This window comes from Jaculus jaculus, chromosome 1 (genome assembly GCF_020740685.1).
Source record: "Jaculus jaculus isolate mJacJac1 chromosome 1, mJacJac1.mat.Y.cur, whole genome shotgun sequence".
NCBI lineage: Eukaryota > Metazoa > Chordata > Mammalia > Rodentia > Dipodidae > Jaculus > Jaculus jaculus.
This window is the reverse complement of record NC_059102.1, coordinates 86,589,157-86,711,052: the sequence shown is the minus strand read 5'-3', so window position 1 is coordinate 86,711,052 and position 121,896 is coordinate 86,589,157. Positions and strand designations below refer to the sequence as shown.

Genomic DNA, 121,896 nt, shown 5'->3' with positions numbered 1-121,896 from the left:
CTATTACGATGTTTCTGACTTACTTATATCTGCCATATATTTTCTCTAACTGAGGTCCCAAGTACTGAGCAGCAAGCTCAGTGGCCAGGGTGCCATGTATTCTGAATCTCGGGGACCATAAGGACAATAAAGAACAAGGACCCAGGGGAGGCCTACAGATCTACATGATTTGTCTTACAGACCATGTCACCAAGGATGTGGAAGTTGCCAGAATAAAGCACTCCTAAGGTCCTTGGTAGGGCAGTCTAATGAGAATGACACTGTGTCTCCTAAGATGTTTTCATAACACGGGGCCAAGAAGCTTCCGAAGAAAGCTCACAGAAAACTAATGTGGATTCACTGGAAAAATAAAGAGAAAGATTTTTAAGAACTTGCCAGCCCCTGGGGACGGCAGCAGGGGACCAGGCATAGATGCAAGTGGAGGATTGCATCTGTGGCATGAGCTGGGTGCCACTAAGCAGGCTCTCTAGGCAATTGGCATATTTGAAGCAGGATACAGGACACAGGGCAGGGCGAGGAGCCAGCAGGATGCCAGTAGCCCAGCGTGTGCAGCTCAGGGAGGTGGGCTGTTTGGGTAAGACGAGAGCGTGGTCCCCACTCGCTGAGCCGCCTGCTCGGCACCGGACTTGCAGCCAACAACAGCAAATGGTGGCGGCCAGGAGGAAGCCTGCGGGGCTGCATCCCCCTCTAGGGTAATATTTGCAAGCTCGAGAAGAAAGCCGAGGCAAGAGGGCAGCGCGGAAGGCTCACACGTGAAACCCCAGCGAGGGGATGGGGCCTGGACAGGAGGTGGAAGCCAGTCGTGCTTCTGAAAACCCTGCCGTCAGGTCCCGCTGACACCAAAGGACTGACACCCGCCCTTGTCACCAAGGGGTCGGGAGCTTGAGTTCGGTGGTCTTGTCTGTGGGGCGGCTGCCCTGCCTGGGCTGGGCGCCCTGTCAAAGATCAAAAGGCTCACTGCTTCTGTGAAGGCAGCAGCGTGGCGGGGACTGCCCTTTCCGGAGCGGGGCTCTGCCTTCTCCAGAAATTATTTTTCAAGAATAAAAAGTTGGGTTGACAGTCTCTCCACTTCTCCTGTCTTTCCTTTTATTTCGGTTGTAATCCTTTCTTCACCTCTTCCCTTCCTCTTTCTCCATCCATGATTATGACCATAAATGAGCAGTGAATGCTTTCCTGTCACCTAAGACCCGTCAAGGGAGGTTACATTCTATTGGGTGTTTTCCAGCATGATGTGGATAAAACACACAGCACAGCATTCCGCCATCAAGCACAGGGGTGACAGAGTCCTCCCTGTCCCACACTGACTCGGAGATAACTTTGCTCCCTTCCTTGCCAGCCCAGCAGGCAGGAAAATTAGCAGGCAGGGGTATTTAAGTGCTTTGGTGAATGGTGCCTGGTTTTGGAACTGGATATGTATGCATGTTAAGAGCTGGGTGCATAAGTCATGCTCAGTAAGGATTTAGTGGTAACATTCTGCCTTAGATTAGCTCAGCTAACCGGGGGACACTGTCATCTTGCCAGGGCTAAGCAGCCCAAAGGTCATGTGACATTCTGGGATTAAAATTGGTTATTTAGTGAAATCCCTTGCTTATCACTGCTCTGGGTCCCTGGGCTTTGCATCTTATTGAGCAGAAATCTCTTCTAAATATAACATGATTCTGGGATGGAGGGATGGCTTAGCATTTAAGACATTTGCTTGCAAAGCCAAAGGACCTAGGTTCGATTTCCTAGGACCCACGTTAGCCAGATGCACAAGGGGGCGCAAGAGTATGAAGTTCGTCTGTGATGCCCATTCTTTCTCTCTTCCTCTTTCTCTGTCAAATAAATAAGTAAATAATAAAACATCAAAAAATAAAATTCACTTTAAGCATAACATGATTCACTGTTGTTGCTCACCCCTTATCTTCTAGAGTAGAAGCTCTAAGCCTGACAGAGAGAGCCCATCAGAAAGGACAACTATGCAAGAGGAACTCAGACACAGTGGGAGGGGTGAAGGAGCTCTGTAGGCTGAGAAAGGACTTCTGTGACCAGGTAGCAACCCGAAGGTGTTAAGGAATTCAAGCATTGTAGAAAGCAGCAATAGAAGAATGCAGTTCATCATGACTAGAAAAGGGGATCCCGTTGGGAGAAATTGGAGAGGGAGTGAATCAAAGTAGCAGCATTGGAAGTGGACAGAAAGGGCTGGAGGCATGAGATAATAATGACCCAAAACTCAAAGGCCATGGTGAATGTTTGTACATGGAACAGGGGGAGAAACTAGCATGCAGCCTCTCTGGACCATGGCTGCGGCAATTAAAGCAATAGGCTTGGAAGAGGGTCAGGGTAGAAAAAGTAGTTCTCAGTATAAAGTCACTGAGATAGACAATGTCCCTCAGCAGGAACCCCACTCCAGCACAAAGTATTGCCTTACCCAATATTATAACCTTCCCAGATGGTGTCCTACAGCCAATGCCTGGCAGTTATCCAGGTCCAGTGGCCCGGTCCCTGGCTTAAATTTGGAGTAATTGTGAAGAGCTATTCTAGCTCAGTGTCTCCCCTGCAGGTGGTTCCAATCTCTATGTGGGTCAGCTCTTCCCTCTGTCTTCCTCCAGCCTTCCTCACTTCCTAACAGTCCCACCTACCAAGGTAATTCCCCCACAGCATTTTTGTGGGTAACACTCCAACATAGAATTGCTTTCCTTCCAGGGGATGCTGTATAGAATACCAGGAAAACAATTCCACAAGGATGGCTAAGAAAATAGAAAAAAACTTATTCTGGTAACTAAAGAAAAACTTTTCAAGAGGAAGAAGGAGTCCATCATATTAAATACTACTGAAAAGTGAGATAAAAGGGATTGAAACATCTGCTGAATACAAATAAGTGATCAGGAGTAACCTTGACAAAAGCAGTTTATGGGATGGATGGGGTATAAAAGAGTGAGTAGTGGACTGGTGACTTAAGAGCCATCAAGGGAAGCGGAGAGTCAGTGTAGACTACTGTTAGGATGAGGTTAAGAGACAGTCGGTACAAGTTAAAGAAAAAAACACAGGATCAAGTGCTCCTTGAAGAGAAAAGATCTGAACTGAGACTAAATAGTCAAGTGCAGCAAGGAGAAAGATTCTGCTGGGAAAAGGGAGACCATGAAAGAAGCAATGCACCTGAGGAGGTGGGGTAGGATACCATCTAAGGCAAGACCTTTCTCTGACACTAACTAAAAGAGGTATGAAGCATTTGGACTTACCAAGAAGCTCGACATTGCCTAAATCTGTTCCCAAAACTCCCTCTGAAAACTCATGGTCCTGTACATTTTTTTTTTCACCAAATGCTTTCTGACCCTTTCTGAGTCTTGCAGTCATCAACTGAATGCAGCCCACAGCAAACCCTCCAAGGTGTCCCAGTTCTCTCTCTGCTGAAGATTGTTTTTGTTATTTCTTGGCTTCACTTTCTGTTTTGACCCAAGTTGTTATCTGTTACAATTTCTCTCAGTTCTTTTTAAATTTTTTAAAAATATTTTATTTTTTTAAATTTATGAGAGAAAGAGAGAGAGAATGGGTGCACCAGGGCCTCTAGCAACTGCAAATGAACTCCAGACACATGTGCCACCTTGTGCATATGGCTTACATGGGTTCTAGAGAATCGAACTTGGGCCCTTTGGCTTTGCAGTCAACCAACTTAATCACTAAGCCACCTCTCCAGCCCTTCTTTCAATTCTTTAAAACGATTGCTTAGGTATTGTTTAACTACAGTCTTCTTTACTATATATTCTGACTTTACAGACCTCTTCAATGGTCAACTCACTTCCATTTCTGCCTAGAACACTGTGAGATTTTTTCCCTGGATTTCACTTTCCTCTTACCTAATCAAATAAACCAGACTTCTTTCAACATGCAATCCCAAATGAGTTCTCAGTCACTGTGGAGTTCCCAGTCATACACTGTATTCGGATATGAAAAAAAAAAAATCATATCTATGAAAAAAATTTTTATCCTAGTTATGAACTTGAAGAGACATACAACATTGAATATTAAATACAGTGATGATTGCAAGCTGAGGAAGGATTAGAGGAAAGCAGAACAAGAGTGAATCTCATTAAGGACAATAGAAATTATGTCAGTATTCAATGTGTGAAAGACACTGGCCCACTGAATTCCTCAAATATCAAAGCCTTCAGGGTGGAAACAGATTGGAGACAAGACCCCTCACAGAATTTTCCAATTCTCTGTCTGTAAAAACAGCCTAAGTATGCTGTCATAGCACCTACTCTATGTTGTGTGTGTGTGTGTGTGTGTGTGTGTGTGTGTGTGTATGTGGTATGGCACCCCATAAGCTTGCCTGCATGAGAAGGGGCAGTGCTCACCTATATGGCCAGATCAGAACACTGGATATCTAGCTCCATTGTTCTTCTAACAGGTCTTGTTTTTGAATAGGAATCTCCTTACTGATTTTGAAACTTGTGTGGCTCCAACATTTCTCATGTGTCTGCTTCCCTGTGGGATTGGGGTTATAGGCATGTGTGGTCATGCCAAGATATTTACACAGGATTTGGAGATTTGAAGTCTGGTGGTCTCAGGCCCTCATTTTTGTGCAGAAAGTACAACTAACTGCTGTACTATCTCTCCAGCCTTTTTATGTTCATTTTTTCTTTGATTTCTTTTTGAGACAGGGTTTCCTATAGCCCAGGATAGCTCTGACATCCTGATCCTCCTGCTTTAGCCTCCAAATGTGAGACCTCAGGTGAGTAGCAATACATGTGGCTGTTTCTTTACAGTATCCAAAACCTTCAACAGTAGCAGACATTTTCTCCAAATTTTATAATTTTCTATTCTCATTTGGCCCATCTTCTTGCTATGGTATTATTTCGGCTTTACTTTCTAGTTGTTTGCACTAGAGCACGTAGAACAGCTCCTGGCTCGTGGAAGGTGTCAACATAGCTTGACAAAATTGAATTTTAATTTCTGTTGTTGAGGGGCAGGCAGAAAGGATGTGTTCTGGGGCTTCTGGGAATAATATATCCTTTATCATCTTGCCACAGCTGCCTTTTATTTCCAAGAAAGTGGGCTTAGAAGCCCTTGCTTAAAGCTTTTATGACACAGAATTCTCTTCAAAGGGGTACTTTGAAAATTTAAGTCTCCTTGAGAGTTGTCTGGGTGAATTAAGAGCAGCCAAACGTGAATGTGTGCTCCTCCCTGTGAAGGCTCTTCCAAAGCTGCCAGAGCTATGGTCTACTACATAACTTCATACTTAGAAATGGTTCCATAAAGGTGCAGCCTTGCCTTGCCAGACAACTTGTTATCATAACCCACCTGTGTGAAACACTAGACTTTATAGTTTCTAGCAGCACCTTGGATTGGTGGAAAGATATGAGGATAGCAATTAACATTCCCCTGAACAGCAAAGTATTATATTGACACATTCTGTGTTGAATTCAGTGGAAATTCCATGTTCTGTGTGTCAGGACATACACACATTATGGACCAGGTCTGCTAGAGTTTTATGAGATATTTTGTTGAAACTTGTGGAATGATTTGAAAGTTCTCCTCGTCTACTGTTGAGTGTACAGTTTAGATTCTAGCCAGTATTCAGGCTTAATTAGGTTTGTGTGAATCAACTGAGTTTTCAGCTCAGATCTCTGGGATTAATATAAAACTGCCTATAAAATTGTGGCTTCCTTTTCAAATTGTGCCTTTAATTTGACCTTTCTGAATAGCTGCCTGGTTAGTGCTGAGGTGTATCACCATCTTTAAATGTATCCAGATCAGGTCTATTAAAAGCAATTTGGCTTGCTCTATTTCAATTCATCAGAGAAGCTCAAAATTGTTCTTTAAAAAAAAAATGGCAGTATTAAATGCAGTCAACTCATTGCATCCCTGAGAAAGTCCAATACTTTATAGCTCATAAATAACATCCCATAGTCTATTTACATCAGAAAAACATTTGGAATAATTCTGTTTCATTTCACTTCATAAAGGTATTTGTCTTTTTAAGGGAAATGAATCAATTCATAGAAAATCATTTGAACAATATGGGCCTTCAACAGAATATGTATTAATAATAAATTTGTGGTTAATAAGATTGTTCATAACATTTGAGTCTTATGGTTGAGTTTTTAAGTTGCAATTAGCATGTAAAGGTCTATAAATTCAATTTATTCTCATTGTGCATGACTCCTACTTTCACTTTCTTTTTAAATGAATAAACAGAAAGTTTTGTTGGTTTTAAAAGTAGAGCCAAAGATGATACATGTGTCCATATTAGATTGAAGTGATAAAAACACTGTCATTCTAATTCTTCCATCTACCAGGCCATGTTGTATATTTTGAGTAAATTTGTCGAGAAACCAACTGTTGTCTATATTTTCTACTGATAAAGTTTCAAAAGCTAAGCCACAAATGGAAACAAAGAAGGGAAGGATATCTTCTGCCATCTGAAGAAAGCAGACCGGGCACCTAATGGGTTCAGCATCAATCTTAGCTCAAAAGGACTGATACAGAAAACACTACAAAAGATGAACTGAATCTGAGTTGTGAAATAAGGCACTCTTTCTCATGCTACTACCACAATTTCATACATGCATACCTTACTTGTTAGCCTCACCATCTGTTTTCTTCTTTTTTTTTTCTTTAAATATAGGAAAACAGTAAGCTCAAAAGGAAATGCTTTAGAATTACCTCAAGAATCAAGTAGCCAGTATATAGAATTCTGAGTGTCAAAAGAAAAAAAACTAAAAACAGAATTCTGAGAGTCCTTTATGAACAAGCAGAAAAATAAAGTAATTGCTAGCACCAGGAATGACTATATTAAGAATAAGTGGTATTTACCTTATCTTACTCTCTTTACATATTTAGTAATATTAGAGTAGATCAGTAGATAAATATCACAGTGAACCCTAATGTTCCACAGAAGAAAGCTAAAGAGACCAATGGAAGAGAGACCACAAAAGTGAATTTGGAAGTAGAAGACATAAAAATGAAGCTGTTGAGCTGTCACTGGCATCCTGACCTCTCACTCAACAGTAATGACACCCACATTGTCAGCCTATCACTCACCATTCATGGCCAAGAGCTGTCAGAGACACTACACTGGAATTAAACTCAGGCAGTTGTTACAGCCTCATTGGCTTAGATGGAATTGAAAGTCCATGCTGCTCTTAGAAAATGTGAAGTGCCCATCCCTGAGCACATTGACACCTACTATCTGACTCTTGAGATGCCTCCTAGTGACAAAACACCCTCACAGCATGTGAGACAAGTGGGCCCACAGCATGCTCTGCTGGAGAGGAAGGCTGAGCTATTGATTGGTTTATGAGGATGTGGAGTGTGAGAAGCTCATGGAACTCTGAACAGCTGGAGGAACTGCATGCTGACAAGGCTGAGATACAGGCCTCAGGGGTCTTGCAGGGGTTGAGTTTCATACCAGCTATGTAGCATAAGAAATTAAAAGACTTCCTGGGGAGCTGGGTGATAAGGGACCCCTTTGCCAGAGCCCCCTTTATTCATTCCTTCATGCTGCTCCTGAATGAGCACACAAACCACCTTGTTGCAGTCAGGTTCTCACTGTTGGTAGAAATCAACCCAACCAAGAGCAGATTGTGAGGAAAAAAAAAAGGTTGATTTTGGCTTATGGACTTGAGGGGGAAGTTTCACAATGGCAGGGGAAAATGATGGCATGAGCAGAGGGTGGATATCACCCCCTGGCCCACATAAGGTGGACAATAGGAATAAGAGAGTTCAAAAACACTGGCAAAGGGAAACTAGCTATAACACCATAAGCCTGCCCCCAACAATACACTCTGTCCAGGAGGTGTTAATCCCCAAATCTCCATCAGCTGGGAACCTAGCATTCAGAACACCTAAGTTTATGGGGGACACCTGAATCAAACCACCACATTCTGCCCCTGGCTCCCATAAACTGATAACTATCCATGATGTAAAATGCAATGCATTCATCCAAGTTTAAAAGTACCCATAGTTTTTTTTTTTAATCAATTCCAATGATGTTCATACTCCCCCATAGTCCAAGATCTTTTAACTGAGCCATAATACCAAAACTCCCCCCAAACCAATAATGGCACAGAATAAACATTCATACTGTAAAAGATGACATTGGGCATAGCAAAGAAATATTCAGCCAATACAAGATTTAAAACAACCAGAGAAAATATCAAACTTTGTAGCTTCAAATTCAATAGCCCCAGCCAGTGACACATCTCCAAGTCTGATAATTCTAACCAGCAACAATTATTTATAGTTCCAATTGCACCCCTCAAGCTAAGCTACTCACAGTCTCAGAAAAAGTGGGGCAGCAGCTCTTCTTAGTAGTCTTCTGGTGGTCCCTGTGTCTCCATTGGGTCTCCATTGCAATCCATGGTTCATCCTCATGGTCCCATGGGGTCTCCATGCAGGCATCCAGCAAACCTGCTTCAAACTGCCCAGGGCCATTTCCAAAACACAAGAATGTGTTGCAAACTCAATGACCATCTCTTTCCTGCATTTCCTATACTCCATAATACCAGGTGGGGTGCCAATTTATTAATCCATGGGGGAATAAAGCAGACTTTGAATAACAGGACACTTCTTGAGCACTCAGGCCCCTTCAAAAGAGTCTACATTCTCCTGTTGCCCCAGTGCAGGTCAGCTGGCCCAGTCTCAAAGATTGTAATCTTTCAATTGCAACTGAATGGGCAGTGGTCCAGCCCAAAGATTTCATTTCTGTGCCATATCCCTCTGCTCACACCAGTTCATTTCTATGCAAAGTAACCCAGCACAAATTCTCAGGACACAGGCATAACAGCAAGCCTTTTTACACAAAGTGTTTATAGCCCAGTCCAGGCAAAGCTCTTTCTCACGCTCATAAGTCAAACCCCACAATCCATAGTTTATATTGCATTAAGGTCTTTCAACTCTGACCAAAATAGTCCATCAAGCTGTACTTACAGCACTGCAAGGCAGCTCTTAGGCCTTCCACATTTCTCTTGAAAATCAGCTCCAAAAGGCCAAAGCCACACAGTCGGGTGTCTAGCAGCAACCTCATGCCTCAGTACCAACATTACTGTTGCAGTCAGGTTTTCATTGCCGGTAGAAATAACCCAACTAAGAGCAGATTATGGGAAAAAGAGGTTTATTTTGGCTTACAGGCTCGAGGGGAAAGCTCCATGATGGCAGGGAAAATGATGGTATGGGCTAAAGATGGCCAACATCAGGTGGACAACAGGAACAGGAGAGTGTGCCCAATACTAGCAAGGAGGAGCTGGCTATAAGACCTATAAGCCTACCTCCAACAACACATTACCTCTGGGAGGTGTTAATTCTCAAATCTCCATCAGCTGGGAGTCTAGCATTCAGAATGCCTATGTTTATGGCAGACACCTGAGTCAAAACACCACACACCTGGACCTGGGCTCTTTTGTGTGGCTGAAAGAAGAATTAAGTCTTTCAAGCACAACCTGGTCCTTGTGTCCTAGTCTCAGGAGTTCTTTTTTAAATTTTTTTTAAATTTATTTTTATCTATTTATTTGAGAGCAACAGACAGAGAGAGAAAGAGGCGGATAGAGAGAGAGAGAATGGGCACGCCAGGGCCTCCAGCCACTGCAAACGAACTCCAGACTTGTGCGCCCCCTTGTGCATCTGGCTAACGTGGGACCTGGGGAATTGAGCCTCGAACTGGGATCCTTAGGCTTCACAGGCAAGTGCCTAACAGCTAAGCCATCTCTCCAGCCCTTCTTAGGAGTTCTTGAAAGGAGTCTGTACTAATATTATATATATGCACAACAAGAAACTGAAGTATTATATGGGTAATTATGATCAGTATTTGAAGAGTTGGAGGTGGAGGAAAACCAGATGCAGAAGTTGTTTTGAGAAGAAGATTAGATTGCAACCATGATAAACTGCATTGCCAGGTTTGGTCATCGTACTGTCAAGCTGGCCAGGCAGGCTCAGAGCAAGGAGAAGACACTACAGAAAATGATGGCATCAGGACTGACAGAGGGGATTGTTAGGGACAGGACATTATCAAATTATTTCCCACCATGTGGCAAGATTCTACCACTGTCATTATCGTACAAGTTGTGAGACTCAAGTACATAGATGATGGGCCTTGTATGTATTATAATCTTCAATTTGGTATTGATCTTAACAGAAGAGTGGCTCTGTTGGGGTCTAACAAAGGGAAGTCTACTCTTTTGAAGCTGCTAACTGGAGAGCTGCTACTCACAGATGGTGTTGTCTGAAAGACACTCATGCTAAGTTAGGCATTACCATCAGCATTTGCAGAAACATATGTACTTGGGTCTGTCACCTTTATTGGACATTATGAAAAGCTACCTGAGAATAAGGAGAAGGAGGAGATGAGGAACATCGTTGGGTGACATAGCCTCACTGGGAAACAGCAAGTGGACTCAATTTGGTGCTGAGTAAGTCTGCCCGGCTGGTCTGGCAGAACCCCTACATGGTCTTCCTGGAAGAGCCCACCCAATGTTATGGACATTGAGACTATTGATTCACTGTCAGATGCCATCAGTGAGTTTGAGAGTGGCATGATGCTAATCAGCCATGACTTCAGACACATTCAGCAGGTTTCACACCATCACCAAGTAACTTGGAAACATCCCAGTCTACATAGAGCACCTCAAGCCCCAGCTCACACAGAGGAACCATAATATGTGAGCCCTGAGCTGAGCATGGGTCAGAAATACTACCTGGAATCTGCTAGCTGTCACCATATGCACAGCTGAGGACAGAACCCCACAGCTACACTCCAGCATTGCTGCAATATTGTCCTCAGCCATTCTCTCCTTCCCACTCTACTCCCTGAGTTCTGTGCATGTCTGGACTTTGCTGGCTGTTCCCTCCAGACTCCTACAGGTTACCTTGCCTTGAGAGAAGCAGCCAGAGGTACTTGGGTTAACCCATCAGCCCATAGCCTAGTTTGGCCCATGAAGGATTTTAGAAACCTCATTTTTCCAGGTTTTGGAGATGTTGGAAGAATACTTCCTAGCCCACCACCCACATTCCTTACTGCTTTTGGTTTGGAGCTGTGTACCAGGGCCCTAGTCCTGGCCACGTTTAAAAAAGTGTATTACCTGATATATATATATATATATATATATATATATATATATATATATATATATATATATATACACATATATATATACACACACATACATACATACATATACATACACACATTTATATATATATATATATATATATGAACTTTATTTTATATATAACAGGTTATACACTATTGTCCCCTTACCCAAACTCCCATTACTCTGGGGGCCTTCCTCAGTGGGGTTATGGTAGTCATTGTGGGGTCATGAAGGCCTGAGTCAGACTCTATGGGGTAGTGGGGAACCATGCTTCAAGGTATTCCTACCCACTCTGTGGCTCTTACAATCTTTCCATCCCCTCTTCTGCAAAGTTCCAATAATCCATTAAAGAATGAGGAAGGTGGAGCTGGGCATGGTGGCACACGCCTTTAATCCCAGCACTCAGGAGGCATAGGTAGGAGGATCGCCATGAGTTCGAGGTCACCGTGAGAATGCAGAGTGAATTCCAGGTCAGTCTGAGCTAGAGTGAGACACTACCTTGAAAAACAAAACCAAAAACAAACAAACAAAAAAAAAAAAAGAATGAGGAAGGCAAAAATAAAATATAAATAATATAATAAAATAAACTGGGAACAAAGACTATAAAAGAGGTTTGCTGAGGGCTTCAGCAAGCAACTATTAGAGCCTGGGTTGATGGTCTCAATTATAGTGCTCTTTTCTTTTTTAAAAATTTTTTGTTTTATGTTTATTTATTTGAGAGTGACATACAGAGAGAGAAAGAGGCAGAGAGAGAGAATGGGCACGCTAGGGCCTCCAGCCACTGCAAACAAACTCCAGACGCATGTGCCCCCTTGTGCATCTGGCTAACGTGGGTCCTGGGAAATCAATCCTTGAACCGGGGTCCTTAGGCTTCACAGGCAAGCGCTTAACCGCTAAGCCATCTCTCCAGCCCTATAGTGCTCTTTTCTACTGTAAAAAACATGCTTGACTTTAGCAAAGCATTTTATATTCTATTATGACCTGTGGTGGAAAACCAGATTAAGCCAGGTAGAACAGTGTAAGCCACAGGACATCCTACTTGAGGCCAATACATTCAATTTCCTATGTCTGGGCACTCTGCTAGTAAATCAAGGCTCCTGTAAAGATATATGGAAAAGATGCCATACTTGATGCAGTCAGCATGTCTCTCAATGTGGTTAAAAATGAGAAGGATATTTTAATGCAATCTTAGCCCCCAACTGAGATGACTGTTTGAAACCAATCTTAATCAATTGAAGCAATGCTAGAAAGTTAGTTAGCAGGTTTCTTTAAAATGAATATCTTGGTTTCTTGAAGTTAAAATCAAATTCCATCATGTAATATTTAATATGTAAAAGTCATATATGTCATTGAATAGTGAACAATGACACTTATATTAAACCTGAACAACTTACCTTCAGCTTGGGTAGACTACCTCTGCATTGATTTTGTTTAATCTTACTACTGTATTTGGTTCTTATGGTCACAATTTTTAGTTGTATTCTGACAATCTTGTTTGGTTGAGTGCATAATGATGGATAAAGGAAGGAATCTGGGACAACTGTGATTACTGATTTTACGCAAAGAATCATTTGGGGTTCCTGAGATCTTTTCTTCATCAAGCTGAAACACAGTGCAAACTTAACTTTTATAACTCAACTGATATCCAATCAACGAGACTCAGAGGATTCTGGTTTTGAGCAACAATTTGGAATAATGACCTCTAACGTTGCTTCTAAGTCTAAGATTTGAAGTTTCCAGAATAGTGTCCCGCATACCAGATTCTTATCCCCAAAACCACCTTTGAGCCTATTCATACTTGTCTCTAAATGAACATGAACAGGATTAGACCCATAAAAGAGACTTGGATATAATAAGCCATATTAACATACTTTTCACCTGTTCCAGGTGGTCATGTTGGGATGAAATCCTAGGACTAAATCACATGAAACCCACTTCGATGTAAATAATTATGTGTCCAAAATAAGCTTTTAGTTTTCTACACACAACTAGCCCATTTTTCAGCTCTGCAAACACACACCTGAAGAAAAATTAGAACCAGTTCAGCTCTACATGTGTAAAAAAGTTACTGGGACAATCCTCTGGGTTGGCAATCTCTGATATAAGCCATCCATGTAAAATATAAAAATGCCAAATTTGGCATGAGGTGGATAACTTAGGAAATTAGGCCCCAGGAAGCCATTGTGGTTCACAGAAAATGAATGCTATTGAAGACTTATAGTCCACACTTCTGATACTTCAAAATCCTGCCTTTCTCAATGCTGACTACAGACCAGCAGCAGTGGAACGTCACCTGGTGCTTGTTATGAAAGTGGACTCTTGGCCCCTTCCATACCCTGTCGATCAGTATATGCATTTCAACAACATCCTCAGGTGATTCCTACACACACAACATTTATAGAAGCTCCTGTTTTAAAACTTATTTCCATCAGATCAGTAGAGAATTCAGATAAAATGAGATTTCTTTCAGCAAAAAAAAAAAAAAAAAACTTGTTTAAACAATGGAAACAAAATGTTGAGGCCCTTTTCCCCTAAAGGGGAATGATGGATTAGTAAGAGAAATACTTATGCCTAATGAATAAAATTAATGATGTTCTGCATTTTAAATTACTCTTAATCTTTTTTCCAGGATCCATAGAACCTTGTGAGCATTGTTCTGGGTGATTCAACTTTAATTTAATTAGCAAGTAGAGATATAACAGAGTTAAAGTATTGGCATAAAAATACTCCTATATTTAACCTCTTCAATCTTTCCATGTTCAGGATTCTGTCAACAATCAGAAACTCAAGGCATTTCTTTTTGCATGGTATATCAGAGAAGTTACTCTGTTCCTCCTGTGTAACCACACAGAGCTATTTTATAATAACAATAAGTTTATGTAAAAGTTGGGGTGAAAGCTATAAAAGTTATGAAGTCATATTTAGATTGACTAATAGGTTATGATTTCCAAGTAGAGAGAGAAACATTTCCAAAAATAGAGCAGCTGATGTAGTGGCTGGAGATGTCATTACGAAATGCAAAATTTAGAGATCTAAATATACATATGTGTATGCATATATGTGCATATGCCTACATAAGCTGCAAAGATGCTATGAAACAATGAAAATGGCAATGGGTGGTGGGATTTGTGATAGTGATATAATTAAGACACAAGCCATTAACAATCTCATTGATAAATCATTGGAACTTACAGCTGACTTGATTTACTTTTGTGCTGGCTGCAGTTGTGACTCCAGGGAGATGTTTACACACCGACGATTGCAGTGAGGAGCAGTAACAACTAATCTGCTCCGTTTCTGAACTTTGAGAGTTATGCTTTGAATTACAGAAGATTTATGAAGGGAGCAGTGGTCTTTTATGGATTACATGCTAAAGGTCAGAATGAGTAAGAAAGAAGGCATTCAAAAGAAGTGAGGCTTTTTACTTATGCACATTAAAGAAATATACAGCTGGAATGACCCCAAATCATGTATATAGCCACATTTTTATACATTATACAATTTACCTTTTCCTATTTACATCCTACTGTTTGAATATTGTTTAATTCATATGCATGATGTGTTCTAATTCCAGTTATTCAACTTTATTTATTTATTTATTTATTTATTTATTTACTTATTTTCTTATTTTGACAAGCAAGAGAATCCTTGCAGGCATCAGTGACCATATAATTTATCTCCTCTTTGTCTTTAATGCCAAGTACAATGCCAGTTACATAACAGATCATTGAATCTTGTGGAAAGAAACTACATAATGACATAAAATTGCTTTACTATGCATGGATGGCTGGAAGATGTACAAAACATGGTAACCCTCAAGAAATCACCTAGCTAGGTATAGGGGTACAAGACAGATGGGTGAGGAAGGTGGCAGGCTGCCCAATGGCTTTGGTGGAGTAGAACTTCACAGACATCAGACATCAAAGATCTGGGTTAGGCACAAAGAAGGAAGAGGCACTCTATTCCTTACTGTGGACTAAGGCAAACCACATCCATTTGAACATAGCCATGGGAAAGAAGTGGGAACTGAACCGGTTTCATCATCTGTCACATCACTTGGAATGGCGCAGCAGGCTCCACCCATACTTCAGAATAGAGAGCCAGCACTTAGCCACAAGCTTAAGTAAAACATTTTAGCTAATTGAAAGGTTTAGGGAAATGTAACCTTGAGGGTTTTGTGCTTACCTCTTGAAACTTTAAGGCAGGTCCTGGGTTCCTGCCTGAGCTTGAATATCTCTTGAGATGTTAAGAGAGTAGGGAAGAGAGTGTGGGCAACACTGGTCAGTTACTCTAACCTAAGCTAAATTGCACAAAATGAGTTGTTAGACAAGAAGCATCCAATTGTTCATATTTGGGCTGGAGAGATGGTTTAGTTAAGGTACTTGCCTGAAAAGACAAAGGACCCAGGTTTGATTTCCCAGGACCCATGTAAGACACATGCCCAAAGTGGAACATGTGTCTGGAGTTTGTTTGCAGTGGCTTGAGGGCTTGGTGTGCCCATTCTCTCTCCCTTTCTCTTTCCATCTGTCCCTCTCTCTGTCTGTTCTTTCTCCTCCCTCCTTGCTCCTTTCTCTCTCAAATAAATAAAAAATATTTTTAAAAATTATTGAGATTTTAAAAACACACTTGTCTTCTATATAGAGTTTATTTATTTTACAATTTATTTACAATTTAATAACATGCTTATGACTTTATAATTTGCTTTCATATAAATACATCTTTATGTCATCTTATTAACATATTTATGAAATAACCAAATTACCTATTTTCTCAATATATTTGTTTTCAGCCAAAATTACAAGAATTATGCTTAGAATGATAAGTGGAAGCATGCACTGAAAGTGTATCTGTGCACAACCTTATTAAGCAATTTAACAGCTTAATACAAATCAAAATAGCTTCTTAATCAAAGCTTATAGTTACAAAGTCTATTATTCAGTAATTAAAAATCCTGTGTACTGGCCTTTATACTTATTTAACTGCAACTTTTAAAATCTGTTTCAAAATCTATCTCAAGTGGCTAAATTAGAAGGTGACAGAAAAAGCCACTTGGGTACAGTAAACATGGATGCTTTGAAAATAGCTGTTCTGCTTAAAGACTGTCAAAGGCACTGTGATTTGACAGCAAGGTGTTATCTGAGATGTTATTCATCATCAGGTGATAATGCTTCTAAGATACATTTGCCCAAGCCTAGTAATAAAACATTTTGTGATGTTAATCTGTTTCTTTATAGCTTTCCTTGAAAAAAGAAATGGTAAACTTTTTTCTATATTCTTCATTTGGTTAGCACCTGGGGCTGCTCATATCAGAAACCTAACAGAAACTGAGGGAAGTTTCTGCTTTGAATTCAGGTATCTGAGTTACCTTGATCAGTGGAAAAATATCTCCAGGCTACAGATTCCCACAGGGGGTAGCATGGCTTTGTGACTGAATGAAGGAACTTACAGTCTCAGAGCTTGCTATGTGTATTAAAACTCTGTAGTAACCAAACTCTTAGGATATGAGAGGATTCCACAAAGAGAAAGTGTTCAAAAAGGGGGCATGGTTGTGCGTGCCTATAATTCTAACCCTTGTGATGTGGAGGCAAGAGAATCAATAGATCAAGGCCTTCTTCAGTTACATAGAGAGAGTTCAAAGCCAGCCTGGGTTACATGAGACTGTCTTGAAAAACAAATGCTTAGGAAAACTCCTAACTACTACTTATAGGAAGCTACTACTCATAGGTAATTTCATTATAGTCAAAAGAAGGAAATAAAAAAAAATACAAGATACCAAATGTAGAATACTGAGCTTCTTTTACCCCTTTGATACTTGCCATCATATTTTCTTATAATTAGGGAATTATTCACTATTTAATTTTAAGGAAGTGGCCATGCAGGTATCCTTAAGGAATAAGGAAGAACTCAAATGCAAAATGAAGAGTTGTTGTCTAAATTACTTTCTTCTATGTTGTCTCTGGACTACATTGAATCATTAGGATTTCCTGAGTATATCACAGCTGGTCAATGGACTAGCCCTTTGATTAAAATTCTGCCTTTAATCATCCCTATTGTTTTTAACCATGTAGTGCCATGGATTAGGCAGTCTTATCTTATCTCTTTATAGTTCATAGAACTTTAAAAGTCATTGTCCTTACACTAAATATCTTTAAACTGCCTACAATCACACCATTATGGAATAAAAGAAATATGTTAGGGGCAAAATACTTGCAGTCCACATTTGATGCTGAAGCTTGAGCTAATTCAGAGGGATAAGATCATTCTGAGAAATGTTTCTTTGGTGGTCTCATCTTTTAGTTGTAGCAGCTTTCCTCTTATCATCATCCTTGTTTTATTCTTAAGATCCATAAGCTTATCAAACAATCCACATAGAATTACTGCTGTGAAACTAAGAACTATATTCAACCAAAACCTCGGGTATTTGATGTACTGTTGGATACTTTTCCAGTGTTCAGGAGTTAATGAATTTCTGCTACTTGGCTAAAGATATATTTTTTGGAGAGCTTTTGTCAAACAAGAATAGAAGATTTGGCAATGGAATGATAGAGATAAGATTTCATGTCTACATCTTATTTTTATCATTTGCTAGTTCTACCCTGCCATGAAAATTACTATACTATAATTCCAAACCTTTGGGAGAGGAACAGAGGGAGGGAGGAAGGGAGAGGAAGAGAGAGGGGGGGGGGGGAGAGACTGAAAGAAGAAAACATACTTTATATCAAAAATGGAAGGCATACATTATCAGTTTTGAATTTTAACTCCCTTCTTTCTCTTAGCACCTTTAGTACTGTGGACTGACATTGTAATACCTACTTTAATAACATGCTTATTTTCAGTCGGTTGCCAGTTAGTATCTAAACATAGGTAGTTATACAAACATTGTTTACATGGATATTTATTTGAATGAGAACACATCTGAAAACCCCAACACTTTAAAACTACAAGACATAAATTATTTAGCTCCAAAAACAACAAATTGGAAGACTATTGTGCTCTATAAATGAGTGGTTCTAGAATATCTCCACAAAAGTCTTGACACTGTGCCAAGAAATAGTGCCTGCCCTGGCCGTAGGTGCATATGGGTAGGTATGTCTACATGGCTCAAGGTATTAGCTACTTTTGTACTGTTTTGACCCAAATATGTAATGAAAACAACTTAAGGAAGGAAAAATTGATTTGGGTCCATGGTTCCAAAGCATTAGTCTCGTGGTGTGAAGGAAGAACACACCAGGTCAGCTCACAGTTTACCTTGTGGACCAGGAAGCAGAAAGACTGACTGGAACCGGAGGCCTGGCTACCATCTTCAAAGGCCCACTCCTGCTGACCACTCCTGCAAGCAAGGTCAACCTCCTAAAGGTTACAGCTTTTCAAAACAACACCACCAGCTGGAGAAAATAAGTGATTAAAACATGAGCCTATGGGGACATTTCACGTTCAAGCCATGATAGTCAACAAGAATCACTGGCAGACAGACCGCAGAGAGCATGTTTTCCTCCAGTGGGTGCATCAATTCAGTTTTGTATGATAAACAGAACATTATGCATGGTGTTTTGATCCTTCTTTTTTTTTTTTTCTAACTTCTGGTTTTAGTATTTAATATTATCAAATACCATCAATTTGGTGGGGCTTTGCTGAATAGTTACCTATCCTGATGTACTTTTGTTGGTCACTTATGAAATTACATCTTGATTTATGGTCATGTGTGCTTACTGTTTCCCACTAAGCCTCGAGTGGTCTCACAGCAACTGTGCAAGACTCATCTTTCCAGTCCCTTTGCTTCGCACAGTGTTTTGTGCACTGAATGTGTCACTGGGCAGCGCATGGATCTTCTCAACCATGAGTTCAACAGGGCAGTTGTTTTCCAGCCCCAGTTTCTTGCATTTTGATTGGCTGCAGAGGTCATCAGAAAGACTTGGAAATGGAAAAAGCATTCATAGTTGAGCTTGTTGTTCACTCCCTCACCATTAGGCCAGACCATATCTAAAATATCCCAGACAGAGGGAAATTGATCTTATTTTAGAAGACATTCAGAGATACCACTGAAGTAATAATTTCTTTCAGGTTAAATTTAGCTTGTCTTTGAATAAGTAATTCAAACGTTCTCATGTTGAGTTACAATTTTGCTCTTTACTCAGAAGCACTATTAACATACCAAAAACTCTACCCATTAGCCTGTTGGATAAAGACATGAAGAAAAAATGTCATTAAAAGATATATTTATCTTAATCTCTCATTAGAAAATAAAGATATGAAATTCAGGATTGAAGACATGTATGTGTTCAAAAATCTTCAAATTCTTTTAAAAGGTCATGGAAACCACCCTAATTTTGTTCCTGCATTGCAAGTAAGCTATGGATTTCTTGCACATTTATAAGATTTGGTATCACCATCTAATAATCTGTAATGCAGCTGAGACAAATGTGACCTTCTTTCCCTCTGACTTTAAAAGCATAACTCTGTACTTTTCTTAAGGCATAGGCCCTCTTTTGCTTTAAAATGAATCTTCCTTCCTTGCCAGCTGGGATATATGGTCCTCAAGGAACTGAATTCATCAAAGTACATAGTAAAGTTCCTTGAACAGACCTTCCAAGGGGGTCTCAGTAAAGGTTTCTTGAGTAAATAAATAATGTAGTCATGCAAGTTCCTCTGTTTCAATAAAACTCATCACCAGTCTTAACCAGCAGTGGACCCTATAAGGTACACAATTAGCCAGCAAGTCAAGATGTGCCCACTTGTACAATACTGGCATGACTGTAGTAGGAGTAACTAGCTGCTCACTGATTGGATTTGAGGCCTGCTTCATGGTAGGAAATTTATTCCTGATACTGAAAACCTAGTCAAAAGCCTATGACTCAGAAGGTCCCAGGCCCTAGAGGTAAAGCTTCTACCATTGTTTGGCTAAGTGGTTGTGCTGTGCCCATCAACTTCTCTTCTAAATGTTTATGTTTATGTCCATAGATTAATGCTACTTTCGTCTTTGATCAGAGAAGCTTCTTTTTGCAGATGGTGGTGACAATTGCGGAGACCCAAAACTATCAGAATGCCTAAAAGAGACAGTGATCAGCACTAAATTGTATATCCCTACCACACCTGCCAAGGCTCAGGGAACACTAGAAAAATAGCAGAAAGAATTTAAAATCAAAAGGATGTGGAAGAGTGATTTGGAATGTTGTCTTCTGGACACTGAATGATCATGGTATTAATGACCTCATAGCAGCTGTCATTACCTGAACAATATTTGACCCATCAACATGTCATCCTGGATGATGAACAAGACATTAAAATAGAAGTGGCACTAGTTTGAAAGAATAAGAGGTCCAGTGAAAGGGAGATGGGAAAAAGAAAGCAATGGCACAGAAGTATGATCAAAATACATTATGTACTTGTATGAAAATTGTTAATAAAATGTTAGAAACAAACGAGAGAGATAGAGCAAATAAGAACACATTTATTTATCTAACCCATTATTAGCAGTGAAGATCTAAATAGGAAGCAATTGGTCCAAAGATTCCATGGTAATCAGTTCGTTGTTTTTATCTCTTAAAATTATTATTCTCTATTTAGATGACCTATAACATATTTAAAGACCTTTTTTTCTAGAGTGTGGATAATTTATGGTTTATTTCATTATTACCTAAAGTGTATGCAGAAAGAAATTCCAGTTTAAATTGTCCAGAAAGTAATTTCTCTCTCTGAAGCAATAAACTATTTTTAGGCTCAGGGCCAGGTTAGTTCCTACATATATAACCCCCTGAGAACTTTAGGTCACTAGCAAAAAACCTTGGAAAATTTAATTAAAGAGATTTCCAGGAAGAGGAAAGAAATGAAAGGAATTGGCCCCTACAAACAGGAGGGAGTTCTAATACACTTTACAAAGGTCTTGCACCCAGGGTATCTTGAAGGCAAGTGGGATCCTCCAGAAGTCTCTCTGCTTAACAGTGCTTAACAACTCAGTGCTATTGTCAACCACAAGAAAGAGTGTTAGGGGGTGAGGTGTGGTATTTACTCATGGAAACAGCCTTTACTACTAAGTAGTTATTTATAGTGGTGGGATGGTGAGTAAAAAGGCAATCAGTTACTGAACGTACCACACATGCTAGGATAGCAGACACACTGCATACTGTAGGACCTGAGGAAAGAGAAGAACAGCATGCTTCTCTGACAACACCTCAGTTGAATTCTGAAGGGTGACTTTTTATGAGAATTAGCAAAGGCAGCTTGGGTGCTGAGGAAAGTATGATAAATGGTCCCAAGGAACGAAAGTGTCTAAAAGCAGCTGGAGAATAAGGCATTATGGATGATAAGTGAGGCTCAGTAAGATAAAGGCCAGATCAGGGACTGTATTCTTTAAAAACTGATTATAGAAACTATACAAAACCCACAGGGAGGATGTATCTTAGAGCCACTAAAACACAGCTTAACATTTTTCAGAGACGAGACCATGTGCTTGTCCTGATCTAGGTGGAGGGGTTGAGTTAGAAGCATGAAGAACTCACAGGAGGTACTACGGAATTAGATCACAAAGAATGAGCCTCTGTGGATGTTGCTAGGAATTTTGGAAACCTCAGGAATACCCACAGAATGGCAAATACACAACAGATACTTTCCCTGTTCAAGGTTGCTTGTGTGTATGTAAGATATTATTCAACAGGCAGGTCATAGTACATATTTAACTAAATAAAATCACCAGGGAGATTTTATAGGAGACTAGGGAGAAATGAAAAGGAGATGAGCAGGATGCAGTTGTAACTTGCCAATTTTATTACATGTTTAACAGATATAGGCCATATAACATTTAAATGGATACCATTATTTCACTTAGTTCCATATCATAAAGCTATCGCTAGATGTAGCAGCAGTCCACTAATTAATATTGAAATGACCTTCCTGGAATTATGCAGCAAGTTCTGTTGAAACAGCCTAAACAAATTAAATACATAATAAACTTTTTTTTTTTTAAAGAAAGGATCTAATAGTATTGTTTAGGAAGTCCTCAAATGATCATCTTGCCTCAGCCATGTACTCAGTCATTGGGACTTATAGGTATGAACTATTACCATGTCCAACTAACTATATATATTTTGGTTCTTAAGGTAGAGTCTCTCTCTCTAGCCCAGGCTGACATGGAATTTGCTATGTAGTCTCAGGCTGGCCTTGAACTCATGCCAATTTCACTACCTCTGCCTCACAAAAGCTGAGACTAAAGAGGTGCACCACCACATCTAGCCCCTAACTTTATATTTGTTTAATACTTGATCATTTATAATAGTTTGTTACCATAAAACAGTGATATCTCACTGATAGATATGGTATTGCATTTGAATAACTTTTAATAACCACTATGATTAAATACCTGCTCTTGTAGACAGCTCCATGTTGCTGGGATGAACATCCAAACCAGACACAGTTTAGGGGAGGAAGGGATTTATTTCATGCTTACAGATCCACGGAAGTTCCATCCATGGTGGAAGAATCTGGATTACATTCATAAATCCAAGGAGAGAAAGAAACTACCACCAGGCAGCAAAACCAAAAAGCAGCAAGAACAAACCAGCAACAGACAGAGTTCAGACCTCAGTGCATACCTTTGGGCAGTGTAGTCAGATCCTCTTCCAAACACATCTTCTCCAGCCAGGCAGCTGGACAGCCAAATTACAAGTTTAATAAAACACTTGAGTCTATGGGGACATATAGTCACATAAAGCACCTTACCAGCTTTATTATTTTATTTACATTATTGAAAATTTTTCACAAGTTATCACCTTTCTAATTTTATAAGTTAGAAAAAGAAGTTCTGAAAGGTTAAATCTTGTCCAACATTGTAGATCTAGTAAATAACAGAGCCAAAATTCAAACCTAGAACTGAAAAGTAGTTGCTCATCCATGTCACTCTGAGCTTGTAATATTAAATGTGTCTACAGAAAATAGTTAAAGCCACATCCTATGCCTCTCCCCTCCAGGCACATGTGAAGGATATGTGCAAACTGGAAGGAAAGAAACTGGGAAACGGATTCCAGTGACATGTGACCTATATCACTGCATCTCCTTCTTCAGGAGCTCGGGGCTCACAGGCTTCAACTTTTCCCCTTGTCATGAGGCCTCAGTCTTGATCTGGCCTAGTCCTGAGCCTCTGGTTAGCCTCGCGTCTTCCACTCCTTTTGTGTGACATAAATTGACATTAATGACTATGCCACAGCACATTTTCTCAAGAAACCCAGACTTACCTTCAATTTCAATCCAGATCTCCAGAAAACATTAATATTCAGTCAAAGTTAGCATTTGAGATAGGTGGTTTTTTTGGGGGGGGTGAGATTTTTTTTATGTTGCTTTTGTAGACAAGGTCTTATAATGAAACCTAGTATTCCAATTACCCAATTCTCCTGCCTCTGCCACCTGAGTGCTGGGATTATGGGATTATACTACCATACCCATCTCATATTTTCTTTTTTTAATTGTTATTTATTTATTTGAGGCAGAGAGAGAGAGAGAGAGAGAGAGAGAGAGAGAGAGAGAGAGAGAGAGAGAGAGAGAGAGGGAGAGAGAGAGAGGGAGACAGAGAGAATGGGTGTGCTTGGGCCTCCAGTCACTGCAAGCAAACTCCAGACACAGGTGCCACCTTGTGCATATAGCTTATGTGGGTCCTGATGAATTGAAGTTGGGTTCTTTGACTTTGCAGGCAAGTACATTCACTGCTAAGCCATCTCTCCAGCCCTTATCCTTTATGCTGTAGTATTTCAAGAAATGACCTTTGTAAGTAACTAAAAGGTTTGATGTGTCCATTTACTCAGTAATCTGTGTAAAGTCTCCTTTGTACCAAGTGCTAAAAAAAGTGTCCCCTCTTTCAGATCTTCTCCCACCCAGCAGGTCCATTGCTAATCAGCAGTGTTGAAGTTCCTTATTACCTTGAGACAAAGACCAATAGGTGAGAGCAACTGAGAGCCAGGGGCTTGCTATCATTCATATCTAAGCTTGAGGAAAAGCAGGTTGGCAAACAGGAATTTTCCTATAACCATAAAATAAAGTTGTCTCTGTTAGCCCCACATGCTCTTATATCTAAGGGCTCATTCCAGGAGTACAATGATCTGGTCATAGTCAATGCACCATTTGAATCCAATCCCTTATCACCTCATGTAGGGATAAGTTAATACTCTTCTTAGTAATTGTTACATGGTTGATGCACAACCTTTATTAAATGAACACAATCAGATAATTAGCCTTGAAATATGTCTTTTATAATGCCGGTTATTTCCCCACAAGGAACCATTTTATATAAAGAAATTTTAGATTTTATCACTTTAAATTTAAGTCTTGTGGTAGTTAAATTTATGTCCTCTAATAGTGTCAGGTGTTATTGAAATTGAGTTCGTATTTTCTGCTGCTGGCAGGTAGACTCTTGAGGGCAGGTGTCACTGGGGGCATATCTGAATTTCAGCTATGGGTATACAGAGTGCTTGGGCTCTGTCTGAAGTTTCTAGAGTACTTGTTTATGGTGTTGGTTGAGTTTGCATTGGTCCAGTCTCTCCTTGTTGCTCCTTATAGTAATGGAAGTGTTTACTCTGTACCATTATATGTTAGAAGTATTTAACTCGTTTAATTTTACAGGACTCATGGTTAAGAGACAATCTTAAATCTCAGGTGAGACTATGAGACCTTTGAATTTGGTCTGAATATAATTTACAGTGTGAGATGAGTCTTATTAGAGGCCAGGGGAAGAATGTGGTAGTTTGAATTTATGTCCCCTAGTAGAGTCAGATTTTATTAAAATTGAGTTTGCAGTTTCTGCCCCTAACAGGGAGACTCCTGTTGGGGGAGGCATGTCACTGGGGTGGATCTGAATTCCAGCCAAAAGTATGCAGAATGCTTCAGCTCTGCCTGGGGCTCCTGGGGTGTGCTTGCTTATGGTGCTGGTGGTGGTATTTCTCTCTACATGGACCTGTAAAAGGGGGCTAGCTACTTACTCCATTATAAAATTTCCCTTGGATCTATAAGCTTCAAAAATCCTGTTCCTCCCATAAATTGTGCCTGGTTTGGAAGTTCATCCCAACAACATAAAGCTTACTACTACAATTTTCAATAATTTTGATATGATTTACTTATGCTATTCCATCTACTGCTCTTCCTTGGTTCTCAGTTCTTGTGAGCCTTCCTCTCTACCTCCCTTTCCTGTTCTTTACACCTCTACCCACAATGTGCACATGCATCATGGAATAACTCACACCTTGCTCTGAATTAAAAAAGGAATTTTGCCATCCCTATTGCCCTTTTACATGCTGATATGTTTGGGAATGTTATTTCATTATTAATATTATATGCATATCTTATAATAAGAATATCCTGTAATATTGGTCATTTTTAATAGCTTCATTCATATAAGGCACACACTTTACATTTTTTAAAAATTATTTATTTATTTATTTGAGAGCGACAGATACAGAGAGAAAGACAGATAGAGGGAGAGAGAGAGAATGGGTGCGCCAGGGCTTCCAGCCTCTGCAAACGAACTCCAGACACGTGTGCCCCCTTGTGCATCTGGCTAACGTGGGACCTGGGGAACCGAGCCTCGAACCGGGGTCCTTAGGCTTCACAGGCAAGCGCTTAACCGCTAAGCCATCTCTCCAGCCCATACACTTTACATTTTTAAAGTGTATAACTTTGAAAGACTTTAATTGCTAAAGATAGTATACTTATAAGAAAAGATGTTCATACAAAATTACAATTGGTACTTTATGATCCCACTCATTCTGTTAAAAAATGTATGTTTCATACGTAAAACATCCTACTTATGGCAGTTATTTCTGAGTGGTGAGATTAATTTTAAGAAATAGTTTGGAACTACTATATAATAAATGGGATTAGTGTGCAGCTCTATGAATTTTAATAAGTGCATAGATTTGTAGACCTATCACCACATTAAGTCTACAGAAGGATTTCTACATCCCACTCCAAAATTTCCTCATGTTATCTGTCCATTCATAGTCAAGCCTGGCTGCCACTTCAAGCCTTGACTGCAATAATATGCTCTAGAAGTTTGTTTTTAAAGAATGCCAAATAAATATCATACAATAATGCAACTTTTTAAAGAATGGCTTCTTGGGCTAGAGTCATGGCTCAGCAGTTAAGGTGCTTGCCTATAAAGCCTAATGACCCTCTCTCTGTCCTTGCAAATAAATTAATTAACTAATTTTTTTAAAGGGTTGGAGAGATGGATTAGTGGTTAAGGCACATACCTGTTAAGCTTAAGGACCCAGGTTTGATTCTCCAGGTACCATGTAAGCCAGATGCACAATGGTGGCACATGCATCTGGAGTTTGTTTGCAGTAACTAGAGTCCCTGGTGTGCCTATTCTCTCTCTCTTTCTCTCCCTCTCTCTGTCTCTAATAAATAAATAAAATAAAGTAAAATCTTAAAAAAAAATACAAGCCAGGCATGGTGGCATACGCCTTTAATCCCAGCACTTGGGAGGCAGAAGTAGGAGGATCACTGTGAGTTCAAGGCCACCCTGAGACTACATAGTGAATTCCAGGTCAGCCTGAACTGGAGTGAGACCCTACCTCAAAAATAAAGAAATAAATGAATAAATGAATAAAGGCTTCTTTCTGGTAGTATAATGCCTTTGAAATACAGCCAAGTCACTGCATGTGAATATGATAAGTCCCCCATACCCTCATTCATTTGGAATAGTTGGCCTTCAGCTGGTGGCAGTTGGGAAGATTGTAGAGTCTTTGGGAGGTGGAGCCTTGTTCGAGGAGGTGTTTTATTGGGTGCAGAACTTGAGGTCTGCTAGTCTAGCCCAAGCTGTTTCTGGTTGGGGGTTTTATCCCAGCAATTGAGAAGGTAACTGCTACACTGCATACATTGGTACTCTGCCTCCTATAATTGCTGAGTAATGCTCCACGGTACAGATGTATTAATTTGTTTATCAATTTCTCTGTTGAATATGACCTTGGGGATGGAGATGATTATATATATAGCTGTTATGAATATTCATATACATGCTTTTATCCAAGCCTGTTTTTATTTTTCAAGAGCAATACCTGACAGGAAGAGTGGTGGATTATATGGTAGATATATTTCTACTTCCTAAGATAAAAATATTAATTTTGATTGTTCAGCTTCCTAATCTTTTGTTTTATGAATTGAGAATTTCTGTCCCATATAAGAACTGTTTGCCCAATGCTAGATAACAAAGTTTTCATCCTACCTTTTCATTAAAAACTTTATAGTATTATATTATTCACCTAGATATTTTTAGTCAATTTTGTTTTAGATCTGAGGGTTTTGTTGTATTTTTTTGTTGGCATATAGATGCCCAAATTTCTTAACAGTATTTATTGAAAGGACTATCCTTTTGCATTCAACAAGTTTAATACTACCTATTTAGTATTATACTAGTTATTATAATTTGGTCATATTTTTATGAATCTGTTTCTAGTCTATTGTTCTGTTGTATTTTTTATCTATATATTCATTGTCAATACTATATTGTACCTGCATAAAGACTTAAAACTGAGTAATACAGTTCCTCCAACTTGGTTTCTTTTAAAAATTATTTTAAGTGTTCTAATTCTCTTACTTTTTCACATATATTTAAGGATCAATTTGTCTATTTGATCAGGGTTTGGGATTGGAATGGCAGATAATCTATACAACAAATTAAGAAGAATTAACATTATTATCAAGTTAAATATGCCAGTCCATGAATAAGAAAAATATGCCTTTATATTCACTTAGGTCTTCTTTGATTTTCTCAAAATTTTATTTAGTTTTAAGAATATATTTCTTGTATGTACTTTATTAGACATAGTCAAATTTCATTTTTGTGATGTCCCTATGAATTTAAAATTTTGCATATTTGTTCAAGTAATACATATAAATACCACTAATCCTTCTGTGATCAACTTGTACCCTGTGACCTGGCTGACCTCACTTAAACTTGTAGGAGTTTGTTTACCTTTTAATAGGTTCTTTGGGATGTTCTACATAGGCAATCACAATTACATATTCTTTTTATAAATTCTTTTTAATTTTTTTATAATTTAATTTTATTGACAACTTACATAATTGTTGACAATAACCCATGGTAATTCCCTCCCTTCCCCCACTTTCCCCTTTACAACTTCACTCTCCATCATACCCCTTCCCCCTCTCAGTCAGTATCTGTTTCATTTTGATGTCATCATCTTTTCCTCCTATTACAATGGTCTTGTGTAGGTAGTGCCAGGCACTGCGAGGTCATGGATATTCAGGCCATTTTGTATCTGGAGGAGCATGTTGTAAGGAGTCTTACCCTTCCTTTGGCTCTTAAATTCTTTCCGCCACCTCTTCCGCAATGGACCCTGAGCCTTGAAAGGTGTAATAGAACTATTTCAGTGCTGAACACTCTTCTGTCACTTCTTCTCAGCACCATGATGCCTTTTGAGTCATCCCAAGGTCACTGCCATCCGAAAACAGGAGTTTCTGAGAAACCATACCAAAGATTGTCCTCTGTCTTCCCATATGCATGTACACACACATGTAAAATGAAAGCTTTATTGACAGTTGAAGTTCAATCTCTGTTGCATCTTCCAGCTTTCTCTGATACTGTCTTTCTGAGGCTTTTCTAAGGTAGACATCATCTGTAGATGCCGAATCGCTGCTTCCCAGGGACCCGCTGCAGAACGCGCCTCGCCTGGACCCTGAAGGACATGCTCTGCACTCGCCCGGAGGGCCCCGGCGCAGCCGAGGCAGCCCTGCGCTCAGAGAGCCGACCTACCGCAAGTACATATTCTTTTTAAAAGAGGGAGTGAATGGGTAAGCCAGGGCCTTCTGCCTCTAAAAACAAACTCCAGACACATGTGTCACTTTGTATATCTGGGCTTTACATGGGTACTGTGGAATTGAACCCAGACCACCAGGCTTTGCAAGCAAACACCTTTACTGAGAAATCTCACCAGCCCATAATTGTATGTTGTTAAAAATACTTTTATTTACTCATTTGAGAGGGACAGAAGGGGAGTATGGGTGTACCAGAGCCTCTTAATTTGCTGAGAGTTTGCTGTGAATACGATTTTTGTTAAGTGCTTTTTAATATTTTATTTAATTTTTTTGTTTATTATTAGTAGTATTAACAAGATGTTTTGTATGGATACATCATGTGTTGGTACCCTCTTTTTCCTCCTCTCTGCCCCCATTCCATTGGGGACACTACTCAGTGGGGTTGTAGGTATTCTCCATGGGGTTGTAGTTTATACATCAGTTATTTTTTTGTTGTGCTCTGGGCATGATGTCTTAACCTGTGCTTTTAAAATCTTAAGTACGTTTTCTACATCACTTGGTAGTATTTTTCTTCTTTAAACTGTTAGGATGTCAGAATGGATTGATGTTTTAAATAAAAAATAATGGATCCTCTTAGCATTTTCAGAATAACTTGAACTTTATTATATTTTTCTTTGCTATATCACTCTGTTTTGATAACATTTTGTTAAGTGTTTTGGTGCTCTGTGTTATTCTGTTTAAGCCTACTATGGTTACCAGTTGTGTGTGGGGGGCTTCACTCTGGCTTCATAAGATGAGATGGAGACTTTTCTCCTATTCTTTAGCTCTTGCATAACACTGTGTAAAATTAGTATTATTTCATGTTTAAATGTGTGACGGAAAATTCTAGTGATACCATTTGGATCTGAGCTTACTTTGTTTTGAAAGGACTAATAAAATTCAATTTACTTACTACTTAGATTAGTATTCAAAGTATCTATTTCATCCTGTGCAAGACTTCCCTGAGATTTGGTCCACCTCATGTGTGTTGCTGAATTTGACTGGAAGTGACAGTAGTGTTCCTATTTATTTATTTATTTTTCTATGTATTTGTAACCAGTCTGAATTATATCTCTGTGCTTCCTTTAATTCTTCTCTTTTTCTGAGTTCACTTTGCTATGTGATTTCGCATTTAATTTTTTTCCCAAGGAACTTAGGTTTTATTGATGATCTCTATTTTTTACTTTTAACTGTTTTTTTGCTCTAATGTTTATTATTTCTTTTCTTTTGCTTTCTATTCGTCTCATTGAGTCCTAACATTTTAGTTTCTCATTTAAAGTAGAAGCTGAAGTCATTGTTTTGTGACCTTTCTTCTTTGCTTAATGCCATCAATTCCCCCTCCTAAGAGAGAATCTCCTGAATTTTAATGTGATGTTTCCTTTTATACTGAGACTGTGACACTCTTAATGCATGTTCTTTCTAACTGCCCTTGATTTCACCTTTGAACCATGACTAACTAGCCATGAATATTTAATTGACAAATATTTTGCAGAGATCTTTTTCTTTTCATTTCTCATTTATTCAGTACTAATTAGAAAACGCACTTTGTGTGACTGGGATCTTTTTGCATCTTAATATTAAAACATACCTAATGGTCTAGAATTTGTCTTGATATAATGTTAAGATGTATCTATTGATTGTGTTTACCAAGTCTTCCATACCTTTACCTATTTTCTCTTTAGTTGAGCTAACATTAGTTCAGGGAGGGATATTGTAGTCTGCCTTTTGGGATTTGTTCACTTCTCATAAAATTTTATTTAGCATTTGTTTCAGGTACTTTGATGCTCCATTTTAATGTACATGCATTAGGATTTCTATATTCTCCTTTAATTTGACTGCTATCACTACAAATGTCAGTCTTTAATTTTGCAAATATTCCTTAGCGTGCAATCTCTTTTGTTTGATGTTAATATATCCATTGCTGTTTTCTTAATGATGAATGAATATTAGTGTGCTGTATCTCACTATTCTCATATTCATGCCATTTTTTTCAAAGTTTATTTTTTTGCAAGCAGCATGTATTTGAGTCATATTTTATCCAACTTGACAAGCTTTAACTTTTCACTGGTTATTTAGACCTTTTATTTGTATTTAATATGATTATGATTAGGTTAAAATCTATCACCTTGCTATGTGTTTGTGCTGTTCTTTCCCTATCTACTTTGTTTATAAAATTATTTAATTTATTTATTTGTGAGAGAGTGAGGAAGAGAAAGAGGGAGGACGAGAAGAAGGAAGAGAGAGAGAGAGAGAGAGAGAGAGAGAGAGAGAGAGAGAGAGAGAGACATAGAGAGAGAATACTCCAGGGCCTCTAGCCACTACAAATGAACTCCAGACACATGTGCCACCTTATGCATCTGGCTTTACAGAGGTACTGGGGAATTGATCTCAAATCCTTAGGCTTTTATAGGAAAATGCCTTAAACACTGAGCCACCTTTCCAGCACTCCACATCCTTTTTGCTTGACTATTTTTCATGCTTCCATTTATCTCTTGTACTGATTTATTAGCTGTGATTTGGTTATTTTATGATGTAATAGAGTCTACAAATTATCACAGGCAATCATCAGGAAATAGTAGGTTAAGGGCTGGGAGACTGCTCAGTGGGTAATAGTATTTGCTGAGCAAGCATGAAGACTTGAGTTTAAATCCTAGCACCCATATAAAATGCCAGCAGTGGCTGTACATGCCTGTAGCTCTAATCATGAAGAAAGCAAAGTTAGAATTGCTGAAGCTCACTGAAAACTGCAGTTCCAAGTTTAATGAGAGACTCCACTTCATTTGGAAACAAAGCAAAAGAGTAACAGAAGAAGGTATCTGACATTCTCCTCTGGCCTCTGCATACATGGGCACACACTTTTGCATCTGTACACACAAATACACATGCATGCACCATTCTACACATATACCACAAACAAATTATTATTTTTTTAATATAGAGAGTTTTTTTTTTTTTTAAAGATGTCATTCTCTCTAGCTGCATTAAGATTTTTTTTTGCAACTGGTTGTAAGCAATTTGATTGTGACATGCTCTTGTGCTTGGAGTTTGTTGAGATTCTTGACTCAAAGGCTTATTTTTATTTAACAAATTTGGAAGAGTTATTGCTATTATTCCTTCAAATAACAACTCCTTTCCACCCTTGCACCTTCCATAACTCAATTTTTCATGTATATTATGTTATATGAAGTTGTATCAGAAATAACTGAGACTTTAAAAATTTTTTAACCTTGCCTCTCTATATTTCACTTTGAATCTTTACATTTTAGTTGAATTTTTTTTTTCATCTGTGATAGCTAATCTATTACTAATCATATCCAGGAAACTTGCCTTGGTAATTGCGTTTTTAGTCTTAGAAGTTTGATTTTGTTCTTTTTCTTTGTATCTATTTTTATGTCTACTTTTTCAAAACATGAAACACGAAGTTTTTATGTCTTTGTTTGCTAATTCTATCTGTGACGATTCTTTGTTGCTTTCATTGATTGAATTTGATTTTTCACAAGCTGTGTCACCACCCCTATTTTATTTTATTTTATTTTATTTTATTTTATTTTATTTTATTTTATTTTATTTTTTGTACACCTGCTAATTTTTATTGGATTCAAGTGCTGTTAATTTCACCTATTTTTGTACTGGAAATTTTTGTATTCAAATAATCATCCTAAAGCTTTGTTCTAGGTTACATTAATTACCTAGAACTAGTTTGATCATTCTGGGTTTTGCTTTTAGATCTTGTTAGACAACATCAGAATCATGTTCAAATTAGAGTCAATTATTCTCTGTTTATGAGGCAAAACTTTCCTAGCACTATACCCAAAGTATCCCAGTTTATGAAGCTTCTATTTGGCTTGTAAAAATAGGCATCACCCCTTACTCTGTGAGCAAAGCACTTTTTTGTCTAATTGGATTTGCAATTTCTTTTTTTGGCAATGGACTTCACTTTTCATGTGTGTGTGTTCATCAGGTCTCTTTTCTTTCTGTGTATGGTTTGTTCCTTGTCATAATTGTGCGAGCTCTGTATTGGTCTTCCCAGTTAAAACCTCATCTTCACAACTTTGATAACTTTCAGGCTCTGCAGCTTCCTCCTCTGCCCCCCACACAGCCTGTGTACACTGTCAAGGAGGTTAGCTGGAACAATCACAGGGCTTCCTGATCTGTTTAACATCACTGATCCTTCAGTACCCTTCGTTGTTTGGTATCCCATAAAAACCATTGTTTTATATATCATGTCCATTGTCCGCTTTCAGTTTGCTTCACACATGAGTAATTTTGTCACTGATACTTCATCTTGGTCAGAAATGTAGGCACTCCCTCTACTTTTTTCTTTCTCTGTTGGATACTGGGTTTGTGTATATAACTCAGGCTTGCCTTATATTCAGCCTCCCGAGTTCTGAGATTGTATGTATATACCACCATGCCAGGCTTCCTTCCTCCCTCCCTCCTTCCCTCCCTCACTCCCTCCCTCCCTTCCTTCCTTCATTTCTTCCTTCCTTCCTTTACTCCCACATTCCCTCCCTCCATCCATCCTTTCTTTTTCTCTCTATCCCTTTTTTCTTTCTCTCTCTCTCTCTCTCTCTCTTTCTTTCTTTCTTTCTCTTTCTTTCTTTCTTTCTTTCTTTCTTTCTTTCTTTTTCTCATTTCTTTCCGATAGGGTCTTGCTCTAGCCAAGGTTGACCTGGAATTCACTATGTAGTTTCAGGCTGTCCTCAGACTCACAATGATCCTCCTACTTCTGCCTCTGTAGTGCTCTGATTAAAGGTGTGTACCACCATGCCCAGTAAGTTATTTATTTTTTAAAATGATCAGTAAAAATGTTTAGATTGAAAATACATAAGTCAATCTGTATCTGAATATAATAAAAATCTCTTACTTTGTTGGAAGGGTATGTTTCCATTACAATAAATTTGTTAGAAGGAAGGTATTTTAAATACAGATGCAATAATCTTGTTTTTTTTTTTTTTTTTTTTTTTACTCAGGGTAGGGACTCACTCTAGTCCAGGCTGACCTGGAATTCACTGTGTAGTCTCAGGGTGGCCTCAGACTCACAGCAATCCTCCTACCTCTGCTTCCTGAGTGGTGGCACTAAAGGTGTGTGCCACCATACCTGGCCGATTAGTTAGTATTTTTATGGGCCATCAAATATTTGCTTTCTTGTAAGCATAAATATATTTTGAAGAATTAAAATTTAAAATTGATGGGCTGAGGATATGGCTAAGTGCTCAAAGATACTTGCTTGGGGGGTCTGACAACCTGGGTTCAATTCCCTAGTATACATGCAAAGCCAATGCACAAAGTGTTGCACACATCTGGAGTTCTTCTGCAGTGGCAGAAGGCCCTGGAATACCTGTACTCCAATGATCTCTCTTAAGTAAATAAATATAAACAAAATTGATGCATTTTAATAGCCTTGGCAATATTATTATAATCATATTTAAATAATAAACTGCAGTGAAAATATCTTTAAATAAACCAATTAAAAATTACCAGCCATACCTATCATGCCCTGGATTAACTGGAAATTCCTTTTACTTTTTTGCAACTCAGTGTGATTTCCTAACAATTCAGATTCTGTAATTTCGCAGAGATTTAGTTCTTTATTTCTTCTAAATATCTAAGAAAGAAAACTTAGCCAGGAACTCATTTTGTGGCCAATCTTTTATTTTAAAGCTCTGTTGGAAAGCCCATAAACATGTCTTGAATAATTCTGCCATGATAGAAAGCAAGAAAAATGGGACGGGAAGTTGTGTGAGAGGAAAGAGACTTTACAACCAAGACTTTGAAGCCTCAGCAATTCAACAATAAAAGAGAATGAAGAGTTAGGCTCTAGGGTAAATGAAACATTTTCTTACATATTTCCTTCACTTAAAAAAAACCATGAGTCAATATATTGTACCAGATGTGCTAAGATAACTCTCCCAATAGAAAACACCTAAAATGCTATGGAAAAATATTTAAAATTATTTCTTTTATTTAAATCACTGCTAAGCTAGTGCTAAAATAATTATTACAGACATGGGATCCATGTATTAACATGTTTCACACAGAAACCATGTTCTTGAAGTTTTAGAGGTGAATAAAAAGATAAGAAATAGACAATTCCATTCTTCATCAAAGTTATTTTGGAGTATTCAAGAAGAGGAACTATTCTTTAACTTGTCTGTGAGGTTACTAAAATGTTTTTAAAAGTTTATTTATTTATTTATTATGAGAGAGAGAGAGAGAGAGAGAGAGAGAGAGAAGGAGGTAGAGAGAAGGGAGAGAGAGAGAAAGGAGAAAGAGAGAAAATGGGGTACCAGGGCCTCTAGCTACTGCAAATGAACTCCAGAGACCTTCATCACCTTGTGCATCTGGCGTATGTGGGAAATAGAACCTGGGTCCTTAGGCTTCACAAGCAAGCACGTTAACCACTAAGCCATCTCTGCAGCCATGGTTACTAAATTTTGATGACAAGACACATGTCACACAACACACAGGACACACACACAAATACACATGTATGTATATATAGTTTTTTCTCTTCAATATATATCTTCAATCTCACTTGTGAATTTAAATGCAAAAATCATATACCAAATGTTCACAAATCATACCTTACCATTGGAACCAGAATTTCCATTACATTCTTGCCTAGAAAGCAAGGAGACTTCCTCTTTTCTTTTTTTTTAATTTTGGGAGGTAGGGTCTCTCTTTAGCCCAGGCTGACCTTGAATTCACTATGTAGTCTCAGGCTGGCTACAGACTCACAGTGATCCTCTACCCCACTGTGCTAAAGATCAAACTCAGGTCCTCCTGTCTGCTACCAAGTATTCTGCACTATATTTATAGTCCAGTGTAAGGAGACATTTAAAGATGAATGAAATGGTATCAAACAAAAGCAAACACAATATAAACTATAAGGGGTTTCTATTAAAGTAATATGGGATAATTTGAGAATCATAAAGAATAATTCAGTTGGACTGAAACACATAAATATCTCTAAGATCACAGTGATACTGAAAGTATAAACAAACAGAAAGAAAACAAAAGCTGGCCTCATTAGCCATCACTGGTGGAGAGTAGGACAAAAACTTTTCTGAAAATTAATAAATAGGGAGGGAAATAGGCATTTATTCCACCTTTTCTATATGTACTGTATCTCATTGTACATAAAGGGTTGATAAAGAAAATGTCTGAAAAAGCATTTAGTTATTATATGCAATATTAAACACAGAATTAAAACCTTTGGATTTTTTAACTTGTAATGAAATAATACACATTGCCAGCCATCATGGGTAGAAGTTAAACCAGTGATGAAAGGGCCGCCAGCACTGGAAATACTGATGGCATAAAATCAGTAACCAAAATTTATTATCTCATAAATGTTTTCCCATTTCATTAAATATTAATGTTAGTTTAATATTAATAGCTGAATAACATGCAAATAGAGGTATGTGACTAGACTTTCAAGTTTTGATTACATTGAGGGACCTCAGAAAAGTACCTGGCTGTCATTTTTCTGGCTAATAACTTCATCATCTACAAAATAAATACAAAGACTATACAATCAAGAAGATTCTTTATAGTTCTACTTCCCTATGATCTTAATACATTCAAAGCAATTTTCATACATGGATTCTAAAAATAGCTGCTCTCTTAACAGTAATGAATGCTAAGATCATTTTTGATGGATATTATATGTTTTTGAAAATGTTTATTAATCACAGAATTAAAACCTTTGGATATTATATAAAAGCTGCCTTTTTACTAATATTTAATTTTAATAAATGATGTAGTCCTTTGGAACAATAAATTAAATCAAACAGAATTTAAAAAAAAAAAAAGTGGAGCAGAGAGGTTTCCAGATGCTGGGGAGTATAGAAAGGAGGAGACATTGGGGGTGGGGAGGCTGGTCTATAAACACAGTTTTAGCATTAGAGGCAAAAGTTATTCTGTTCTAAAAAACACAGAGGGAATATAGTCATCAATGTATTATCACAAAATAGCTATAAGACAAATTTTAGTGTACTCACAATAAAGAAATGACAAAAGTTTATTACCTATTTTGTTGTTATATGTTTTGTATACACATGAATTCAAAATATCACATTGCATCCCATAAATGTGTACAATTGCTTTGTCAAAAATGACAAAAATTGGGCTGGAGAGATGGCTTAGTGGTTAAGCGCTTGCTTGTGAAGCCTAAGGACCCTGGTTTGAGGCTCGGTTCCCCAGGTCCCACGTTAGCCAGATGCACAAGGGGGCGCACGCGTCTGGAGTTCATTGCAGAGGCTGGAAGCCCTGGCGCGCCCATTCTCTCTCTCTCCCTCTATCTGTCTTTCTCTCTGTGTCTGTCGCTCTCAAATAAATAAAAATTAAAAAATTTTTAAAAAATGACAAAAATTAAAAAATATATGCTTCCAATATATTATATGTGGAGGTTTGACTCAGGTATCTCCCATAAACTTAGGTATTCTGGATGCCAGTCTCCCCAGCTGATAGCCATTGGAAATTAAAGCTCCCTGGAGGTATTGTGTTGTTGGGGGTGGACTTGTGGGTGTTATAGCCACTTTCCCCTTGCCAGTGTTTGGCACACTCTCCTATTCCTGTTGTCTACCTTATGTGGGCCAGGGGGTGATGTCCATCCTCTGCTCATGTCATCATTTTCTCCTGCCATTGGGGAGGTTCCTCTTGAGCCTGTAGCCAAAATAAGCCTCTTTTTCCCATAAGCTGCCTTGGCTGGGTGATTTGTACCAGCAATGTGAACCTGGCTGTGACAGCAAAGGGGTACTGAGGAGCGGGATTGCTGCTGGACACCTGACTGTGTGGCTTTGGCCTCTTGGAGCTGATTTTCAAGAAGAATGTGGGAGGATTCAAAACATTGGCATGAGAGATGTCTTGCTGTCCTGTAAGTACAGCTTGATGAACTATTCTGGTCAGAGTTGAAAGACATGAATGCAGTAAGAACTATGGACTGTTAGGTTGGCTTATGAGGGTGAGAAAGAGTTTTGCGAGACCAGGCAAGAAACAGTTTGAGGGCTGGAGAGATGACTTAGCGGTTAAGCGCTTGCCTGTGAAGCCTAAGGACCCCGGTTCGAGGCTCGGTTCCCCAGGTCCCATGTTAGCCAGATGCACAAGGGGGCGCACGCGTCTGGAGTTCGTTTGCAGAGGCTGGTAGCCCTGGCGTGCCCATTCTCTCTCTCTTCCTCTCTCTGTCCTTCTCTCTGTGTCTGTCGCTCTCAAATAAATAAATAAAAACTTAAAAAAAAAAAAAAAGAAACAGTTTGAGAGGTTTGCTGTTATGACTATGTCCTGATAAGTTGTGCAGGATTGCACTGGTAGAAGTGGACTGGTGTGAGCAGAGGGATATGGCACAGAAAAAATGGAGTATTTGGTTCTAAACTGCTGCCTGTTCACCTGCAAATTGAGAGATAACAACCACTGAGATTGGGCCAGCTGACCTGCACTGGAGCAACAGGAAGAGTGTAGATTCTTTTGAAGAGGCCTGAGTGCTTGAGGAGTGTCCTGTTATTCAAAATCTGATTTATTCCCCCAGGGATTAACAAACATGCACCCCACCTGTTTTGTGGAGTATAAGAAATGCAGGAAAAAGAGGATCATTGAGTGTGCAATATGGTCTTGTGTTTTGGAAATGGCCCTGGACAGTGTGAAGCAGGTTTGCTGGATGCCTACATGGAGACCCCATGGGGCCATGAGGATGAACCCTGGCTTGCAGTGGAGACCCAGTGGAGGTGCTGGGGCTACAAGATGGCTGCTAAGGAAAGCTGCTGGCCCCGATGAAGTTTTCCAGGACTGTGTGTAGCCTAGATAGAGGGGTAGAACTGGAAGTCCAGAGACATGTCACTGGTTAGAGTTGTTGGTGTGGGAGCTACAGAGCTTGATGTTTTCCCTGTTTAAATCTTGTAGTGGTTGAATATTTATTTGCTATACCCAGTGCCATCTTTTGCAGTGTAAATGTTTATTCTATGCCACTATGGTTGGTTTTTTTTGGCGGGGGGCAGTGGTTGGTATTGTAGCTCAGTTGAAAGACCTTGGATTATGGGGATGTTTAATCATCAATAAATTGATGAAAACTGTGGGGACTTTTAAAGTTGAGCTGAATGCATTGAATTTTACAACATGGATGTTTATCAGTTTATGGGGGCCAGGGGCAAAATTGGTGGTTTGATTTGGGTGTCCCCCATTAACTTAGGTGTTCTGAATGCTAGGGATGGCAATTTGGGAATTAAAGCCTCCTGGAGACAGTATATATTGTTGGGGCAGCTTTATGCATGTTATAACCCAGCATCCTCTTGTCAGTGTTTACCACACTCTCCTGTTGCTGCTGTCCACCTGATATTGGCCAGGAGGTGATGTCCACCCTCTGCCCATGGCATTGTTTTCCCCTGCCATCATGGAGCTTCCCCTCAAGTCTGTGAGCCAAAATAAACCTATTTTCCCACAGACTGCTCTTGGTTGGGTCTGTCAGCAATGTGAACCTGACTGCAACACTATCTTCCTTGGTTAAGGCACCATTTTTTCTGTCTTCTCTTAGCCAACTGGTTGAAATAAGAGTCAATGCTTCCCAACCCTCTTCTTTAAACATTCTTCCCTGACAAGTTGTCCAACTTGTTCCATTTTTAGGCAAAGAGAAGAAAATACTTAACTATTTTCATTTCTTCACTTGCTCACATCTTAAACCATTGAGATAATTCCTCATTTCTACATCTTCATCACAGAGTCTTGGTTTTAAATCAATGTGGAGTTCTGCCTTTTTCTTGTTTGTTAACTCAGCTTGCTTGCTTGCTGCTGTTGCCACTTTTATTCTTGGAACTTTCTCATCTATAAGTTTCCTAAAACATTTTCCCCTGGTGGGCCACCCTGGACTCTTGTAGCTACTTCTTATTCTTCTTCATAGGTTTATTAGTTTTCATTTTGATCTTTCCTCTGAAGCCATTTTCAGCCTCCTTCTCATGCTAAGATTCAATGACTTCCTATTTTTCCATTACATCTCTTTATCCTGAGTTCCAAATGATAAATTTACCATGTGCTCCTATTTTCCAAATTGTCTCTGACTCAATTCCCACTGCTTCATGAGATGGTGAAGGTTTATGCATCATTTTATTTAGCTAATGTCTGTTTTGTTGAAGTTCTTCTAACAACTTCAGTCAGATATAACTGCATTTTTCTGCTCTTCCTGCACTTCATATAAACTTTATCTAAAAAACAAATCTCATTGATAGCTTAAATATTGGCTCTTGTGGAAGACAAGGTATTATAGAGATGGGATATGATTTCCAAGTTTATAGTCCCAATACTGAGGACAAAATTTGTGAGGCAGAAGGAAGTCAGTTTGGATGAACATATGCTAGATGAATAAATCAATCTTTTGTCACTGCAAACCTGCTCTGCACATTTATTTTCCAATTGAAACAACTTACAACTGTCCTGCTATGGTATAAACATAGGTTGTATTTGCCTAAAGTCTATGGATTAAAGACTTGATTTCTCAAAGTGTTACTGAAAAGCCCTATGGAACTTAAGGAGGTAAGATCTAATGGGAGATACTTACTTTGCTAGAGATGTGCTCCTGAAGGAGGCTGTGGGATCTCAGTCAGTCCTATTGACTATGTGTACCTTGATCATGGTACAAATGGTTTGCTCTGACATCTGGCTTCTGCTATTGCCATCCAGTGCACTTATCAAGGCCCAGTGTAATCGGCTGTATTGTCTTAGACTGGAATCTATAGTCATGCTGTAAGCTGACTGCACTCCTCATAAATTAATTGTCTCACGTATCTGGTCACAGTGATGTTAATCTAACATATTTTTTGAAAAGCATGTGTTATTATTATAAACTCTATTCTAAAAATGAGGAAAACTAAAACTTGCACATGAGACACATTCACTAAATGACATAATAAGGAGATGTATCCAAATCATGACTCTACATATCTAGGGTTCTGGCCAATTTAGTAGTATAAAATGCAATTGAGTACCTTGAGAAGAATGCAACAGATTCTAAATAGCAGTGATGTTTGCTTATTTCAATTGGTTAAAGACAAGTACAAGAAATAGAACATTGTATTTTCTGTTGAATAGGATGAGCTTCTCACTGTGAACCATATTGTTTTTTTTTTTTGCTATTTTGAGCATGTTCTTTGAGTAGGGCACTCTTTGCTGAAGGCTGCATGATCTCTCTCTTCTTCCATTCATTCAAAAACAGAACACAGGTTTTCTCTTTAGACCTGCCTCTTCATGAGCTGGTAATGAGATGTGTTTGGGAGAGATACCTTAAGTATTATTGGATTGTTAGCATCTTGCCAAACTGATGATTTAATTTGTTTTAGACTTAATATTTTCAAGAAGAGCTAAGAAGCCATGTTAAAAGGTATTTATGATAAATTAGTTAAGTGACTTCTCTATAACTTTTTTCTCAATTTTTATTAATATTTTCCATGATTATAAAAAATATTCCATGATAATGCCCTCTCTCCCCCCTACTTTCCCCTTTGAAATTCCATTCTCCATCATATCCCCTCCCCATCTCAATCATTCTACTTACATATATACAATACCAGCCTATTAACTTTTTAATGCATATTTTTAAGGATAAAATAAACAATTTACAAAAGTGTGGAGAGCTGCGATGTGCCGTCCCCTAAAGATGGCGTCGGCTTCTGCCTTCCACTAGCCCGATAGCAAGCACTCTCTGGGATAAACAAGTCCTTATTTGGCTGAGGCTGCTTAACTAATTCTGCTTCCTTAATCATGGACCTATCTGCATGGGCCACGTGGCTCACTAGGATTGGCTAGCACAGGACTACTTAGCTTGTGGGTTGGCTCTCCCCGGGGTCAGAAGATTGTTCAAGGTTCCTGAATAAACTGCTTAAAGAAGAGCTCTTGGGTCGCGTCATTCTTGCTGGTCGAGGTGGTCGCGACAAGTGGTGGCCCATACGGGGAACCTCTCTCTCGAAGGAGGCTCAGAACTTTTTGCAGTCAGGGCAGCACTGGTAAGTTCCCTAAGGTAAGGTGGGACAATAAAGATCACGGGGAAGTGACAACTTGTGCTCTACTCTGTAGATAAAAAGAGAGCGAAGAAGAGTTCGCGGTGATAGCGAACCGAAAGTAAAGTCACTATGGACCAGTGAGCAGAGTTAAAGGTAAAAGTAACTATGGGCGCTTCTCATTCGCACCCAATTTTTTTGGCTCTTCAGGAGCTGCTTTTGTCAAAGAATTTAAAAGTTAAGAAAAGTACCCTAATGTGTTAAATGGAAAGATGTGCTCACGGGAACATGGCATGGCCCTGATCCTGTATTGACGTGGACGAGAGGGTCTGTTTGTGTTTTTCTGCAGGATCATCAGGATCCAGTGTGGGTGCCTGAGAGACTGACCAGAAAAGTCCAACATGAAGATCCTTCCGCTAGCTGGTCTCCTGGTGCTGGCCTTCTTGGTGGGCCTGTGGTGTCTATGCAAGATGAGGGTCACACAGCAAAGGAATGCAGCTATGATTATTCAGGCCTTTACAGCCATTGAGGCAGGACAGTACCCTTATGCATGGCTTGCTGTCATGAAGAGCTAGAATACTCAGCACGTTCAGGTTGTGAGGCAAAGCACTGCACTCTAGGTATGCCGCCTGCAGTTAGCAGCCTAGAGGAGAGCATATCTGAGAGAAAGCAGGTTAGTACCGTCCTTTCCCCATAATATCCATCCTTACTCCCGTCTCTGGAAAAATCGGTACTGGATTTCACTACAGAGCTCAGACCTCTACTCTCACCTGTTTCGTTTAAAACAAAAAGGGGGAACTGTGGAGAGCTGTGATGTGCCGCACCCTAAAGATGGCGTCGGCTTTCGCCTTCCGCTAGCCCAATAGCGAGCGCTCTCTGGGATAAACAAGTCCTTATTTGGCTGAGGCTGCTTAACTAATTCTGCTTCCTTAATCGTGGACCTATCTGCATGGGCCACGTGGCTCACTAGGATTGGCTAGCGCAGGACTACTTAGCTTGTGGGTTGGCTCTCCCTGGGGTCAGAAGATTGTTCAAGGTTCCTGAATAAACTGCTTAAAGAAGAGCTCTCGGGTCGCGTCATTCTTGCTGGTCGAGGTGGTCGCGACACAAAAGTAGGTGTTTTTCAAAAACAACTATTCATGCCATGAAATTTCCAGGCAAGGGAGAATCTTTACCACTTACATTACATGACATGAGTAATTTTTTTTTTCCTTTCAATTTCCTATATCTAAATAGAACAACCATTGTACACAGTAGTAGTCACTGCTAGAGGTGATCCTCTCAGTGGTATTTAACACTAGTGTTAAATTAGCTCTATGTATGTGTAACTCTTTTTCCATTCTTTTATTTTTCCATGTTTCCTTTCTTCTTTGCTCCAAAGAGAAAGCTTGCAGAAACATGAGGTTGGTATGCCCTTTATCTCCCACCTCACTGTTGTTTTGTCCAACAGTTATAGCACACAGTGTGGTCCAAAGTCAATCTTATATATGTGACTCAGCTTTAGCCTGTAGATGCTCACAGAGGTTTGGAAAAGTGTCCCTGTCTCTGCTGCCTGTGCTATCATTAGTTTTGTTATTCCTATTTTCATGTAAAGATCAGGATTTGGAGACAATTTGGTGCATGCTACATAAGTAATGAGGAAAATGCTGTGTCAAGGTGAGAAACTGAGGCTGAGGGGCAGGGAATGAAAGATATTTCCTTCCTTTCCTTAGTTGGGTCAAGTTATATGAATTTTTGCCTTTAGAAAAAAATTATCTATATTTCAACATAGCTGGAACTGTGTAGCATAATGGAGAAAAAGAAACAAACATGCAGGCAGAGCCTTAGCTGTTAAATCATCAGACTGGAGGGTGATGCACATGGGAATCATGAAAGGCAGGTATAAGAGCAGGGGAAGGCTCAGGGAAATACTAGTCAAGTAAGTTGCTAGGCAAAGGGAGAGGAAGTAAGACATGAGTCAGTGATGGTGGATGGGGGTGTTTAGAGTATGCAGACAACCTGGAAAGGGGAAAATGGGAAAGAAAGGTGAATAATAGCTTTTATTCCACAGAGCCAGGAATACCAAAAATACCTAGTGTGTTTAGCTCCTGTAATGGGAGCCTTATAGCAATGAATGGTGACACCTAGAAACATAATGGAAATCCCACTAATAGGCGTTAGTAGAAATACCCTGGGTTTCCTTGCACTGGGCATAGTGCCAGGGCCCTGACAGGAGAGGTGGTGAAAGAGGAGAAAACTGATTAAGATACTCCGACTATTTGTTGAAAGATGCTTAGGTGGGTTGAGAGGACTGTGGCTAAGAAGGGAATCTATATGAATTCATCATTTATCCAGTCACAGTGAGATCATGACTAACAGGGCACCACCTCAGAGGCAGACACAGGCCTGGTTAACAGAACTCCAGTGTGCTTCAGAACTGTGGAAACAAGTTAAACCTGTATGCTTTGATATGAAAGAGAATGGGGTTTCTTTAGATTCAACTGTTCGTAAAGTTCTTTGTGAATGCTAGGTGGCATAATCATGCTTTATTGTTTGGTGTTACAAGAAGAGAAAGGCTTTGAAATTTTAAAGACTAAATTATGCCACTTAGAAAAAGATACAAGTGAAAAAGAGAAGTAAAAAAAAAAGTAAAAGGTTTCTATAAAGCAACAACTTTTTAAAAAGTCATAAACTCATTTCAGATACTTGAAATAAAAATTAGTTAATTTAGGCATAAAACAGCATGTGATAAAACAGAATAGAATTTATAAGAGAAATTCATAAGAAAAAAGGCACAGTAGGTCATGCTGCCTTTAGGAGAATGACAGTACTGTTTCACTGAAAGTCATGTAATGATGGGGCACAGGCCATTGCCTCATTACTTCTCTCTCTCCGCATGTGAAAAGTGTATTTATGAAATTCCTTATAACTGTATTTTTTCATGAATCATTCACATATCTCCCTCATCCTCTGCCCTCCAAATTAATGCACATAGAAATTCTCATTAGGAATAATGGTTAAGCTACTGTTGAATTGCATAATAAATATCCTCATCTTTAATTCAAGACAGAAAAATTACAAAGGGATCAAGGACAAATATCAGCCCACTAAGAAACAAGACACTGGATGATTAGGAAAGAGGGAGAGACAAGCTGTATTTACCATGGATCTCTATATCCAATTAATCAATGCCATTAAAATGATAAAGCCATTAATTCATCCATGTATGTTTTTACCACTCAATCATTAAATATGTTTTTAGGGACAGTTTTCATGTGTCCAGCTTAGTGTTGGGTGTTGCTGAAGCAGAGATCAGGTATATTTTCCTTTGATAATCTAGACGAAATTTTAATGGGGAAGAATAAGAAAAAGATCATTACCAGAATGTGTGTTAAATAGGCATCAGTTAGGCTGAGCTTAACAATAGTAATTTTGGAATATGTTAGAACAACCAGACCTAAATCATAGCTCTGCCACTTGCCAGATATGTCACTTTGGGAAACTTACCTCATGTTACAACACCTTAGCTTCCTCACTTATAAAAATGAGCAAATTAATACTGTAAGCCTCAATATTTTGTGAAGATTGAAAGTGTGAATGTGTGTCAAGCACAGAATATAGCTAGCATAGTAACTAATTACCTTTGCCAGCAGCAGCCCCAGCTCTGATGGTTGTTGTAGCCTAAAGGCAGCTGTTGACATGTGGGCACAGGGCACAAGTCAGATGACTTGGTGGCCTCTAAAGTCAAAGACGTCATTGGAAAATGGGGACACTGAAGCCAGGTAATGAAGAACTGGAGAGTGTTTCAGGTCATGACCAAAATTCACTAAGTCCCAAGATCAAGAAAGGGCATGACTTGCTTGATGATCTGAAGGTGATTAGGATGATGAATAAAGGTGACATAAAAGGACAGTATCCACAATGCACGACCCATTTATATCAACAAGGAGGGTCTAATGGGAGGGGGTAAATCATAGATGAGCCTAAACAGTGGTACCAAACTGCCTGTATTTGATGAAAAAAAAAACTAATAAATCAAATAAAAAAAAAGAAGGACAGTATCATAGGAATGGCTGAAAATTTGGACTTAACACTCAGAGCTTAGTGAGTTACTGAAAAATTCTAAGCAGAGGGTAGTTATTTACAGAAATGATAATTATGATTTAAAGTGATTTGGACCAGAAAAAAGAATGTAAAATGGTTGGAAGGGTGGCCAATTAAAAGGCTGATTGCTTATTCATCTTATTCATCAAAGAATGATGAGAAGCACATGAGTGAATGACAGAGAGAAATGAATGGATTTGGGGAATAGACAGATTTGCTACATGTATTGACCAATTAAGTGAGAAGGGAGAAGAATAAGTCAAGCTCTAGATCTTTGGCAGCAAGTGTGAAAGGATAGTGGTGGTATTTACTGTGAAAATAAATAATAGTGCAAAAGAAGATCTGGAATAAGCATAATTTTAGTTTGATGGGTGTTCTGGACAATTTCACAGAAAACTCAGATGAGGAGAATCTGAGTAGAAGCAATGATTTTGGAGCTGTCCTATGGGTTGGGAAGAAGAGTAAGAATAAATATTCACATATGACCAGACACCTCACAGTACTGCTTTCCTTTAGACTGATATAATCCACTTTACCAGATGAGACAACATACACAGCACATGTACATTTAATATTTACAGGCACTACAAATGCTGACTACAGATCCTGTGTGTCCCCATGCCCCATAGGCTGATAATGTTCCTCCTATGAGTTTATGGGGAAGCCCCCCAGAAACACAGTTGGATCACTAGAGCAGGTTATATTCCTGAACACATTCTCCAACAAAGGCACATAAATTACCCTCAGAAAGGCAATATATCAACATGACAGTTACTAATATTCTGATGATAATGATTCACTGAGATAGAAAGGCTATAAGGAATACAGTATTCCAGAGGAGGTATTCTTTTTAATGTGGTCTTTTTGACATTAACTAAGAGTGATGGATCTACCACTCTAGGTGTCCTCACTAATTGACTCACTTTCCTATGTCCTAGATGTTAGAACCTCATGGTGCCTTGGGATGATCCTCTTCAGAGCATGTGATATTATCTCAACTCTCCATCATCATGGCCATAAGTAACTGTTCCAAAAATTGTCACTTAAACCAAGAGTAACCTAGGTGGTCATGGCGGTGCATGCCTTTAATCCCAGCACTCGGAAGGCAGAGTAGGATGATCACTGTGAGTTCAAGGCCACCCTGAGACTACATAATGAATTCCAGGTCAGCCTGGGATAGAGCAAGACCAGCAAAAAATTAATTAATTAATAAATTAAAAAGTCCAAACCAAGAGCAACCAATTGTAGAAAGAGAGTAGTAATAAGTGACAAAGAAAGCTGAAAGTCTGCCATTAAAGAGCTTAGAAGGTAGGATTTGGCTCCATGGAACTTGACAGAGACTGACTAACAAAAAGCCATGAGAGAAAGAAAAGCTCTGGATGGATGGATAGTAAGTCTAAGTTAGCTGGAAACAAGAGAGCTCACTCAGAGGTGAAATGATCATAATGTTGATGCCTCAGAGACTAACTCTATAAGCCTTTCTTAAGGTCCTAGAGTAGCCCTAGTATTGTGTTCATAATGTATAGTTTTTATAACAATGTTTTGGTATATAAATAAAAATTTTAAATCAAATTAGTTAAAGATACCATCTCCTTTTGTTTCAATTCCCTCTCTCTTCTGTTTTCTGTCTGGTCAGTTTTCACTGGAGGAATCAAGCCCACTTTTAATATCAAGTTAATGGAATATTGAAACCAGGGTATATTTGGTGAGACATACTGATGCTGTTGACTATTACTTCAAAGTATAAATAACACTATTTCTAGATTTCCTGGATTTCTAGAAGTACTCTAACTACCCACTATGTTGATTCACAAAATATCACGATGACAAAGTAGGATCACTGAGATTACTGGGATTTAGTCTGATATAAGAAGCACTAAAAGTACTAAAATTGTTCCATTCAATCAGTATCTATATCTAATCTATGTCATATATATATATATATATATATATATATATATATATATATATGATCTATATGTACATTTCTATATTATCTATAGCTATGCCCATACACATATATATGCATATGTATATATAGGCATATATGCTGAAGCTCTGGTTTTCACTGACATGATGCCAATTCAACATAGAAATACACTCATGTTGGACATATATTCTACATGAAATTACAAATGTATCATGTATTCTACTATGTAAAATGGCATTCATTTGAGTTCCTGTGCTTGTAAGGCATAAATCTACAGCAGCAATATAAGCTGAAAGTATTCTAAAAGATTTTATGAAAAAGTTTAAAAAGCCCTTTGTACATTTGATAAGTGAGCTTATGTGATATTATCAACATTGAGTATTAAAGCTGAAAGAAACTTTAGAAAACAATGAAATTGTTTTAATTAACAATATCAGAGGAAAAACTGAATTATAAGCCAATGCTTGCTGTACAATAATATTACCAATTTGTTGGAATATACTAAGTATATTAAATAATATGCAGCCTACATAATTAGCCAATAGTGTTATAAAGGTAGTTTAGTAGTTAATCAAAATTTTAGTTTTCTGCCATTACTTAAATGTTTTGGAAAGAGAGGGGTCCTAGGATTAGATTTAGATCCAAGAACATATTGGAAGACATTTCTCTAAGCACCAAATGTGAGCTGAAAGTCACATTTTTGTTTTTGTTTCTTTTTTCTTTTCCTCCAAACTAAAGCATCCTCATAAATTGTTACTAATTTCAGGGATAGGGTGCATATAAGTCAAGTTTTGGATGTTGTTATTGTGGTTGTCCTGTGTTCTCTCCTATAAGACGGGAGTCTGTGTGAGAACGTGAGGGCTATGAGGACTGGATTTGAAAGCTAAAGCTCTTCAGTACCCAAGGCAACCCTAGGAAGCTTTGGCTTTCATGTTGGGGCAAGTGAGCCCCATGATTATCGATTCTTACCCATAGTAAAACATTGATGATATACATTCTTTATGAAGGCCACCACATAGTCTCTAAAGTATTCTACAATAGGAATTTAACCATTAGATTAATTGTTGTAAGTGGGTAGACCTGAAGAAATTTATAACCTTTAATCTTGAAGTTTTCAAATTGTCTCAGGGCTAATAAAATAGATCATTTCCATTGTTCCAATTCCAGCTCTGCAAGTTTATAGATTCTCTGGCAACACCAAATCGATTAGTTTCATCTCTGTAATTCCAGGAAGGATTGTTTTTCTAGCACATAAGTGGAAGCACAGTGTCTGTTAAGCTAAATTTTCCTAATGACACTTCTAACACATTATCTTCAGATGTACCTCTGGAGACAACATGTTATATCATCTTATATGGTATACTTTCTTTATCACTTCAGTTTCATGCTACAGTACCTAACACAGTGTCTCGCATATAGTAATTGACTGATATTTGTTGAATGAATAAGTGGTCAAAGATTTTATTGACGAAGAAAATTTGGTTTCTTATTCCCACTCTGTGCCAGATTAAATCACTCTTCTCCCAGGAACCATTTGTAGCTTCCAATAAAACAACCTGTCAGGTCACAACAGATCCAGTTGCTGCCTGTCCTTCTAACGGAATTGAAATAAATAACCAGGTCTAAGGTCAGTATCCTAGACTATGGAACACAAATTAAGAATATGGCTTATGTGAACATTGTGGTTCATGGTAAAATGACTGCCAGAAGTTAAAGAGGGGCTGGCAAGATGGCTTAGCTGTCAATATGCTTGCCTGCAAAGCCTAACAACCTGGGTTCAATTTCCCAGTACTCACATAAAGCCAAGTGGTGCATGTATCTGGAGTTTGTACGCAGCAGCTGGAGATCCTGGTGTGCCCATTTTCTCTGTCTGTCTCTCTTCTCTCTATCTCAACTTGCAAATAAATAAGTAAAAATGGTTTTAAAATGTTAAAGAGGTCTGTCTCCTTACAGTTACAAAGCAGGACCTCTATGGATATTTTAATATTAACATGCATAGTATGACTTTAAGAAAGGGAGCAAAATGTATAAAAATTTCCAAATTTATTAATTAATTTCAATCACTAGATGGATGATCCCTGACAACTCTGATTTTGTCAAAGTAGAAAAAAAATGTGTGCAGCTAGCATAGGATAAACAGTTTTCAGGCCACTCAGCATAAAGAGAAACATTTTAGGCTATTTTGGCTCCGTAAGATCTCATGTTCCTATTTTATCATACTGACAACATCATTTTTGTGGGTGCCATGGAAGGACATCTGGTTCCATAGCAGAGTGATGCAACTGCCCACTTGCTCCATGGAGCATCAGACTATTCTTAAGGGTCTACCATTCAGTGTAATTGGGAAGTATGACTTCATTTAATCTGAGGGATTTAGTAAGATGATAGTCTATCATGGATCTGATCAAAAGAGAGTGTTGAAAACTAATACTATAAAGCCAGCTGTTAGGCTGAATATATTTTTAGTGTCATTTTACGTGCAAGTGTATCTTGATGTATACTGCCCTGGGCAAGACAATTCTTCATTGCTCCAAGGGTCTTAAAGATATACACACCTCATTATGGACATTATCCTGTAGTGTTTCATCATTATGGAGGCTGGGAGAAGGCATCAGATTGAACCCAGAGAGGTTTATTCAGTGGTGAATGACTTGAAGACATCTGGAAATTGTGTTTGGAACAGGACAATGAAGTATACATGCTTACCCAGACCGTTTAGATGGTAAGAAAATATAAGCAAACACTAAACCTCTTCTAAACAATTTATATTAGTGTATTTAACTCAATTTAAAATGAGTTTTTCTTTACATATTTCAACATCTGGAATTGAGATAGTCTTTAATCTCATAGAAACAAGCAATCATTTCCATAAATTCAGAATAAAGTACTGTCTTTCCTGTGTTTTGGTTCAAATTCTTAGAGGAGAATTATTCTTTCCTTCTTCCTCTAGTGCTAATGTTGAGAAATTCACATTTCCTCTCTTGTCCCTTTTTATGGTGATTTTGTTTGTATTCATTTCCTCCTATAGTGGGGGCACAGCCCTATTGCATGCAAGTCTACTATTAGACTTCATTTTCAGCCTTTTATTTCCTGTTTGGGATGTATATTAAACAATGATTCCTCTTTCATCAAGCCTCATTGATTCAATTACATTATAGGGCTTGCAAACCTTATAGAATCTGCCCCTTTCTCCTGCTAGAGAAAATAACAGTAAGAGGAAGGGCTTCCTGCTGGGATAGTATCACACTGCAAAGGATGCAAGGCACTTTCAACTCATACTAATAACTTTCTAGACTACTAGACGACCATTTGGACAAGGTAACAGAATGGGAAAGGAGAGGAAATAAAAGCTGGATAAAAAATCTATATAAACTTAAATTTACTGATAATGTCAAATTTGTGGATCTGTTTTGAAAAAATAACTGATCTTTGTGAATGGCAATGCATGGGGAATGAAAGTTATCATTGGGTAATCTGCTAGGAAGTAAATATGAAACTTAACATTCTCGGGACCCTGCTTCAGGAATGTACCAAATATTCATGTTTGTACTTTAAAGTGACAAACTGAATTTCAAAAAACTATTTGTGAAATGTGACAAAACCTTGACAGTTAAGATCATGATGAAGCAAGGATATATTTTTATGCTCATTTTTTAATCAGTTAATGTGTACTCTACTTAAACCAGACATTGTTAATGCAGGACAAAAGTTCTACAACACAATAGACTAGTTTTAAAGGTAAATAGGAAACTTCCCATGAAATAAGTAAAAATCTAATTTTGTATTGGGTTAGTCCAGGAGTGCCCAGTGTTCTATGATTCAAACTCCTAGTCACCTCCTTACTAAGTCATATGTCTGCAGCCATGGTCATAAACTGGGCAGAAACAACAAGGGCAAAAACATCCAGTAAGCAAATTGGTAGCTTATAGCAAAACCAGAGTGCTTTCCAGCTAGCATCAAGAATGATCCTTTGCCTCTTTGGTTACAGTATATAGCTCATCCAAATCCTTCTTGTGGATAACAAGAGCTCCCCACCTCAGTGGTATAATTCAATGCCAGAAGTTAAAGAAGCTAATTAGCATTGAAGGGCAAACTGAACAGGAATCAGTGACTTCGGGAACATCTGGAAAGCAGAAGAAAGAAAATAGGGTTCCCATTTCACGTCTTTGATGTACACATCACCTATGTTGAACAAGGCATGCCTGTACATTTCAGTTTAGCTTCTAGCAGAGCACTCATCCAACAGGCATCTGTACCACAGATCCTGAGAATCTAAAATAGACTTAGATCAGCTTAGCTAACTACAGTTTCCACCACTGTCTAGTTGCAAACACACAAACTCAGAACCAACTTCCCATTTGCTATTGAGAATCCCAGGTCCAGATAAAACAGTTTAGGTTTTCCTTTGGTCCAGGACTGCTTCTGAAGCTTCAGAAGACATTGGGAACTTGAATTTCTGACATCTCCTCATTTAACATTGTCAAATAAGCATCGCCAGAAGAGGGGCCAGTTTCTTGCATGTCACTGAGAATGTAATTCTAAAGGCTTCTCTTGGGGACATAGTATTGTCCACCAGTCATGTCTGTAAATTATCTCATTCCTCAATGGATGAAGCTTCTGAATAAAGCATGAGAAGTTAACTCCTCCCTGGATGCTATGTGCTTCAGGTCAAGATCTTGCCTAGCAACAAACGATGTCCTTGCTTTTCGTTTCTTTTCTTTTTAAAAATATCTCTAGTTGAAAAGCAGGATCTAAGCTAACCCTAGCTAAACATAAGTCTCATGTTTTAAAAACATGAGTAAATTCTATCAGGCTTCCTATGAGTACTGTTTTGAAATGCAGTTTACAAATCTTAGTGATACTTTTCCATGATGTAATGCAGAAATGCTGAACTAATATACACACACCTGGACATGGAAGAGAGACAAAACAAGAATGGAAGGGGGCATGGGGGAAGTTGCTGACAGATTTGTCCAGACAAATGCACTATTTACCAAGTTGGGACATCAAATCTCAGAGCAAGTGATGAATAGGGGTAGTTAAAAAGAAGGTTTCCAAGAGTCTGTATGAGCTACTCTGAAAAATGCTGACTCTGACACTTTATGAAACAACCAAAGACAACAGATGCCGCTACATACCCTCTCAGTTTTCAGACGTTTTTCCCACAGCCCTATTTATAACTTAACATAATGAGAAGTTTTCTCTTGGCAAAAAAGCTGATTAAGTGTTCCATTTAATAGCATAATGCAAAAAAATGCTTTCTTTTGCTTCAGAGCTGCTGTTCTCATACTGTCTCATGCAATTGAAAATGAGGATTTGGTAACTCTTTTCTGGGTTGGTGTAGCTTTATGGTGAGTATGTTCTTGAGATATAGGATAAATTATTAAACTCATGCTTAATTTCTAATCAGCTTTCTCTTATCTTCACTCAAGATCATAATTTCAGATTGCTGTCTTGGTAGTTTGGACTAAAATAGACTTTTCATGGCAAGTTTAAAGCAGAATAGTTAATAACTTCTTCCTTCCCCTTTCCTCTTGCTCTTCCTCTCTCTCTTTCTCTCTCTCTCTCTCTCTCTCTCTCTCTCTCTCTCATACACACACACACACACACACACACACACACACCCCTTCAATTATAACTCTATCATTCTTTCTGTTTGGTCTCACATGTCTAATGCCAAGGTTATTATTTCTATTCAATGAATAATATCAGAAAAGCAAAAAGCAACATATTTAGTATGTGATCATAAAAATGTCATAGATTTTGTTATTAGATTCATGGATCCTAGCTTATTTAAACATATATATGTATGTATATACACATATACATTGGAAATCAACTTCAGGTATTAAAACAATACAACCTCCTCCTATTTTAATTGCTTCAACAATTGTGCATACATTATACTTTATACTTTTTTTTTTAATCCTAGTTGTACTTTGGAAACTTTCCTTCCCTGCATGGTCATCTTGTATTAGGCTAAATTTTTCACTTAATCCAGATAGCCACTAATTAAAGGATTCATCCCTTTTCATGTCCATCACCTGGAACACCTTCATCTAGAACAAACTAGCAAACTGATTCAAACTGACTTACACATTGGAGCATTTGTTCACCAACAGGTTGTCAGAGAAAAGTGGTCTTCAAGATGGATTTATTTCACATATTTATTGTGTCATTAAGGATCTGGATTCTTTTTTCTTGGTTTCTACTGTTTACTGTTGGTTTTAGTCTAAGCTTTCCTTTCAAAGTTGTAAGAGAATTTCCAGGAATACTGGAAATTAAAAGGAGAAGAAGGCTACCTTTCTGTGTTTCTTTTTTCACATGGCTATTTCTACATGCCCCTAGCAAGATTCTTTACCCAAATTAGCTTTGTCCTTCCTACTACCAGCCAGATACTGGCAAAGGAGTGAGAATTTTCTGGGGTGCAATGGATGTTAGGAATCAATCTAAATTCTCTTCAAATGGATTTTTAAAAATTTTTTGTTTATTTTTATTTATTTATTTGAGAGTGACAGAGAGAAAGAGGTAGGTAGAGAGAGAGAGAGAGAGAATGAATGAGCGTGCCAGGGCTTCCAGCCACTGCAAACGAACTCCAGATGCATGCGCCCCCTTGTGCATCTGGCTAACGTGGGTCCTGGGGAATCGAGCCTTGAACCAGGGTCCTTAGGCTTCACAGGCACATGCTTAACCACCAAGCTGTCTCTCCAGCCCTTCAAATGGTTTTGCTTTCAGAATGATGCAAGGAGAAATGGTGGAGGGAGATAGGACTAAGATGATGATATTAGGGAATGATCTATCCAGGTTCACTTGGAACAGAGAGCTTTCCTAGGACAAGGGAATTTAGTGCCAAAATTTAATGAGTCCTGAGCATATTGAGATAGTTTATCACTATTTCAGGGGCCCTTTATTCCCTCCTAAATCCAAGTTACCATGAGCTCCCATGAATAGGTTGTATAAGGAAAGCATGCCTAGATAATTAAGTGGAATTAAATAGTAACAACCCTTTTAGTGTAAAAACTATTATTATAGTAAAAAGAATCACACTGTGGGGCTGGAGAGATGGATTAGCTGTTAAGGTATTTGCTTGCAAGGCCCAAGGACCCAGGCTCGATTTCCCAGGACTCACGTAAGCCAGATGCACAAGGGGTGCACACATCTGGAGTTCATTTGCAGTGGCTAGAGGCCCTGGTGGCATACCCATTCTCTCTCTCTCTCTCTCTCTTTCTCTCTCTCTCTCTCTCCCTCTTTCTCAAATAAATAAATAAAAATAAAATATTTTTAAAAATCACAATGGGTATAATATGTAGTAATCATATCATATGTGTATATCATAGGCCCACAAAATGCATCTGGAGAAATCTTTAGAGGTACCTTGTTTAACTGACTTATTCATTCATTACACAGCAACCTGTTGGAATACTCAACATAGAACCCCTTTCTACAAGTAAGCCCAAGGCACTCCAAGAGGGAATATATGTGTCCTTTGCACAGAGAAGTATGTCTGGAATATGACAAATGCTTTAGGCAGTATGTTACATGGCCTGGTGTAGCCCATCACTTTGTCTCTACAATACTTAGTTTTCTTTATCCTTTTAAAAAATAAACAGGGACTGGGGAGATGGCTTAGCAGTTAATGCTTGCCTGTGAAGCCTAAGGACCCATGTTTGATCTCTCTCCAGATGCCTTGTAAGCCAGACACACAAAGGTCACACATGCCTACTAGGTGCAAGCCTCTGGAGTTTGATTGCAGTGGCTGAAACCATGGCATGCCAATTCTCTTGCTCCCATTCTCTCTCGCTCTCTAAATAACTAAAAAAAAAAAACAAAAAAAAAAACAAAAAAGAATATGGAACTTTAATATGTGAACATTTTGCAAATCCTCATGGAATTATCCTCTTATGTTCTCTCCTTCCCCTCCCTAACCATAAAGGTCCCCTTCAGTGGAGTATCTGGAGTCACTGTGTGGTCATGGTTGCAGTCGACAGTTCATGTGGGGATGACAATGTCTCACAGTACACCATGCCATCCTGTGGCTCTTTCATTCTTTCCACCCCCTCTTCTGCAGTGTTCACTGAGCCTTGGAGGGTGTGTTAGAAGTCTACTGTATACCGGGCATGGTGGGACACACCTTTAAACCCAGTATTCATGAGGCAGAGGTAGGTGGATCACTGTGAGTTCGAGGCTGCCCTGAGACTACATTGGCAATTCCAGGTCAGCCTGGGCTACAATGAGACCCTACCTCAAAGAAAAAAAAAATGAAGTCTACTGTAGTATTGAGCTCTAAGCTTCTCACTTTCTGCTTTGGTGAGTTTTGAGTCTCCTCCTGTGTCCACCACCATCTAAACTTGGTTTTCTATTAAGAAGAAGGAAGAGAAAGCTGACATTCCTTTTTTTGGTTCATAATCAAGAGGATGAATTCTTATGTGAACTTAGAGTATAAGGACACAGGGTTGGGGAGAGAGCTCAGTCAGTAAAGTGCCATACAAACACTCAATTCTAAGTTTAATCCTCAGAATCACCAGACAAAAATCTAGTGAAGCACATCTGTAAGCCCAGTGCTGGGGAGGCAGAGGTAGGATGACCCTTGGGACTCTTTGGCTAGTCATTCTAGCCCATATTTCAATTCTTTAAATCTGATTATTAGCATGGTTATGCTGTAAGAAATTTCCAAACATTCTATATATAGGGATGGATTTCTGTTTTGCTTGAGTAAAATCCTCTGAGTGTTTACATTTGGACAGAAATGAATATATTTGTTTTTAATAAATATATTTATTTATTTGAGAAAAAGAAAGAGATAGAGAGAGACTGGGCACACCAGGGCCTCCAGCAGCTGCAAACCAACTATTGATGAATGTGCCACCTTGTGCATCTGGTTTACATGGGTCCTGGGAAATCGAACCTAGTTCCTTTGGCTTTTCAGGCAAGTACCTTAGCTGGTAAGCCATTTCCCCAGCCCAGAAATGAACATATTTGTAAGAAAATCTTTCCACTTTTACTAAAGGAAAATACAGTTGGGCTGGGCATGGTGGCACATGTCTTTAATCCCAGCATGAGGGATGCTGAGATGGGTAGGTATCTGTGAGTTCAAGGTCAACCTGAGAGTAGTGAATTCCTTACCTCAACTCCTCATCCCCAAAATAAAAGAAAGAAAAAAGAAAATACAGTTGGGATTTTAAGCCTCTTTCCTGAGGCAATAAGGCAATTTGTCCTTCTCTGAGTTCTAGGTCAGGGAAAGGCCCTATCTCAGAAAATAATAACAATGCCATTCCTAGAGGATGATACTCAAGGTTGTCCTTGGGTTCATGTGCATATACACACACACACACACACACACACACACACACACAGGAAAAAAAAGAAAATATTTCATATAACTCTTCAAGATGCATAATTGTTTCATTCAATTCATCTGTGTCTTTTTCTTCTTCCCTTCATCTCTCTCCCTTCCTTCCTCTTTTTTGATTCCTTTGAAGTCATGCTGTAACATTGTTTTAATATATAAGGTAGAATGAAAGCCCAGCATACAGGGTACTGATAGAATTTCCACAACCTGGCCTGGGAACCTATCTCAATAGGCCAAGTGCCAGATGTGCAAGCATGAGGACCTGAATTTTGATCTCTGCACCTACATAAACTACTAGGCATGACAGAGCACACCTATAATCCCAGCACAGGGGAGGCGAGGACAGACAGAAGGATACACAGCATCTCTGGGGCTTGCTGGCTATTGTAGCCCAATCAGTGAGCTCTGGGTTCAGTGAAAGAGCCTGTATCAAAATAGTGAGGTGGAGAGTGATTGGTTAAGACATTTGATGTCAACCTCTGGCCTCCACATGTATGCACACACATGACATGCATGCATGCACACATACATGAACAAGAATATACACATATCACATACACATGAATGCACAAAAAAGTTCCAAAATCCTGGCCACCTTCATTCCACAGGTGAAAATAAGACATATAATCAGAGAAAATTATAATAAAGCAAAAAATAAATAGATAAAAAGAACAGGAAAGCAAAATGTGTAGTGTTTCATTGGGGATCCACCAGAGCAGACGAAAATGGGGAGTCACATGATGCACTGCTTGTTTGACAGCAGGTGTGAAGGTAGGTACTGTTATTTGCATGTTAAGTTCAGGACCACAGAAGGGTTATTACAGCAGTCACTGCCCTGCTCTTTTCCTCAATTCCACAAAACTAGGCCAGTGAAGGGTCATCTTACTGAACATGTTACCAAGAGGCAGATGCTAATAACTTTGCAAATTCATTTACATAATTTTATGCATGTCACATCATTTTGGTCATCAGAATGTCAGTGCAAGGTAGTTGGGCTAATAACATTAATTATGTTTATAGCAAATATAGTAACTGAGAAAGAAAATTTAGGTGGAGAATACAAGGTAAGGTAGGAAAGAGTCAGTAGTCTAGAACTGGAAACAAAATCCTCCCAATTTTTGGCCACTGTCTTTTCTTTATAAATATTCTCTTTATTTTCAATAAATGTAAATGCAGAATTCTGGAGTCAATATAATATAATTTTAGAAAATTTAGCCAACTATCTTAATAAATGTGTAATTCTCACTAATTTTTTTTTCTAGCAATTTTGATTAACAACAAAAAAATGACACAAAGAAATTTGAGGAAAAATGGTTGATCCTGGAACAGATCATTCTCAGTGAACTAACTTACCCAATCACAGAAAAAAAATCGACACATAGTCTCATTCATCTACAACACCTAAACTGAATCTACCCAAGATACTTTACATACCCAGCAAGCATCTCATGGACTAGACACTAGGATGGATGGGGAGGGAGGGGAGGGCATTGAAGGGGTGGGAAACACTAATCTGGACCTAAAGGTCAATGGTACCATAAAATTCTACTTCCCAAAAGGCAGACCAAATGGCTAAACCTTCACCAGACTCTTACAGGAAACACCTGAACCACAAGACACTGGAGAGGGTAGGATCAAGTCTAAGCTAAATCTTCTACATCTTCCCTCCCTCCCTCTTCCCCTCCCCTCCCTCTCTCCTCTCTAACTCTTGTATATTAGTTATCTTTTTCCTCATTTTCTTAGTGGGAACTGACCTGTAACCCCCACTACCAGCATGGGGCTATCATCCACAATGAGCTTTTGATCAGAGGAACCTACAAGGTTTCCTACCAGACTTCTGTCAGACTACTTGAAGACCCACCAAAGGTTAGTAGTAAGACCCTATTGCTGAAGACTCCATATGGAACAGCATGGCTGGAAGCCAGGAGAGAGTCAGTCCCCAGACAGTCAGCGTGTCTAGTGTCAGAAGGTGCTACATGGGTGACTGGGGGAAATGACCAATATTTGTCCAAGCAACTCATGGTCTAACCTACTTAGCAACAAATAACCTGGTGTGATGCCCACACAAGTGCAATAGTGGCACACAGCCATGGTGGGGAACCAACTGCTCTTGATTTGGCTAACTGATCCCCTCAGTGGTACGGGACCCATAGCTGGAACTGGGAAACAAATCAGAACCATATCCAAACATAAGCCCACTCTCCAATATCAAGCTACCATCAATCATGGGCTACAAGAGGGCCTACACCTATTAAACTTTCTATTAAAAAAGTAAGTATTATCTCAATTTTCTGGGTGCTAACTTACTCTCCGTTGGAAAATCTGCTTCTCTTTTTCAGATAGATGCAAATACTAAGGAGAGAGCTGCTCCATCATACCTCAAAAGGGGCCCGACTGAAACTAAGGAAAATTGGTGAAACAAACAAGGGTGCTGTTTTCCTGATGAACCAGATACCAGCACAAGGGGGAAGGAGACCAACACAGGGAAAAATCAACTCCTACCAAACCAGAGAGCCAGAGCCTCAGAGGCTCCCAAAACCTCATCACTGAAGCTGACCAAAAATGAACCCAACATGGCTCAGGGAAATTTTTCAGAAGAGGGGGCAGAAAGAATGTCAGAGTCACATGTTGGGTCATGATATGCAGAGACATTTATCTTACCAAGAACTGTGGGCTAACTCCACAATGCACAACCCAATTACATCAACAAGGAGGGGCCATTGGGAGGGAGTAGGTCATGGATGAGCCTTAACAATGGTACCAAACTGCCTGTATTTGCTGAAAAGAAAACTAATAAATTAAAAAAAAAAAACTAACAAAAGCAAAAAAAAAAAACCCACATTTATTGAAAAGGTTTTTAATATCTAAAGAGGGAAAAAATAGATTTGAAAATATTAGAGTTGACAGATGAAGATGAAGTAATGGGCCAAGGTATCAGAACTGCTCTGCAAATTACAGGTCAGACAACAATAAATGAGATCCTCCCCTCCAGACACAAGGCATAGTTTTGCTGTTATTAAATAGCAATGGTGTGAATCGACAAGAGACCCAACTCACTCATGACTGCCAGGAAGAGGGGCTCATAGAGATCACTCATCTCACAGGCAAAGCCATCATTTTCCTTAGACGACTCTAACATCCAGCCCATAGTTAGCCACCATAAACAAATTGACACCTCCAGTATCTCAGCATCCTCTGTTACCCCACTGTTTGTCTTGGAGCTCTCCTTTTCACAGGCTTGTGTCAGTAGAGGTTCTAGTGCTGTGGGGGCTCCACCACGAGGGGCTCTGGGTTTTGATGTATTTATCTCTGTGTTAGATTGAGTCCTGAATTGCATCCTGAGAAAACATAGTCATCTTTGTTTTCTTCCTTGTAGAAGCTGGGAAGACTTCTCCCAAGGCATTCTTGTTGGGAGTTTGTCCATACTCCCGAGAGGCTCCTGACCAGACTAAGATAGCCAATTGTTCCAGCATGTAGCTTTACACGCTTCTGCTCCAGGTGCCTGCCACAGGGTGAGGGACCTTGTGTTCACTGCAGCATGTAAGCAAAGGCCAGCTGAGAAAAAAATAAGTTTAGGCTGCCTCAAAGAGAGTCCAACAACTTCAGTATCAGTTTAGAACTTACTACCACAGGTTACCTTGTTGATGTATGATGCTTTTGTCTGCCCTGAAAATATACAAGTTACTGGAACAGTGCTTGAGATGATCATACCTGATATTACTGTCTTCCATGATGACTGACCCAAAGGGAAAATTACTTCCTGTCTTTGTACCTGAGATGGTATGCTTTCCCTGAGAAATATTTTATTGGTCATGTATGTGTAGTGTGTGTGTGTGTGTGTGTGTGTGTGTGTGTGTGTGTGTGTGTGTCTTCCTCTATAAACATATGTTTTTTGTTTGTTTGATTTTTGAGAAGGACCTTACCATTGAAACTGGAACTGTCATTTTCAGTTAGACTGGCTATACAGCCATCACCAGCAACTGGGGAGCCCTGTGCCTCACAGGACTGGGGTTATAGGAATGTTTGATCATACCACTTGGGATTAAACCCTGGTAAGTCTACAGCCCATTAAGGCCTTCATGATTGTGTGACAATTGCTCTTATGCTGTAAGCCATTTCTTCAACCCCAGCAAGTATTTTAATATACCCACACTATGAATCATATAACTATCCCCACCTGTCCTTTGCATTAGCTACTGAGAACTTTGCAACCAGATTTATTTTCTACTACTAATAATCATTTACTACCCCACTTTTACCTAGATATTTTGTCAATACTGGCTTAAATGAAATATTCTTATGCTAATTTTTAACCTTACTAAACTTTTCCATGTAATCATGTATTTTATATCATTGCACATATTCCATTTAAAATTTTTTGTATAGTTGACAACTTCCATAATTATAGACAATAAACTATAATAACCCTCTCCCCTCCTCCACTTTCCCCTTTACAATTCCACTCTTCATCATATCCCTTCCCCCTGTCTATCAGTCTCTCTTTTACTTTGATGTCATTGTCTTTTCCTCCTTTTCTGATGGTCTTGTGTAGGCCAGGCACTGTGAGGTCATGGATATCCAGGTCATTTTGTGTCTGGAGGAGTGTGTTGCAAGGAGTCCTACCCTTCCTTTGGCTCTTAGATTCTTTCTGTCACCTCTTTCACAATGGAATATGAGCCTTGGAAGGTGGGGTAGAGACATTTCAGTGCTGAGCACTTTAAGAATAATTTTTGCCACACTGAACATTAGATGACCGTATCACTGTGAAGATGTAATTTGTGTCTCCCTGTGGGAAGTCTCAGTCATGTTTCTAAAGATGTACTCTAAAACATCATTTTGTCTAAGACTATGTCATTTTTTTTTCTTTTCAGGGCATTTAGCTTTTATACAACTAATAATATGGTGCTCATCTTTACCTTTAATGGCAAAATACTCACTACAATTTAACTCCTGTTTTCAGATGAGATCGAGCATGTTCTAAGTGGTACAGCCATAGACAAACTCCTGTTTTAGGAAATTACTTTCATGAGAAAAATGTATAACTTGAAAACTTTTTTTTCTGTCTGTGAGCTTGTGATGAAGTTTTATTTGCCCATCTTACAAATGAACTTCTTAACATTGAGATTTATAGTACAGTGGAACCAAGAAAATTATGGAGGCAAGTTTCCAGCAGAACTTCAATGCAGCTTTCTGAACAACATCTTGGTGAGATACTTTCTATAACCATATTACACATAGCCATTCTGATAGGATTGAGGGGGAACGTGGGTGGGCAGTTTTCTTATATACCCAAACATATTTGGGACAATTCTAGAGTATATTGATGCTCAGCCCAACTTTACAAATTGGAAAATAGACTGAAAGTTGGTTATGTGCCATGATGGTTAATCTATAATTGTCAACTTTACATATATATATATATATATATATATATATATATATATATATTTCAAGGACATAGACAAATTGAAGTACAGGGACAAAAAATATAAGTCATGGGCAAATATTACCCAAGACAAAACAGAAGTAGTTATCTTGACAGAATAAGTATGAAGCAAAACCAATTACACTGAAGTCCTAGATCCAATGCCCTAGTACCCATGTAAAGCAAGATGAACAAAGCAACTCAAGCATCCAGAATTCATATGAAGTGGCAGGAGGCCCTTGTGTACTTATTCTCTCTCTCTCTCTTTCAAGTAAATAAATATTTTAGGCTGGGTGTGATGGTACATTCCTTTAATCCCAGCAAGCACTCAGAGGTGGGAAGAGGCCGAGATAGCAGGATTGTTCTGAGTTCGAGACCAGCCTGAGACTACAAAGTGAATTGGAGATCATCCTGGGCTTGAGTGGAACCCATAAGTTAGCTCCCCCTAAAATGCTCTCTGATCGTGTTTATTGAGTAGGGAGATGTTCAACTTGCAAAATGGTTTTGTTTCGATGAAATTTTTCTAAATTTAATTAGTGGTAAGGAATTTTCCTTTTCTGTGTATTTGGTAAGAGACAAGCCAGAGTTTCAGTGTCCTGTAGGAACACCTGGTGGATACGTGTAAACTCACTGCATTCTCTCTTGACTTACTGCATGTAGGGATGGTGGTTTCTACACATTGATATTTTTTCCTGCCCTAGTGTACAGATTAGAGTTTTCAGGATCATGTGAAAACAGTGCTTTAAAACCATTTACAATCTGTTATACACCTTACAAAGGACTGCCCAGGGGCAAGAACACTGCACTCAGACTCCCGAAGGACCACCCAGAGGTTTGACCAGCACCTGCAACCTCCAATGACAGTATTACCATCTGTGATCTGACCACCCAGGGCTGTGGCAGCCATCTGAGAACCCAAGAAAGAACGCTGGGAAAGTCATGGCTACAAATAGTAATCAGGCAAGATTATATGCAGACTCTATACTTCCAAACAGATCGCTCTCCTTCATATTTATTTCTCCTTTAATTTGTTAATTTTAACAGGCCTGGTCTGTCCTGTTCTGGCCCATGTAGTGCTGGGAAGTACTACCTGAGCAGCTGGGGGGAAATGTCCGACAACACTGTAAGCAAGCAGAGGATACTGCAATATGAAGGCAACCAACCTGACAAGACATGCACATCTGTGCAATGGTGGCACCCAGTGTCTGCCAGTAACCAATAACTCTATGATTGGCTAAGAGATCCACTCAGTGGAAAGGAATCCATTGCTGGAAATGGGACCTAAGTCAGAATCCTATGGAGACAAAGATTATGGTCTCCAACAAGAAGCTCTTTTTCTTTATCTCTCTAGCTCTCTCTTCTTTTTTCCCCTTCTATTTGTTCCTTTCTCATTTTCATTTTGATGGGCTTCCCCCCCCCAAAAAAAAAAAAAAAATCTGCTACCTAGTTTGTCAAGTAACTACGTGTCAGCCTCTGGAGACCAGAGAATCTTTTAGGTTATCTGATTGCATTTTTTTCCACCTCTTTCTTTTCATTCTAACTTTCTGTATGTATGTGTGGTGTGCATGCTGGCATGAATGTGAGCACATGTGGGAGTGTAGGCACATCAGTACGGAGGCCAAAGGTCGATGTCACGTGTCTTCCACAATCACTACCCACTTTATTTTTTGAGACAAGGAATCACTTTTTTTTATTTATATTTATTTATTTGACAGAGTAAGGGGAGAAAGAGAGAAAGAGAGAGAGAGAGAGAGAGAGAGATTGAGAGAGAGAGGGAGAATGGGCAAACTAGGGCAGACTTAGTCCCCCACTTGCCCCAACTGTTCCTCCCTTCTGTTTGCTTTTCTCTCCTCTACTCTTTCTCTGTCAACCCAATACAAATCCCTAGTCCTAGTCCTACTCTGCTTTTCACCTTTCCACATATACAGTAACTAGTATCATAGTACACACCATATATTCGTTTTCCTCTACTCCCTAGAAGAATTGGAGCTTAAGGGGATGATTATTCTTTGGCTATTACTATACTCTAATAATTGGACAACTTTTGACAGTTACCGTTTTTGCAGACAGTATTACAGTTTTAGGTGAGGGCTGGGAATGGAACCTAATGCCCTAAACACAAACCAAGCAGAGAAAAATGACAATTCAATCCTCCTACAGTCTAGTCCCGCTTATACATCTAAAACACTTTCATGAAAAATTAAAGTGATTAAGGTGCTTGGTAGTGAGCTCAGTTGATAAAGTCCTTGTTATGCAAGCCTGAAGACCTTAGGGCATATCCCCAACATCCATGTGGAAACCAGGCACAGTGGCATGTGCCTGTAGTCCCAGCACTGGGGAAATGGAGACAGGAGTGTTTTCCAGGCTTGATGACTAGAAAATCCAAACAAATCACTGAGATCTATGTTCATTAAGATACCTTATCTCGAGCTGAAGGGATGACTTAGAAATTGAGGTGCTTGCTTGCAAACACAAAGGACACAGGTTTGAATTCCCAGGACCCACATTAGCCAGATGCACAAGGGGACGCAAGCATTTGGAGTTTGCTTGCAGTGGCTAGAGGCCCTAGTTAGCCCATTCTCCCTCCCTCTCTCAATCTCTCTCTCTCTCTCTCTCTTTCTCTCTTTCTCCCCTTACTCTGTCAAATAAATAAATATAAATAAAAAAAAGTGATTCCTTGTCTCAAAAAATAAAGTGGGTAGTGATTGTGGAAGACACGTGACATCGACCTTTGGCCTCCATACTGATGTGCCTACACTCCCACATGTGCTCACATTCATGCCAGTATGCACACCACACATGCATACAGAAAGGAATTAAAAGGGCTGTAGCGATGGATTAGCTGGGATATGCACTAAGGTCTTCAGGCTTACATAACAAGGACTTTATCAGCTGCAAAGCCAAAGGATGCTGTTTCCACTCTCCAGACTCCATGTAAGCCAGTGCACAAGGCAGAGCATACATCCGGAGTTTGTTTATAGTAGCTGGAGGCCCTGGCACACCCTCTACCTCTCTCTCTGCCTCTTTATCTCTCTCAAATAAATAAATAAAATATATTTTAAAAGAAAGTGATTAAAAATTCAATCCAACCCCAGACATGCAAGTCCCACATGAGTGTAAAGTAAAATTGAAAGCTCAAGGCAAGAAGATTCCTGTAAAGCATACTTCTACAGTTCCGTCGTGCAAGGACAGTGAATGAGATGAATTCCTAGACAACTAGTTTATGTTAGGGCCTTTACAACAGCCACCTCCTCAGCCCCACCTAGGTAAATAACTAAAATGAAGGATAATAAGTATGTTCAAAGAACTAAAAATGACATAAACAAACTATTGGAAGAATTCCAAGAAAATACAAACAGCTGATTAAAATAAGAAAGTCACTAAATGTTATAGAAGTAGAGTATATTAATTATATACAAATACTAAATAAAAAAGAAACTGAAATATTGCAAATGAAAAGAACAAAAATCAACTTGTATAATGTAATATACTAATGATATAAAAATTTAAGAGGCAATACAATGCCATATATAATCTACCAAAGTCTACACTTTTAGCAATAATTTAAAAATATATGATAAGGCTGAATGATGCCTTCAAGATCAATGGCAAGAAAGGGATGGAGGATACAAATATGTTACAAGAAATATGATGAGATATTAAGAATTAGAAATAGTAATGATCACACAGACCATTATTAAAATATTTCACAATAAATTATTTTTTAATATGTATTTATTTGTGAGGGGGAAAGAGACAGTGTGTGTGTTATGGGTGCAACAAAATGAAATCCAAAAATATGTGCTATTTTGTGCATCTGGTTTTATATAGGTACTGTGGAATCAAATCTGGGCCATCAATCTTTCTAAGTATGAGCCATCTCTCTAGCCCCAGCATTTTATGCTGATGTCTATGAATGTTAGATTTTTCTATGAACATATTACATGCTAAATACACTATTTAATATGTTCTATTTAAATACATAAAATGAGACAATTGTATTAATATTAATATTATGTATTAATGTTATTAATAATATTATCATAAAAATTATACATCTATTAATATTTCCTGAGCATCCTTTCTATATCAGTAAGTATGATTCTGCTATGACATTTATAAGATCTCCAATATATGCACATAAAATGCTTTCTAGGACACTGTCTTAATTTTTATGGAAGCATAAATTTGGGTGACGATATAATATAAGGTAATTTAGAGCTTATACAAAATGAAAGATTGTTGCTAAAGAACATTATTTTAAAGAAATCCAGCCTTTAGTATTTGATAACAAGTATTTTACATTACTGAGAAGAAATGTCAAATGGCTCTTGTGGAGACAATTCTTAAACATCCCAAATAATCAAAATCAGAGAAAAATATAATGACTACAGGTTGAAAACCTATGCAAAACCTAGATAAGATTTTTTTATAATTATTTTTATTCCATCTATTTGTAAAGAGAGAAGTGGGGGAGATAATGGGCATGCCAGGGCCTCTAGCTACTGCAAACAACCTCCAGATGCATGTGCCACTTTGTGCATCTGGCTTTGTTCGGATACTAGGGATTTGAACCTGGGTCATTAGGCTTTATAGGCAAGTTCCTTAACAGCTGAGTCATCTTCCCAGTCCCAAGGTATGAATTTTACCAAGCATTTAAAAATATAAACTCTCAAGAATCTTTTTATTTTAATTTTTGTTTATTTATTTATTTAAGAGCGACAGAGAGAGAGAGAAAGAGTCAGAGAGAAAGAGAGAGAATGGGTGTGCCAGAGCCTCCAGCCACTGCAAATGAACTCCAGATGCGTGTACCCTCTTGTGCATCTGGCTAAAGTGGGTCCTGGGGAATGGAGCCTCGAACCAAGGTCCTTATGCTTCACAGGCAAGCGCTTAACTGCTAAGCCATTTCTCCAGCCCAACTCTCAAGAATCTTAAAAAGGAAAGATGTTCCTTAAAATTTTGTACAAAAATTGGGCAGCAAATTTGTAGGGAGGTGACTATGATCTTGGAGCAAAGACTAATTCTTAACACCAGCATTCTAGTGTCTTTAATGTGATAGTCTCAAACTGTACTGTTTCCAGTAATTATCTCACCACTAATCATTATGATTAAGAAATCAGAGGGTAAGGAAATGAACCATATCAAATGGAAGGTTCAATACTCAGCAATCTGTAATCTTGCTGCCTTTGTTTTGAAATGATAGAACTAATGATAATTTTCCATAAACTGACTGGATTTTTCAATATTTTTAAAAGATCATTTTCCAGAACTTTTTATTAAACAACAATGTTTGATAGTGAATCCTAAGAAAATATGCCTTCAACAAAGAAGAAAGCAGAACTAATAATATTCTGCTGTTTTTTTAGAAAAAGTAGTTAATCTAAGATATGATGCATTAATGGTTTTCAGATGCTTGTTTTATTATGTACCCTTTGACCTCACTAACATTCATATGTTGCCATAAAATTATTCTTATCTTTGTAGCTTAGAATCAAGAGTATGAAGGTAGGGGAGAGCTACTTGAGAAATGAGAATGAATAACTGGAGTTCTCACATCATTTAGAACTCATTCTGCCAACCCCTAGAACTCCCTTCCTGCACCATGTGTTGCTAGTTTGGAACTATAAATGTGACATGCATAGAGAGAAACCAGCCAAGTATTACTTGATGGAGCAAAACCACAATTCATCATGTACCAAGGATTTAAAAATTAATTTTGTGCTTTTTATAAGGAGGGATGAAATTTCAGAGGCAGATAATTATTCTTTTCATTGTTAAAATCACAACTTAATTGTCTTTTTACTGCTAACATTACTAAAAGCTTTTGGGACGCTTATATGGAAAAAGGTATTGTACAAGCAAGGCCTAAGCAGCTTTGATTCTTCCTGTTATATGTTCTTCAAATTACAGATTTAAGAAAATGCACCATGTTTTGTCAAAATTCACTCTAACATAGTACTCAAAGTAATTTCAAGAAGCAGCAGAAAAGCAACCCCCTCACTACTTTTCATGGGACCAGGGACTCATTTAGCCAAAGAATAAGTAATGCAACTTCTGCCCCCAGTCGATGTCTGGGAACTGGCAACAAGATCTTGGAGGCTAATCTAGAAGCAGTATAGGATGATAAACACTGCAAGACCACGGATATGTCCAATAAATACAGGCCAAAGGTCAATTCTGAGGAAATTCCTTGGTGAAAAAGTGGGAGGATCTCCTGACCTGCTCCGTTTGAGCTCCCCAGTTGGCCTCTACTTGCCCCTCTCCCCTCCCTCGCCCTCCTCTTGCCTCTCCCCACCATCCTCTGCCCTGGTCCTCCCGTAGTAGCCTTCCTCCCTATCCTCTGCACCCCATCCCTCCGTCCTGCCCCCCACCCCCGTCCCTCACCTGCCTGATCCCCGGGTCTCCCTCCAAACCCTCCTCTCAGACAGCGCCAGGCCGGGGTGGGGCCGGGGTTGGGGCCGAGCCCCACAGCTGCCCCCCTCCCCTCCCATTTTTGTATAATTTAATAAAGAAATGGTCGCGCTTCTGTTTTTAACCTGTAAAAAAAAAAAAAAAAAGTGGGAGGATCATATTTACTATGTTGACTATGATGGCATCCTTTAAATGGGAATACCCATCCAAACTTTGACTATATACATATGCCCCCCACCCAGCCTCTCCATTTGCATGATGCATTAAGAAGTCAGGAAGGACTGCATTAACTTTTTATACTTAAGTAGTCTTGTATAATAGGATGAGTTCAAAAGAATGTTTCTCAGCAAGCAGGAAAAAAATGGGAGATTAAGAGGCAAAACATAGATTTAGAAGATTTACACAGAGATTACTTACAGCAAGATGCTAAATTAGGTGTGAGGAAAGAGAAAGGGCACAGTAAGACAAGGGAAAAACAATGTGACCCAGGAGACATGAAAGTAAAATCATGAGAACACAATAAATGTAAGAAGGAGAGAACATTTCATGAGTAAAGAAGCAGGTAGCAGTGACAGATGGAGAACAAATTCAAAGAGAGGAAGAACTGATAAAATAAGCCTATTTGTTTTAAACCAAGACACCATCTGAGAGCCAAGCACAATTCAGTTGGTGGCAAGCATACTCATCAAGTGATGGGAGCCAAAGGAAGGACGTGTGTAAGTTACACCATTGGGAACATTTTATTCACATTCTCTGTATAATAATGCCTGGAGAGCTCTTTGTGAGAGAAGGGGAGATAAAGAGAGGAGAGAGAGATAGAGAGAGAGAGAGAGAGAGAGAGAGAGAGAGAGAATTGAAGGAGGAAGGAGCTAACATTTGTGGAATATCAGCCACCATGACCAGGTACTAAGCATCTGTTCATATTTGCTTCTAAAAGTGTGGTCCACAGATAGTGTGGTATCAGTGGACCCCAACAGTTTGAGATAGTTAACTGAAGAATCTTGGGCATTGAATAAATCAGAGATCAGAACTTTGGAATCTAAATCTGCATTTAATCATACTCCAGGTGATTCATATGCACAGTGAAGTTTGAAGAATGCTATTTTCAGTTCACTTGAAAGTATGTCAATGACACTTTCTTCCTCCATACCTGAACTCAAGTTTCATAAGAAGTCAAGTTCCTCCTAGTGGGAACAAAATCTGCTTTGTATCTGTAACCCGAACTATGTCTTTCAGTTTCAAGCAGTCTCACTGGGTCAGATGTCTGATTCAATGGGGATGATTTTTCAAATGGAACAATCAGGACTGTTTCATCATCTCCGAAGTCTCACAAGTGTGATTTGTTACTCAGCACCAAATGACATTTAAATGCAGGAGCTGGAAAGGAGAATCACCTTTGACATATCCTTATGGTTCTTGTGTCAGCTGAGCAGGTTTGGTGTGGGCTGACATTTTTTTTTTTTTTATCTCTATTGTCAGCTAAGGGAGAAATATTTCTCTACCAGAAGCCTACCTTTTACAAATGAACTTAAGAGTTTCAAGACTTTAATCATGTATTAAAAAAATCTCCAACAAAGTCTTTATTCTAGGATGTTCATGTCTTCTCCTTACCGTCCTCTCCATATTGAAAAGCAGCAAGTCCCAAAACTTAAGTATCAGAGAAAGATAACAGCTACAAGAAGCATGGAGACACAGTACATTTTTGATACTTAAAAATGATGGGGTTGAGGAGATGTCTCAGCAGGTAAAGGTGATTATTAGAAAAATCTGTTGACCTGGGTTCAATTCCCCAGCATCCATGTAAAGCCAGATGCAAAGCAGCACATACATCTGGCAGTTGTTCGTAGCAGCAAGAGACCCCTGTGTACACATACACACACAAGTTAATTAATTAAAACAAAAGTGCCCCATCTAATATTTTTAATTTTTTTTTTGAGGTAGGGTCTCACTCTAGCCCAGGTTAACATGAAATTCACTATGTAGGCTCAGGCTGGCGTTGAACTAACTCATAGTGATCCTCCTAACTCTGCCTCCTGAGTGTTGAGATTAAACTATGCCCCACAAATTTACAACCCTAAAATTTAGGATTGACTGATTAAGAAAATTAATCTCAGAGAATTGAGATTTGAAGGAAATGACTGTCTAAGGACAGAATGTAAGGGTTTTTATTCCATACTCAGTCCCAATCACTCCTTCTGCTTAATGTTCTGTCTCAGTACATTTCCTGTTGTACTCTTTAAGGGCATCTTTTGCATATTCCCCAACCTTCAGTTTGACACCTGGCAGCCTTTTGGAAATGCATCCTCTGTGGAGAACTGGTGTGGTCATTTGAATGAAATGTCACCCATATGTTTTGAATACTTGATTCTCAGCTGCTGGCAACTTGGGAAAGTTGTTGAGCTGTGCTGGAGGAGATGTGTCTGTGGGGGTGTGCTTTGGGATAACACAGTCTAGCTCCAAGCCCAGTAAGTACTCAGACTGCTTCATTCCTGCTGCTGTGGAGATGTGATGCTTACTAGACTGTCTGTCTGTACCATGACCCCCCCGCCCCCCCCCCACATGTCTATGAAGAAACTTTCACTGGAAATTGTACGTTGGAGTAAACCCCTTTTTTCCATAAGCTGATCTGGTGTTTTGTTCCAACAAGAAAGTAACTGAAGAACAAAGCTGTCATGAACTCTGTTCACCATCATTTAGAACTTCGTTAGTAGGAATCTATTTCCAGGAGGTGTTCAGTAGAGCCGAGAGGTATTTGAAGAAACCACAAGAAGTCTACCCTGATACTGTCCACAATCCAGTCTCACACACTGGAGACATTTCTTGAAGCCCTGGTCTCCTTCCTGCCATTAACAGATTCCTAAACAGGCTTTAGATTTTATGGCTCCTTTGTTTCTTTGGAGATAGTGACATTTTACTGTTAGACTCCATGTGCCTGAAGAGGCTCTCCAAAACAAACAACACTCCCACTCTTCCCAATCTCAAGCTGCTCACTATTAAAAACAGAAAAAGTTACTTTGCCACCATTAAAAGGGAAAGTGGCTAAATTTAGACATGTATTTTGGAACTACTTTCCCTGCCAGGAATCTGGCAAAAACTACAATTTCCAAACAATTTTCAATTAGAAAACCTCAAATGGTAAGACTGTGAGATGGGATAGTAGTGTGCTGATAACTGACAGCAAGAACATCAGTGGAATCCACAGCAGGAAGATGCAGTGCTAATCACCCTGAAGACTTCCCCAGCCATTGAACTTGAACCACCCTTTCATATCTGGAAGCCTACAAAGCACACCCCTAACCATGGCAGTAGTTAGTCTTCGAAAGAGGTCATTTTGCAAGGCTCAGCAAGTGACTTGTCACTTGTAAAATTATCTAGTGGCAAGTTGCAAATTTACCCAGTCATGGAATGAGAGTAGTTTATCATATTTGTGTGGCAGGAGTCACTGAAAAAACAGAAGCCCACAAGAAGTATCCAGGATAGTATAAGAAAAATATTTCATTGAGCTCCTGAGAAATGATATTTTATAAGTTATGGAAAGGAAAAGAAAAATATCAAAGCCACTACTCTTCAAATAAAAGGGGCAAGCACTGATTTTTTTTTATTAATCCTTTGGCTGTCTGTAAAATGACTCTTACTAATCACAGTGAAATACTTTACTAGAAGAATGATACAAGTCCAATTCTTCCTCCCCTCCTCCACATAGACTTCAATGATGAACATTATGGCAACTGTTAATTCATTTTAATTGCACAGACTTGTGTCTCATGGTCACATGTACATGCATGCATGCATTGTGCCTTCATTATGTCCATCTGCCCTCTCTTGCTCTCCACCTGCCTCCCAGCCCTGGCCATGGTCCTATTCCACTTCCCTGAAAGTTCTCTCTTCATTTTTAGGTTATTTTAATTTTAGTTTACACATAGTAGGTAAACTATTTGATACTTTTCTTTTTGTGTTGGCTTATCTCGCTTAACAATGTCCTCTAGTTTCATTTCTTTCTAGAAATGATACTTCATTCTTTTAATGAATTAATAATATTTCAGTGTATAACAAACAGTATTGAAATGTTAAAATGTTAATTTCTGCATGTTTTCTTCTTTACAGATCCCAGGAATGATATGATAATCAAGTGTAAGTAACAGATTCCAGTAAACATTTTTTAATATTTCATTTTTATTTATTTGACAGAGAAAGAGGGAGAGAGAGTGAGAGAATGGGTGTGCCAGGACCTCCTGCCACTGCAAACGAACTCCAGATGCATGCCCCTCCTTGTGCATCTGGCTAATGTGGGTCCTGGGGAATTGAATCTGGGCCCTTTGGCTTCACATGCAAAAGCCTTAACCGCTAAGCCACCCCACCAGCAAGCATTTAGTTAAAGGAAGTTTTTCATCCTCTATAAACAGACGTAATTCCTTTCTCATACAAATAAAAGCCTCCTCAAATCTCCTAGCCATGTGGAATAGCAAAACACTGAGAAGGACCATGGAGGAGAAGCCAGAATGCCTTGGATTCAAGTTCTTCCTCTGAGCATGCTAATGTGGGTTGGAACCTTCACCACTCCACCTCTCAGCTGTATCATTTATAAAACAGGATAGTAATATCTTTCTCAAAGAATCTCTCAGAAAACTAATGATACAATATTCAAATAGCACTGGCACAAAGTAGCTAGCTATTGAGAGTATTACTGCCTTTAGAAAAAGCAATAAAAGTTATTGATGGTTTAAATCAGAAACAAAATTAATCTTTAAACATGAAAGAAAAGATGAAAGGGAAAATAGCCTATGAATTAACTAACGTTTTTAAACCACTGGTATGAAGATATTCTAATTTGCCTTGAAACAAATGGTCAAGCTCCAAATGAGTTTCAGCATGTGCAGCTTGGCGTTCAGCTTTGTTATTTAAGTCAAACATATGAACACTATCATTTCTCTCCACATTATGCCTACCCACTCAACAGCATTCCACATGCATGACTGAAGCCAAGGGGAGAACTGAACTGTCTAGAGGAAACACGAGAAAACCAAATGAATTCTGGGGTGCACTAGTGCGCCATACAGGATGAAGGAAGTAGATTAGAGGAGCAGTGTTTCCCACATGGCCTTTCCTTTAAGAGTAGCTGATGCTGCCGTTAGTTGCTGGGGGTGCAGTGCCTGGAGGAGGGAAAAGATGGTGCCAATGCATGATGTATCTGTACAAAATATGTTCTTAATAATATTAAGAAAAGAAAAGCTGATGTTTTGATCACTGTTCTTAGATAAAGGGGTCTTTTTAGACCCTTCAGTCTGTGTCACCTGAATTAGTATAGCAAATGAGGAGAATAAGATGGAGAGAAATTTGAGGTGAATTCAGCCTTAATGAGAAAAACATGAGAATGCTTTCTTTCTTTCTTTCTTCTTTCTTTCTTTCTTTCTTTCTTTCTTTCTTTCTTTCTTTCTTTCTTTCTTTCTTTCTCTCTCTCTCTCTCTCTCTCTCTCTCTCTCTCTCTCTCTTTCTTTCTTTCTTTCTTTCTTTCTTTTAAGTGAAGCTCGGACCTGTAAAATGTGAGCTTTCCAGATTGGTGGAGTCATGTAGAAGTTTATTCATGAAAATACGCACTTTCTTCCTTCCCCAAGTTTTTCATTAAGTTGCTCTTTGCCTCAAGTGTAGGTAGCAACATTTTATGATCTTTTCCCAGGTGAGGTGGCCAGGAAAGCAAAATCAACAAGCAAAAAATTATTTACAACTTAACAATAACTACTTTGGTTATTAGTGGGAGAAGAGAGAGGACTATAAAATCCCAAATTGCCTTATAATATCCACTTACAGTATATACACACATCCCTTATTTTTATCATTCCTTTAGCTTCTTGACACTTTTTATTTCCACCTTTATTCCACATATTTAAGTTGTTTCCTTGTCCTGAATTATGACTCACCTTCACCTTGTTTTTTTTTTTTAACCATTTTCTGACTCCTTCTAAAAATCCCATTCTTTCATTTCATCAGCTAAATCTTTCTTTTGTAATTACCCTTTCCCTGCAATCAACTTTCTAGATCCTTACCAAACAAATTAAAGTAAATTAAATTAAACATACTATAGAATGAATAAGTGTGTGGGGGAAGTGATCTAAATAAACAGTGAAAAGTCTTAAAACTCATGAAGAAATAAGGTCAAAGAAAGGAAATAAGACAGCAAAGTCACAGAATAAGAAAGCAGAGAAGTGGTCAGAATTTCTTATTTTAACAACCCCTGGGTACTCTCCAAATTCAGCAATCCCATTCAGTACATGCTTTACTTCTTATGCCCATGAAATGGGAAAACAGGAAGGGAACTGTAATGAAAGCCCTCAAGTCCCAGTGGGATGATGGAGTAAAGGAAATGGACCAAGACTGCAAAACTAGGAAATGCTGCTCATTTCTTAATTTCCTCACTCACATTTACACCTCCTTTTAATAATTATGCCTTTTCATTTTTGCTCCATGACATAGTTTGTCTTTTCTTGCTGTCATCTCACATTCATAATTGTTTTCTACTTTATTATCATCTTGTCCCTTATAAACTCAATTTACCTTTTCCTAATCCTGGACTTGCTAGGTATCTAAAAGATTCTTGGGTCACTCCATCATCTCTCCCAGTGCACAAGGCTGCAGGTATTTCAACATTCACCCTCATTAAAAAGACAACAACCTGTTTTGTTATTGCTAAAATTGACACTTATTTACAATTCACAAGTGAGAGTAACCTCCATTTTACAAACTAGAATGAATCCCATTGGTAATAATGGAAACATGGGGTTTTGAAGGTGGGGGTCAAAAAACTGGGACAATGAGCAGAAGCTGATTGACTAATGGATGGTTACTTTTTATACATGTCAAAGGAGAATTTATTCCTAAACTGACTCAGGCAGATTAGGATCTCTCTTTTCTAAGAAACACCAGTCTCTCTAGGGATCCATCTGCTTCTTAACCTTTCAACTTGTTTATCTGGCATTTAGCAGGAGTGACTCCATTTTGGTTTATCTGGTCTATTGGGTCCTATTGCAGGACTTCAGTGTAGCTTCCATTGTTTTATCTTTGGCTAACATTACCAAGCCATTCACCTCAGTGACCATCCTCCTTACCTCTAAAAGATTACATCCCTCCCCCCCTCCCCCCCCGCCTTCTAAGCACATGTTTTACCACTGTGCTACACCCAGTGCCTATCACTCCATTTTCTATAGAAAAAAAAAAAATCTAAAAAGATTGGACAGATGCTCCCTCAAAGCAGTTGACTCCTCCATAAGAATTTGTCATCCTACTTATGTTTTGCTTCTATCTCATCTCAGATGGTTAAGTGTCTGGCAACCCAAAGTGAATTTCTGTACCATGACTTTTGATATCATTCCTTTCAAAGATTATGCCAACAAATACCTTTACCCCTCCTCCTTCCTTTATCCTATTAGTCTTTATGATAATTTTAAAAAGCTTATGAGTATAGGATTTGTCAGCACATAATCAGATAAAAGGAAATGAAGGACTAAATAAAAAGTGATGTAAATGAATAACTAGAATAGAGGAGAATTGAATATTTCACCAAAAGAAATAATTTTTAAGGAGATAGAGAAACTAATTATCAAGATTTGAGGACTTCCAGTCAAGATGCCATCTGCCTAACCAACCTTCAGCTCCTGGGTAGACCTCCAATGGATGAGCACCCTCCCCAGCCACTGCTCCATGACTAGGTTCTCTGCTGCATGCTGACTTGGCCCTCACAATTTCCCAGCCTCCCAGAGCCCTCACCTCACTATCTTTGTCAGAGGGATTGTGGGTCCTCCCTCTCTTGGCCCCCCTACTGTGTCTTTCAGTACTCCTTCCCTTTTGACTCCCAACTGTGTCCATACACCTTTCCTTTCTCACTCACCCCCCACAGTGCATCTGTGAACACAGGCCTTCCTCTCTCTTGGCCCTGCAACTGTGTCTGTGAATGCATCATCTTCCCCACTGTGTCTGTGAATGCATCATCTTCCCCACTGTGTCTTCAAACATGCCCTCCCTCCCTTGACCACACCTGCTGCTTCCGTGCTTGCCATCCTTCTTTATCTCAGGCCCAGAGGTGCACTCTGTGCACAGGTTCAGGTGCCTTCCCTCTCCCAGAGAGGCACCCTTCACTGACTAAGTCAGCACCTATCTCTGTTCAGTAGCAGAGCAAAAGCAAATGCTATAGCCTGGTGCCACAGACAAGATACATCTGAAACCAAGCCAAAAGGGATCCCAGGCCTCCAACCCCTCCTTTGGTAGTAAGCACCAGTCCAGAGCTACTGTTGCACTTATGCCTTCCAGAACCAGCACATTCCAAAGCACAGAGCCTACCTTAGTCCAACATAGAACACTCACTGAAGATAGTGCAAATGAAAACTGTTGTATCCTCCTTTATTAAATGAGACATTCATACTGTGATGGGCAAACCATAACACAACAGAAACACCATGAAACATCAAATGGAGCAAGCTCCAATAAGGTTGCCTAGTCCCACAATGGAAGTCTCCAAAGAAAACATAGAGGAGACAACAGGAATAGACCCCCAAAATGAAGATACAAGATATGTAATCCTGGCCAAGAAAATGGCACAGCAAATTAACAAAAAACCAATGATCAAAAATCAATAAATAAAATCCATACAGCTGTCTTCACCAGATTTAACCAGATAGAAAAAAGCCCAGAGAGACTGCAAAAGAGTTAAGTGAACTAAAGGTGAGCCAAAAAACAAAACAAAACAAACAAACAAACAAAATCCCCCAAAACAGAGGGGCATAATAACCAGCTGGTCAAGCTTAATGAAGACATTTGTAAATGCAAGAATGAATTCCAATAAGCAGTAAGAAAATCAAATATGATCTGAAATTGGAACTTGACAAAGGGATGGATACTTTACTGAAAAAGGCAAAGGGTAATACAAACCAAATTGAACCAGTGAAGACCTCTCCAGAAGCTCTCAAGAACAGAGTTAATCTTGTGCAGGACAGAACTTTAGAGGTGGAAGACAAAACAGAAGAAATAGTTCAGGAGTCCAAAAACTTCAATAAGCTCAAGAAAAAAAAAAAAATCCTGTGAACCAAATATGAGGGAAATATTGGATATCCTAAAACAACCTAACATTCAGGTCATGGGTATACCACAAGGGGAAGAAATCCAGACCAAAGGCACTGAAAACTTATTTAACAAAATTATTAAAGAAAATGTTCCCACCCTCTCAAAAGAGAGTCCCATTAAACTACAAAAAGCTAACAAAATTCAAAACATACTAGACCAAAGAAGAAACTGTTCATGGCACATCATCATTAAAACTCTAAACAATGAAATCAGCAAGTGCTAAAATCTGCAAGAGAAAAACAAATCATTACATACAAAGGCAACTCCATCAGAATTTCCTTAGATTTCTCAATGGAAAACCTGAAAGCCAGATGGGCCTGACATGGTGCACTTCAAAGTCTAAAAAATTATGGCTTCTAAACCAAACTAATGTACCCAGCAAAAGTATCCCTCATAGTCCATAGTAAAATAAAAACTTTCCATGATAAAATCCAGTTCTATGATGTTATGAACACAAAGCCAAACCTATAAAGAATACTGCAGGGAATGCTACACATAGAGGAGTCAAACAACCAATCTCAAGACCTTACAAGAAGGATCAGAATGACAAAACTATTGCAGGCTCAAAAATGTGCAAAACCCAAGAAAACACCTAACCCAATTAAGCACATGGAGACTGAACAGCATACTTTTAAACAAATAGGTAGTGGAAGAAAAAAATAAATAAATTGTAAAATATCTGGACTTGAACAATGAAGGCAGTCCTACTGGGAAAATTCATTGCACTAAACACTTTCATAACAAAGACAGAAATCCCAACTTAAAAATATAACCATCCACCTAAAGGCATTGTGAAAAAGAGGAAGAATCCAATCATAAGATCTCCACATGGAAAGGAATAATCAATATCAGAGTAAATAGAAAAAGTGATCTCAAAATTCACGGGGTATAGCAGCCTCAGGTATCCAAACATATCCTCAGCAAAATAAACACCTCTGGAGGTATCACCATACCCTATCTAAAGCTATATTACAAAGCCATAAGTAACAAAACAGCATGGTACTGGCATAAAAAAAGAAATATAGAAAAGTGGAACAAAATTGAATATCCAGACTTTAGGTCAAGTATCTATAGCTACTTGATCTTTGATGAAGGTGCTGATAACATAGACTGGAGAAAAGACACCATCTTTAACAAATGGTGCTGGACAAATTGGATAACCATATGCATAAAAATAAAATTAGACCCATTCATCTCACTACTCAAAAATCACATCCAAATGGATTAAAGACCTTGATGTAAGACCTGAAACTCTTCTCCTGGAATAAAACACAAAAAGGAGGAGCCAGGCATGGTGGCTCACACTTTAATCCCAGCACTTGGGAGGCAGAGGTAGAAGGATTGCTATGAGTTCAAGGCTACCCTGAGACTACATGGTCTGTACTAGGTCAGCCTGGGCTAGAGTGAGATCCTACCTTGAAATACTAAGAAAACAGACACACACACACACACACACACACACACACACACACACACACACACACACAGTATTCCTGGTAAGTAAATAAGCATTTAATCAATGGGATCTCATGAAGCTAAAAAGCTTCTGCACAGACAAATCTACCTGAATCAGAGCCAATAGTTTATCCACAGAGTGGGAGAAAATGTTTACTGCCAGCTATACCACTGACAGAGGCCTAATATCTAGAAGCTACAAAGAACTCAGAAATACTAAACAATAAAAACTCAAACAATCCACTCCAAAAATGGGGCAGAGAACTGAATAAGGAGCTCTCAGAGGAAGAAATACAAATGTCTAACACACATATAAGAAAATGCTCAACATTCCTAATCATTAGGGAAATGAAAATTAAAACAACTATGAGATTCCACCTCACTCCAATAAGGATGGCAGTCATTAAAAACTCAAATGACAACAAATGTTGGCGAGGATGTGGCTACAAAGGAACCCTCATTCACTATTGGTGGGAATGTAAAATTATGCAACTACTGTGGAAATAAATATGGAAGGATGAATACAGAGCTATTAACAGTTATTCCCTTACTGGGCATGTCTCCTAAATGCTCCATGTCTCCTACAGAGATATTTGCTCAACCATGTTTATAGCTACTCAATTCATAATAGCTAAGAACTGGAATCAATACAGGTGCCCATCATTGGATGAATGGGTAATGAAGTTGTGGTACATTTATAAAATTCAATTCTACTCAGCAGTAAGAAAAAAATGATACGACGAAATTTGTAGAAAAATGGACATACTTGGAACAGATCATACTCAATGAATTCATACAATCACAGAAAAGACAAATACCTTATGGTCCCACTCATCTGCAATTCCTATTCTGGACCAGCTCAAGTTGTTGACACCACTTGATAGGCAATTCAAGGCCCAGACAATAGGGATGGAAGGTTTTGTGGGGAGTATGGGGGAAACAAACACGAAACTAAATCCAAAATGAGCTGGTACCATAGATGCCTTTTCCTTGGAGATAGACTAAAAGATACAGCCCTCAACAAGAGTAAGGGGGGAAACACCTGAAAAGAAGGTCCCTGGAGAGGGTGTGATAAAGCATAACCTTAGTTTGTTGTTGTTTTCTGTGACCTGTAACTCCCCAGTACCAGAGTCAGTTGCTATCCACAATGAGCTATTGATCAAACAGACCTTCAAGGTCCCAAAAGAAGACAGGTTTTTGTCAATGCCCTTGGTTACCCACCTGAGGCAAAATGTAAGACCCTTTTACTGAATATACTATGCGCTGCTGACACAAATCATGTAGACTCTGCTGGAATCCCTACCCCACACAAAAACTGATAGCTGCTCCCACAATGCATAACCCACAACCCCATGGGGAATACGTGCAACCTAATGCGGGCAGAAAAGTGGGAAAAGTTGGAACTAACACATGATGTACCGATACAAAATATGTTTTTATTAAAAAAGATCATCATTTTACAATGAAAATGTGATCAGAATGTCACCTTGTACTGCATGAATTTGTACAATTATATGTCAGTTAAAAAAATCAGACTTAAAAGACACTGAAATACATAACAAAGAGATAGGGTGGGTGGGGACAATAGAATAAGGGAGAAGAGGAAGGAAAACCTTATGTGGGAAAGGAAATAAGAGGTTTGTTCAGAACAAGTGGGCAGTATGAGAAAGATGATAGTGCCTGGTGGATAAGTTGGATCTAATACAAATCATATTCTGGGTGCACTTCTTTAAATGTGGTACAAAATATAAATCGTTGTGTGTATGTGAGATGTAGCTTCTATAAAATTATACTTAAATTGATGTCACTCATCTAAAAGCAAAATATTAGTGAAATTTTAAAAGCACTCTTAACCCTATTTGCTTTCTGGCATTAATGTCAACGCTCTTGAAAGATTTCTTTATTCAAGGCCTCTACTTGCTCACTCTCATTGTACTTTCAAAAAAATGATTCACAATAGCTGCCATTGACTGTTTACCATAAGCCCGACATGGAGTTTCAAGTATACCACTGACGTAGGCACTTAGGAAAAAATCATTGGGTCCTAATTTAGCTAAAGCTCACTGCCTCAGTCATACCTAGGACTGAAGTAAAGTTCCTTTATAATGTTAGCTTTTCAAAGATATTGCAGAGATGACAGCTAAAGGTAAAAAACCATCAATCAGGCTGGAGAGATGGTTTAGCACTTAAAGTGCTTGCCTGGGAAATGTTCAAACTCCCCAGATGCCATGTAAGCCATACGCACAGGGTGATGCATACTCAAGGTCACACATACACACAGGTGCACATGTATCTGGAGTTTGATTACCATGGCTAGAGGCCCTGGCATGCCAAGTGTCTCCCCCACCCCTCACTTGTTCTGGCTCTCTCACATAAAAAAAAAAAAAAGGCAGTCTTTCTTGTCGTCACTCACTTCTCTTCCTCAGAAGAGAAGAAAGGGAGAGAGGAAGGACCAGGTCAAAGGCTCTCATGGATAGGAAGGCAATAATGAAGGACAGTGGTTCTGAACTCATGTCCACTTGAATCCAGATCTCTTTGGGTGGGATAAGTTTTCCATAGGTGGTAGATGCCAAACTATAGCCAAGGTTGAGTCCCACTGACAAAATTCCATGTCAGAGAAGGAACTGAAACATTCTAGCATCGAGTAGAAAATTTCCTAGATGGGTAGTTTCCTGCTCAGTTCCTAGTCAATGGCAGCTGCCCAACACATGTGTGGTGCTATCATTCATTTCAGGATCTGTATGTAGATCATGATGAAAGTCCTGGGGGCAAGGTCATGAGGAAGAGGAAAGGGCAAGGAAGAGAGGAGTTGCCCTGTTTGTTACTTGGGACTCCAGAAAGGGACTGATAATGCTTTACTTGCATCCACGTGGGACATTTTAACCATAGTTAAACTCTTTGGTGAGGTAAATTGGATGAGATTGGTGGGGTGCCACATTTACATGATCTCCTTTGTTTGTGGAAGAGCCTCTGTTCACAATCCCAAGGCAGTTAATGGAAGATACACTGTCAAAGATGATCACGTGGACCCAAGAAGAAGCTATAGTTGAAGACTTCTAAACTCTCCTCCAACCTCCAAAACAACTGAACAACCTGTGCTCAGATGGCATCGTGGGAAGGCAAAGAGAGAAGATCTGAAAGGGCTGCTGACAACTGAAAGATGACTAGACTACTTCAAAGAAATTGCAAGCTCCCCACTATCCTTCCAGTAGGGTGGAGTGCTTATGAGAAAAGTTAAATGATTTTTATTAAGTGATGTTTGCATGTTTATACTAGGGTAAATTTCACATAACTCCACAGAAAAATGAGAAGCTTTGGCTAGTGCTCAGGCTGGAATAAATTCTCAATAAATGTCAGCTGGAGCAGGGAATTGAGAGTTCATTTTGCAAGACAGGGATTTAATGACCAAAGTTTTGGGGACTGAGAAGCCCAAGTAAAAGTAATTGAATCCTAGAGTTGGAGGAGAAAGAAATCTAGAAATAATCCAAGTTAATCCTATAATTTTAGTAATTATAGCAGCAAGTTCCAGAAGATAAAGGATTTCCTGACCACCAGCCTCAATCCCACTGGAGGAGTCATAAAACAGTGGAGTAGGACCGAATTTGTTGTGTTTGCAGCCCCAGCATTGTGAACAAGTGAGATGGTCTCATAGTTTTCTGCTTTGTCTTACTCTCCTGCTATTTTTAAGATGGATATAGATTTATTATGGCTTGCCCCATAATTTATTGTGGAATGAGGAAGTGGTTAGGTATTCCGAAAGCATATATTTCTGAGAGCCCCACATGTAACCAAACCCTCCAGTACTGTAACATACTTATGATAGAAGGGAACAAGCTTTCAATTAAGAGCCAAACCTAAAGCCTTTGATGATAGACTCAGTGGTGATGTGCTTTAACAGTGTTGGTGAGCACATATTAAATACAGGAAAATGCAACTTATGAAATTGGAAATTTTGTTGTGTGGTAATGGCAAGGGACTTAAACTAGCTCTGAAGACGTCAGTTCAAGTCCATTATTAAGCCCTCAGGCCAAATTGTATTCCTTCTTTCTCAGTTTTTTCTCATCTAAAGATACAGGATTCTTGATATTTCATAAATTGGTTATGACAATCAAATAAGGCATTATTTTTAAAGATCTTTGTCAATTGTAAAGAGTTATTAGCCTATATAGTGTTATTATTTCTAAAGAATCCACATCATAGTATGTTCTTTTAATAGATGTTGCTCTTATTGTTTACAAGATGCTTCCTTCAAAACATTGTTCACAAAATTAAAAGGTTTTTGTAGGAATTCTTAGTGATCTTCACTTCCAGTTCTTTTGCATGAATAACAACATATTTAAATTTGGAAAACTGATAACTATTCGTTAGCTCTGTTTCCTGCCTCCTAAAGACCCTATTAATAACTTATTTTTTTACTTCTTACATTACCTAAGTCTTAGATCTGTCACTGCTAAATTAGTTTCTAAGCTATTTTGTTATGTATTCTGTCTTGTTTTACATGCTATATGGCAAAGAAACCTTACTTGTTATTTCTAAGATCCTAGACCTCTAAATCATTCATAGGAAAAAGCATCTAGTGGGTTCCCCTTTAACTCTGAAGTAACTATACTGTTTAAACTCTCCTCAGTAACAAACAGAATGCTAATGTTATTAGATTACCTAGAACCATATCCTTTTTGTGGTGCCCAATGGCAAGAATGGGTCATGCCTTATCAGAGGTCTCATATCAGAGTTGAGCCCAATGTCCTTATGGGGAGAAACTTAGCTTTATTTATATCTACCCTACAAGTTCTGGGTTTTGTCAAAATCACATCTGGCTTTGGGAGATATTCTAAACTAGAATAAGCTTTGCATACTCACATCCTAATATCCACATTTATTTGTGATTGTGAATGCATTTTTCCCAAATTCAAGACATCATAAAAAATGAAAAATTTTATAGTGGCATGTATTTTGTGATTCTAAAACCCTGTTTAATATAACTTTATTATTGTTTTGTGCTTAAAACTATATGTTCAAAGAATTATATAAGCCTATCAAAATAATAAAGCTATTATGCTTTAGCAAACATATATGTATAAAGCAAATAAAATACTCAGTAAATCTAAGAGTAACAACTCATAACATCAGATTCCACTAAGAAGACAAGCCTCCCTCTTGTGCTTAGTATGTTTTTAAGGTTTGGCAATATATACAGCTTGCAATGTGATATAAGTTTCAGATGCACTCTACCTTTATTAAAATACCAACTGCAAGAGACAGACATTTGGTACATAATCATAAAGTATTATTCTAATGATGGAATGCATGATAGCTATGCTGATTTTTATATCAAAAGCAAACATCAACTGAGATTTTTAAACCAGGTCAGACTGGATAATGCATATAGACGTACAGTCTAAAATACAAAGCATCATAACATGAATACAACTTTTGTGTATATTGCAAAACCAGATATCTTGTTCTAGGAGCCATGCATTACTTAAGGTAAGAATTCATTTTACAAATTTAAATATGTTGTTATTCATGCAAAAGAACTGGAAGTGAAGATCACTAAGAATTCCTACAAAAACCTTTTAATTTTGTGAACACTGTTTTGAAGGAAGCATCTTGAAAACAATAAGAGCAACATCTATTAAAACTGACTCTATTTACGTATATATTGTTTAATGCACATGCTAATTGTATGATGTGAGATTAATAATTGAGATTAATGCTTCAGTTGCCCTATCTTTTTAAAAAAGTAAGAGCAATATCCTTTGTGTTCATCTATATCCAACAAGTTTGGACAGTGTACCCAGCTCATTGATGGACTAAATATGAAAGAACTGCTCTCTCATTCTCCAATACATACATTATTTATGATGAAATGCATGTGTACAGCTATTGAGAATATATATATTCTCAATAATATATTACATATCTTATATATTCAATTTAATGACTATATATATATGTACATATATATACAACTTACTGACCATATATATATATATATGTTGAAGGCTATAGTAATTTCTGCTACTAACTCTATTGGCAGGAATATGAACATTTATCATTTACTGAGCTCTAAGCTAGCATGAGATAATCTGTTTAGTGCTTTGTATGGGTCATGCCATTTATAATTTATGACATAGGTACAATAACTTTTTAAAGGTGAGAAAACTAGACTTAGTGAGGCTAATTAACTTGTTTGAAACCTCATAAGTAAGTAGTAGCTGAGTTCAACTAAGGCAACCTGACTTGAGGTCCTAAGCAGCTCTACTGAACAGTGTGAACTTTTCCTGTAACATGAACTCTCCTTTAAAAATACCAAACTTGATAGCCGGACATGGTGGCACATGCCTTTAATCACAGCACTCAGGAGGCAGAGGTAGGAGGATTGCCATGAGTTTGAGGCCACCCTGAGACTCCATAGTGAATTCCAGGTCAGCCTGGGCTAGAATGAGACCCTACATCAAAAAAAAAAAAAAAAAAATTTAGCAAATCCTGTTTTCCATATAAGCTCAGTATCTATATGACTAGACCAGTGTTACTAAAATGTTCTTCACTTCTAGTTCTTTATTTAGCCATATTTAGACATTTTTACCAACTGAAGAATAATGCCTTGAATGGAATTTTTATTTTGGGTATAGACAAAGTTAATCAAGAGTCAAAATATAAAGACTATGTACCAGATTAAACCATTGGTAGAATATTATGTTTTGTGCTTTCCTTACAAATCCCAGCCAAGTGTGGTGGTGCATGCCTTGAGTTCTAGCACTTGGAAAGCACAGGGAGGAGGATTGTCATGAGTTCAAGGCCACCTTGAGACTATATAGTGAATTCCAGATCAACCTGGCATACAGCAAGACCCTACCTTGAAAAACCAAATAATAATAGTAGTAGTAGTAGTAGTAGTAGTAGTAGTAGTAGTAGTAGCAGTAGCAGTAGTAGTAGTAATAGTAAATCCAAGATCAAGTAGTAGGACTCCAAGATGTTGATAGCAAGAACTTGATGGTCCATTAATTGTACTAAGTCAGCACTAAGTGAAGGCTGCTGGGATAGCTATTGACTGCAACATGAGCTTCCACAGCATTCAAGTATAAGATCACATATGTTCATTATGCCTAATAATGATCATTGCCTTACTACTGTACTTTGTGGTTGATTTACCAACCAGTATTTTTTTTTTTTTTGCCAACGTAAAAGGTGCAGACACACTTTACAGTGAGATGATTTTGCCCTTCAATCTTTCCTATGCTACCTCACATGTGAGTGTTCGCCTCCTTTCATAATACAACACAATATAATCTTTCCAAATAAAACATACTCCAAAGTGGACACAGTACCAGAAAGGCCGTGCTTACACAAGTATGCCTCTCGTGGCCCTTTTCTTCCAGGATACTGACTGCAGGCCTCTGCGAGGATACACCACTGGCCCACAGCAGTCAGATTCAAAACAGGAGCCCTCTCCATGCGGCACGCTGGCAAATCGTAACACGTGTTCATGACAGATATGTAGTGTCCAGGAAAGGTTAACTGAATTCTCCTGTCATCTTTCTATGTGGCATGCTGGCATATTGTAACGTGTTCATGACAGATATGTGATGTCTAGAAAGGCTGAGTTCTCCTGTCACAAGGAAGAAACACATGATTCTATGCATAGAAAGTTTCCCTTCACCTCTACCAGTGCTTATCAACTCACCATACACCTGCTTTCCCATCAGTCACCTGAATTAAAACCTGGCTCTGACAGTATATATATAAATGCCCATGAATGTCATTTTTAACTCTTTGTACCTCAGTTTCCACCTCTGTCAAAAACAGTGATAATAACAATACATAGCTCACAAAGATTTTAAGAGTACTGAGAAGTACTGTGGAAAGTAATTAGAACAACAGAGACTGGTACTTTGTTAATTTTCATTAAATTATTTACATTTCTATGCATTAAAATATTACTGGAGATTAGGAAATGGACTCAGGGATTATGGTTTTCCTTTGGATAGCTAGTTAATGGCAGCCTTAATGCTTCTACCTATATTTTCTCATTCCAGCTCTCAGTTCTTTCTATGATATTATGCAATGTCAGGGGCGGGGGGGGGGACTCACATTGTTATCTGAATGATTCCTTTCAGAGTACCTTAATTCCAACACCTGAATAATCATCTATCATGAACTGAAAAGCTTATACTTCATGCATTCCTGGGACTGTAACTTTACATGCACTTCAAACAAAACTTTGTGTTTACATTTGTTCTATTTCACATTTTTGACCATTATCTTTGACAGTTTGGAAACTATTAGAAACCCTTAAATGTGTATGATACTTTGATGAGTGGAGAGAGATGTTTTCTAAGTAGATTAGAAGGAACAGAGGGTTAAAGAGGAAAACATAAGAGAGCAAGTCTGTTTTTGAGGAAGAAGTGTTGTATTTTTAGTATGTAATGAAGAGGAAATTATTTGCATACACTTATTCCATATTTTTCTGTTTCAATGGTTGGTAACTGAGAGATGATATCCATTTAACAATAAGGCCTATCCGTCTTTCTAGAGAGAATACAAACTGTCTGAAGAATTATATTAAACCTGTGTATCTCAGCAATGAGGAGGCAGCATAGGATGATATTTAGAAATGTGCATATACATGAGGAAGATACATGGGTCAATGAGAAGAGGGAACAGAATTGGAAATGGTAGAAGAGAAAATGAGGCAGTATAGTGATGACTGTGCACAAAAGCAACTGCTGGAGTCTCAGCTTTGTATGTATTCATAAATTTATGCAAACCAATATACACAGGAGTAAAATAAGGAAGGCTGTGTAACTTACATAAATTTACTTTTCCTTGCTTCTTGTTTGGAGTTATCCAAAAGAAGCTTCACTCTACCATCCAAAAACAGCCCCACAGAAGAGATCATATCATTGTTACTATCTGTCACAAACACACCACAGGAAAATTACATTCATAATATGCAATAATGTCACAGATAATCTTTCTTCCTTCATTTATTCTCTCAAACTTTTCCCTTTTCTACATTAGTACCTCTATCTCATCCTTCTAACATAGACTAAATTAAGCAATCTGTCTTTGGTTGGTTTGGATTTTTCAACAGGGTCTTGCTATGTATATACTGCTGGCCTTGAACATTATGAAGTCCAAGCTGGCCATGAAATTGTGGCAATCCTCTTGCCTCATCCTACCAAAGGATGGCAGGTATCCATTATCATGCCTGGTTACATAATAATCGGTATTTCTTTTGCCAATTACTTTAAGTCCAATTTGCATTTTTTATTATTGTGAATTTACTATACAAAGAAGATATTCAATGTGTATGCTTAGTGTAGATATATTTTAAACAATGATTACCTTTATGCCTTTATCCAGCTTCATAATCTCTTCCAACACTATTTTCCTCTGTGCTTTATAATTTCCCTTATACTGAATTTTGGGTCAATGAATAGTTACTCTTTTATCATGTAGTTTTACTGTATCTGAATGCCTTCCTAAAATGTTCCTGAACTTGATATTAATGGAAAGATGCTTGATATTATGTTATATTACTTCCTTTTTCTCAGTATTTTTGAACCATGAACACTGGCATATTATTCTGTATCTGATAATTCAGTATTTGATTTGTGCAGTCATTTTTATAGCTTGTTTTTTTTTGATTACTTTTTCATGAAGATGTAGTAAGTTCTGATGTCATGGCCCTTGGATTTTTTCTAAGAATGAAGCATATCACTTGAGTTCAATTTGGTTTCTTCTACCCCTTAGCCATAAGCAACATGGGTCCACTTTAGTGTATATTGCCACACAAGTTTTTATTTGGTACCCCACACCTGTGTCTATGAGTAGGCATCTTAAGGAGGATTATTCTGTTCAAAGCCAAGGTAAATCTGGATGTGGCAGAAGGTCCAAGTTTCCTTTTAAATATTTTTATTTATTTACTCAAGAGACTGAGAGACAGGGAGAAAGACATAGACACAGAGAATGAGTCAGAGTACTACAGGGCCTTCTGCCACTGCAAATGAAATCCAGACGCATGTGTCATTTTTGTGTCTCTGGCTTTACATGGGTACTGATTAATCAAACCCAGGCTGTCAAGCTTTGCAAGCAAGCATCTTTAACCACTGAGCTATGTCTCCAGCTCAAAAGTCCAGATTTCTGAGGGAGTATCCCCTTCTTCTTTGGCTCTCTGACTTTGCATCTTGCTCAGATGTCATACGACCCTCAGAGCTTTGAAGGTGAATCCAGCCCATGTGCTCCCTCTGGATACAAAACTTTTTCTTCATTTTTAGCCTCTCAGCTTAGCTACACATTAGAAATGTTTTAATATCAGTATATTCACCATCTTCAGGTGTTTTATGTCTAGTATGTTCAAGCATGTTGTGAGGAACTGTGTTCATGTTTCCACTGTTCTTAATTCTGCCTCCATGGAGGTGTCTATGATTGCAGAAGGCCCTCTTTACTCTTATCTTGTTTTCTGTATCCCTTATCTCTTCCTTCTTTAATTCCCCTCCCTCCTCTGTTCTTGAACCACAGCAGTTAATTGTTACTTAAGTTATGCTTTAAAGGAAGATATCGGGCTGGAGAGATGGATTAGCGGTTAAGCGCTTGCCTGTGAAGCCTAAGGACCCCGGTTCGAGGCTTGGTTCCCCAGGTCCCACGTTAGCCAGATGCACAAGGGGTGCACACGTCTGGAGTTCGTTTGCAGAGGCTGGAAGCCCTGGCGTGCCCATTCTCTCTCTCTCCCTCTATCTGTCTTTCTCTCTGTGTCTGTCGCTCTCAAATAAATAAATAAAAATTTTAAAAAAATTCTTTAAAGGAAGATATCCCCTCTGATCTACTTCTTCCAGCATTGGAATTTTAAAGCATTCATATTAGAATTATTTCATTATATATTACCTTACCTACTTCATAGGTAGTTAACAAGACTGTCAAGACTATCTCTACTTTTCACAGCTTGCATCATGTTCTATGTTAGTGAATATTCCTTAACAAAAGTGGGAGGAATTATCTATTTCTGTTTTACTAGTGAATAAAGCAAACCATGAAAAGCTGAGTAATTACCTCATGATTCCATAGTTCAGAAGAAGCAAAGTAAAAGTGAACATTGACCTATTTTCTAAACTCGGGTTCTTTCCCTGTTGCATCTCAAAGAATTAATTAAACCCCATTATGTGTGGGTCATTTTGTAACAGGAAAATAAGACGTTGGATTGCCTACACAACTGAATTTATGGTTGCTTACTTAGGATACAGCTCAGAAGAATCACATTAACTATCACCAACAATTTGTGGCAGAATGCCTGCTGTGTGAATTGGTGGGAGTAGAGTGGTCCCTCCATCAACACCTCATCTGGACAGAAAGGATTTAATGTTCCTAAAGAAAGAGGTGGCTAGAGTTCTCCCTACTAATTGCCTTGGGATAGTCTTGGTCCCGAGTTATCAGTGGCATTGGCTCTAGATTATCCTTAAATTTGAAGGTGGAGAGGAAAAACTCAATTATCAACCAATGTTCTCCTGCTATCTTGAGTTCTTTGGATCTTGTTAGAACTACAATTTATTTAATGTGCATCTTTGATGTTCTGGGAATAAGGCTTGCAATGTCAAGATCATGATTATTTGAGTTATTATTCTTCGGCTATTTTGTTAAATTTCTTTCCTCCATTATAGTAATCATCAGTTTGTTGCTTTACATTATTTAGATTTCAATTATTGAAAATACAATATATCAGACTCTATTAAGTTATGTCTAACAATTATAGAAGTCTAGTTTCAGCATTTGATTCACTTCGCTGTTGGTATAGGATTCACTTAGGGAAGGAAACAATGCCTTGTCAACTAGGTCTATTATGCTCTCTAGACCTAGCTATAAATGACACTAGTTGGCTCTTATGCCTGAATATGAATTATAATATATCTAGTTACATAATTACTGTAAGTCACTTATACACAATGAACTTCAACAAAATGCCAACTGCTTTAGAGTGGGCATTTTGTTGGAGTTCACAAAGAAAAGATGATTTTTCTATTCAGCAAACTTCCTTCTAAATAATTAAAATAAATCCAGGTTGAATATATGAAACATAAAAGGATTTTGGACCATAGAAAGAAAAAACTTAATTGTTATAATTTTTATTTCCTGAATTGGCCTATATCCAATCAAGCATTTTTTTTGTTTGTTTTTGTTTTTCTGAGGTAAGGTCTCACTCTGGCCCAGGCTAACCTGGGATTCACTATGTAATCTCAGGGTGGCCTCAAACTTATGGTGATCCTCCTACCTCTGCCTCCATAGTGCTGGTATTATTTACAATGCTAGACATAGTTGAAATTTGTAGAGATTTATAATATACTGGATGCAACAGACTAGGCACTTCATCAGGCCTAGCTTTTTCTTTATGTTCTAGAGTTAGATAAGTAAAAATTTTTCATGGGTCTTAACCCAGTTGTAGTAACTGTAGCTGAGAATATCTATGCCCATTATTGTTGCAATTGTCATATTTTGCTCCAATGATGATTTTTTTTTCGAGTGAGGACTTCAAATGGTAAGTGTAGTTGATTGTCTAGTGTCCATGTATTCTCAGATTCTTTGTGTTTGGCAATCATTTTACCCCAACTCTTTGAATATATAACACAACCTTGACCTCATAGAACTGCTCCCTGCAGACACAGGAACTCTTTTATGCTTCCCTTCATGCCCAAAAATAGGGCCTCTCCTAAGCAGGGATTGGAAATTGTGCCAAATTTCACATAATTGTGTATGATGAATTTGTAATGCAGGCTAAAACTTGCTGGAAACTCAGCTGAGACCACCAAATTCATTTAGTTGGGTTTGGTTGGAGGCCAATCCTTTGTTCACTAAGCTACAAAGTCTCTGGAGCATTTATTTGCTCAGAAAAATATCTGAATCCAGTACTAGAATCTTTCTCTGCATGGAAACTAAGTCATTTTGGTGTCGCTTCTCATAGTTATGCTCCTTGAAGTCCTCTAGGGGATTAAATGCTGGAAAAAGGGTAGTTTTGGAGTATAACACAAATAACTATAGATACTGAAAAATTAAATTAAATTTCCCTTACTACTTGCTTGAAGTAGCAACACATCATTAAGTTCAAAGACATTTAAATGGGAGAACCTACCACCCTCCCTCTACCAACGCCTGCAGTCACAGACATTTATCAAAAAAAATAACTTCTAATTTCAAAAAAGATCATATAAATATTAAGTGTAATGTTTAGTGAAAAAAAACTTGGTGAAAACTGAGAATATATCAAGAGAAACTCCCTAGAAGGAAATACACTAACATTTTAATAGCAGTTATTTGGGGAGGGGAATGATTATAGGTGATTTCTGTGTTCTTCTCTCTATTTTCTAAATTTTCTATAATGTTACTTTAATATTCTTTATAATGGAAAAATATGCTTATTGGAAAAGAACCCTAGATATTTTGCAGATGGTTTCGTTTCTTTTCATGCCATTCACATAGTGCTGTAAAATGTAAACCTGTCGACAGTACAATGCGTGTAGGCACCCACACCCAAGGGAAACAATACCATCTTGTATTTTTATGAAACTCCTGCACTCCATTGGCTCAAAACACATTTAACAATCTCCACTGAATGATTGCAGTCACCTTTATTTTCCAAAATATGTTTTTCACCAATTGTTAATTCCTGAAATTTTGTGTTAAGATTTATTTATTTACTTATTTATTGGCAGGAAAAGCAAAATACAGAAACTTTAAAATTTATTTTTTGTTCATTTTCCTAAAGGAAAATTCTCAAGATTTGCTCGTCATATAAACTAGGAACAGATACCCTCTCCTGTCACTCTCATCCACAGAACCAGAATTAGATCTCAAGGCTGACTTCTTCTAAACTAGTGCACTGAAACCAGAACAGGATTCTGAAGGCTAATTGCTTATTCCTTCAACATGCTTTGGTGTAGCTCCTAGTTCATAAGTGTTCATGTCATTAATGCCTCAATAATTCTTTTAGTACAATGTAATCCTGTCTGGGATTAAAGACATTGTGTGAGATAAATGGACAGAGGCCAGTGTTTGGGGACCAGAGATGGGAAGTGCATGCTAGGAAAGCTATTTCAGACATATGAGCCTTCCACATGTGCATAGGACCCTAGAAAATTACAACTCTACTGTGAATAACTTCAACAATTTTTCTAGATATGTTATTCTCTAATACTCATAACAAATCTAGAAGATTGATTATTTTTATCATCATTTTTTATTGATATACAGTGGAGGAACTGAGACTTAAAAGAGGTAAAACAACTTTTCCAATGTTACTTCAAGACTTGAGCTCAGATGTATCAAATGTCAATGAGGGTAGGTCATTAGCCCTCATGCAAAGGGACTTTTGGTGTAATATAGAAAATTTAAAGGCAAACACCTGTAGAAAGGGTGAAAATAGTGTGAACGATGCTGACTTCATAAACTTTAGAACTATAGAGGCTTAAGGCTCAAATAAAAAAAAAATGGAAAAAGACATGGAAACAAAACTATGGTGCACATGAAAGCAAACTGTGTAGTCACCTCCCATAAGAGAAGTTACAAATGCTGGGAAGACCCCTGATGCACACACCTCCCTTGTTAGATAGTAGACAAACCTGAGTTAGTAACCCCTGCCTATACTCTTTGCCTTCCTCTACTGTGGAGCTGTTTCTGAGAAGCGAAGCACATTGCTAAGCTGTAAGTCACTGGTGAATGACTTAATTGTATAAGTTTTCCTCAAAGATAATGAGTGCCAAACATTCTTAAGGCAGCATCAAATTTTTAGCATAGAGGAATGAAAAAGGTAGGTGCTAAAGAACTCATAAAGACCCACATGGAAGTGGATAATTTGTCCATATGTAACTCCTTGACAAGTCATCCCAGGACCAGTTCTTATTTTGTAGTTGCAGATCATTTTAGCTCTGTGTGTTTATGTATAGTTTCTGTGTATGGTATATGGGTCTAATTAATGTAAATAAAATCATGATTGAGTTGCCTTTTTACTTAAATGTACTGGCTAAGATCATGCATTGAAATGTACCTGTTTGTAGCATGTCCTCTATAAGAAAAGAGGGGATCAAATTGAAGTCAGTTCAACTCATCCCTGTCTGGAGTTAAAGTGATTGAGTAATGTGAAGTCACAGAAATTTAATATACCCCACGACACTAAATGTCTGCTTTATGCAATTACAATAATCCCGACTAGTCAGCATGTGATATTGGGAAACAAATTCTTAATGATCACAACTGAAAACACATGTTCACACAAAAGCTTGCATGTGAATGTTCATGGTAGCATTATTCATAATAGCCAAGATGTGAAAACCCAAATGCCCAAATGATGACTAGCAAAACAATATATAATGTGCATATAATGGAATATTATTTAGGAATAAAAAAGTGTTTGATATTGTTAATGCAGTACCAAGTTTGAACCTTGAAGGCACAATGTTGTTGAAAAAAAAATAGGCACAAAAGGCCACATGGAACATTATTGCATATGAAATATCCAAAATAGGCAAGGAGTCAGAAAGTAGATTAGTCATTTCTAGGAAATAGAGGGAAGGGAAGAATTGGGAATGATGGCTTAATGAGTATGAGGTTTCTCTCTGGAGTGATGAAAACATTCTGGAATTAATGGTTATGGTTGCACAACCCTATGAATAACTAGCATTGCTGAAATTTACACTTTAGAATGGTAAGGTAGGAGCTAGCTGAATTCTACCTCTTGAAAATACTGCATACAATTGTGTAATGGTCACAATTTTCCCATGGATAAAACAACTGATGCCAACTATCATTTTTTCCATATTCTTTGCTTCATTATATGAAGAAAAAATACTTTTGTAGTTAACTAGCATTCATCACTAGTTCTTTCTCATGCCAGACACCATAATGTACCAATGTAATTCTTACACAGTTCTAAGTGTACACTGGTATCCTTATTACAGAAAAATGGGCCAGGATTTGAATTATTTAATTATTTAATCCAAACCTAATATTATCACTTACTATTCAAAATAGCCTCTTTGGAAAATAAGATAAAATTTAGGCTTGATGGGCAACAACTAAGTAGAACATATTTTTATTTGGGATCTAATTCATAGGTAGAGTGTGTGGGATCAGGGGCTGAAGTGATAGGTGCAGCATTGTATTGAAACAATCATACATGTAGAGATGTATGACTATAAATGAAAAGCTGCATTTTCATGTTTTCCTATTTAAGGTTTTGGAAAAACAAATGAAACATATAGTGCACCTTGTAGCTGGCAACAGTTAGACTATTGAACTTTTGGCATTATACCTGACTAAACTTAAGAGCAAATACCTACAGGATAAAATTCAGATGAAGAAAACTAGAGTCAGATTCTGAAACTTTAGCCTTATGGAAACTTGAAATAGTAAAAAAAGAACCCAAAATCTCGCAATGTTATAGGAATGCTTACAGCTAATCTCTGGTTGCAAAATACCCCTATTACCCTCAAGGAACCCCAGGAAGCAGTTAAGCATTCCTCTGGTTAGAAAAACCCTGTTCTAAAACTCCTTACCCTCTAGGAATCTGTGGAACTGAGAACTTGACCCTTGTCTGTTTTTAAATTGCTAAAATAAATATATTAATAATGTTTCTACCAAAAGGATTGATAATTGTTGGATCTCAATGCACTTTAATTAAACATTTTAATAAAACCTTTTTTTTCATCAGAATCCTTCTGATTTAATAGAAAAACAATGATTTGTAGCTATGTTGCTGAATATTTTTAAGCTAGACCCTCCAAATGAGGTTCTAGTTAGGGGATAAACTGTAGGGCCCCTTCTTTCACAAAGCATCTCCTTACATATTTCCAATACCCAATAACTTTTTTCAAATTCAGAGCACCATGTCTGGGTATGGCTGCCATGTGTGGTCTTGAGAGATGGAAGGCAATGACAAGTTGGAGGTCTCTCAGCTTTGATAGTGTTGCTGAATATGTATTCAAGAAGCCCCGTGTTAACATCACTGAGGAACTGTGGCAAGGACCAAGAAGAGCAAATTACACTAGGGCTGGTGGATTTTTAACCTGAGTAGAGTTCAGCACAGATGTCTGCAATGTGTGTAGTATGTGAGGACTTCTATGATTTTTAGAGCATGAATTAATGATCCTCATGGGATTCTCATGAGGAGCTAGGACTAAATTCTTCATGCATAATAACTACTTGGTTATCCTATTTGTCTGACTATGGAGATATTTTCTTCTCTTCTTTTTTTTTTGTATTTTGTTCATTATTCATGAGATAGAGAGAAAGAGGCCAAAAGAGAAAAGGAGTATGGGTCTGCTAGGGCTTCCTGCTATTGCAAATGAACTCCAGACGCATGTGCCACTTACTGCATCTGGCTTACATGGGTACTGAAGAATCAAATCCAGTTAGTTAGGTTTTACAGGCAAGCACCCTAATCTCTGAGCCATCTCTCCATGTTTTTCTCATTTTTTCCCCCTGATTTAGTGACTATCTCATTGCTGTGACCGAATAGCCAGCAAGAAGCAACTTCAAGAAGGAAGCAATTGTTCAGATGGTCTTTCCTTCTCAATTAAACCTCTCTGGAAATGCCCTCAACAAACACACCCAGAGCTGTGTCTCCTAGGTGATTCTAAATCCAGCAATATTGACAGTAGCTCATACCTCCTAACTCCAACATGTGCCACCTTCACTGATTGATTTTAACATTTTCTAGACAGTGGAACCAAACTATGTATAGAAGTTCAGATATATTTTTTAATGTATACATTGAGTAGTTACATAGAATTTTTCAAGGTACAGAAAATAGTATTTAAAAATAAGAATCCTTATTTGGTATATTTAGGAAAAGTAAATTAAACTTGATCCAAATTACCATTTTAAAGTATTTGATATAAGATATCATTTATTTAGCTGGGTGTGGTGGCACATGCCTTTAATCCCAGCACTTGGGAGGCAAAGGTAGGAGGATTGCCAAAAGTTCAAGGCCACCCTGAGACTACCTAGTGAATTCCAGGTCAGTATGAGCTAGAGGGAAACCTTACCTTGGAAAAAAAAAAAACAAAAAGCATTTATTTAGTGAGCAAATGAAACTATACAGCTATAGACTGGTCAAAAATAGAATAAAATTATGGAAGGAAAATGGATATACCTTATCAGTGTTTTTTGCTAACTTTAAATATAATCAATCAGATTTAGAAACATACTCTTATGTTTTTGGAAAAGATATTCAATTTTATGAATATTTCTTGCTACAAAGTATCAATTAAGATGGTTGAAAACACCTTCAGTTTTGTTCCAGCTTAACTTTCTGCAGCTTAGATTACATGTTGGAACATGCTAAGCCATTTGATTATACTATATTAGAGTATTTGTAAACATTTAAAATGCACATTACATCTTTCCATCACTAGAAAATTGCTTCTAGATGTTCAAAATAGCTTTTTTTGGCTCATTTTGAGAGCACCACTGGAGAAAGGTGGCACAGTGGTGTTCTACCACAAGAGAAGTGCAGTCCCACCGAGTGAATGAGCTGCATTGGCGCGGTCTCTCAGTGACAAGTTTCAAATCAGAAAGTTCCATCTTGTCTTCTGAGACTTCCTTGTAGGGATTCCTTTGGTGCCTTTACCAGCTAAAGAATGCAGCTTGAAAGAGAATGGATGATATCAGGATGCTTTTGTCTTTGTTCCTAGTCTAACTATCTATTTACAACCCATCATATGTGAGACACACCATTCTCCTACCTTCCATATATGTGTTGCCTCCTCTGTACATCACTGGTGTCTGCAATTGCCCCTTTCATAAATGAAGAAAGTGGAAATATTTAGTATTACAGTAAGTTAATTATTTCTTGTGTTATGAGAAATTAATTCTCATTAAAAATGTAAAGAAGAAATACCCCAGATAAGTTCCTGAACTATCACTCCATATAAAGATAGATTTGACTTATAGAATATGTGGTTATCAGACTTGAAGAACCTATATAAAACCTTTTTAAAATGTACAAAATACAACCATATAAATGTACACACACACACACACACACACACACACACACACACACACACACACACAGTTCCCCCTCATCCAGGGAACATATATTCCAAGACATTTACAGATGTCTAGAACTATACTAAGGTTTTTACATACATACATTCATTACACCCATTCCTAAGATCAAGTTTAACTTATAAGTTAGGCAAGGTAATTGACTAACAACAATAATAAAATATAACAATTCTAATGACATACTATGATAAGTTATTTAAAAACTTATAAAGTGGACTGGAGAGATGGCTTAGTGGTTAAGCAGTTGCCTGTGAAGCCTAAGGACCCCAGTTCAAAGATCGATTCCCCAGGATCCACGTTAGCCAGATGCACAAGGGGGCGCACGCCTCTGGAGTTTGTCTGCAGTGGCTGAAGGCCCAGGCATGCTCATTATCTCTCTGTCCCTCTTCCTCTCTCTGTCTGTCACTCTCAAATAAATAAATGAAAATAAAAAATATTTAAAAAAACAAAGTGAAAGTAAAAATGATTAGTTGATTAAATTATGGTATATTTGTACAAGGAAACACTATACAACTATTTAACAAGTGATATAAATATGTTTTTATATGAGACAGATGTATATAATACACTAGACTATGGAAGTAAATGTTAAAAAAGATCCTATTTTAATGAAAAAGAAAATTAATATCCATAGATAAATACATGTATGGAAAACGCTATTAATGTTAACAATGATTCCCATTTCTGTGAGGTTAATTTATACCTATATTTAATTGCATTTTCTTTTTCTGAAGTATTTATGTATTAGTATTTATTAGAAGAAATAATAAAGTTATTCTCATTCACAGGCAAATGAGATTGAATTATTCACATTGACCCATGCGTTCAAACTAAGATGTCAACCTCAGTTATTCTATAATTTGTCAAAATAAAAGATGTGACTGTGACTTGCCATTGCCCCCTGGTGGAACAACATAGTAATTTTATAGGTATTCTTACTAGTTAAATTATACTCACGAAATATTCACATCCTTAGTCAGGTAAGTGATAGCTTTATTATGACCATCGACACACTTGTCCATACACAGTTTGTACGTTAAGGGGTTGAGCCAGAAAAGTCCTCAATAAAAATTTATCTATGTCTTATCTAAAACAATATGAGACCTTAACAACCCGGTTCCCTTGGGTATAAATTTCTGATAGGAAGCTGCTTTATATCTCAACACCTACTTCAGGTTTGGTCATTGAAAGGAGAGAAGTCTTAAGCCCAGGTTCAAGGCTAGTTTTACTGTTTAAAAATATGAATTAAGAAAAAACAAACACTTGGAACTGTGTCTGGCATATAAATACTAAGTAAGCATTAATCATTTTGCTATTTTTACAATTTTTCACCAGAGTTTCATCACTCTGTCCAGGACTGTACAGAATATCCATGAGATAAGAGTATAAATGAATGGAGTTCCTCAGCCCCTCCTTTGTCTCCCTGTGCAAACATGGTTGTATTCTGAAGTCATGAATGACCATATGGAGTGAGTCAGCATTATAATAGCATAGTCTAGAATGGGAAGTTGCTTCAGTAGTAGTGCCCCTATCATGCTAATACTCAAGTCTATGCCTTTACCATTTAAGGGATATTATTAAGGGCCCGTGGTAAGCTTAGTACTGGCCAGTCTTTCTTTCATGTGTTGGAATATCTGTAAGATCCTGCCTAAGAAACAAGGTATGCACTCTTCCAGATGGAAAATGGCCTAGATATCCATGACTTCACAGTGTCTGGTACTACCTACACAAGATCAGTACAATAGGAGGAAAAGATGATGACATCAAAATAAAAGAGGGAGTGATTGAGAGGGGGCGGGTATAAGATGGAGAGTGGAGTAGTGAAGGGAGAAGTGAGGGGCGAGAGTGAAGTAACATGGTCTATTGTCGATAATTATGTAAGCTTTCATTAATAAAAAAAATTAAAAATTTTAAAAAGCAAAGAAATAAGGTTTGGAGTAGAGGCTGTATCCTGCCAGGAAGATTGGGTAACTGAGAAATATGAATGGAATCTGAAATTTTTCCTGTATTTTCACTTGAAGCTTTAAATTTTTATATCCTGTCTGCTTGTGAACCAATCAAAGATAAATTTAAAAACTTTAGATGGTTTTTAAAGAAAAAAATCAAAATTGCTTATTCCAGAGTATATTTTTCAAAATGGCTGGGAAGTAGAGTGATATGGTATCAAAATTCAAAAGCAGAGGTATGTGAATACTTCTACATAAGATTATTTCTAGTATTTGAATTGTGAAGAAAACTTAAAAGTAAGCCCTGAGCTAAAGAAAGAAAAACCTCGGAGGGAAGACATGCCCCATAGCAGTTGCATGTGCTTTGACAAGGACTATTCTAGGCTGCTGGGTTCTCATGATAAGAAGAAACTCCATCTAAAGCCATCTCTGTATGTAGATCCATAAGAAGGCTACAGCAGGGTTTTGGAACACCATTCTTTTTTATGAAAGACAGAGAGAGGGAGGAAGGGAGAGAGGGAGAATTTGCACACCAGGGCCTCCAGCCACTGCAGTCCAACTCCAGACACATGTGGAACCTTGTGCATGTGTCACCTTGTGTATCTGGCTTACATGGGATCTGGGGAGTCAAACATGGGTCCTTCGGCTTCTCAGACAAGCAGCTTAACCACTTAAGCCATCTGTCCAGCCCTGGAACACAATTCTTATACAAAGCATACACACAGATTATTTCCACATTTTACAGTATCTACTGCTTGATCCGCTTTCCCCAACAGTAAAATCTGCAGTCCTCTCTTCTTTGAGCACTTCTTTTGCTGCTAAGAAGAGTTTGCTGGCTAGAGTAAATCTCATTGGGATGGTGGTTTTCCACTCAAAGTTGCACCAAAAACGATTAGAAGTGATCACTGTGCATTTTAAAATAAAAACAAAGAAGGAAATGCATAATTTGGACTAGAGGTTTTTTCAAACATTTGTTAAACTTTACCAACTACACATATGCTAAGACTAGACATCCCATGTGTCCTTTCTCTAGACTCTGAAGAAGTCACTAATACAAAGTGATTATACTCAACTCCTGCACAGTATTGCCAAAAGCCACTAACTACTGAATGACACATAAAAGAATATTTATAAAAGTTAATTTTTCAAAGAAATCTCTCTGCAGTTTTGGCAACAAAATTACTTAATACCTCATTGGTTATTTCAAAGAATATGATCTCAGAAAGAGTAACATGTGTATTTTTGTAGTACAATAAATCGAATAAATATTTCTAATTATAAGATTAGACAGAACTACATATTCAAGGAATCTTCTCCCAAGTACTCATTATGAATCAAGAACCAGAGAGAGCAGGCAGAGTGAAAGGTGAAAGGTAGGCTTCCTGGGATGTCCAGCTTCTGTTTAGACAAACCAAAGATAGTTGGCCTAAACTTGTTGCTCTTAACATTATATTTTTTGTAACACCTGCCTGTCAAGTGACATTCCCTATCCTTTCTAGGAACATGCATTATAAAGCACAGCTTCTCATAACATTTCCCAATACTCACAGAATTAAACACCAATAATCAAATATATGTTTCTTGGGCTGAAGAGATGGCATAGCAGTTAAGGCACTTGCCTGCAAAGCCAAAGGACTCAGGTTTGATTCCGCAGGACCCATGTAAGCCAGATGCACAAGATGGCGCATGCATCTGGAGTTCATTTGCAGTGGCTGAAGGCCCTGGTGTACCCATTCTCTCTGTCTGCCTCTTCCTCTCTCTCTTTCTCTCACACAAATAAATAAAAAGAAAAACAAACTTTTTTTAAAGTATGTTTGTTATCTATGTATTCTTCATCTGGTCATAAGTACAACTTATCACACCCTGAAACTCTATCATTAAACATCAACAAAAACCATCACAATGCAGCAGAAACACCTTCTGCAAATTCTTAACAACAACAAAAAGAAACCTGAGGTTTGGACCACACACAGACTTTTTTTTTTTTGCGGGTGGTGGTGAGGGGGTGTCTTTCATCTTTAAAGTTATTTTTCTCTTCTCCCAGGAACCTGACTTGCTTTAAATCTTCTCCTCCCAGATGATGTGTCTTGTGTTGCCTTATTAATCTCTATGTAAGGCATTTGTTTCTGAGTAGAAAATCCATTTTTAAGCAGACCACTAATTTTTTATGTCTTTTTGTAATTTTAGTTATTTCAAGACAATGAAATCACAAATAAACTAAGAATTCTCATCCATTCATGTGAAACACAACTTTACTGATAAATACACACATATGAATTTCAGTTTATACACACACACACACACACAGATAGAGAGAGAGAAAGAGAGAGAGAGGAAAGAGAGAGAGAGTTCTTATCTTCCTCAGACCAAAATCTATGAAGTTCCTGCCACCTTTTGCCTAATAGAAATATTTTAAAGTATCAGTCTGAATTTTGCCTTGAGACTAGTAAAGTTTTCCTGCCAATTCCATAAAAGAGTGAGGTGGAAAACTGCTTATTCCAACTCGTTCCTGTCGCTAAACTTGTAAGGTCTCTGTCTGGCCACAGTAAAAATCTATCTCCTCTTCAGGTGAAGGAGAAGTGGAAATTCCAGAATTTACCATTGTGTTAGGATAGTTTCCAGTGTGAGATAATTAAAGCCAAAACAAACTCTCCAGAACTTGTTTTATTCCTGAAAAATCATCTGTGGAGCTGAGAATGCCCCAACTTTCCATTCTGACAATCTCGAATTTCTAGACTAAAACTTCTGGGTTCTTAAAGAAAAAGGGACCATTTTCATATTCCTCCTCCTTTTCAATACACAGGCAGTCCACCTTCATATTTACTTCAAATTTAGGTTACAGGTTGGGGAGACAAGTATGGAGGATTGGCTTTTCATGTTCTCTGTGGCATTTCTTACTATTTTCTGAGTTTTCATTGGGACCAAATTCCTCAAAGCATATAACTTTTTTTCACCCCTAACAGCAGCAGCAGCTCTTTATACACTCAGACCTTTCTTTGGGCACCCTAAAGAATAAAGCCATTGTTTCAAGGTGTGCAGCCCAGCACAAGTCTGGCTCATAGCAGCAGCATGAACAGTGTTTTGTGGTTCTTACACACCTGGGGACCAGGTGGGGATGTATCCAAACAAATGAAGAGAGGAGAGTGTGTGATGGATCATTTGCCATATTCATTAAACCTCTTTTTCAAAGTTGCTCTTTCCCCTCCTCCTCTTTGGGGTATTTTTCCATTTCTGGTTGTGCCAGAGCCCTGGGAACCACAAGCTCACATCCATATCGTCTTCAAAGAAACTAAATTTGGGCTCAGCAGTTTTGAAAGTCAAATTCCCCAAGGAGCTATATGTCAGAAATTCTCTTTAATTCAATCCAGCACAGGTGATGGTCACTACTCCTTTGTACCTCACGCAGACTGACTTGAGAGTGTCATTTTGAATATATTCCAATCTAATAGATTGTCTCACATGGTTAAGGAACAGGGAAACCATAAAAGGATGGCACATTCTCTACACTAGCAAAGATTACTTTGGGGCTTTCTGACATCCCATATAATTGCATTTTCACTTGATTAAATCCTCCTGCTCCCTGCAATGATACCTTGAGTTTCATTATAATCAATTCACAAAATAGGTGGGAGGGCTGGGGATATGGGACAGTGAGTAAAGCGCCCACTGTGCAAGTATGAAAATCTGAGCCCAGATTTCACAACCCACATAAAATGCCACATATAGTGGCAAGCACCTGTAATCTAAGTGAGGGAGGCAGAGAGAGAAGGATCCCTAGAACTTGCTGCATGGCTTGTTTAGCTAAATCTCTGAGCACCTGCTTAGTGAGAGAACCCATCTCAATCAAAATAAGATGAAGAGCAACTAAGCATGCACCAACATTGATTTTTGGCCTTTGCATACATTCAGGCAGACATACATGCACATGCATGTGAAAATATGCTACATGCACATGCACATACCTATGCAGATAACAGGCTCAGCAAGGCAAGGGCACATATTTTTCTAGAAACCTCAGAGGCAGAGTCTGAGCTTAGAGCTTTGGATGCTTTAATTATGGTCTTTCTTATGGGTGAGAACCACCAGGGTTCTCTGTGTAGTCATGCCAATGAAGCCAGAAGGTCATGATAGACTAGATGTGGCTATTGGCATTTACTGTTGCAACTGTCTTCATGTTTGCCAACTTTGTCCTCGATGATGAGAGCGACAACCATTTATGTAAGTCTCATTCACCTGGGACAATTGAATGTATTCAATGTGGTGGTTAAGGTGGTTGACTGCAGAGACAGACTTTCTGAGTTCAAATCATGCCTTGGAGAAAATTACTTACATTGGCTGTGGATATTTTCCCTCAACTGTGACAAAAAGATACAAAGTAGTACCTATCTCATAGAGTCATGATGAGATGTGAATAATCACTGGGAATAACTGGCACTACTTGCTCAATAAATAGTGTTTTTTATATGACAGGTATATTTTTATAGTTATACATTAAGATATAATTTATAATACTTAAATTTAAAAATATATAGAGAGAACGAGAGACACAGAGAGAGTAAGTATACTGAAAAAATGGCATTGATTTAGGTTCTCACTTAGGCTTTGATTTTGCAACTTTTGGGCTACATGATACTGAGGGAAGCATCTGGCAACTGTTTCAGCTACTTCTTGTGTGAGATGAAATCAGTACCTGGATACTTCCTCCAAAAGTTATACATTTTTTATCCATGACATATACAATGTACTTACTACATGGCAAGTTTTATACATTTTTGTTTCCTCGTTAAATATCATGAGACATTCCCTTGGTATAGATAATGACAGTGGGATTTGGAGAAATTAAGCAACTTGTCTGATATTGTTATGTTCCTAAACTGCATGGTGGAAGTTGTATTTAGACCTATGATTCAGCATGCTGTGCCTAACCATTGTGACTTCCAGCCTTTTCAGGTAGAGGCCTGCTTAACAAGATCAATAACAATGGTCTCCATTTTAATCATCCAAGTAAAGGTGAAATACATTATAAGGTGAAAATACTAAATCAGTTCTCTATTAGCAACAATGGTTATTTTCACTCTTAAAAAGATTAATAAGTGTGAGAAGCTAAATTTAAATGTACAATTGGCCAGAGATTAAACTAATAGAGCTCTGTTTTGGAAGGAAGCTTTTAAAAGGCCAGAACTCAACTTTTCAAGTTAACGGGATTCAGGCTTTCAATGCTTTCCTTTCTCCTTCCCTTTAACTAAATTCAACTTTGTATTTTTCATCTTGTTTTTGGAGTCTTTCCAGGTCACCTCTGTTAAGAAACACAAGGCCCTTGGCATTGAGCTTTTGGGAATGTGCCCACATCTGCCTCTGAATGTCTGCCTTCCTACCTTTGATGCTGTAGTCAACGCCTAACTTAAAACAAAGCAGGGCTTGAGACAAAAAGCTACTTAGAGCACAATGGGTCCAACTCACCAATCAGTGGCCCCAATGATAAATACCATGACCAAAAAGGCTTGAAAACCCCCAAATAGTTCAACATTTCAAGACAGGACTAACCAATTTTCATTTAGAGGAGGAAAAAGAGCAGTGCTACATGAGAGAGGAAGGAGGGAAGAAATGATGATGACAGCTATGCTGATTCATTGTTTTTTCAAATAATTCTGAAACATTCTAGCTATTCTGGTGTCATGTAGATGCTTCCCAGAGCTAAAGAGGTTCTGTTCCTATGTGTCTAGGCACTTTTATTTATAATAAGATTTTCATTTTGACATGATACTCCGATTTAAAACGTGGAATTCTTCTCTGTAGCTCCTTAGAATTGAGTATGTCATTCATCATCTTGGTGGTCCCAGAAAAATGCCCTGGAATTCTCATCCCAGTTTTCAATAGTTACATATCTACCCATATGGTAACAATATTAGCACAATCAAATTCCTGCTACCAGAGACAACAAATAGTTCAACTTCAGCCCCATACCCAGGAATATTTTCTTGTCTCTAAGAGGTAAACTTCTATCTTGGGATTATCAGAAAAGAACTAATGTTATATAACCAAAAATAATAGGATTTACTGAATGATACCTATTGCTCCAACAGAAAGGAGTGAACAGCCAAACAAAGGGGATAGTAATTCTTGTTTCTGCTTCTCTGCAAAGCTGAGAAGGGCCAAGTCAGAATACCACTGCCACTGCATAGCAGGTGGTCACAGAAAAGATGTATGCATTCGTGTCAGAACAATAGCTTTCCTATTTTAGGAACCCAAATAAAGGGCTCTAAGAAAAGGAGGTGTTGCTACTGGAAAATTAATGGAAATAGTGGAATATGCTGGGGCCATGTGGGTTCTGTGGGGTCACCTTCAGGGTAGGGCTCTGTAAGCTTTCTGCTGAACCTTCCATAGACCAAGTAGGAATCAAGTGTATCTCTTCTCTGCTTTCTCGTGCATTAGCTGATAACTTCAAAAACACATTCCAAGGGTTGGAGAAATGGCTCAACAGGTAAGGTGCTCAGTACTTAAGCATGAGGACTTGTGAGGGCTTGAGACCTCCGAGTTTGATTCTCCATCTTCCACATAAAAATATGGGCATGGGCTGGAGAGATGGCTTAGCGGTTAAGCGCTTGCCTGTGAAGCCTAAGGATCCCGGTTCGAGGCTCGGTTCCCCAGGTCCCACGTTAGCCAGATGCACAAGGGGGCGTACGCGTCTGGAGTTCGTTTGCAGAGGCTGGAAGCCCTGGCGCGCCCATTCTCTCTCTCTCCCTCTATCTGTCTTTCTCTCTGTGTCTGTCACTCTCAAATAAATAAATTAAAAAAAATTTAAAATAAAAAAAAAATATATATGGGCATGGCCCCACATAGCTGTAACCTCAGGCCTGCAGGGGGCAGAGAATGGAGAATCACTAAGGCCAGCTGATGAAGAATTGCTGCTGCAGGTTAAGGGAGAGACTCCATCTCAAGGAAAAAACCCTGAATGATAAAAGATACATATGAGGCCATCTTACATGCTCTTCTGACTTGTACATGTACACACACCACATCACACACCACAGACATACTACACACACACGTGTGTGTGCACATTTTTTTTAAAAAAAGGCTGGAGGTATGGCTCAGTGGGTAAGGCACCTGCCTGCAAAACTGAATGATCTAGGTTTAATTCCCCAGTACCCATGTACAGCCAAATTCACACAGTGGCACATGTATCTGGACTTTGTTTGCAGCAGCTGGAGGTTATGATGGCCCCATTATCTCTGTATTCTCTCTATCGTTCTCTGTTTGCAAATTAATGAATAAAACACTTTAAATAAAACTCACAAAAAACCCTCACACATTTCAAGGGCTAGGGAGAGACAGATGACTCAGTTGATGAAAGTGCTCACCATCTAAAAATACCAGAGTTTGGATCCCCAGCACCCACTTATAAAGCTGCCCATGGTCATATGTGCCTGTAGTTTTAGTGCAACTTTGAGAAGATGAGAGGTAGATGCAGGGGAATCAGAACATTGTAGACCAGGTATCTTTGCTAACAGCAGAGACTCTGCTTCAAAACCAAGGTAGAAGGTGAAACCCAACACTGAAAGTTGTCTGACTTACATACCTTCTTCATGTCCACCCCCCACATGCATAGAGCTCCAACTAACCAAAATGTAAAATTACTTGGTTTCTGAAGTCTGCATGAGGTTCAATTTAATCAAGGAAAATGTTCTCTGTTCTCATATGACAATAAGTGAGAATAGCAGTAGTTATCTTTTCCTAAATGCTTTTCTATTTCAGGCTCTATGCTGGTATTTTCCAGTGCATTTTCTAACCTCTTCAATGACCTCTTCAATGAGGTATATTTTCATATGGAAAAATCCTAAACTTACCTACAGTCATTGTAAACCTCAGATACAAACCCAGATGTTCAAACTGAAGCTTTTGATCTTCTGTTCACACAGGAGCTCACTCAAACTCTGCTTCAAAAGAGGCGTTGACAGGGGACCGATAATGCTGATATTGGCCACATGGGTCCCCAAATCTGGTGGATGCAATGTTATGTAAGGATATGAATAAAGTGAAGGCAAAGTCATTCCTAGTTGGATCTGTGTATGCTCCAGCCACTGTTGATGCATTCTGAGGTGCCTACTAAATGACAATAGATAGTAACTTCCAAGAAGCAGAAGGCTAGTGAATGTGTAACCAAAAGGGGAGCTTGGAGGAGGTTTGGATGAATGGATCAAGGCACAGGGAGGGATGAGAAAGCAATAGCAAGAACAAAGTGAAAGGGCTAAGCCATATTTCCACAAGTGTCTTAAGACTCTGACTTATACTTGGGTGGGTCACCTTGTTCCTCCCCTTGTCACTGGAAGCAGGTTTTCTCACCTCTAGGAGGCAGGTTCATTGACTCATGTTCCCCTCTTGTTTAGGCAATGGCCAATATAGTCTCTGTTTTGTGGCTATAGTTGACAAAGACATGATTCATCAGAGAATTGGATGTTGGCATGATGTTGAAGATAAACACGGTATGCCACTGTTTCTGGATGACCAGAACAAACCTCTAGGAATAGGAGGAGGAGCTCCTGGTTACCAGGCCTCTCTCAGCTGTGTCTGTCAGAGGTGTGTCTTGTCTCAGTGGAGTAATCGCCAGTCCACCAGGCCTTCACAGAGGGTCTCTGGAGGAGAACACTGTTCAACAGTACCACCAAGATGGTAACAGAACTGCCAAGATCTCCTGCTGAATTCCTCCCAACACCCTGGACTCTGAACTCAGATGAAATCTTATTTTGTGTGATGTGATCACACTTGGTACCCACTACTACTGATGCTTCCACCCTCACCTTGCTGGTGCTCATTTCCCAGCTTGATATTCACCTATGTATATTAATGGCCAACTCTGGATGCCAACTCTCAATTCCTTGTCAGCACAAGATTATCAGGACTGGTTCCCTGCAATGTGGAATGCTAAAATTTCTACTATAATCACTATTGACAAAGCTTATTGTGATTTGCACATGTGTATCATGCACCTAAAAGTTTAAGACTCCAAACACAGCACAGGTGTAATGGTACATATCTGTAATTTCAGCACTGGGAGTCTGAGGCAGAAGGATTGCAAGTTTTAGTCCATTAGTCCATCCTGTGCAAGTAAGATGGGGGAGAGGGAGTGGGAAAAGAAGAAGGCAGAAGAGGAAGAGAAAAAGAAGAGGAGGAAGAGGAAGGAGGGAAGTGAAGGAGAGGGAAGGATAAAAATGAAAAAGAAAAGAAGACCTTAAAATGGTTGTGGATATGCATGTGGACAGTGAGAGTCTGGGGGAGCAGGGTGGTGAGTTCAAAGTCAGCCAGGGCTATAGAGTAAGACTTTGTCTCAAAAATCAGCTCCAGTTGGGAAAAGTTAACATTTTACTTTCAGACTCTGAAGATATTTTATGAGGATGTAGAACATAAATGAAAAAAAATCATTAGAACCTAATAAATTTTAGTTGAACAAAAGAAACTTACTTAGAATTTTGGTGAATAAAAGCTTGATTGTTGCTGATTAAGACTGGATTCTATACTCTATAGATACCCTTTTGGGTAATTATTTACCGTTTCCTTCAAACAAACACAGATATAAGTTGATTCAGTACTTGGTATTGAAGATAATGGAAAAAAGTTGGATTTCAACAAGAGACATTCTATGAGACCTCAGAGGAGATTTCCACACAGGGAATCACAACCCCTGCTTCCCAATGGAGTAAGCATGCCTATTACATTAAGAGGGAAAGCTGTTTTAGTAATAGACTGAGCCTGAAGTTCTTTCTACAGAGTCAAAGACTCAATAGATGGATTGTTTCCAAACATCCACAGGAATCATGGGCAGATGAAATGCATCACAGTTTATTACATCCTGTAAGACAAATTCTAAGAAGCTTACTGAGCTCAGATGGTGCTACCTAATCACTACTGTATGAAGATATGAAATAAGTTTTCATCTCCTCATACTCAAACTGTTTGCTGTGGGATAGACATGTGAGAAGGTAAAAATCCATGGTCAGAGAGTCATTTGAGTTCAACTGTACTGACTATCAATGATACAAATATATTCTCTGGGAGTAATCAATCAGGATTATATACTCTCTTGGTTTACCAAAGAAGGCTGATTTCTAGCCAAACTGGCTCCTGCTGAACTGGTGCTTGTAATTGATACTCACATCATTGATCACTGCTGGGTTCAGACTGAGAAGAGAAAAACCTAGTTTTTAGATATAAACATGTAAAAGAAGGAAAAACAGGAAAAGTAAAGCAAAGATGTAAAGGTTTGACCTGGTGTGCCCCTTTTCTCTTTGCTTCTCTCTCTGCCCCCTCTCAATAAATAATAATAATAGTGTTTTTTTAAGCAAGTAAACGTTTGAAAAGTGGAAGTACAAAGAACTTAGATGAATGAGACTTTATCAGAAAATAAAGTCCACAAGACCCTCAAAACCAGCCACTGACTGAAATATATGTTAAGGAAAAAACCTTTTGGGGGTGTATGTGTGTGTGTGTGTGTAGTATGTGTGGTCGAGTGTGTGTGGTTTATGCACAGGTGTACCCATTCATGTGCAGATGCCAGAGGATAAAGGTGGGTTTTCTCCTATATCACTTTTCTGCCTTATTACCTTGAGACAGGGTCTCTCACTGAATCTGGAACTCACCTCTTCTCAGCTAAATTAGCTGACCAGTAATTCCCAGTGTTCTCCCTGTTTATGCCCCCAGCCATGCTGGGGTTACAAGCACGCACAGATATGCATATCTAACTTTTCACATGGGTGCTAGGGATCAAACTCGGGTCCTCACACCTGTGTAACATGTTCTGTTGTCCACTGAGCCATCTTCCCAGTTACAGGAAAAACATTTAGAGACAAAAATAAAAAGTCTGAGTACCCATTGTTTGTACTGGCAACAAGCCACATAAAGATACTATGGTAGTAGTAGTTGCCATGGATAGGAGAAATGGGAATAAGATTGTATTTAAGACTGCAAGGGAGAAAGTACAGCAACAACAAACATTATCTTATTTGTTATAAACCTAACATATCTTCCACATTAAAAAGTTCAGTAAAAGAAAATGCAGCATCATATGGTATTTTATGCCTAATGAATATTAACCGACCAAAATGGACATCAACCAAGTACATACTTGACCTAAAAGAGAATTAGTGCCTAATGACATTATTTTTTTTTTTTTTTGCTTTTATGCACTTGGTTCAGCTCTCTCCTCCTCTTTCTGTGGAACATATTAATATGCATCTACATAAGCAATGGGGAAATATTTACCTATTAAAGCCCACTGGACCACAAAATGACAATGTACAAAACTATAATGGACTTGGGTTATATTGTGAGAGAGATAGCAGGTTTAATGGACTTGATTTCTAAAATCCTAAAAGAAAGTCTAAAGTGACATTCAGTTGACATTCATCGTCATACTTCTTAAGCATTATGTACTAGTACAACTATGGCTATCACTGCAGTCGTAATACAGACTGGTGAGGGACATCATACCAAAAGGTCGAAAGAGCTATAGCAAGATAATTATTTTCTATGCAAGACATGCTTTTTGACAAGAACAAAAAAGTTATTTTGAATAAAGAACTTGAAGTATAACAGTTAGGAAGGTAAAGGATATGGTGAAAAACAGAAATCAAAATACAGATGAAATAAAGAGCAAAACAGATTTAAGGGCAGGAATTTTTTCTAGTATGATGAGATCATAGAGCTGAGAGAATTGTATTGAGAAAAGTGCAAAGAAGAGCAGGGACCACCTTGGGAGAAGATCTGAAAATCACTGAGAGAATTGAGGCTCATCTAGAGGAAAAGGCAGAGCTGTTAAAATATTTGAAATGAGGGTAGGAACAACCAATTTTGCATACCTGACAGATTATCTTGGCTTCACTGTTAGTACAAGCCCTAAAGACAGCAGCCATATTTGGAGGAAGTAGTAAGCTGTTGAGAGATATTGATGGTCTTAGTTGAGAGTAATGACAGCAATATCAGTAGAGCTAAAGAAAAAGTGAGTGGTTTGAAAAGACAGGTAAATGCACTTGACAGAGCTTGATAATGACTTGGGTTACATGAACTACGGAAGAAGAAAGCTTAAAAACAGAGGAGGCTGGGAAAAAATAGCTCAGCCATTAATGTGCTTGACTGTAAAGCCTAACGATCCAAGTTTGATTCCCAAGTACTCATGTTAATCCAGATGCACAAAGTGGCATACATGTCGGAGTTTGTTTGTAGTGGCTGGGCCCCTGATGTGTGCCCATTCTCTCTCACTCTTCTTTCCTCTCCCCCTTTCTTTCTTTCTTCCTTCCTTCCTTCCTTCTTTCCTTCCTTCCTTCCTTCCTTCCTTCCTTCCTTCCTTCCTTCCTTCCTTCCTTCCTTCCTTCCTTCCTTCCTTCCTGTCTTTCTTTCTTTCTTTCTTTCTTTCTTTCTTTCTTTCTTTCTTTCTTTCTTTCTTTCTTTCTTTCTTTCTTTCTGTCTGTCTTTCTCTGCCTCTCCATCTCTTTGCAAATAAATAAAATACTTAAAAAGTAGTAAAGATTGTGAGTTCAGCTTAGGATAGGCTGATTTTGGTGTCTTTGTAAACTGTGAGACAGTTGAACATGAGAGCTTTTGTGGAACTCCAGCAGAGGAATTCAGCTACATATATACCCTTCAGCAAAGAACGGCTTTCTAGTATTTGGAAAGATCATCTCTCTGACTACACAGGCAGCTTTGGAAGGGATGTGTACTGAAGAGAAAGGGAAGAAGGGACACCCACTTAGTTGTCTCAGAGCAGTCTGACAGTGTGGGCGATGGGAGACAATGCAGGGGTGGGAGATGTTGCAGCCAAACTGTCCTTACACGTGACAAAGTTTTACTAGCATTTCACTTGTAATTTCAGAATTAATATCTGGGTTAAAGACATAGATACAAGAAAAATAACACAAGACAAAGCTTTGTAGAGGAAGTATATACAGTCAGAAAATCTAGTAGCCTAGGACAAAATTTTAGAAACTTTGAAATTTCAGACATGTGTCAAAAAAGTCACCTGACAACAAGTTGAGAAAAATGCGAACCAGAAAGACAGAGTTAAGCCAAGGAATGAACTGCTGAAGAATGGAAGCCTAAAATGTACCACTTGCTTGTCTCTTCACCAAAGTCACTGAGATTTCAAGATGGAAATGATCAACCACGTGGAGAGAAGATGAAACACAGCACCTATGAATGCCCACTGGATTTATCAGCAAGGAGAGCACTGCTAGCCTTGCTGAGAAGACTCCTATGATGTGTACGTGGGGAAATCTCGTTTGCAAATGGTTCTGGCTAACAAGGAAGATGGGGTGGAGGCAGGAGGTGAACATGATTCAGGTTTGAGATTTCAGTGTTATGGAAGGAGATGAGTGGAAATAGAGAAGCACGAGAAGTGGAGGGAAGTTAAGTTTGAAGGGGTATAGGCATACCTCAAGCACACAAATACTGGTGGGAAGGAGGACATCAGAGTAAATACTGAAAGTAGAAGCCACTTGGGATCAACAGCTAAGTGAGACTTCTGAGGAGTCCAGAAGAAGTAGGATAGAAGTAGAGGTAGTAAGCCAGGCCCCATCAGGAAGGAAGGTCACACAGGAGGGAAAGGAGCTAACTCTAGAAACTGATATATGGTAAGTCAGGAAGTTCCAGGCTGAACATTATTTTCTCTGTGCTGAGAGTGGGAGGAAGAGTTGGGTTGGTAGTCTTAGATATATCAGAAAAGAACAAAGCATTAACTACAAAATACTCTGGGGAGAAAGCCAGCTATGGAAAACAGACTGATGACCAGGTAGTACAGAGGGTATAGTTGGGGTGGTAGACCACGCACATACTGCAAGAGTAATCTACAGAGTTGTGTGGTTTCCTCCACTGGTCCTCAGAATCCTCACAAATCTCCCTGTGTTTCTCTCATCTGTCTCCAGCTAACCTGTGGCGGGTTTGTCTACTCTCATTCTGTCATGCCTGACAGCAGCCTCCAGCCTAGGGCGGAATGGCTGATACTCTTTCCCTGGAAAAGATTTTGGCTGATCACCTAAATGTAATAGTATAGCTATCATGTCTGCTGTTCTACATTATTGCATGCCCACACACCACCATCATTTCTAATGCTCCTCATTATTACATGAACACACGCCTCCATCACTTCTACTGCTCCTCATTACTACATGACCACATACCTCCATCACTTCTACTGCTCCTAATTATTACATGAACACATGCCTCCATCATTTCTACTGCTTCTCATTACTACATGACCACACACCTCCATCACTTCTACTGCTTCTAATTATTACATGAACACACGCCTCCATCATGTGTACTGCTCCTCATTATTATATGACCACATACCTACATACCTTCTACTGCTCCTCATTATTACATGACCCCACGCCTACATCACTTCTACTGCTCCTCATTATTACATGACCATATGCCTCCATCACTTCCTCTGCATCTCTTATTACATGATCACATGCCTCCATTACTTTTACTACTCCTCATTATTACATGACCACATACCTACATACCTTCTACTGCTCCTTATTATTACATGACCACATGCCTCCATCACGTCTACTGCTCCTCATTATTACATGACCCCACACCTACATCACTTCTACTGCTCCTCATTATTACATGACCTCATCATTATTACATGACCACACACTTCCATCACTTCTACTGCTCCTCATTATTACCTGACCACATGCCTACATAACTTCTACTGCTCCTCATTATTACATGACCACATACTTCCATCACTTCTACTGATCCTCATTATTACATGACCACATGCCTCCATTGCTTCTACTGCTCCTTATTAAATGACCACACACTTCTTTGGGGAATATAGTTGCAGCAGATTGCCCAGAGGGAAATTCCTGATCTATGAGCTATAGTGCCAGTGATTATCAACATACTAAACCCTCTTTTGTTCCCTAAACCTTCAACCTATGGAATGAAAATTCTCAACTTTAGCACAGAGTAGGTTAATGTGAAAGCAGACTCTAAAATTTGTTTCTCTGGGTTTAAAGTCCAATTTTGCCACTGACTGTCATATAACTGTAGGGGTAACACAGTGCCTCAGTTTCCTCATCTATAAAACAATAATACTAATATGAGAGTGAGAAGGGGGTAATAAACCTATTGCATTAAGTTATAAGATGAATTAATAAAACTAAAAGGCTTGGCAGGGTGTCTGGCACACAATAAAGTTTATATAAAATTGGTCATGTTATCATTACAATATATAATATTTTTACCTCTTGATGCTGTTTTTTGTGGGGGAGGTTGGAGGTAGGGTCTTGCTCTGGCCCAGGCTGACCTGAAATTTGCTATGTAGTCTCAGGGTAGCCTTGAACTCACAGTAATCCTCCTACATCTGCCTACTAAGTGCTGGGATTAAAGGCATGTGCCACCATGCCTGGCTCATATTCTTAATGAGATGGATAGCTCTATAAACACAATGTGATGTTTATTTACACTAAGGCAAAGATATAAATCTAATATTTGCATATATATATATATATGAATTTAAATCACTTCACTCAACTATAAAAATACCTCTTGGGCTACATAAAAAATTACAAATTCTGAAAAGTAAAAGTCTGCGTATTCTCTGTGGAAATTGATATAAAACACATGCTTCTGCTTTTATATATTTAGCTCTGGAGATGGTTATCTTCAATATTGTATTGTTTCTCTCTCACAATTCTGGAGTTACTTTATCATAATTTTTTCTTTGAAAAAATGAAACATCTGAAAATATAAGAAGTAACATCAAGTGTTCCGACTACTTTTCCTCCTATAGTTTAGGCCTATGAATGTGTACAGGCTGCTAATCCTTTTTTGGATAGATCATTCCTATGGTAAAAGAAAATAGAAACAGTAATTTCCTCCTAAAATCAAATGTTGAAAAGATTGAGCTATTTTTATAAGCTGCTTAGATTTCCTCATGCCCTGTGTAATAGAAAAAAGCACTACTTCCCTAAAGATAATTTTAAGTTATTTTTTAGGTCCAGCTACCTCCATCTTTTAGACATTTCAGTAGGATTTATTTAAACTCTAGAACATTAAATTTTGCCATAAAGTTTACATAAATTGTTAAGATCAAGTTTAAGCTATATGCAATGCAATATAACCTAGACTTGTTTCCTTGTCTTCTTGAGCAATTATGCCTTAAAGAGAATCATTTCAGAGTCCTTCTCATCAATGTTAAGTTAATTAATCTCTTCTGTGAGACTGGGAAAAATATTTTCCTATAGAAATTGGGGACAGAGAACAGAAGTTTCTTTTGTTCTTTCAACTCCAATTAGGCAAATCTTAAAATTTGTAATCATCTTCTTGTACTATGAAAACCTAGAAATATCAAAAATAGATTAATATTGAAATTCCTCCAAATTATTTTCAAAATCACATTGGCTCTTACTCTAATTCTGCAGTTTCCATATCCAGTTATTCAATGAACTATGGGAAGTATTCTTGAAAAATTTTTTCTATCAATGAACATGTAAAGACATTTTGCCTGTCATTATTCCCTAAACAATATAGCTATTTATATTGCATTAGGTTTTATAAGTAATCCTGGGATGATTCAACGTTCATGAGAGGATTACATAGATTTCTTTTAAACACCATGATATCTTATATAAGAGACTTAGCGTCTATAGATCTGGCATCTACAGACTTTGTATCTATGAAGGTTCTAGATCTAATCCTCCAGGGATATTTGAACCATCAATACAATCTCACATAGATGTGGCATAAATAACTCATATTTTTATCATTTATTAGAATAGAAAAGTGGTGAAGTTATTTCATGAGGATAGTGAATTATGATCTTTTCTTCAATTGGACCTTATACATATGGAACACCTAAGGGTATCCAGAATCTGTTCTCTCTACTCAGTTATTATGAGATCATCTATTGTCAGAAAGCCATGTTACAAAAACCAGGATGTCCACCCCCCACCCCCCACACACTTCTTTATAGATTATTATGTGTGACAATTCCATTGTAAAGGCTGGAATGCATTGCTTTCAGAGTTTGGAACTGAGCAACATCAGAAAATTGGTTGTCAGCAAATACAGAACCCGGACAACATGACTGAATATGACCTGAAGCTTAGAACATTTCCACTCTGCTGTGCTGTCCTGTCCTAACACTAAAACTTTAGGGAAATATAAATGAGAAAGTAATATCAAAACGCATTGCCTCTTTATTATTAGAATCAGAGCCCCATGTATTAGGACTTATCTTTAGCCAAGGTCTGTTATCACTCCTCGGAAGGCCACTGTCATTACACAAAGATGCCAACATATGTGAATAATGTGTTTTACCCTTTAGGCTATTAAGGTATAAATAATTGAGAGATTTTATTACATATTATACATAATCCTTCAAGAACCTTAAGCAATCATATCTATAAGGGTCTATCTTGGCTAACTAAACAACAGAAATATATCAAGAAAAGCAACGGGATAAAGAACAGTTAGACAATGATCTGTGATGATTACTCTAGCTTGACTGATTCAAGAATCAACTAAGAAATACTATGCCAATTTGTGAGGAAATTTACAGTAAGCATTAACAGAAGGATAAAGAACTTCCCCCAGAGTGGGTAGGTCTTCTGGAGGTTGTCTGGATATGGTGTAGTGGTTTGAGGGAAGATGAGGGTTGCTGTGGTCTGACTGTCTTTATTGGTCTCATCTTTCGCTGATTTCAGAGCCCAGCCTCTTTGGTCTTCCAACATGGACAGATGCTCAGTGGTTCTCCAGGAGTCCTCTAGGCCTTCAGCACCAGATTGGAAGTACTGAGGTAGTCCCCAGCTTCATTGATGGCACTGATACTGGATTTTTAGATTTTCCAGCCATCAGATAGTCATTGTTGGGCTATACATCACATGTCTTATAAAACAAATTCTAACAAATACCTTTGTAATATATATTTGTTCTACCAGTTCTGTTTCTCTAGAGAACCTAGACTAATACATTGTTCAAATGAATTTTTTTTTCTTTCAACAATTGAATACTAGGTAAAACTCTCTCCCATTTGATGAACAGCCACTCTTTTGTTGTTGTTGCTAAAATGGAAGTGATAGCTTAGAAAAATGGGAGAAGTCTTTATTTCATTATTTTCTGTTTCTCCCAACTCCATGTATTGTGGCGTGGACTGATAACAGAGTTCACTTGTAGAATGATTCTGCCTACCTCATAAGTTTGGGAAAAAATATCGAAGAAATTTGACAGTTGAATGGTTTACTTATAATATGATTTATATACATATTAAATATTGAAAAATAAAATACTGTCTAGAAAGTATTACTTAGGAATAAGAACTTTAAATTTATAACCTGGTCAAAAATGTAAGATTTAATTTTAAGATTGAAACAAAACAGAAGCACCTTTATGCCAAGGTAGGAAAATTTTTCCATGAATCACAAGGAAATATAAAAAGCCTAACTTCCTGTATATATGTGTGCACACAAGCATAAGTTAAGGAGCTGAAAACTCACGAGCCTCTCTTGTTGAAGGATCTTCCATAGACTGGAAGCATGGAATTTGTCAGCCATTCATGTTACAAAGTTTCATTTTTGCCTAGAAAATGAGTAAAGTATGCCAGAGACCAAAGACAGACCATTTAGACCATCTCCTCTCCCTCTTTATATAGTTTATCAGTTGCTCATGAATACCCTAAGGAATAGTTGTCATCACCATTATTGTCATCATTATTATCATTGACAGCTTTCCCCCTTTCACAGATGATTTGAGAGGCTAAACAAATATGACCAAAGGCTCAAGGACACTCAAGGACAAATCTAGGTTTGAACTGATGTCAATTTCACTTCTGTACCTAGGGAATCTCCACACTGCCAGTGTCTTCTTTGAGTTAGTTCTGAATCCAATTGGTTTAGAGAAATGGGCTCTAATCCAGGACAGACTCCCTAAAACTTGCTTCTTTGGTCAAGTTCAAATGCTGTGGTTGGGTTTCAACATGTGAATTAGACCATAACCTGTCATATTAAAATCAACAATGCCTCCAAAGAGATTCAATAAAATGATCTAAATAAGAGCTCCTTCTCACCCAGAGAATTGAACACCAAGCCAAGATCTGTCTTCCCTGAGTTGTCATCCTCATATAACGCAAGCTACCTGTAATAGAAATTGCCTGGGAATTTCTGTAGCTAAACATTCTACTCAATTACAGCAACTGGGTTAGAGCATTTTTTCCTTGTCTTTTAACTTTTTCTCCCTTATTAATTGACCATACTGCATTTATCACATTTGGAAAGTTATCTTGAACTTTTCTTGAAAAGAAATTAGCTAAATAGCTGGCAACATTAAAAAAACAACCACACCCACTTTAAAATCTTGGCAACTAAATCTTTTACTTGCTAGGTAATCTGTGATATAAATTTCCTGGCATTCTGGCCACTCATGCAAAAATAATCACATTATGAGGTGGGAAGCAGAAAGGGAAAATGTGTTCTTGAGATCCTGCTAGGTGACATTAGAGTTGCGTGCTTCGTGTCTACAATCCCATTCTGTGCCTTCCATGCTTACAGGTACCAGTGGCCTCTGGATCATGACACCAAATTCAGGCTGTCCAGTGGACCACAGTGCATGATGCTTACATTTTAACCTATGGAATTAACTGGTTCCAACTCCAAAGGATTTTATAACTAAGTTCTTAACAAACTCTACTTACTGTGCTTTATTGCTTTTATTTTAATAATCAAGAATTGTATTAATGCTTATGGAAAAGGAGTGGAAGAGAGAATAACTCAAAATATATCATAGCATGGGGCATGCACTTACATTTTTATTGCCACTTACTTTTGGAGAACTACCAAATCACTTTTTCTATTTATATGTACCACACTCATCCATAAATATAAAAACATGAAAACTTCACAAGAATCCAACCATTCCCCTAAATGCTATGTAAAGTGTATGTTTACCTATGTGTCAGATACGTGGGCTGGACAAGGTCCAATCAAGAGTAAGTAAGTATTATGAGGAATAAGCCTTTTGTAGTTATATAATATATTGACTTTGGGCTTGTGCTAGAGGAATTGTTCCTTGCCTCCAGCTCCTGAATTTACTACAGCTGCCAAACACTTTCAAAACCTCTCACTCTCAATCCTAAAGCTGGAGAAATTCCACAGCCTTGGGAGATCAAGTTTCGCATCAATATTTTGGTGGGCGCCTTGCCAATGCCTTATCAAGGAAAAATATAATTATAGGCGAGACTGCAGCAAGCTGATTCTGTAATATTCTCCCCTCCTGTCTCAGCTGCTAAAGCATAATATAATAAAAGTGATATAAGATACTGCATCTGCCCTTTTGGTAATTCTATTTTCATTTTAGTTCCATTGCTGTATTGGAGATGACTCCAAGCCATGCCAAAGCTACTGGGGCTCAGCTCCTAAAACTCTACTATGTAATGCAGGAAACACAGAACTCATGACAGAAAGGAAAGATGGCTGTGAACAGATATTTGGAGACTTATGGCAAATGAAGCTTTATTTTCTTTCCAGAGCTATTTTAAAAGATTATTCAACTTCTGCATCACACATAAAGTCGTTATAAGGTGTTGATCATTCGCTTATGTTGTTTGTGTGTCCTGGAGGGCTTCTTTTCTATCATCACGTGTAGAACGTTGTACAGGGACTAATTCCCATTGTCCACTCAAACTGCATTATATTGAGGATTGTCCCACAGTGCATCCAGGATGGAAGCACAGTTTGATCTATGGTATCCATAAACTTTAAGACAACACAACTGTTGTATGACATACACAGACTTAGTTTTTTTTTTAATTTACTTATATTTATAATGAGAGGGAGAGAGAGAATGAGGATGGGCATGTCAGGGCATCTAGCCATTGCAAACAAACTCCACTTGCATGCGTCACCTTGTGCGCCTGGTTTGATTTGGGTACTAGGAATTGAACCTAGGTCATTAGATTTTGCAGGCAAGTGCCTTAACCACTGACCAATCTCTCCAACCTCCTTTTAAAATTATTTTATTTATTTATATTTACATGGAGAGAGTAGACTTATTTTTAAATAGATAAAAACAAGAACATTTTAAAGGAAAAATTTAAAATATTTGTATTTATTTGTATGCAAGGAGAAAGAGAGAGAGAGAGAATGGGCATGCTAAAGCCTCTAGTCCCTGCAAATGAACTCCAGATGCATGCACTGCTTTGTGCATCTGGCTTTACATAGGCACTGGGGAATCAAAGCTGTGTTGTAAGGCTCTGCAGGCAAGTGCCTTAACTGATGAGTCATCTCTCCA

General features: G+C 38.3%; 1 pseudogene; it reads left to right on the top strand.

Annotated features, from left to right (window-relative positions):
• The first annotated feature begins 771 nt into the window (after positions 1-771).
• Positions 772-87,124, top strand: LOC101607728 (annotated as a pseudogene).
• The last annotated feature ends 34,772 nt before the right edge of the window (positions 87,125-121,896 follow it).